Source organism: Cetorhinus maximus, unplaced genomic scaffold, assembly GCF_964194155.1.
Source record: "Cetorhinus maximus unplaced genomic scaffold, sCetMax3.hap1.1 HAP1_SCAFFOLD_140, whole genome shotgun sequence".
Lineage (NCBI taxonomy): Eukaryota > Metazoa > Chordata > Chondrichthyes > Lamniformes > Cetorhinidae > Cetorhinus > Cetorhinus maximus.
The window spans coordinates 4896-148666 of NW_027596136.1; the positions used below are offsets into that span (position 1 = coordinate 4896).

The window sequence follows — 143771 nt, forward strand, 5'->3', positions numbered from 1 at the left end:
CTCTCCTCTCCGGTCTCTGTTTCTCGCACCCTTTTATACCACTCTCACTGGCCTCCCCTCTCCGGTCTCCGTTTCTCGCACCCTTTTATACCACTCTCGCTGGCCTCTCCTCTCCGGTCTCTGTTACTCGCACCCTTTTATACCGCTCTCGCTGGCCCCTCCTCTCCGGTCTCAGCCTCTGTTTCTCGCACCCTTTTATACCGCTCTTGCTGGCCTCTCCTCTCCGGTCTCTGTTTCTCGCACCCTTTTATACCGCTCTCGCTGGCCTCCCCTCTCCGGTCTCTGTTTCTCGAGCCCTTTTATACCACTCTCGCTGGCCTCTCCTCTCCGGTCTCTGTTTCTCGCACCCTTTTATACCGCTCTCGCTGGCCTCTCCTCTCCGGTCTCTGTTTCTCGCACCCTTTTATACCGCTCTCGCTGGCCTCTCCTCTCCGGTCTCTGTTTCTCGCACCCTTTTATACTGCTCTCGTTGGCCACTCCTCTCCGGTCTCTGTTTCTCGCACCCTTTTATACTGCTCTCGTTGGCCTGTCCTCTCCGGTCTCTGTTTCTCGCACCCTTTTATACCGCTCTCGCTGGCCTCCCCTCTCCGGTCCCGGCCTCTGTTTTTCACACCCTTTTATACCGCTCTCGCTGGCCTCTCCTCTCCGGTCTCGGTCTCTGTTTCTCGCACCCTTTTATACCGCTCTCGCTGGCCTCTCCTCTCCGGCCTAAAACTCACCTCCTTCCAACCCTAACAGCAACTTTTAGTTAATTGCTAAATTGAAGAAAGACTAGACTTCAGATAGAATTTAACCCTTAAACTCCCTCAGTCACCAATCTCCAACTGAAGCTCTCTACAGCAGCCAAACACAGCACTCCAGTGCATTTAAGACACTTACTTAGTGAATAAAGCCACAAAAATTCTATGGGGTTTTGAAGAAAAAATGATAAACTTCACAATACAATGTCAGAAAAATAAAACAATTTACAATATCTTATCTTGTTCTGTAATATTCAGGGTAGGTATGAGGTACATTGACTTAACGGGTGAACTGTGGTGGAACACACCACACGACATAATAAATGTCAAATGCGACCAAACCCAATTCCATGGATTTCACAATTACCCACCCAGATGTCTGTTACATTGGTGAGCCAACTAATCTCACTGAAATTTTGTCTCTCTCACAAGGGTTTCCAATCCCCATGTTCAAAGATCCTGCCTTGGAATTCTTTCCAAAAACCGTTCCCACTTGGACGGTTTCCCACATCTCACCTTGCAGGGTTTCAATCTCACCTTCCAAGATTTTGTTCCCCTGGGTTCCCTAGTACACTCAAGCATCAGCTTACGAGCATAATTTCAGCTCTGGCCATGCCAAGCAGAACACCACGGCTCCAAAGGGGTACCTTAGCCTCAGTGGCCCGCAGCATAGAGTCAACAACCTTCAGCTGCCTTCTCAGATCTTCAGGGCTGCTCCTGAGCCATCTTCGACAATCAGGGCTTCTGCCAAACCCACTTCACTTAAAGTCTGCTCCCCGCAGCTCTTTCTTTAATTGGAGACCATTCCCCCTGTTCTTAACTCAATTGGGACCTCTTCCTGTCCAGTGCCTCTTGTCCTGCCTCTGGGACACTTCTTGGGACCTGTCCCTGTCCCCCTCCCCGGTCTCTCTCTCTCTCTCTCTCTGGGACACTTACTTGACTATGGTGCTCCATGCCCGGTCACCTGGTTTTCATGCTTTTCTTCTTTTCCCTAATGTGCAGGGAGCACACGGCCTGTCCTAGCCCTGAAGAATGTGATGGTGCTGATCTGAGCATGTGCAGCCTGTTCCCGGCCTGCACATATGCCGGAGTTCCGAGGATCATTGGGAACTGGGGTTCCCGACCTCGCAGGTAAGTTTGAGTTTCCAAACACACTGTAACTACAAACCCTCTCACACACAGCCCAGTGCAGCTCAGTACAAGTTCACTCACTGCCAGTTCTCCATATCCACCTTCCATTTATTGTTGGGGGAGTTCACTCTGAACGCTGTCCCCACTCATCTTTTCTTCTATTCATTCATGGGATGTGGGTGCCACTGGCTAGGCCAGCATTTATTGCCCATCCCTAATTACCCTTGTTCAGAGGGCATTTAAGAGTCAACCACATTGCTGTGGGTCTGGAATCACATGTAGGCCAGACCGGGTAAGGACGGCAGATTCCCTTCCCTAAAGGACCTGACTGAACCAGATGGGTTTTTACAACAATTGGCAATGGTTTCATGATCATCATTAGAATTTTAATTCCATATTTTTATTGAATTAAAATTTCACCATCTGCTGTGGTGGGATTTGAACCCTGCTCCCTAGAGCATTTCCCTGGATCTCTGGAATACTAGCTCAACAACAATACCACTACACCACTGGAGTGAGGAGAAGGCACAGTGAGAAACTGGGGCTGCTGGTGCTACTGACCATGCTCCACTCACTGAACATGGGCACCTCCCTCCCTCTTTCTATCTTTCTTCTTCCTTCTCTCTCTCTCTCTCTCATTCTTCCCCTATCGCCCCCTTTCCCCTCTCTCCCCTCACTCTCAGATTTCTCCCTCTCTCTATCTCTTTCCCTCTCTGTCCCTCTCTCTCTCCTCTTTCCCTCTCTCTCTCCTCTTTCCCCCTACTTGGTCTCTCTCACCCTCTCTCTCTGCTCCCTCCCTATCTCTGTCTCTCTCTCTCTCTCTCCCCCTCTGTCTCTTTTTGTCACTCTCTCTCACTCTCTGTCTCTTGTCTCTGTCTCTCTCAATTCCTTTCTCCCCATCACACTCTGCCCTTCTCTCTCTCCCCCACCCCCACCCCACCCTGTCCAATCCTCCTCTCCCTTCTCCCACTCTGGAACGTTCAGGCTCCAGATCCCGAAGAACCTTAAAAGAGTTGAAGAGCCAGAGCTCGGGTCCCACTCACGTTTACAGAGGCTCCGCCGCCTATAAATATATAATGAAGCTATTTTGGAGAAACCAGGTTAGTGGTGAGAAGTTGTGCCGTGCCCAGCATGAACTGTATCACCAGGCCTCCACCTACTTGTGCCTGCTGCAGAGTGTCCGGCAGCACCCAGCACTGCACCTGGAGTACCACACCAAGGGAGAGCGGTCACCCCATGAAGTGGCACAGCTTGTCGGACTCAAAGTGCCACAGCGACCCTGGTGGCAAAGGGTGGGAAAAGTGAGGAGGATTGAGGACTTCCAGCAACCTTGCTGTAATCCATTGTCACATTGTTCCATGTAGTCCCAGGTTCTGGAGTGTCCCCTATTCATGAGCAAGTTATTTGGTGTTATTCACTGACAAAGTAAATGTGACCCTGTGGGAAATCATTGTTTCTTGTGCACAATGGAGCTCTCTGTTTCTCAAAAGTTCATGATGTTATTAAAAACAGACTCCAATTAAACCTCCCAAAAAATCAAATTCTCTGATCCTGAGACTGTGAACCAGACCCGGTGTATCCCCAGGTTACAGTGGCAGAGAGGCCAGGGGGCATCTCTATTGCCTTGTTCTTCATCAGCTGTTAGTGATTGGATTATCCTGGGAATTTGCTTCAGGAATGTAAAGTTGTTTGGATAAATGATTCTCCCGAGGTTACTGGACTGGTGGAAGTGGAAACTCTCAGAATCAAACTGCTGTACCGTCACTGGCCACCCAGGGGCGGCTGTGAGCCTGGACCAGAGCAACAGCTGGTAACGATGTCCAGGTGAGTTCAACAACAGCACCTTACATTTATATAGCACCTTTAACAGCGTAAACTGTCCCAAGGCTCTTCACAGGACCATTGTGTGGTGGTGATCTGCCTACAACCACCTCCTCTGCTCATTTCTCCACACCTCACGGTCTAGGCCTTTCTTCAGTTCCTCACAGGAATCTGTCATTTCCAATTTCAGGTTGTTTAACATCACCATTTTCTTTCTCCCTCTTGGTCAACATCCCTCGAATCTTCCTTCAGTGACCTCCTTCCGCATGTTCTCATGTCTTAGAATATGGCCCAGGCTCCCTTGTTTCCTTTTCTGGATGATATTTACGAACAACCTCTCCTCCTCCACCAACCTGAGAATGTCTTCATTGTTTTTGTGTCCTGTCTAACTGACCTGCTCCATCCTTCTCCAGAACCGTATTTCACAATTCTTGAATCTTGGGATTACTGCACCAATATTTCTAAAATCATGTCAGGACCCATAAACCATTTCAGCATGTGGAAACTGTGTCTGTAAACTGGATCAGGACCTGGAACAGGGTCTGTAAACTGGATCAGGACCTGGAACAGGGTCTGTAAACTGGAACAGGGTCTGTAAACTGGAACAGGGTCTGTAAACTGGATCAGGACCTGGAACAGGGTCTGTAAACTGGAACAGGGTCTGTAAACTGGATCAGGGTCTGGAACAGGGTCTGTAAACTGGAACAGGGTCTGTAAACTGGAACAGGGTCTGTAAACTGGATCAGGACCTGGAACAGGGTCTGTAAACTGGAACAGGGTCTGTAAACTGGTACAGGGTCTGTAAACTGGATCAGGGTCTGGAACAGGGTCTGTAAACTGGAACAGGGTCTGTAAACTGGAACAGGGTCTGTAAACTGGATCAGGACCTGGAACAGGGTCTGTAAACTGGAACAGGGTCTGTAAACTGGATCAGGACCTGGAACAGGGTCTGTAAACTGGAACAGGGTCTGTAAACTGGATCAGGACCTGGAACAGGGTCTGTAAACTGGAACAGGGTCTGTAAACTGGATCAGGACCTGGAACAGGGTCTGTAAACTGGAACAGGGTCTGTAAACTGGAACAGGGTCTGTAAACTGGATCAGGGTCTGGAACAGGGTCTGTAAACTGGAACAGGGTCTGTAAACTGGAACAGGGTCTGTAAACTGGAACAGGGTCTGTAAACTGGATCAGGGTCTGGAACAGGGTCTGTAAACTGGATCAGGACCTGGAACAGGGTCTGTAAACTGGATCAGGGTCTGGAACAGGGTCTGTAAACTGGATCAGGACCTGGAACAGGGTCTGTAAACTGGATCAGGACCTGGAACAGGGTCTGTAAACTGGATCAGGACCTGGAACAGGGTCTGTAAACTGGATCAAGACCTGGAACAGGGTCTGTAAACTGGATCAGGATCTGGGACAGGGTCTGTAAACTGGAACAGTGTCTGTAAACTGGATCAGGATCTGGAACAGGGTCTGGAACCTGGAACAGGGTCTGTAAACTGGATCAGGACCTGGAACAGGGTCTGTAAACTGGAACAGGGTCTGTAAACTGGATCAGGATCTGGAACAGGGTCTGTAAACTGGATCAGGTCCTGGAACAGGGTCTGTAAACTGGATCAGGATGTGTATCAGAATTTATAATGGATCAGAATCTGTAACAGGATCTGTAAACTGGATCAGGATCTGTAAACTTGATCAGGATCTGTAATGGATCAGAATTTGGATCAGGATCTGTAAACTGGATTAGGATCTGTAATGGATTAAGATCTGTAACGGGGCCTGTAAACTGGATCAGGATCTGTATAGGGATCTGTAAACTGGATCAGGATCTGTAAACTGGATCAGGATCTGTAAACTGGATCAGGATCTGGAATCTGGATCTGGAATCGATCAGACTCTGCAATGGATCAGAATCTGTAACAGGGTCTGTAAACTGGATCACGATCAACACCAGGACCTGTAAACTGGACTAGGATCTGGATCAGGATCTGGAAAGTGTATCAGGGTCTGGAAAGTGTGTATCCTCTGCTTTTTGTAGAGTGTGAATGTGTTTTATTGATATCTTATAGGGGCAGTTTGGGCCCAGGCTGTGTGGTGAGTTGCGGGTTGCTGTGAGGCAGCTCATCCTCCCAGCTCTGAGGGAAAATTGCACACGATCTGGGGCCTTGAAGCAAAGTGTCACATTTCACACATTACAACAATTACCACGTCTCAATTAACTTAATTCTTTCAATGAAGAAACGATTCCAGAGAATGTACTGTTGAACAGATACAATAAGAAAATGCTGGAAATATGATTAAGAAGCAAAACAACTGGCAATGCTCAGCATCGGGAAGGAGAGAGAAACAGAGTTAATGGTTCAGCTTGATGATGTTTTATCAGTTAAGAGATACATCACGGTATAGAATTTTAGCATCAAGCTGATTGATGCACACTGGTATCTATCAACCAGTGGTTTCATAATTTACCTCCCTACTTCAAGAAGAATAACATCAAAGCACCAAGAATAATAATGGAAGAAACAATAGCAACATCAGTTGGATTATTCACAGAACTACGGCCACCAGCACCACGATAATCTGAGAATTCCTCCTCCTGTGGAAAGAGATTGTATCCGTTAGAATCAGAAACAGCTACTACACTGAAGATGTCTTAAGTGACTGGGATCCCAGCTTATATACGCTTTGGAATCACTGAGAGCATGACCACTACTGATCTTCCCAATCAAGCTCTCTCAGTTAACATTCAGTCTCCATTGCCATTCCATGGAATAGGCAGTTTAATCACAGACTAACACCCTCACCACCCCCCACCTCCAGCCACGATAGTGTTCCCCAACTCTCACTGCCAAACAGATAGAACGTTGCTGTTTACCTCCCCTTGTATCGACGTGTCTCAGACACTTGGAGGGATACCTGCTGACTGGAACACCAATCAGATTCCCACTGTACAAACATACGGACAAGGAGCAAGAGTCGGCCATTTGGCCCCTCGAGCCTGCTCTGCCAATCAATATGATCATGGCTGATCTGATAGTAACCACAAATCTGCATCCCACCTACCCCGGATAACCTATCACCCCCTTGCTTTCCAAGAATCTATCCACCTCTGCCTTAAAAATATTCAAAGACCCTACTTCCACTGCCTTTTGAGGAAGAGAGTTCCAAAGACTCACGACCCTCTGAGAGAAAAAATTTCACCTCATCCCTTATTTTTAAACAGTGACCCCTAGTGCTAGATTCTCCCACAAGAGGAAACATCCTCTCCACATCCACCCTGTCAAGACCCCTCAGGATCTTATATGTTTTGATCAAGTTGCCTCTTACTCTTCTAAACTCCAGCAGATACAAACCTAGTCTGTCCAACCTTTCCTCATAAGACAACCCACCCATTCCAGGTATTCTCTAAACTGCTTCCAATGCTTTTACATCCGCCAGTCTATAATCACCTGTGGGTTATGGGATCTACTCACCTGTGACATCTGAACTCTGCCGTATCGAAGCTCCTTGAGAAAGCCTTCACAGTTTTCTGTTGTTAGCTCACACTGTACTATGTTTCCAACCTTTTCTTCTGGTGAATCTAGACTTCAAAACCACGACCTCCTTCCCGCACACCCCCCCCCACTGCACACGACCCACCCCCCGCACACACCCCCCCTCCCGCACACGCCCCGCCCCCCCTCCCGCACATGCACCGCCCCCTCCCCCCCATTTGAACAACTCAGCCTTTAACCATTGGCTGTGTCATAACATTAAATAAGGGCAATTATGAGAACATGAAAGCTGAGCTGGCGAAAGTGAATTGGCAAATTAGGTTAAGGGATAGGTCAATAGTGATGCAGTGGCTAATATTTAAGGAGATATTTCAGAATACACATTCCCACGAGTAAGAAAAAGTCCAAGGGACGGACAGATCATCCTTGGTTAACTAGAAAGGTTAAAGATAGTATCAAACTTAAAGAAAAAGCATATAATTGTGCAAAGACAGGTGGAAGGCCAGAAGATTGGACAGAATGTAAGGATCAGCAAAGAATGACTAAAAGACTAGTAAAGAGGGAAATATTAGAGTATGAGAGCAAGCTAGCCAGAAATATAAAAACAGATAGTAAGAGTTTTATAAATATTTAAAAAGAAATGAGTTAACAAGGTGAATATTAGTCCTATAGAAAGTGAGTCTGGAGAATTGATAATGGAAAACAAGGAGATGACAGATGAATTTTCCAGGTATTTTGCATCAGTTTTCACCATAGAGGATACAGGTAACATCCCAGAAGCAGCTATAAACCAGGAAATGGAAGTGGGGAAGGAAGCCAGGAAAATTATAGTCACCAGTGAAGTGGTACTGAGTAAATTGTTGGAGTTGTGGACTGACAAGAGCCCTGGTCAAAGAACAAAGAAAAGTACAGCACAGGAACAGGCCCTTCGGCGCTCCAAGCCTCCGCCGATCATATTGCCCGTCAACTAAAACATTTTGCACTTCTGCGGTCCGTATCCCTCTATTCCCATCCTATTCATGTATTTGTCAAGCTGCCTCTTAAACACCACTATCGTACCTGCTTCCACCACCTCCTCTGGCAGCGAATTCCAGACACTCTCTACCCTCTGCGTAAAAAACTTGCCCCGCACATCTCCTCTATAGTTTTCTCCTCTCACCTTAAATCTATGTCCCCTAGTAATTGACTCTTCCACCCTGGGAAAAAGCTTCTATCTACTCTGTCCATGCCACTCATAATTTTGTAAACTTCTATCAAGTCGCCCCTCAATCTCCATCGCTCTAGTGAGAACAATCCCAGTTTCTCCAACCTCTCCTCATAGCTAATAACCTCCAGACCAGGCAGCATCCTGGTAAACCTCCTCTGCACCCTCTCCAACGCCTCCATATCCTTCTGGTAATGTGGCGACCAGAATTGCACGCAATATTCCAAGTGTAGCCTAACTAAGGTTCTATACAGCTGCAGCATGACTTCCCAGCTTTTATACTCAATACCCCTGCCAATGAAGGCAAGCATGCCATATGCCTTCCTGACTACCTTATCCACCTGCGTTGCCACTTTCAGTGACCTGTGGACCTGTACACCCAGATCCCTCTGCCCGTCAATGCACTTAAGGGTTCTGCCATTTACTGTATAATTCCTGCCTGTATTAGACCTTCCAAAATGCATCACCTCGCATTTGTCCGGATTAAACTCCATCTGCCATTTCTCTGCCCAAGTCTCTAACCGATCTATATCTCATTGTATCCTTTGACAATCCTCTTCACTATCTGCAACTTCTCCAACCTTGGTGTCGTCTGCAAACTTACTAATTAGCCCAGTTACATTTTCCTCCAAATCATTTATGTATACTACAAACAGCAAAGGTCCCAGCACTGATCCCTGCGGAACTCCACTAGTCACAGCTCTCCATTCAGAAAAGTACCCTTCCACTGCTACCCTCTGTCTTCTATGACCAAGCCAATTCTGTATCCATCTTGCCAGCTCACCTCTGATCCCGTGCGACTTTACCTTCTGTACCAGTCTGCCATGAGGGACCTTGTCAAAGGCCTTACTGAAATCCATGTATATAACATCCACTGCCCTTCCATCGTCGATCATCTTTGTCACTTCCTCGAAAAACTCAATCAAGTTAGTGAGACACGACCTCCCCTTCACAAAACCATGCTGCCTCTCACTAATACACCCATTTGCTTCCAAATGTTGTAAATCCTGTCACGAAGAATCTTCTCCAATAATTTCCCTACCACTGACGTAAGGCTCACCGGCCTGTAATTTCCTGGATTATCCCTGCTACCCTTCTTAAACAATGGAACAACGTTGGCCATTCTCCAGTCCTCTGGGACCTCACCCGTAGCCAGTGAGGTACAAAGATTTCTGTCAAGGCCCCAGCAATCTCCTCCCTTGCCTCCCACAGTACTCTGGGGTAGATCCCATCTGGCCCTGGGGACTTATCCACCTGAAGTCCTGATAGACTTCACCCTAGGGTCTTAAAAGAAGCTTCTAGTGAGATAGTTGATGCGTTGGTTTTAATTTTCCAAAACTCCCTCAATTCAGGGAAGGTCCCATTAGATTGGAAGATAGCAAATGTAACTCCATTATTCAAAAAGGGAGGGAGACAGAAAGTGGGAAACGACAGGCCAGTTACCTTAACATCTATCGTAGGGAAAATGTTAGAAGCTATTATTAAAGAAGCTATAGCACTTGGTCACTAAGCTCAAGGTCATCAGGCAGAATCAACATGGTTTTGTGAAAGGGAAATCGTGTTTAACCAACTTATTGGGGTTCATTGAGGAAGTAACGTGTGCTGTGGATAAAGGGGAACCGGTGGATGTACTGTACTTAGATTTCCAGAAGGCATTTGATAAAGTACCACATCAAAGATTATTGTGGAAAATAAAAGCTAATGGTATAGGGGTAACATATTGACATGGATAGAAGATTGGCTAGCTAACAGGAAGCAGAGAGTTGGCATAAATGGGTCTTTTTCAGGATGGCTAGATGTAGCAAATGGTGTGCCACAGGGATCAGTGCTGGGGCCTCAACTGTTTACAATTTACATAAATGACTTGGATGACGGAATTGAAGGGATGGTTGCCAAATTTGCTGATGACACAAAGATAGGTAGGAAAGTAAGTTGTGAAGAGGACATAAGGAGATACAAACAGATATAGATAGGTTAAGTGAGTGGGCAAAGATCTGGTAGATGGAGTTTAATGTGGACAAATGTGAAATTGTCCACTTTGGCAGGAAGAGTAAAAGAGAAGCATATTATCTAAATGATGAAAGATTGCAGAGCTCTGAGGTGCAGAGGGATCTGGGTGTCCTAGTGCATGAATCACAAAAGGCTAGTAATGCAGACACAGCAGGTAATTTGGAAAACTAATAGAATGTCATTTATTGCGAGGGAAATTGATTACAAAAGTAGAGAGGCTATGCTTCAGTTGTACAGGGCACTGGTGAGACCTGGAGTACTGCGAAAAGTATTGGTCATCTTATTTAAGGAAAGATGTAAATGCATTGGCAGGAGTTCAGAGAATGTTTACCAGACTAACACCTGGAATGGGTGGGTTGAGTTATGAGGAAAGGTTGGACGGGTTAGGCTTGCATCCACTGGAGTTTAGAAGAGTAAGAGGTGACTTGATTTAAACATATAAGATCCTGAGGGGTCTTGACAGCGTGGATGCAGAGAGGGTGTTTCTTCTGTGGAAGAATCTAGAACTAGGGTCATGGTTTAAAAATAAGTGGTTGCCCATTAAAAACGGAGATGAGGCAAAATTTTTTCTCTCAGAGGGTCGTGAGTCTTTGGAACTCTCTTCCTGAAAAAGCGGTGGAAGCAGAGTGTTTGAATATTTTTAAGGCAGAGGTGGATAGATTCTTGGTAAGCAAGGGGGTGATAGGATATCAGGTGGGTAGGTGGGATGCAGATTTCAGGCGACTATCAGATCAGCCATGATCTTATTAAATGGCAGAGCAGGTTCAAGGGGCTGAATGGCCTACTCCTGCTTCTTGTTCGTATGTTCATCCTCCAGCTGAGGCTGAACTAGTGAATTACACAAGTTCAACATAACCTCTTTGCTCTTCTACTCTATGCCCCTATTAATAAAGGTCCCTCATCATCCCTACTCGTTTTACTAACTTTTTACTATTCATATGCCTATAGAAGACTTTGAGATTCCCTTGTATGTTGGCTGCCAGTCTTTTTTCATACTCCTGCTTTGATTCTCTTATTTGATAAAAGAGCGCGAGGAGACCGGAGACACAGGATAAAAGAGCATGAGGAGAGCGAAGACACAGGATAAAAGAGCACGAGGAGAGCGGAGACACAGGATAAAAGAGCACGAGGAGAGCAGAGACACAGGATAAAAGAGCACGAGGAGAGCAGAGACACAGGATAAAAGAGCACGAGGAGAGTGGAGACACAGGATAAAAGAGCACGAGGAGAGCCGGAGACACAGGATAAAAGAGCACGAGGAGAGCCGGAGACACAGGATAAAAGAGCACGAAGAGAGCGGAGACACAGGATAAAAGAGCGCGAGGAGAGCAGAGACACAGGATAAAAGAGCACGAGGGGAGCAGAGACACAGGATAAAAGAGCGCGAGGAGAGCGAAGACACAGGATAAAAGAGCACGAGGAGAGCGGAGACACAGGATAAAAGAGCAAGAGGAGAGCAGAGACACAGGATAAAAGAGCACGAGGAGAGCAGAGACACAGGATAAAAGAGCGCGAGGAGAGCGAAGACACAGGATAAAAGAGCACGAGGAGAGCGGAGACACAGGATAAAAGAGCACGAGGAGAGCGGAGACACAGGATAAAAGAGCACCAAGAGAGAGGAGACACAGGATAAAAGAGCGCGAGGAGAGCAGAGACACAGGATAAAAGAGCACGAGGAGAGCGGAGACAGGATAAAAGAGCACGAGGAGAGCGGACCTGCGTAAGAAGGGCAACGGTGGTGGGAGATAAAACCTGGCGGCAGAGAACCCCTTCAACCTGTTTCTACCTGTCAGAGCCAAAGTGTGACGTCACAGGAAAACAGGTAGGTGATTGGTGGGTATCTGTTCTCTTTTGATTGGGCAAGTGGCCTAAATCCAGAGCCATTATTACAGCTGAAGAGTACGGTTAAGAAATTCATGTTTAAAATAATTAACTATAAAGAGCAGGAGCGGAGTTTACCTTTGAGGGAGCCGGTTCTCACCCAGACATTTGGCGCTGCTGGAATTCGATGTCAGGACAAGGGAGAGAGCTGATTGGTGGGCATTTAATAGGTTGTTTTTTACCACTTTAAAGCGACATTACAGAAGGTAAGAGTCTCAGCTTTTGTTTTTAAGAAAAACTAAATAGTTTTCTGCTTGCTGAAATTTAAGGAAATAGTCTTTTAATTAAAAACAAGCAAAAAAGCATGGCAAGGGAGCTCAGTCCGGTGTGTTGTATGGCCTGCAGCATGTGGGAATTCTTAGACACTCCTTGCAGTCTGGATGACTACATGTGCAGGAAGTGCCAACAGCTTGACCAGTTTAAGCAACGGGTTTCGGAGCTTGAGCGGCAGCTGGAGACACAGCGGAGCATCCGCGAGGCTGAGGGTTACTTGGACAGCTCGGTTTCAGATGTGGTCACCCCGCAGCTTATGGCAGTGCAGTCAGAGAGATAATGGGTGACCACCAGTCAGACGAGGGGAGGCAGGCAGGTAGTCAGGCAAGACCCAGAGCTCATCTCACTCAAGAACCGTTTTTCCGCGTTGGAAATCGGTGAGGGTGAAGGTTCCTCTGGAGAGTGCAGCCAGAGCCAAGCTCACGGCACTGTGGGTGGCTCATCTGCAAGAGGTGGGAGGAGTAAGAGTGCAAGAGCTATAGTGGTAGGAGACTCAATACTGAGGGGTGCTGACAGGCACTTCTGTGGCCGTAGACATGACTCCAGGATGGTGTGTTGCCTCCCTGGTGCCAAGGTTAAGGATGTCACAGAATGGCTGCAGGGCATTCTGAAGGGGGAGAGCAAACAGTCAGCGGCTGTGGTTCACATTGGTACCAACGACATAGATAGAAAGAAGGGTGAGGTCCTGCAATAAGAATTTAGGGAGCTAGGTAGCAGATTAAAAAGCAGGACCTCAAAAGTTGTAATCTCTGGATTACTCCCTGTTCCAGGGGCTAGTGAGTATAGGAATATGAGGATAGAGAGGATGAATGTGTGGCTGAAGAGATGGCGCAGGAGGGAGGGCTTTAGTTTCCTGGATCACTGGGTCGGTTTCTGGTGACGGTGAGGCCTGTACAAGGCGGACGGGTTGCACCTGAACCGGAATGGGACCAACATCCTTGCGGAGAGATTTGCTAGTGCTGTTGGGGGACATTTAAACGAATTTGGCAGGAGGATGGATACAGAGTGGAGGTATAGTAGTGGGTGATGCACTGCCAAATATAGAAGAGAAACTAAGTCAGTCTGGAAGGCAGGGCAAATATAGACCGGTTAAGGCAGAAGGGAATAATGCAAGGCCGAATTGCATCTATTTTAACACAAGGAGTCTTACAAGTGAGGCAGATGAATTGTGGGCATTGATTAACACATGGGAATATGATATTGTTGCTGTCACAGAGACATGGTTGAGGGAAGGGCAGGACTGGCAGCTCAATATTCCAGGGTAGAGACTCTTCAGGTGTGATGGGGGCAGGGTGTAAAAGAGGAGATGGCATTGCACTGTTGATCAAGAAGTCAATTGCTGCAGTAAGGTGGGATGGTATCTTAGGAGGTTCCTCAAATGAGGCCATTTGGGTAGAATTTAAAAACCAAAAAGGGGCAATCACTTTGCTGGGGGTGCACTATAGGCCTCCAAACAGTCAGGGGGAGATAGAGGGGCAGATATGTAGGCAAATCTCAGAGAAGTGTAAAAATAATAAGGGCAGAATTTTACAACAGCGGGATTTTACGTTCCCGCTATCGTCAATGGGATTTATAATGGCTCGCTGCATTTTACAGCCCCGTTCCCCACTGAAACAGGGCCGTAAAATTCTGCCCTAAGGGCAATAATAGTAGGGGATTTCAACTTCCCCAATAGTAACTGGGACAATTTTAGTGTGAAAGGCTTAGAGGGGGCGTAATTCTTAAAGTGCATCCAGGAGAGCTTTTTGAGCCAGCACGTAGAAAGTCCTTCAAGAGAATGGGTGGTACGGGACCTAATCTGAGGGAATGAAGCCTGGCAATTGGCAGAAGTGTCAGTGAGGGAGCATTTTGGGGATAGTGACCATAACTCTGTAAGATTTAAGGCAGTTATGGAAAAGGACAAACATGGACTGGAAATAAAGGTCCTGAACTGGGGGAAGACCGATTTCAATATGATAAGACAAGATCTGGCCAAAGTGGACTGGGAGTAGCTGCTTGTAGGAAAGCCTACATCAGATCAGTGGGAGTCATCCATAAAGGAAATAGAGTTCAGGGCCAACATGTTCCCGTACAGGTGAAGAGTAGGACCAACAAGTCCAGGGAACCCTGGATGTCAAGGGATATAGAGGATTGGATAAGGGGAAAAAAGGAGGCTGATGACAGATACAGAAGGCTGAAAACAGCGGAAGCCCTAGAGGGGTATAGAAAATGTAGGGGAGGTACTTAAAAAAAAGTACTTAGGAGAGCAAAGAGAGGGCATGGAAAAACACTGGCAGGCAAGATAAAGAAAAATCCCAAGGCAATTTATAAATATATTAAGGGCAAGAGGACAACCAGGGAAAGAGTAGGGCCCATTAGGGACCAAAGTGGCAATCTGTGCGTGGAGCTGGAAGACGTAGGTGAGGTTTTAAATGATTACTTTTGATCTGTGTTCACTATGGAGAAGGCTAATGTAGGTGTAGAAATCAGGGAGGGGCCTGAACAAATTAACATTGAAAAGGAGGAGGTGTTAGCGATTTTAAAAGTGCATAAATTCCCTGGCCCAGATGAGATGTATCCCAGACTGCTATGTGAGGCAAGAGAGGAGATTGCAGGGGCTCTGATACTAATTTTCAAATCCTCTCTGTCCAAAGGAGAGGTGCCAGAGGACTGGAGAACAGTGTATATGGTACCATTACTCAAGAAGGGTAGTAAGGATAAACCAGGTAATTACAGGTCAGTGAGTCTAACATCAGTGGTAGGGAAACTATTGGAAAAAATTTGGAGGGACAAGATTAATCTCCACTTGGAGATGCAGGGATTAATCAGGGATAGTCAGCATGGCTTTGTCAGGAGTGATCATGTCTAACAGGTTTGGTTGAATTTTTGGAGGAGGTGACTAGTTGTGTAGATGAGGGTAATGTAGTTGATGTAGTCTACGTGGACGTCAGTAAGGCTTTTGACAAGGTCGGGCATGGGAGATTGGCCAAGGATTGGCAAATTGGATCCAAAAGTGGCCTAGTGGCAGGAGGCAGAGGGTGATGATTGAAGGTTGTTTTCGTGACTGGAAACCTGTGTCCACTGGCGTATCGCAGGGTTCAGTGCTGGGGCCCTTCCTGTTTGTCGTGTACACTAACAATTTAGACGTGAATATAGGAGGTATGGTGAGTAAGTTCGCAGATGACACGTAAATAGTGAGGAGGAAAGCCTTAGACTAAAGGACGATATTGATGGGATGGGAAGATGGGTAGATCAGTGGCAAATAGAATTTAATCCTGAGAAATGTGAGGTGATGCATTTTGGGAGGACTAACAAAGAAGTACACGATGAATGATAGGACCCTAGAAAATACAGAGGATCAGATGGACCTTGGTGTGCATGTCCATAGATCCCTGAAGGGAGCAGCACAGGTAGACAAGGCGGTTAAGAAGGCGTATGGGATACTTGCCTTTATTAGCTGAGGCACAGAATATAAGAGCAGGGAGGTTATGTTGGAGCTGTATAAACAGCTAGTTAGGCCACAGCTGGAGTACTGTGCGCAGTTCCGGCTGCCACACTATCGGAAGGATGCGATTGCACTGGAGAGGGTGCAGAGGAGATTCACCAGGATGTTACATGGGCTGGAGCGTTTCAGCTATGAAGAGAGACTGGATAGACTAAGGTTGTTCTCCTTAGAGCAGAGAAGGCTGAGGGGGGGCCTGATAGAGGGATACAAAATTATGAGGGCCATAGATAGGGTAGATAGGAAGAACCTTTCTCCCTTAGCGGAGGTATCAGTAATCAGGGTGTGCATGTCCATAGATCCCTGAAGGGAGCAGCACAGGTAGACAAGGCGGTTAAGAAGGCATATGGGATACTTGCCTTTATTAGCTGAGGCACAGAATATAAGAGCAGGGAGGTTATGTTGGAGCTGTATAAACAGCTAGTTAGGGCACAGCTAGAGTACTGTGCGCAGTTCCGGCTGCCACAATATCGGAAGGATGCAATTGCACTGGAGAGGGTGCAGAGGAGATTCACCAGGATGTTACATGGGCTGGAGCGTTTCAGCTATGAAGAGAGACTGGATAGACGAAGGTTGTTCTCCTTAGAGCAGAGAAGGCTGAGGGGGGACCTGATAGAGGGATACAAAATTATGAGGGCCATAGGTAGGGTAGATAGGAAGAACCTTTCTCCCTTAGTGGAGGTATCAATAATCAGGGGGCATAGATTTAAGGTAAGGGACAGGAGGTTTAGAGGGGATTTGAGGAGGGATTTTTTCCCAGAGGGTGGTTGGAATCTGGAACACACTGCCTGAGGGGGTGGTGGAGGCAGAACCCTTCACAGAGTTTAAGAAGTAAGTTACAGAGACATGGAGGGTTGTAAGGACTGGAGGTGGTTACAGAGATAGGGTTGTAGATGCTGGAGGTGGTTATGGAAATAGGTAGGGTTGTTTGGGATAGAGGAGGTTACAGAGATAGGGAGGGTTGTATAGGCTGGAGGAGGTTACAGAGGTAGGGAGGGTCGTAGGATCTGGAGGAGGTTACAGAGATAGGGAGGGTTGGAGGGGCTCGAGGAGTTTGGAGAGATAGAGATAGGCGGGGTTGAGGCTATGAAGGGGTTTGAAAATAACGTTGAGAATTTTAAAATGGAGGCATTGGTGGACCCGGAGCCGATGTTGGTCAACGAGCGCCGGGCGTGGTGGTTGAACGGGATTGGGCACAAGTGCCTGATACCGAGCTGAGGTTAATTATCCTTTTTTAAGACAAATTATGCTTGAATGGGAAACTTATTTGCATCAGAATTAGACTTTTTTTTATTCTGCTGCTATTGTCCTTCTAGATGGTGGCGGTCGTGGGTTTGGAAGGTGCTATCTAAGGAGCCTTGGTGAATTCCTGCAGTGCATCTTGTAGATGGTACACACTGCCGCCAATGTGCGTCGGTGGTGGAGGGAGTGAATGTTTGTGGATGGGGTGCCAATCAAGCGGGGCTGCTTTGTCCTGGATGGTGTCCAGTGGACAGGCTTTGGGGTGTCAGGAGGTGAGTTACTCATCACAGGATTCCTAGCCACTGACCTGCTCTTGTAGCCACAGTATTTATGTGGCTAATCCAGTTCAGTTTCTGGTCAATGGTAACCCCCAGGATGTTGATAGTGGGGGATTCAGTGATGGTAATGCTATTGAACATCAAGGGGCGATGGTTGGATTCTCTCTTATTGAAGATGGCCGTAGGCTGACACTTGTGTGGCGCGCATGTTACATGCCACTTGTTAGCCCAAGTCTGGATATTGTCCAGGTCTTGCTGCATTTGAACATGGACTGCTTCAGTATCTGAGGAGTCGCAAATGGTGCTGAACATTGTGCAATCATCAGCAAACAACCCACTTCTGACCTTATGATGGAAGGAAGGTCATTGATGAAGCAGCTGAAGATGGTTGGGCCGAGGACACTACCCTGAGGAACTCCTGCAGTGATGTCCTGGAGCTGAGATGACTGACCTCCAACAACCACAACCATCTTCCCTTGTGCTGGGTATGATTCCAACCAGCTGCAGGGCACACCAACTGAGGGCAGAGGAGATTTACTGGAATGTTCCCAGGGATGAGGGACCTCAGTTCATGTGGAGAGACTGGGAGAAGCTGGGATTGTTCTCCTTAGAGCAGAGAAGGTTAAGGAGGAGATTGAATCGAGGCGTTCAAAATCAGGAAGGGTTTGGATAGAGTAAATGAGGAGAAACTGTTTCCAGTGGCAGGAGGTTCAGTAACCAGAGGGACACAGATTGAAGAGAATCGGGAAAAGAGCCAGAGGGGGAGATGAGGAGAATGTTTTTTCTACACAGCGAGTTGTTGTGATCTGGAAGGCGCTGCCTGAAAGGGCGGTGGAAGCAGATTCAATAGGAACTTTCAAAAGGGGGAATTGGATATATACTTGAAAAGTATTTGCAGGACTTTGGGGGAAAGAGCCATGGGTAGTGGGACTAATTGGATAGATCTTTCAAAGAAGAAGCACAGGCTCGATGGGCAGAATGACCTCCTCCTGTGCTGAAGCATTCTGAGAAGCGATTACTTTGACACATCTTGCTCATCCATCGGTCGAAATGTATACAAACCCCACCTACAGGTACAAAAGCTGGAAATCTGCACTACAATCAGAATTCTGCACAGATCCTGCTAGACTTGCTGAGCATTTTCCATCATTTACTGTTTATATGTCACCCGATCGATTCCTGTTTGTAGTTTTCCTGCAGTAATCCAGGAGTCCAGCCCAGGGAGTCAGCGTTCCTTCCTGTGGACTGTTTCCTGATCTCTCTTCTAAACTCTGGGTTAGTTTCTGCCTCCTTTTATTTCCTGGTTTCTCCCAGTGTCCTGTAGTTACATTGTGAGTTAATATTGTTCAGGATTCACCTTTCCTATTCCCTGCCATATCCTCCTACCCGTCCTTCTGCTGCGCTGATGATACATGGATAGACTCCAAGTGAAATGGTTCAACTTTGACAACTCTCCAACGAGATCAGACCAGCATTACAATCTTTAGTTCAACGTCAATTTTAATGAGTGTAACACAACAGAGTTACTGAACCAGCTCAATTCACACAATTACATATCAGTCAGTGACTTTATAAATCATTTATTCTAAAGATTTTTAAGAAGTGCACCAACAGCAACACCTGCAGCCACACCAGCAGCAAGAAGAACAGCGATAGGAGCAGACGGAACTAGAGCAGCACTTAGAAAAGTGGTACCAACACCTGCAGCCACACCACGAGCAGCAACAGCCTGTGGGAAGAGATTGAATCAGTTAGAGGTAGAAACAGGACAGTGAAGATGTTTTCAATAACGCTGGGGATCCCAGCTATATATATAAACTGCTCAGTCATTGAGGGTATGACCTCTGGTGACTTTCGCACTCTGCCCTTCCCAGCTAACATATGTCTCGTTCTCCATTCCCGTTCTTTGGAATAACCAGGGATTTCTTGCCCCACCCACCATGGTCCACCATTCCCCAAATCACATTCCAAATGTGATGTCCCTTCACAGTTCCTCTTGACCAAGATCCTGTAATAATAACACCAACAATAACCTTTCCAAAAACCTTCTCCAAAAGCACATTCAATCATTCATAAACAAACTACTCAGCTTTCGCTTACATTCCCTTAGTGCCTGTCATGTGGGTGCCTTTACCTGTCCTAATGCTCCTACACAGTGTTACCCTAGTGACTGCAGCATAGCTGGTGGAAGGCTGCTGGCTTTCACTGAGAGAGACTGAAGATGCTCTCGCAGGATACCCTCAATCAGCTCTGGGGCTTGAGGGCCCGGTTTCAGACTGGAATAGGTGGCAGCAGCCTGAGCCTCCACTTCAGCACTGAGCCGTTGGCTGTTTGTGTCTGAGCTGTGTGAAAGCTGAGATATCTGGGTCTGCAAGTGCAGTCATGGTGACAGCCAACACCTCTCTGGTCAAAGGGCTGGGCTCTTGGCTCTGTCAGATGTCTTGTACCATGTTGGAACCAGACTCCTTCATGCTCCTTGACAGTGCCAGGAGACTGTCAGGGCTGTCAGTGCACCAAACATCTCGGTCTGCATGTTCATCAGCATTCTCCTGTCAGCCGCTCCATGCATTCATCCTCTGAATCCCCTGTAGCAGAACCTGTCTGTGACCTCACCCTCCAGTGAGCTGGCACCTTCCCGATCTTTCCCCCTGTCCTGGCTGCAAGCCACTCGTGCCCAGTGACTCGCCACATACAGATCCTGACTCCACACTACCTGCTAAAGTTCACGCAGTGCCACTATCTGAGCTGGTGGCTGAGGGTGTCAGATTAAATGACAGGGTCTCTACATCAGCTCGGTGGTGTTATTCTCACCCTCCCTCCTGGGGCTGCTGCAGCTGACCGGATGGCTGTTCTGGTGTGTTTGAAAGAAGAATATGTCTGTCCATGACAGTATCGGTAGGAGTGACCACTACACAGACCTTGTGGCGACAAATTCCTGTCCTCACATTGAGGATACCCTCCATCGTGTTGTGTGCCACTACCACTGTGCTAAATGGGATAGATTTCAAACAGATCTAGCAACTTAAAACTGGGCATCCATGAAGCATTGTATATAACCACAACCTGTAACCTCATGGCCCAGCATATCCCCCACTCTACCATAACCACCAAGCCAGGGGATCAACCCTGGTTCAATGAAGAGTGCAGAAGGGCATGCCAGGAGCAGCACCAGGCATACCTAAAAATGAGGTGTCAACCTGGTGAAGATACAACACAGGACTACTTGAGTGCCAAACAGTATAAGCAGCAAGTGATAGATAGAGCTAAGCAATCCCACAACCAGAGGATCAGATCTAAGCTCTGCAGTCCTGCCACATCCAGTCGTGAATGGTGGTGGACAATTAAACAACTCACTGGAGGAGGAGGTTCCACAAATATCCCCATCCTCAATGATGGGTGAGCCCTGCACATCAGTGTGAAAGATAGGGCATTTGCAGCCATCTTCAGACAGAGGTGCTGAGTGGATGATCTATCTCGGCCTCCTCTGGAGGACCCCAGCATCACAGATGCCAGTCTTCAGCCAATTCAATTCACTCCGTGTGATATCAAGAAATGGTTGAAGGCACTGGATGTTGCAAAGGCTATGGGCCCTGACAATAGTAGGGAAGACCTGTGCTCTAGGGCTAGCTGCATGCCTTAACCAAGCAGTTCTAGTACAGCTAGAACACTGGCATCTACCCAGCTATGTGGAAAATTGCTCAGGTGTGTCCTGCACACACAAAGCAGGACAAATCCAACCCGGCCAATTACCGCCCCTTCTCGCTCATCAGTAAAGTGATGGAAGGGGTCATTAACAGTGCTATCAGTCAGCACATACTCAGCAATAACTTGCTCACTGACACTCAGTTTGGGTTCTGCCAGGGCCACTCAGCTCTTGACTGCTTTACAGCCTTGGTTCAAACATGTAGAAAAGAGCTGAACTCCCGAGGTGAGGTGAGAGTGACTGCCCTTGACACCAAGCCAGCATTTGACCGAATGTGACATCAAGGAGCCCTAGCAAAACCGGAGTCCTCAGATACTGAAGCAGCCCATGTCCATATGCAGCAAGGACTGGACAATATTCAGGCTTGGGCTGTTAAGTGGCAAGTAAAATATTCATACCACACAAGTGCCAGGCAATGACCATCTCCGACAAATGCAAATCCAATGACCTCCCCTTGACATTCAATGGCATTACCATCGCTAAGTCCCTCACTATCAACATCCTGGGGGTTACCATTGGCCAGAAATGGAACTGGACTAGCCATATAATTACTGTGGCTACAAGAGCAGGTCAGATGCTGGGAATCTTGTGATGTGTAACTCAGCCCCTGGCTCCCCAAAGCCTGTCACCCATCTACAAGGCACAAGTCAGGAGTGTGATGGAATACTCCCCACTTGCCTGGACGAGTGCAGCTCCCACAACACTCAAGAAGCTTGACACCGTACAAGACAAAGCAGCCCGCTTGATTGGCACCCCATCCACAAACATTCACTCCCTCCACCACTGACGCACAGTGGCAGCAGTGTGTACCATCTACAAGATGCACTGCAGCAACTTCCAAATCCATGACCACTACCACCTAGAAGGACAAGGGCAGCAGATAGATGGGAACACCACCACCTGGAAGTTCCCCTCCAAATCTCTCACCATCCTGACTTGGAAATATATCGGCCGTTCCTTCACTGTCGCTGGGTCAAAATCCTTGAACTCCCTCCCTAACAGCACTGTGGGTGTACCTACACCACATGGACTGCAGCGGCTCAAGAAGGCAGCTCACCACCACCTTTTCAAGGGGCAACTCGGGATGGGCAAAGAAAATGCTGGCCCAGCCAGCGACACCCACACCCCATGAAGGAATAAAGAGTCTGACAAATGAGGCTGTATGGAGTTTGCAAGCTGCCTGGTTTAACAGGACCAGACACAGGAAGACCACAAATTATAATGCCCAGGGCCAAACTTGGGGGAAGATGCAATTTTATTTATTCATTCATGGGATATGGGCTTCGTTGGCTTGGCCAGCATTTATTGCCGATCCCTAGTTACCCTTGAGAAGGTGATAATGAGCTGCCTTCTTGAACCGCTGCAGTCCATGGTGTGTAGGTACACCTACAGTGCTGTTAGGGAGGGAGTTCTAGGATTTTGACCTAGTGACAGTGAAGGAACGGCCGATATATTTCCAAGTCAGGATGGTGAGTGACTTGGAGGAGAACTTCCAGGTGGTGGTGTTCCCATCTATTTGCTGCCCTAGTCCTTCTAGATGATAGTGGTCGTGGGTTTGGAAGGTGCTGTCAAAGGAGCCTTGGTGAATTCCTGCAGTGCATCTTGTAGATGGTACACACTGCCGCCAATGTGCGTCGGTGGTGGAGGGAGTGAATGTTTGTGGATGCGGTGCCAATCAAACTGCTTTGTCTTGGATGGTGTCAAGCTTCTTGAGTGTTGTTGGAGCTCCGCTCATCCAGGCAAGTGGAGAGTATTCCATCACACTCCTGACTTGTGTCTTGTAGATGGTGGACAGGTTTTGGGGTGTCAGGAGGTGAGTTACTCATCACAGGATTCCCAGCCTCTGACCTGCTCTTGTAGCCATAGTATTTATATGGCTAGTCCAGTTCAGTTTCTGGTCAATGGTAACCCAAAGGTTGATAGTGGGGGATTCAGTGATGGTAATGCCATTGAACATCAAGGGGTTGGATTCTCTCTTGTTGGAGATGTTCATTACCTGACACTTGTGTGGCACGAATGTTACTTGCCACTTGTCAGCCCAAGCCTGGATATTGTCCAGGTCTTGCTGTATTTGGACATGGACTGCTTCAGTATCTGAGGAGTCATGAATGGTGCTGAACATAGTGCAGTCATCAGCGAACATCCCCACTTCTGACCTTATGATGGAAGGAAGGTCATTGATGAAGCAGCTGAAGGTGGTTGAGCCAAGGACACTACCCTGCATCAGCCCCTTGTATCAATGTGTCTCAGACATTTGCAGAGATACCTGCTGGCTGAGAGACCAAAGACATATCAGATTCCCCTCCTTCTCAGTCTATAATTACTTGTGGGCTATGGGATTTACAGACCTGATATGATATTTTTATACCGTATCGAAGCTCATTGACAAAGTGTTCACAGTTTGCTGTTGTTACTTTGTATTTCATTCTCTTTCCAACCTTTGCTTCAGCGTTTTTTATTATCTGGTCAACAGGTAATGGGACCCATTTCTTGTCAGAACTATTGTTGACACGGTACTTGTAATTTCCAGCAACCTCAGAGAGAAGCTGTTTTTTAACCACAGCACATTCAGTAGAACTGGACAATCCAATTGTCATTGAACTTGATCCTCCATCTGGAAAATATATTAAAGGAAAGGTTTGTTGAGGCTGTTAGATTACCCAGCGTGGATACAGTTAAAAGGGTATGACCTGGGTTAGGTACAGTTAAAGGGAATTTGTTACTCAGGCTGATTAAAAAGTTATAAGTTACAATTCTCTGATACCTTTAAGAGTAAAATTCCCAAGGTGTATCAGAGAAGAGTGAAATGAAGAGCAGGGTTATTGAGTCCAGGGAGCTGAGCTGAGCTTTGCTCACAGAGGGTTTGAGGGAGCTGTTGTAAGGTTGCTTGGTGTCTCACTAAGAGAACTGGAGGCTTGTGTGTTTGAGGATAAACCATTCACTTTAACACACAACTATATACATCTCTCCAAGAAATAGCCGTTACTGGGTGCTACCTTCATGCCGACTTCTCTCAAACACTCTCTACACCATTCTGTCTACCGTCATGTGTCTCTCTACATCATACTTGAGGCGGTACTATTCTCCAGTCCCACATTAACCCTTGCTATGCTGAAAACCCTTATACTACACCACCCCCTAAAACATTTACAGGACAATCTTTTTTTATGTGCTACTCCTCCCACACAAGTCTCTGACCTTACAAATCCAGACAGTCTTGAGGCTTTGCAATTCTTCCAGATTTTGTTCTCTTCCCATTCAGAAGAGTGGTAGTCTCAGTTGCTTCAGGCTGACTTTGTTGGCTCGGAGTTGAAATTGTAGTATTCTGCACCCCTTCATGTTGAATTTCTCTTTCTCAACCATCCGTCTTGTGCGGTTGGAGACCATTTGCTTATCCTGTTCCTTCCAGAGGGCATGTTCACTCCATTCATTCATAGAGTGGACTTGGGTTTTCTTTTTCCATGGGGTTCGCCATGAACTTACATTTCAGAAATAGAACCTTCATTTCCACTTCTTTCACAGTTTCACCCAAATATTTGTTCACTCGCTTATTTTCCAGATTTTTTTCAAACTTATTAATCTTTTCGTTCACCTCAGCCACTGTGTAAGAAATTGGGGTCTTAATAAACTGGTATTTTCTACATAGTATAGAATTTTGATGAGATTAGCTGAACAGCATTGATTTTCTCTCTGGAAAGGCAATTTCTAAACACTCCAACGTCTAAACAATCCCTGGAAATATCAGGGTCACTTGGTTCAAGCTGCATGTTGTCCTTCCTTAGTTGGTAGGATGGTGTCTTGTGTATCGCCCTTATCTATGCAAGTGTTTGGAAAGGGGGAGGAAACAACCCTCAGCATGCTGTAAACTAAAAGGCTGACCTGAAGCAGGGGGACGAACAGGGGAGGTGGAAACCACTCTGACAGTTTGGGTATCTGCCATGTGTCCACTGGCCAGAAGGGTTTGAATTGATAATTGACACTGGGTACGCTATCAGCCCCCAGAAAAAAGGTATATTAACAAGTGCTCAGGGACAGGGGGGTGGGGCTGGTGAGGTGGCAGGGCTCATCAGGCAGCCGCTTTCTTCAGATGGAAGAGGAAGAAGAAGAGGAGGAGGAAGACTGAAGGAAGAGTTCCCTGACACTTCAACTAGAGAGCAGAATGCTGTTATCACAAGCTACTGAGAATAACACACACTCTGTGCCAGCCATCTGTTCGTCCTCTGGGATCTGTAAACCACTCTCAACTATCATGGGTCGTACACTTTTTCTGTCTAATTAGTTAATGCATCATATCTAAACTGTTGCTTCTTAATAAACTATCTTAAAATCACTTGGGAATAGTCAACTGTCTATCTTAAGCATTTGTGGCCTCAGATCCAAAAACCTTACAACTACTCCGGTGAGTGCAGTTGGCTTTGTTTCAGAGTTATTTGCCAAACTTTTATACAAGATTCACAACTTTATCTGGCATTCAGTTTCTTTCGGAGACTTTCTTCCATGGGCACTGAATGTTCCTTAGACTCATTCAATTCACTGTTAGATCTTCAATCTGTTTCTTAGAATTTTCCTTATCTACTTTTAGAGTCTGGACTGCTGTTCCATACTGCTCATCTCATCATTCCAAAGTTCAAGAATTTCATTGCTCTTTTCACGATGAAGTTCCAACATCTCATCAGTTTGGGTTGTTAATTCTGCATTCCACCAACTGTTCTGATTCATCAGGAATTCCTTTTCCTGTTCCAGGCATTTTTCACGATACTTAATAGAGACTTCTGATATTTCAAGTTCTAGTTTTTCATTACGTTATGATATGGCAGGTGGTATTTGCCAGGCTAACCAAATCCCAAAGGGAAACTTGGTCGGGCTATCACAACATTTTTGCAATTTGTATTTTTATCATGAGAAGGTGTCTGTACTGAAGTCAGAAGTAAAGATTCCATTACCACTCTAGAGATGGTAAATGTTAAATTAAAACATTTCTTAACAAAAGAAAAGAAAGCTTAAACACACAAGATTACAGCTACACAGTTATATTTAGTCTTTTAACATTTCACAGAAGATTTCTACTTTGCTACACTCACAAATAAATACCCTTTTCCAGGCAACAGTTCCTATAGATTCTTAATACATAAAGATCCAGTAATATTACCACAAGGCACCCACTGTTGCTATAAATTAGGCTGTCTATATCCCTCTGTAGACTCTTTGTGTCATCCTCACCACTTGCCTTCCCACTTATTTTTGTGTCATCCACAAACTTGGCATTTGTACATTCATTCCCTCATCCAATTCGTTACTATATATTGTAAATAATTGAGGCCCCAGCACTGATCCCTGTGGCACCCACTAGTTACAGGTTGCCACCCTGAAAATGCCACCTTAACCCAGCTCTATATCTTCTATTCATTAGCCAATCCTCTATCCATGCTAATAAACTTTTCCCAACACCATGGGCTCTTATCAAACGTCTTTTGGAAATCCAAATATATTACATCTACTGGTTGCCCTTTATCTATCCTGCTTGTTACCTCCTGAAAAAATTATAATAAATTTGTCAGGCATGATTTCCCCTTCATGGAGCCATGCTGACTCTGCTTGATTAGATTATGGAAATCTAAATGCTCTGCTATTACATCCTTTATAATAGATTCTGGCATTTTCCCAATGACAGATGTTAAGCTAATTGGCCTATAGTTACTTGTTTTTTGTCTCCCTCCCTTTTTGAATAAGTGTGTTACATTGGCAGTTTTCCATTCCTCTGGGACTTTTCCAGAATTTAAGGATTCTTGGAAGATTACTACCAGTGCATCCACTATCTCTGTAGTTACTTCCTTTAATATCCTAGGATGCAACCCATCTGGTCCAGGGGACTTATCGGCCTTTAGCCACATTAGTTTCCCTAGTACTTTTTCTCTAATGATAGTTATTGTACATATTTCCTCACCCCTTTTGATCCTTTGATTATTTAGTATTTTTGGAATGCTATTAGTGTCTTCTACTGTGAAGACTGAAGCAATGTATTTATTCAACTCCTCTGTCTGGTTTCCCCATTACTATTTCCCCAGCCTCATTTTCTAAGGGGCCTATGTTTACTTTGGTCTCTCTCTTCCTTTCAATATATTTAAAGAAGCTCTGACTGTCTGTTTTTATATTATTTGCTAGATTACCCTCAAAGTTTATTTTCTCCCTCTTTGTTAATCTTTTGGTCATCTTTTGTTGGTTTTTAAAACTTTCCCAATCCTCAGGCTCACTACTAATCTTTGCCACATTGTGTGTTTTTTCTTTCAATTTGAAACTATCCTTACCTTCCTTGATTAATTAACTATTAATTAATTAATTAATAAACCATGGTTGGTTTATCCCCTTCCTAGAATCCTTCTTCCTCACTGGGATATATCTTTGTTGTGAATCATGAACTATTTTCTTAAACGTCTGCCATTGTTCATCAGCCGTGTTTTCTGCTAAACTCCTTTCCCAGTCCACTCCAGCCAACCCTGTCCTCATTCCTTTGTAATTACCCTTATTTAAGTTTAGCACAGTTGTTTTTGACCCAAGTTTCTCACTCTCAAAATGAATGCTAAATTCCACCATGTTATGGTCACTGTTTCCGAGGGGATCTTTTACTCTGAGATCATTCATTAAACCTGCCTTATTACACATTACCAGATCCAAAATAGCCTGAACCCTGGTTTGATCCACAACATATTGTTCTTGGAAACTGTCCCAAATGCACTCTATGAATTCTTGCTTGTAGTTACCAATTGATTTTCCCAATCTACATGAAGATTAAAGTTATTCATGATTAATGCGCTCTCTTTTTTATATGTCCTCATTATCTCCTGATTTATTTTCTGCCCTACAGTGTAGCTACTGTTCAGGGGCCTAGAGACTACTCCCACCAGTGTCTTCATCCTCTTGCTATTTCTTACCTCCACCCATATGGATTCTACATCTTCTGATCCAAGATCCTTTCTTGCTACCCTACTTATTCCATCTCATACTAACAAAGGTACCCCACTACCCTATCCATCCTGCCTGTCCTTTCGAAAAGTCACATACCCCTGAATATTTGGTTCCCAGCTTTGATCTCCTTGTAACCAGGTCTCTGTAATGGCTATAAGATCGTACCAATTAACCTCTATTTGTGCTGTTAATTCATTTATTTTGTTCCAAATACTAAGTGCATTTAAGTAAAGAGCCATTAATTTAGCCTTTTTATCATTTTTTCCCCCTTTGACCCTATTTGCTGTTTTTTTTATGTTTGTACACTTTGTCCCTTCCTGTCACACTCTGTGTAAATAGCTATCCTGCAATGCTAAAATATTCTTTGATTGTAAGCCTAGTGAGCCTTAAATACATTTTCCCCTTTGCTTCTGTAAACCCATTGTTCTTAACTATCTTTAGAATGTTACCTTTCCCAGAATCTAAAATCTTTCATGTTGTCTTTATGGCCATCACTTTCTGGAAAAATAAACTTAATAACTTTGCTTTATTTATTTATGATCTTTGGCAGTTGTAAAACTTCCTTTTTCCTCTTTGAAACTCAATAGCCAAAAATTCACTCCTTATCTATCTCCTAATGCAAATTCCTATTCATGTTGTATGTACTTGTATCCCATCTTAGCTCACTCATTTCCACTTCAAAATGCCTGCTTTGACACCTAACCCCTTTGATGACTTAAACCTTGCAGTCTGACTGTCTTCAGTCTAATTAAATTAGACACACAACATATGCACAGTCCCCACAACTCTGCTTCACAGTATTCTGCAGTAATATTGGAAAAAATAATATTTTCTTTACAATTAGCAAACTCATCTTCCGTACATGTACCCCTTCTGCACTTAATCATGAAGGATGATTAGTTGTTGTTTCAACTGATTATTTACTGATTGACCTCTTGCCAACTCACGCTGTGCTTCAGTGCATTGCTTTGTTGCTACTGATAGTTCCAACACAGCTTTTTCCGAAGCAGCATTAAACATCTTTTTTAACTTGTCAAGATTTTCCAGGGGCACTTATTGATTCTTCAAGGAATTTTTCAGGGCAGTGACTTTGAGTACCTTTTCTACCTGCTGTTGTGCAGATTGCACTTCTGGTTGAGCCCTTCCAATGCAGCTTTGATACAAATATTTTCCCGTGGGATAGCTTCATTTTATTTTTGCAGGTTTTGTTGCTTTTGGGTTACATCAGATAACTTTTGTTCATTCACAGCCACCTGCTGTTGCAATTTGGGTAATGTGTCATCGTTTTCAAAAAGGTTTAATGTTTAAGCCTTACAGCTGGTTCTCGGCCTCTTCTTTCCTCGGCGCTAAATTTTTCAGCTCATGCACTTCATTGTGTTGACAGGGTCAGCGACCATCTTGTATTTTCCTTGAGTATTGCCTCCCTCGCCTGGGAATGCTCCCTGGCCTTTTGCTGCTTAACTGGGGGAGTTCTATGCCTTTTTCTTTTATATCTGTGCTCTCCACAACTTGGTGTTTAAAATACTTGTCGAAGGCTTTTACTATCTCACCAAATGTGGTTGAGGATTCATTTATACCTTGCCTTATTATTACATTGTTGGAGGATCAATTCTAGTTCAATGAAGAGTGCAGGAGGGCATGCAAGGAGCAGTAGCACCAGGCATACCTCAAAATGAGGTGTCAACCTGGTGAAGCTACAAAATAGGGTCACTTGCATGACAAACAGCAAAAGCAGCAATCGATAGACAGAGCTAAACTAACAACCAACAGATCAGACCTAAGCTCTACAGTCCTGCCACATCCAGTCGTGAATGGTGGTGGACAATTAAACAACTCATTGGAGGAGGAGGCTCCACAAATATTTGCATCTTCGGTGATGGGGGAAGCCCAACACATCAGTGCCAAAGACAAGGGTGAAGCATTTGCAACAATCTTCAGCCAGAAGTGGCGACTGGATGATCCATCTCGCCTCCTTTTGAGGACCCCAGCATGAGAAATGCCAGTCTTCAGCCAATTCGATTCATTCCACATGATATCAAGAGAAGGCTGAAGGCACTGGTTGCTGCAAAGGCTCTGGGCCCTGACAATAATTCTGGTAATAGTACTGAAGGCTTGTGCTGCAGAACTTGCCGCGCCCCTAGCCAAGCTGTTCCAGTACAGCTACAACACTGGCATCTACCCAGCTATGTGGAAAATTTCCAGCTGTGTCTTTTCCACAAAAAGCAGAACAAATCCAACCTGGCCGCCCTATCAGTCTACTCTCGGTCATCAGTAAAGTGGTGGAAGGGGTCATCAACAGTGTTTTCAGTGGCACTTACTCAGAAATAACCTGCTCTTTGGCACTGAGTTTAGGTTCCACCAGGGCCACTCAGCTCCTGACCTCATTTCAACCTTGGTTCAAACATGGACAAAAGAGCTGACCTCCTGAGGTGAAGTGAGAGTGACTGCCCTTGACATCAAGGCCGTATTTGACCAAGTGTGACATCAAGGAGCCCTAGCAAAACTGGAGTCAATGGGAATCAGGGAGAAAACTCTCCGCTGGTTGGAGTCATACCCAGCACAAAGGAAGATGGTTGTGGTTGCTGGAGGTCAGTCATCTCAGTTCCAGGACATCATTGCAGGAGTTCCTCAGGGTAGTGTCCTCGGCCCAACCATCTTCCAAACCCAGAACCTCTACCACCTAGAAGAACAAGGGCAGCAGATAGATGGGGACACCACCACCTGCAAGTGCCCCTCCAAGCCACTCACCACCCTGACTTGGAAATAAATCACTGTTCCTTCACTGTCGTTGGGTCAAAATCCTGGAACTCCCTCCCTAACAGCACAGTGGGTGTACCTACACCATGTGGACAGCAGCAGTTCAAGAATGCAGCTCACCACCACCTTCTCAAGAGCAATTAGGGATGGGCAATAAATCCTGGCCCAGCCAGTGATGCCCACATCCCGTGAATGAATAAAAAATTTCACCAGATAATTACCATAACATAGTAACTTGCACTTTCTCTCATTTCCTGCTTAACCCTGATGTACTGCTGTAATGTAAAAACCTTCTTCTCCATGACTGTAGTATGGCATTGATTCTGGAGACAGCTCCAGAGTCCTTCTGGCTGTGCTGGTAAAAGAATCAGTGTGCTCTTCCTGATTATTTTTAAAAGGTTTGTTCAGCATTTTACTTATGTTCACCTTTTTAATTTTGCTCACCTGTCATGAATCTATTAACTTATATAATATTATTGGAAATTATTTTTTTTAAAATAGAGGTTTAGCCTGGGTTAAAGCCAGCTAGTCTGGGTGCTTTGATGTGTACTAGTTTTGAGATGTAACCAGAGAAGTAGAGGTACATTTGCATTTTGTTGAATAGAGCGTTGAAGAATAGGAGTGAAATCTGACACCTAGCTAGCAGAGACCAAGCAATGTTTATATTACTAATAAAATTGGTACTATGAAAGGGGTTTTATTGTTAGAAGAGGTGGAGTTCAAAGGGGCTGGTGATACAATGAGAATTTATATTCAATGGGATGTGCTGGGTATAACAGATAGCAGTTTTGTGTGTGCAGGGCAGAGGCGATGTAAGATCAAACCCTGTAAGCCTACCCCTGTGTCTGCAAAGGAACCAAAGTGAAAGGAACCTCATTTGAATTTGTAAGGTGTAAATGTTTTGCCTGGTGTCTGTTTAAAGTCTATGGGTTGTTGTTGCCTTAGTGGAGATTAGTTTGGGAATTAGTTAAAAGTTATGAACGCAGTAATTTGTAGCCATGTGTATATATTTAACTTGTGTAAATTAATAAATGTCACATGTAGTTTGATGTAAAAACCTCTCGAGAACCAATTGTCTGATTCGTGAATTTTGAAGTGCATCTCAAACATACCACTTAAGAACATAGGTTATGACAGTTCTTTAAAGTTTCCCTCTGGGATTTTTAAATAACTCAGCTTTACCAACTGCTGGGTCATAACACACCCTTTTGAGATCTGGCTAGGCCCTTTAACTGTGTTGGATCAGATTTTGCAAGGGACTGCCATGGACTCTGCTGGAGTCCTTTTCAGCTGTACAGTGGATCTTTCTTTTGTCCTTCAGCTTCCACACCTGCAATGGAGTTTTCTTAGGTGATCTCTAGCTGCGTCTTCAAATTCAATGCACTTCGCTTAGGTCAGGCTGCAGTTTCCTTACTGTCTGATGTCTTGGAATTTCCAGCTCCTTCATTTGCTGCCTTGCGAATTCAGAATCCTCCACTAGCTTGGGGATTTCGGAGTCATTCACTTGCTGCCGCCATGTTGTAAGGTTGTTTGGTGTCTCACTAAAAGGTCTGGAGGCTTGTGTGGTTAAGCTGTCTACATCTCTCCAAGATATAGCCCTAACTAGGTGCTATCTTCATGTCGACTTCTCTCAGACTCTCTCTACACATTCTGTCTCCTGTCTACTGTCATGTTTCTCTCTACATCATACTGTGGGTGGTACTGTTCTCTAGTCCCACATTAACCCTTGCTATACTGAACACCGTTATGCTACAGCAGCTTTTAAAGTTGGGGACAACAGAGTCAGACAGCGGTAGAGGCAGGGGAGAGGAAGGGGGTGCATGGTGAAAGCTCGTACTTCACATTTGACTGAATAATCCTCCATTTTTGGCCAGTTTACCTTATATGACGTCCAAATTTGGCTGACCTCAAAATAATTTGTGTGGGGTCACGGTCTCCCACTGGCTCCCCCGCTGGTGGCAGGTGGAGGGTTTAGAGAGAGAATTGCAGAGCTTGATGCCAAAATGTTTTTCACCATCAGTGAAGGAAGGCAGATTCCCCAGGAATCTGGGCTCAGAACAGTGTCACACTGTAATTACACCCTCTTTCCAATGGTGACACTGCAGCACCTCCACTGGTGAAAGGCTGTAATTACAGTGTGACGTTTACATAGATAGTCTCCATTGTAAATAATGGATTGTGGGCAGATTTCAGATGCATACCTTTATTCTGTTAATAGAAAAGGACTTTGAATCTAAGGAGAATAGCCTAGTAACCCTTACCTCCAGTTAAGTGAATGACATATCCACCTCCAACATAGATAGCCCAGTGTTGATACCCAACTCGGAATATTTCGATCAAATCTCCACGTTTGGGTTGGCACGATGACTGGAAACAAGACGGGGTTTACAATCAAAGTCAGTGCGACAGTTTGAAAGTGAAGTTCCTGGAGTTCCAACAATTATGATACAGGATAACAGGGCTGGGATGGAAAATCTGGTGAACCAACAGAAGTCAATTGACCTGCGGGGTGGGAAGGACTGGAAAATTCCAGCCGAAGACCTGAGACCAAAAACCTGGTCAAAGCGATAGGAGGAGAGAGAGAGAGAGAGAGGTGGAGAGGGTTAGACAGGAGATTCCAAACCCAGACTCAATAGCTTTTTGGGGGGAGAGAGTTCCAGATTTCCACTCCCCTTTGTGTGAAGAAGTGCTTCCTGACATCACCCCTAAATGGCCTGGCCCCCACCAGAGGAAATAGTTTCTCTCTATTGACCCTATCAAACCCTTTAATCATCTTAAACCCCTCAATTTGATCTTATGAGGAAAGGTTGAACAGGCTGGGCCTATACTCATTGGAGTTTAGAAGAATGAGTGGAGATCTGATTGAAACATATAAGATCTTGAGGGGGTTTGACAGGGTCGATCATAAGAAATAGGACCCATCAAGCCTGCTCCATCCTCCACCATTCAATAAAATCATGGCTGATCTGATTGTGGCTTTTTCTCCAATTTCCTGCCTGGCCCCCATAACCCTTGACTACCTTGTCGATCACAAATCTGTCTAACTCAGCCTTGAATATATTCAATGACTCAGCCTCTGCTTCTCTCTGTGAAAGATAATTCCAGACACTATGACCACCCTCTGAGAGAAGACATTCCTCCTCATCTCTGTCTTAAATGGGAGATCCCTTATTTTTAATCTATGCCCCCTGGTTCTAGATTCCCCCACAAGGGGAAAATCTTCTCAGCATCTGCCCAGTCAAGCCCCCTCAGGATCAATAAGATCACCTCTCATTCTTATAAACTCCATTGAGTATAGGCCCAACCTGCTGAACCTTTCCTTATAAGACAAACCCTTCATCCCAGGAATCAGCCGAGTGAATCTTCTCTGAACTGCTTCCAATGCAAGTGTATCGTTCCTTAAGTAAGGAGACCAGAACTGTACACAGTACTCCAGGTGAAGTCTCACCAATGTCCTTTACAGTTGTAGCAAGACTTCTCGACTTTTATACTCCATCCCCCTTGCAATAAAGGCCAATATTCGATTTGTCTTCCTAATCATTTGCTGTATCCACATGCAGCTTTTTGTGACTCATGTACAAGGACATCCAGGTCCCTCTGTAGCTCAGCATTTTGCATTCTCTCTGCATTTAAATAATATGCTGTCTTTCTATTCTTTAAAAGCATCAATTATTTCTTGATTTATACTCTGCTTTACAGTTTAGTACTGTTAGGGGGACTTATAAACTCCTTTCCTTTGCTATTTCTTATCTCCACCCAAATTGATTCTATATTCTGATCCTCTGAACCAAGATCATTTCTCATTATTACACTGATCTCATCAACAGAGCTGCCCCACCTCCGCTTCCTTTCCTCTTGTCTTTCTGAAATGTCAACTACCCTTGAATATTCAGGTCCTCATCTTGGTAATTTTGCAATCACATCTCCGAATAACTATCATATCATAATTTATTTCTATTTGTGCTATCAATTCACCCTCCTTATTACCAATGCTGTGTGCATTCAGATAAAGAGCCATTAATTTTGTATCTTTACCACTTTTCACTGCTCTGACCTTATTTGCTGTTGCACTGTTATGTTTGTATGCTCTGCCCCTTCCTGTCACACTCTGGTTATCATTATCCATATCGCTACACTGCAGTATAGCCTTGTCCTTTCCCTTAAACTTTCCCAAGCCTCCCTCACATGAACCCTTCCCCAATCCCCCAACCCACTATTTAGTTGAAAGCCCTCTCTACAGCCTAGTTGTACGACTCGCCAGGACCCTGGTCCCAACGCGGCTCAGATGGAGGCTGTCCCAATGGTACAGCTCCCTCAGATGCTGAGACCATGTTTCCCCTCTTGGGGAGTTTAGAACTAGCAGGCACAGTTTCAGATTAAGGGATCTCCCATTTTAGACGAAGATGAGGAGGAATTTCTTCTCTCAGAGGGTCATTAGTGTTTGGAATTCTCTTGCCCAGTGAGTAGTGGAGGTTGGTTCATTAAATATATTCAAGGCTGAGTTAGACAGATTTTTGAATGACAATGGAGTCAAGGGTTATAGGGAACAGGCAGGAAAGTGAAGTTTTGCACAATCAGATGATCCGTGATCTTCTTGAATTGTAGAGCAGACTCTGTCTGCTTTTTTCTTCTTTCATCTTTCATCTCAGTCTTAAATGGCTTGTTTCTCATTCTGAGACTAGGAACAAACTGGTCATTCTCAGGATAGCAGGCTGTTACTAGTGGGGTACCGCAAGGATCGGTGCTGGCCTACAGTTGTTCACCATCGATGTCAACCTGTATTTGGATGTGGAGACCAAATGTAATATTCCCAAATTTGCTGATGACACAAAACTAGGTGGGAATGTAACTTGTGAGGAGGATGCAAGGAGGCTCCAAGTGGACTTGGACAGGCTAAGTGAATGAGCAAAAACACAGCAGATGGAATATAATGTGAATAAGTGTGAAGTTATCCCCATTGATAGGAAAAACAGAAAGGCAGAGTATTTCTTAAAGAAAAGGAATTTGTGGAATGTCTACGAGATGGCTTTTTGGAGCAGCTTGTGGTGGAGCCCACTAGGGAACAGGCAATTCTAGATTTAGTGATGTGTAATGAGGCAGATTTGATATGGGAGCTTAAGGTGAAGGAACCCTTAGGAGGAAGTGACCATAACATGATAGAATTTACCCTGCAATTTGAGAGGAAAAAGCTGGAATCAGATGTAACGGTATTACAGTTGAATAAAGGCAACTACAGAGGCATGATGGAGGAGCTGGCCAGAATTGACTGGGAGATGAGCCTAGCAGGAAAGACAGTGGAACAGCAATGGCAGGAGTTTCTGGGAGTAATTTGGGAGACACAGCAAAAATTCATCCCTAGGAAGAAGAAGCATACTAAAGGGAGGACGAGGCAACCATGGCTGACAAGGGAAATCATGGACTGCATAAAAGCTAAAGAGAAAGCATACAATGCGGCGAAGAGCAGTGGGAAACCAGGGGATTGGGAAGCCTACAAAGACCAACAGAGGACAACTAAAAAAGAAATAAGGAGGGAGAAGATTAAATATGAGGGTAAACTAACCAGTAATATAAAAGAAGATTGCAAGAGTTTTTTTAGATATATAAAGGGTAAGAGAGAGGCAAAAGTGGACATTGGACCGCTGGAGAAGTAGTAGTGGGGAACAAAGAAATGGCGGAGGAACTGAATGGGTACTTTGCGTCACTCTTCACAGTGGAAGACACGAGTGACATCCCCAAAGTTCAAGAGAGTCGGGGGGGCAGAGGTGAGTACGGTGGCCATTACCAAGGAGAAGGTGCTAGGAAAACTGAAAGGCCTGAAGGTGGATAAATCACCTGGACCAGATGGATTACACCCCAGAGTTCTGAAGGAGATAGCTGAAGAGATACTAGAGGCGTTAGTGGTGATCTTTCAGGAATCACTCAAGTCAGGGAGGGTCCCAGAGGACTGGAAAATCGCTAATGTAACCCCCTGTTTAAGAAGGGAGTGAGGCAAAAGACGGGAAATTACAGGCCGATTAGCCTGACCTCGGTCGTTGGTAAGATTTTAGAGTCCACTATTAAGGATGAGATTTCAGAATACTTGGAAGTGCATGGTAAAATCAGGCAATGTCAGCATGGTTTCATCAAGGGGAGGTCATGCCTGACAAATCTGTTCGAATTCGTTGAGGAGGTAACGAGTAGGTTAGATTGGTAAGGGGATCAAAGGTTACGGGGAGAAGGCAGGAGAATGGGGTTGAGAAACTTATCAGCATTGATTGAATGGCGGAGCAGACTCGATGGGCCGAATAGCCTCATTTCTGCTCCTATGTCTTATGGTCTAAATGGTGAGATATTGGGAAGTGTTCATGTCCAAAGGGAGCTGGGTGTCCTTGTTCATGAGTCACTAAAAATTAGCACCAGGTGCAATTAGGAAGGCAAATGATATGTTGGCCATCGTTGCAAGGGGATTTGAGTACAGGAATAAAGATGTCTTGCTGCAATTATATAGAGCCTTGGTGAGAGCACACCTGGAGTATTGTGTACAGTTTTGGTCTCCTTATCTAAGGAAGGATACACTTGCCATAGAGGGAGTGCAACGGAGGTTCCCCAGGTTGATTCCTGGGATGGCAGGATTGTCTTATTAGGAGAGATTGAGGAGACTGGGCCCTTATTCTCTGGAGTTTAGAAGAATGAGAGGTGAACTCATTGAAACGTACCAAATTGTCACAGGGTTCGACAGGGTGGATGTATGATGGATGTTTCCCCTGGCTGGTGGGTCTAGAACCAGGGGACAAAGTCTCAGAATAAGGGGCAGGTCATTTAGCACTGAGATGAGGAGGAATTTCTTCACTCAGAGAGTGGTGAATCTTTGGAATTCTCTACCCCAAAGGGCTGTGGAGGCTCAGTCATTGAGACTGAGATCGATAGATTTTTGGAGACTAATGACATTAAGGGATATGGGGATGGCGGGGAAAGGTCGGGTAGAGGTAGATGGTCAGCCATGATCTGATTGAATTGTGGAGCAAGCTTGATGGGCTGAATGGCCTACTGCTGCTCCTATGTTCCACTCCCTCCAAGACCAGTGTATCCTTGCTGAGGTGCAGTGATCTAAACTGAGCACAGTTAGTCCAAATGGGGTCTGCCCAGAGCTTCATATAAACTAATAAAATGCCACCCCTTTGTATTCCGGCCTCTGAGATAAAATACAACATCCCATTAGTCTTTATAATGATTTCTTGTAGCTGTCCACCAGCTTTGAGTGATTTCTGTACTTGGAACTCGAAATCTCTCTGCTGCTCCACAGTTCCCAACTTCTCCCCATTGGGAACAATGACATCTTGTATTAATGTCGAACACTGAGAGGAAGTGACTGGGAGGGAGAGTGGAATCAGAAGAGAGAGCCCAAGAACTACAGAACGCGTTAGACAAGGTGTGTGAGTGAACAGAACGATGGTGGATGGAGTTGAAGGAGGAGAAGTGGAAAATGCTCCCACAGGAAGGGAAGATCAATAACCAGCAGAGCCCAGGCTTAAACTGAAATAGATCCAGGATCCTGGGAAAACCCAAAGCTAAAACAAGACAGGGAGTCAAATTGAAATGTGAGTTCCAATTTACTTCATCTATTTCTGTAATAGTAAGTGAATGGGTTCTGGATATTGGATTAACAATACCGTTTATATTGTAAAACACCCGGGTCCAGTTATCATCAACAGGAAGCCTGTTAGACACAAACCAGAGCTGAGATTAAAAGTGTTAGAACTGGTCAAGATCAAAAATACTAAAGACAAACTTAAACAAAAACTTACTTTGTGCATTTTCAAATCGTGAATGCAAACTGAAACCAATAATTAGGCAACTGTGAACAGTCCCTCTGCCACATCAAATCACTTCTAGAATGGAATCGAGAAACAATGTGACTTTCTTTATAAAGTCGTTGGTCCTGTACTGAGTTCTCCACACTGATGTCTGTTAGGCTTTATATATGTAGTATAAATGGACCAATCAGTTGTTAACACACACACATTATTTCAGTCTTGATACTTCTCATGCACAAAAGTTGTTGTGCCAGATTCCTTATCAAAACAACCTGTCAGATCCAGGTACCCACCCATGAACATTCCTGACATGCTGCTCAATCCTACTGTCCGGCAACAACAACGCCATCTTACAGGTGTGATGAGAAAGAAAGAACTTACATTTATATAGCGCCTTTCTCAATCTTGGGAATCTCAGAGCGCTTTGTAGCCTATGATGTACTTTTTCTGAAGCGTAGTCATTGTTGTAATAACCCAGCAGCCAGTTTGCGCAGAGCAAGATCCCATTCACAGTGACATGCTAATGCGCTGTTCAGGTTTTATTCTGTGGCTTTGGTAGATAAATAAATATGGTTTAACATTTCACACAAAAGCTGACCCTCTGACAGTGCGGTGCTCCCTCAATACTGGCCCTCCGACAGTGCGGCGCTCCCTCAGTACTGACCCTCCGACAGTGCGGCGCTCCCTCAGTACTGATCCTCCAACAGTGCGGCGCTCCCTCAGTACTGACCCTCCGACTGTGCGGCGCTCCCTCAGTACTGATCCTCCAACAGTGCGGCGCTCCCTCAGCACTGACCCTCCGACAGTGCGGCGCTCCCTCAGCACTGACCCTCCGACAGTGCGACACTCCTTCAGTACTGACCCTCTGACTGTGCGGCGCTCCCTCAGCACTGACCCTCCGACAGTGCAGCGCTCCCTCAGCACTGACCCTCCGACAGTGCGACACTCCTTCAGTACTGACCCTCTGACAGTGCAGCGCTCCCTCAGCACTGACCCTCTGACAGTGTGGCGCTCCCTCAGTACTGACCCTCCGACAGTGCGGCACTTCCTCAGTACTGACCCTCCGACAGTGCGGCGCTCCCTCAGTACTGACCCCCCGACTGTGGTGCGCTCCCTCAGTAATGACCCTCCGACAGTGCTGCGCTCCCTCAGTACTGACCCTCATGCAATGCGCTGTTCAGGTTTTATTCTGTGGCTTTGGTAGATAAATAAATATGGTTTAACATTTCACACAAAAGCTGACCCTCTGACAGTGCAGCGCTCCCTCAGTACTGACCCTCCGACAGTGCGGCGCTCCCTCAGCACTGGCCCTTGGACAGTGTGGCACTCCCTCAGCACTATCACTGAAAGCATCCGTTAAGATTTTTTACTCATGTCACTACAGTCAGACAGAACACCTGATATTCTGACTCTGATGGTAGACAGGTACTTACTGAGCTATACTGATAACCCTGCAAACATCATTGTGGTTATTGCTGAAGCAGAGAGCATCAAAGACCCCAGGTGTAGCACCAAATGGTGATGGTGTAGTGGTATTGGTACCTGGACTAGTATTCCAGAGACCCTGGGTGATGCTCCTGGGGTCTGGGTTCAAACCCCACCACAACAGATAATGAAATCTGAGTTCAATAAAAATCTGGAATTACAAGCCTGATGATGACCACAGCTGATGATGTTGTAAAGCAGCCTATTTGGTTCATTAATGACATTTAGGGAAGGAAATCTGCTAGCCTACATGTGACTTCAGACCCACAGCAATGTGGTTGACTTTTAACTGCCCTCACCTTCCTGATTTGGAACTTTATCACTGTCGCTGGATCGAAATCCTGGAACTCCCTCCCAAACAGCACTGTGGGTGTACCTACACCACATGGACTGCAGTGGTTCAAGACGGCAGCTCACCACCACCTTCTGAAGGGGCAACCAGGGATGGTCAACAAAGCTGGCCCAGCCAGCGAAGCCGTCAGCCCATAAATGACTAAATGTTTTAAAAAGCCTGTCTGCACAGGCCCAAAACCCACACTAAAGATAACAGATACAAAACTCATTGCAGCTTTTATTTTGATGGATGATTTTGATGGTTTTGAATTCACAGTTTAAGTTTTTGTTTTTATTTTCTGGTGTCTGAGAGAGAATTGATGTGGATTCTTTGTTTTCCTTCTCAGTGATGAGACCATTTAAAGGAATGACAGGAAAAGTTAGTTCAGTCCAAGGTGAGATTGTAAACTCAATAACAAAGATCTGGATCAGAGAAGGGCAGGAATAGGAATGTAATATTCCTTGTTATGTTCTTGGCCCAGATGGATTGTGATCTGACATTGACAGGTCAAACAGTATATCAGCAATGGGAGGCCTCTAAACAGGAGATTGTTCAGCTACAGAGCAGACACATTCCCATGAGAGGGAAAGGAAGGGCATCTAAAACTAGAGTTCCCAGGATGACTACAGATATAGAAATTCAAATGAGACAGTCTAGTTTTTGGCCCTCCTTTGACTGTGATATTTCTGTACCTAATGATCTGCTAATCATGTTCTCACCTCCACCTTCGATACTCCCTTGTCCCCATTAAAAACCATTACTCCCTCTCATCCCGGTCACTCCTCCCTGGAGTTACCCTGATCTCTACTCACTTAAGATCAAAGGATGCAGACCTGAACCAATATGGTGGACAACTGGTTGAGCTGTTCATCACCAGGTCTGTCTGGACCACATTGAGCATCACCGGGTCCTGCTCTCGCCTGTTAAAACTGCTCCCTATTCCATGATCACCCTGAATTGTGCTGATAACTCCCCCAGCTTCACTTGCTGTCCTCTTGTCCCCTCTCTGCTGCTTCCAGTGCACATTTGAGGAGCTCATGGATTCTCAGTGCTACTGACTAACACATAAACAAGGAGATTTCAGTCACAAATTTTTAATTCATACCAGGAATGTGAAGACTTTAAAAGCAAATGTTGCTGCCATTGGCCAGTTCAGTATTTCTGTATGTTAAACTGTGAATGACGTCTCATCTTGCATCTGTCTAACTGGTTCCATTATTGAGTGAAATGATATCTACATGGTGTCACATGTGTGTTTACTGAATCCTCACAGAACTATATATGTTTATGTGTGTACACGTGATTCAGTTCATGTGTGCGTATGTATATATACACATGTCTACATGTATGTGTGTATGTACATACATCTACATATATGTATGAGTCTGATCACGGTGTGTGTAGTCTGTGTTTTTCCAACTCCCTCCCAGTGTCTGTGCTCCTCAGACAGGAGGCCACAAGTAGAAGGAAACAGGGGAGGTTGGAAAAGAAGATGTGGACACTGAAACCATTGAGTTATCAGAAGTTTCAAAACGTTCCCAGATTAATGTGTCTGTGATTCACTTCACACTGAGATTTTACAGAGTAACGTGAGCTGGGTGACTCAGTGTGTGAATGCACTGTCCGGTATGGTTCAGAATGTTGCAGATCCAGTGTGGCTCAGTTACAGCCGGACACTGGTGACTGAGACTGGGAGTAAACTGGGTGTAGGAACAGGGGGTGTCACTGTGAGGCCCTGGGGAGAACAATGAGCACTGGGGGGCATTGTGTGGGTGGTAGGGTAAGGCCCAGAGGAAAGGGTGAGCCCTTGCCGGGGTGGGGGGGATGGGGGGCTATGTGGGTGGTGGGGTGGGTAGGGTAAGCACCGGGAGTGGGGTAAACCCCAGGCGATAGAGTGAGCCCCAAGGGAAAACTGAACCTGGGGGGGTGGGAGAGAGATGGGGAGGGAGACAGAAAGGGCAAGGGGAGGAGATGGATGGGGGAGGGGAGACAAGGAATGGGGAGGAGAGGAGATGGACAAGGGAGGAGAGGAGACAAACAGGGGAGGGGAGATGGATAGGGGAGGGCAGGAGATGGATGGGGGAGGGGAGGAGACAGACAAATTTCTATCTGATGTTTTGCTTTGACCCCATGTTGACCCCACCCCCCACGACCCATCCCTGATGCTCAGTCCAGTCTCCCCTCAGCTGCAGATTCCAGCCAGGTGGAGCAGGGATCCAGCCACCTCTTTTAGCTCTTCATCAATGCCCGAGAATCCCAATCCCTCCCGGCTCCCGTGACACGGGCTGCCCTCTGACACCTCCACAGCCGGGACGTCCCGGAGGCTGAGGGGAACATAGCCGCTGTCCGCTAGCGAGTCCTTGACCTCCTCGTCCTCCGAACTGTTCTCCATCTCCCACTCATCACCACTCAGGAAGCCCTCACTGTCATCATCACCCTCCTCGCAGCCGAGTTTCCCTGAGACATTCCCATGTCCTTCCTGGTCACTGGCTACCGGAGGGCACAGCTCCCATTCCTCTGCCCTCACCAGGCTGTAGTTATGATCCCCACTGGGCATGGTGGAGGGAGCTGGTGTCAGGCTGTTGAAATAGGAGTCTTTCCGGAGGGGAAGGAACGGCAGCTCACAGCTGGAGAGGAGAAAGCAAAACATCAGATAGAAATTTGTCTGTCTCCTCCCCTCCCCCATCCATCTCCTCCCCTCCCCCATCCGTCTCCTGCCCTCCCCTATCCATCTCCCCTCCCCTGTTTGTCTCCTCTCCTCCCTTGTCCATCTCCTCTCCTCCCCATTCCTTGTCTCCCCTCCCCCATCCATCTCCTCCCCTTGCCCTGTCTGTCTCCCTCCCCATTTCTCTCCTCCCCTCGCCCTTTCTGTCTCCCTCCCCATCTCTCTCCTTCCCTCTGTCTGTATGAGTCCTCTCCTTCCCCCTATCTCTCTCATCCCGTCCCTCTGTCTGTCCCCTTCCTTCCTTTGTCCGTCTGTCTCCCCCCCCAGCCCCACCATCCCCGGTCTGTTTCCCCACCATCTGCCTCAGGTTCCCACTCCAGTCCCCTTCCCACTGCCTGTATTTTCCCAGCTATCAGACTGTTTGTTAAGGACAATACCTGTTTGTCATGGTGGGATCTTCATTAACAGTTACACTGGTCCCATCATGATTCACCACGGCAGTTACACCATGTTCCTGATTCATTTTGAAAAGCTGCTGCGGAATCTCTCCATCTGCAGAATGGAAACAGAGCTGGAGTTAGAGCCATGTCTGGTGTCTGGAAATTACAGTTCATGAAGGAACATGCACTTCAACAAGCATGTTGTAGTCTGGAGCTATGGATCATAAGACCATAAGACATAGGAGCAGAAATTAGGCCATTCGGCCCATCGAGTCTGCTCCGCCATTCAATCATGGCTGATAAGTTTCTCAACCCCATTCTCCCGCCTTCTCCCTGTAACCTTTGATCCCCTTACCAATCAAGAACCTATCTTCTCGGTCTTAAATACACTCAATGACCTGGCCTCCACAGCCTTCTGCGGCAATGAATTCCATAGATTCACCACTCTCTGGCTAGAGAAGTTTCACCTCATCTCTGTTCTAAAAGGTCTTCCCTTTACTCTGAGGCTGTGCCCTCGGGTCCTAGTCTCTCCTACTAATGGAAACTTCTTCCCCACGTCCACTCTATCCAAGCCTTTCAGTATTCTGTAAGTTTCAATCAGATCCCTCCTCATCCTTCTAAACTCCATCGAGTATAGACCCAGGGTCCTCAAACGTTCCTCATATGTTAAGCCTTTCATTCCTGAGATCATTCTCGTGAACCTCCTCTGGACCCTCTCCAGGGCCAGCACATCCTTTCTGAGATACGGGGCCCAAAATTGCTCACAATATTCTAAATGTGGTCTGACCAGAGCCTTATAAAGCCTCAGCAGCACATCCCTGCTTTTATATTCTAGTCCTCTCGAAATAAATGCCAAAAATGCATTTGCCTTCCTAACTACCGCGTCAACCTGCAAGTTAACCTTAAGAGAATCCAGGACTAGTACTCGCAAGTCCCTTTGCACTCCAGATTTCTGAATTCTCTCCCCATTTAGAAAATAGTCTATGCCTCTATTCTTCCTACCAAAGTGCATGACCGCACACTTCCCCACGTTGTATTCCATCTGCCACTTCTTTGCCCATTCTCCTAACCTGTTCAAATCCTTCTGCAGCCTCCCCGCCTCCTCAATACTACCTGTCCCTCCACCTATCTTTGTATCATCTGCAAACTAAGCCAGGATGCCCTCAGTTCCTTCATCTAGATCATTAATGTATAAAGTGAAAAGTTGTGGTCCCAACACTGACCCCTGCGGAACTCCACTAGTCACCGGCCGCCATCCTTATCCCCACTCTCTGCCTCCTGCCAGACAGCCAATCTTCTATCCATGCTAGTACCTTGCCTCTAACGCCATGGGCTCTTATCTTACTGAGCAGCGTCCTGTGCAGGACCTTGTCAAAGGCCTTCTGGAAGTCCAAGTAGATAACATCCATTGGCTCTCCTTTGTCTAACCTACTCGTTACCTCCTCAAAAAATTCTAACAGATTTGTCAGGCATGGCCTCCCCTTAATGAAATCATGCTGACTTTGCCCGATTTTACCATGCACTTCCAAGTATTCTGAAATCTCATCCTTAATAATGGACTCTAAAATCTTACCAACGACTGAGGTCAGGCTAATCGGTCTGTAATTTCCCGTCTTTTGCCTCACTCCCTTCTTAAACAAGGGGGTTACATTTGTAGCGATTTTCCAGTCCTCTGGGACCCTCCCTGACTCGAGTGATTCCTGAAAGATCACCACTAACGCCTCCGCTATCTCTTCAGCTATCTCCTTCTGAACTCTGGGGTGTAATCCATCTGGTCCAGGTGATTTATCCACCTTCAGACCTTTCAGTTTTCCTAGCACCGTCTCCTTGGTAATGGCCACCATACTCACCTCTGCCCCCGACTCTCTTGAACTTTGGGGATGTCACTCGTGTCTTCCACTGTGAAGAGTGACGCAAAGTACCTATTCAGTTCCTCCGCCATTTCTTTGTTCCCCACTACTACTTCTCCAGCGGCCCAATGTCCACTTTTGCCTCTCTCTTACCCTTTATATATCTAAAAAACTCTTGCAATCTTCTTTTATATTACTGGTTAGTTTACCCTCATATTTAATCTTCTCCCTCCTTATTTCTTTTTTATTTGTCCTCTGTTGGTCTTTGTAGGCTTCCCAATCCCCTGGTTTCCCACTGCTCTTCGCCGCATTGTATGCTTTCTCTTTAGCTTTTATACTGTCCCTGACTTCCCTTGTCAGCCATGGTTGCCTCGTCCTCCCTTTAGTATGCTTCTTCTTCCTAGGGATGAATTTTTGCTGTGTCTCCCAAATTACTCCCAGAAACTCCTGCCATTGCTGTTCCACTGTCTTTCCTGCTAGGCTCATCTCCCAGTCAATTCTGGCCAGCTCCTCCCTCATGCCTCTGTAGTTGCCTTTATTCAACTGTAATACCGTTACATCTGATTCCAGCTTTTTCCTCTCAAATTGCAGGGTAAATTCTATCATGTTATGGTCACTTCCTCCTAAGGGTTCCTTCACCTTAAGCTCCCTTATCAAATCTGCCTCATTACACATCACTAAATTTAGAATTGCCTGTTCCCTAGTGGGCTCCACCACAAGCTGCTCCAAAAAGCCATCTCGTAGACATTCCACAAATTCCTTTTCTTGGGATCCACTACCAACCTGCATATTGCCTGCATATTGAAATCCCCCATGATCACTGTAACTTTGCCTTTCTTACATGCCTTTTCTATCTTCTGATGTATCTTGTGCCTCACATCCTGACTACTGTTCGGAGCCCTGTACATAACTCCCATTATGGTTTTTTTACCTTTGCGGTTCCTCAACTCTACCCACACAGATTCTACATCATCTGACCCTAAATCATTTCTTGTTATCGATTTAATTTAATTCCTTACTAACAAAGCAACCCCACCCCCTCTGCCAACCTGCCAACTTTTCGATAGGATGTATATCCTTGGATATTTAGCTCCCAGTCCTCATCCCCTTGCAGCCATGTCTCTGTAATGCTCACCATATCATACCTGCCAATTTCAATCTGTGCCACAAGCTCATTTACCTTATTTCGTATACTGCGTGCATTCAGATACAACACCTTCAGTCCTGTATTTCCCGTCCCCTTTCTCATTGTCGTCCCTTTATCTGATGTGCTTGAAGTTAGATTCCTAGCCCTTTCCAAACACTTTGTCCTATTTTGTGTTCTGGGGACTTTAATAGCCTCTCCTGGGCTCTCCTTTCTTTTCAGTTTTTTCATAATTTTCCATGAAGTTGAATCCACCCCCCCACACACTAACCTGCTGCTTTGTTTCCAATTAGTCATACTTCTTGGAGTTTTACCCTTCCCTCGCCCCCCCCAATTTCTACTTTAAAGTCCTGTTGACCACCCTATTTACCCTTTTCGCTAGAACATTGGTACCAGATCGGTTCAGGTGGAGACAATCCCAATGGTACAGATCCTTCCTGTTCCAATACTGATGCTAGTGCCCCACGAAATGGAACCTCTCTTTCCCGCACCACTCCTTTAGCCACGTGTTTACTTCCCTTATTCTCGCGTCCCTATGCCAATTTGCACGTGGCTCGGGTAGTAATCAGGAGATTATAACCCTTGAAGACCTGTTCTTTAATTTAGTTCCTAGTTCCTGATAATCCCCAAACAGGTCCTCTTTCCTAGTCTTATCTATGTTATTTGTCCGGACGTGGACCACAACAACTGGATCCTCCCCCTCCCTCTCCAATATCCTTTCAAGCCGGTCAGAGATGTCCCTCCCCCTGGCACCGGGCAGGCAACATACCATGCGGGACTCTCGATCCTGCTTACAAAGGAAGCTATCAATTCCCCTAATTATAGAATCCCCTACAACTACCACTTATCTTTTTGCTGCCCCCTCTTGAATGGCCTCCTGTGCCACGGTGTCGTGGTCAGCTGGCTCATCCTCCCTACAGCCCTCTTCTTCATCCACACAGGGAGCAAGTACCTCGTACCTGTTGGACAAGGTCAAGAGCTGAGGCTCCTCTGTTCCTGAACATAGGATCCCTCTACCTGCCTCACTTGCAGTCACACCCTGCTGACCCTGACCACTGACCGGACTTGAGGTACTTAATCTACCGGGTGTGACCGCCTCCTGAAACAAAGCATCCAAGTAACTCTCCCCCTCCCGGGTGTGCCGCAGCGTCCGGAGCTCAGACTCCAGCTCATCAATTCTGAGCTGGAGTTCCTCCAGCAACCAACACTTGCTGCAGATGCGGTCACTGCGACTCACAATGGGATCTGCCAGCTCCCACATCATACACCTACAGCACATCACCTGCCCAGCCATCTCTACTTAGATAATTCATTTATTAGCTTTGCAGTGTCTTTTTTTTCAAATTTGCTGCAGATTTCCTGCCAACCAATCAGGTCACAGCTTTCCTGTGACATCACTTTTTCAGTTTTGGCTTCAGCAGCTGCTGGAGAGTGATTCCATCACATGGAATGATAATCAACCTGTTTGGCCACATTGGGAACGGACCATCCATGGTCATCAAGGCCTGGAGTGGGACTCGAACCCAGAGCTCCTGGCTCAGAAGCAGAGACGCTCCTCACAAGACCTCCCAGGGTGCGTGATAGGGAAGATAGTATCAGGTCTGTGGAGGAAGGACAGGTTTCACAGTCCCCATGTTACGGTTGCCTGTTTCCTTACTCATTCTTTTCTGGATTATCAGAAAGAGAGGTTGTAAGGCGATCAGGACTAACCCTAACACTGCTGGACAAAGCTCAGCACCTGTGAGATAGAGATAGACCCCCTAACCCTGCTGGACAAAGCTCAGCGCCTGTGGGACAAAGATAGACCCCCTAACCCTGCTGGACAAAGCTCAGCACCTGTGGGACAGAGATAGACCCCCTAACCCTGCTGGACAAAGCTCAGCACCTGTGGGACAGAGATAGACCCCCTAACCCTGCTGGACAATGCTCAGTGCCTGTGGGAGAAAGATAGATCCCCTAATACTGCTGGACAAAGCTCAGCACCTGTGGGACAGAGATAGACCCCCTAACCCTGCTGGACAAAGCTTAGCGCCTGTGGGACAAAGATAGACCCCCTAACCCTGCTGGACAAAGCTCAGCACCTGTGGGACAGAGATAGACCCCCCCTAACCCTGCTGGACAAAGCTCAGTGCCTGTGGGACAGAGATAGACCCCCTAACACTGCTGGACAAAGCTCAGCGCCTGTGGGACAGAGATAGACCCCCTAACCCTGCTGGACAAAGCTCAGCGCCTGTGGGACAGAGATAGACCCCCTAACCTTGATGGACAGGCTCAGTGGCTGTGGGACAAAGATAGACCCCCTAACCCTGCTGGACAAAGCTCAGTGCCTGTGGGACAAAGATAGATCCCCTAACACTGCTGGACAAAGCTCAGCACCTGTGGGACAGAGATAGATCCCCTAACCCTGCTGGACAGGCTCAGTGCCTGTGGGACAAAGATAGACCCCCTAACCCTGCTGGACAGGCTCAGTGCCTGTGGGACAGAGATAGACCCCCTAACCCTGCTGGACAGGCTCAGTGCCTGTGGGACAGAGATAGACCCCCTAACCCTGCTGGACAAAGCTCAGTGCCTGTGGGACAAAGATAGATCCCCTAACACTGCTGGACAAAGCTCAGCACCTGTGGGACAGAGATAGACCCCCTAACCCTGCTGGACAAAGCTCAGTGCCTGTGGGACAGAGATAGACCCCCTAACCCTGCAGGACAAAGCTCAATGCCTGTGGGATGGAGATAGACTCTTGTCCCTCAGGACTGGGACTCTGCCCTTTGCTGGATGTGAACAAGCAGTTTGGGAGGCGGGTGCTTGTTCTGACTGACTCACCTGGGTCCTGTGTGTAGGGTAGGTATGGCAGAACTGTGGCACTGGAGCTGGCAGAGAAACAGAGAGAGAGAGAGAGGGGGTTATTGTGAGCAGCTGTACAGATCTCACTCTCTCACTCCTTCTTCTATCACATTAATACAAACTATGTACAGCACTGAAGCAGGCCATTCAGCCCATCCACTCTGCACTGATATTTCTGCTCCACACAAGCCTCCTCCCACCCCCTCTTCATCTCACCCCATCGCCATATCCTTCTATTCCTTTCTCCCTCAAGTGTTTATCCAGCTTCCCCTTTAAATGTAGCTATACTATTCACCTCAACCAATCCCTGGGAGCGAGTTCCACATTCTCCCCACTCTCTGGGTGGAGAGGTTTCTCCTGAATTCCCGATTGGATTTATGAGTGACTGTCTTATATTGATGGCCCCAGTTCTGGCCTCCCTCCACAATTGGAAACATCTCAACATCGACACTATCAAAACCCCCTTCATCATTTTAAAGAGCTCGATCAGGTCACCCCTCAGCCTTCTCTTTTCTAGAGAAAAGAACCCCAGAGTGTCCTGCCTTTCCTGATAGTTCGAACCTTTCAGTTCTGGGATCACCTTTGTCAATCTTTACTGCACCTTCTCCAGTGCCTCTATATCCTTTTCATATATGGAGACCAGACAATGCACAGCAACTAAGTGTGGTCCAACCAAGGTTCCAGACAAGTTTAGAGGAGGTTCAGCAGGGGGAGATGCACAGCCAAAATTAGAAGAGAGAGCAAGTGAGCCTGGAAGGCATAGAAATTATAGGCCAGTTAAGGCACAAGGGAGTTTGGCAAGGTTAGATGGTTTTTATTTTAGTGCAAGGAGTCTGACGAATAAGGCAGATGAGTTGAGGGCACAAATTAACACGTGGAAGTATGATGTCATTGCTGTTACAGAGACATGGTTGAGAGAGGAGCAGGATTGGCGGCTCAATATTCCAGGATATAGGGTCTTCAGGCAAGACAGGGAAGGAGGGTAAAAGAAGAGGGGGTATCGCAATATTGATCAAGGAATCAATTACAGCAGTAAGGAAGGATGATATCTTAGAAGGCTCCTCAACTGAAGCTATATGGGTAGAACTTAAAAACAAAAAAGGAGCAATCACATTGCTGGGAGTGTACTATAGGCCCCCAAACTGTCAGAGAGAAATAGAAGAGCAGGTATGTAGGCAAATTTCAGAGAAGTTTAAAAACAATAGGGTAGTAATAGTGGGGGATTTCAACTGCCCCAACATTAACTGGGTTAGTCATAGTGTGATAGGTTTAGAGGGAACAGAATTCTTAAAATGCATCCAGGAGAGCTTCTTAAGCCAGTACGTAGAATATCCTACAAGAGAGGGGGTGGTCCTCGACAATTTTAGGGAATGAAGCCAGGCAAGTGGCAGAGGTATCAGTGAGGGAGCATATTTCAGATAATGATCATAACTCCGTTAGATTCAAGGTTGTTATGGAAAAGGACAAGGATGGGCCAGAAATCAGAGGTCTAAATTGGGGGAAGGCCAATTTTAATAAGATCAGATATGATTTGACCAGAGTGGACTGGGAGCAGCTACATTTAGGTAAATCTGCATCAGAGCAGTGGGACTCATTCAAGAAGGAAATAGGGAGAGTACAGGGCCAACATATCCCAGTAAAGATAAAGGGTGGGACCAACAAATCCAGGGAACCCTGGATGTCGAGGGATATACAGGATTGGATCAAGAGAAAAAGGGAGGCTTATGGCAGATACCGAAGGCTCAAAACAGTGGAAGTCCTAGAGGAGTATAGAATGTGTAGGGGGGAACTTAAAAAGGAAATTAGAGGAGCAAAAAGGGGGAATTAAAAAATATTGGCGGGTAAAAGAAAGGAAAATCCAAAGTTATTTTACAGGTACATTAAGAGTAAGAGAAAGAGTAGGGCCCATTAAGGACCATAGTGGCAATTTGTGTGTGGAGCCGGAAGACGTAGGTAGGGTTCCAAATGAATTGTTAGTGTTCACAAGTGGGAGGGACGACGTAGGTATGGAAATCAGGCAGAAGGACTGTGATATAATTAAAGAAATTAGCACAGAAAGAGAGGAGGTTCTAAGTGGTCTGGCAGGCTTAAAAGTAGATAAATCTCCAGGCCCAGATGAAATGTATCCCAGGCTGTTGAGTGAGGCAAAGGAGGAGATAGCAGGGGGCGCTGGCAATAATTTTCAATACCTCTCTGGCCACAGGAGAGGTGCCGGAGGACTGGAGGACAGCCAATGTGGTTACACTTGGAGAGGCAGGGATTAATCAAGGACAGTCAGCATGGTTTTGTTAAGGGGGGGTCATGTCTGACCGATTTGACTGAATTTTTCGAAGGGGTGACCAGGTGTATAGATGAGGGCAATGCATTTGACATAGTCTACTTGGACTTCAACAAGGCTTTTGATAAGGTCCGGCATAGGAAACTGATAACAAAGGTAAGAGCCCATGGGGTCCAAGGCAATTTGACAAATTGGATCCAGACTTGGCTGAGTGGCAGGAAGCAAAAGGTGATGATCGAGGGGTGTTTTTGTGACTGGATGCCTGTGTCCAGTGGGGTTCCACAGGGGTCAGTGTTGGGCCCCTTGTTGTTTGTGGTATATATAAACGATTTAGACTTGAATGTTGGAGGGTTGATCAGTGAGTTCGCGGATGACACGAAAATTGGTGGGGTGGTAAATAGTGAGGAGGATAGCCTTAGATTACAGGAGCATTTAGACGGGCTGATCAGATGGGATTTAATCTGGATAAGCGTGAGGTGATGCACTTGGGCAGGACAAACAAGGCAAGTGGAATACATGGTAGGACCCTGGGAAGTACCGAGGATCAGAGGGACCTTGGAGTGCATGTCCAACGGTCCCTTAAGGTAGCGGGACAGGTAGATAAGGTGCTTAAGAAGACCTTTGGGTTACTTGTATTTAGCAGTTGAGGCATAGAATATAAGGGCAGGGAGGTTATGCTGGAACGGTATAAAACGCTGGTTAGGCTACAGCTAGAGTATTACATGCAGTTCAGGAATCCGCATTGCAGTTCTGGAATCTGCATTATAGGAAGGATGTAACTGCACTCGAGAGAGTGCAGAAGAGATTTACCAGGATGTTGCCTGGGCTGGAGAGTTTTAGTTATGAGAAGGGATTGGATAGACTGGGGTTATTTTCCCTGGAGCAGAGGAGATTTACCAGGATGTTGCCTGAGTTGGAATGTTTTAGTTATGAGGAGAGATTGGATAGACTGGGGTTATTTTCCCTGGAGCGGAGGAGATTGAGGGGAGACATGATTGAGGTGTATAAAATTATGAGGGGCATAGATAGGGTAGCCAGGAAGGAACTTTTCCCCTTGGTGGAGGGGTCAATAACCAGGGGGCATGGATTTAAGGTAAGGGGCAGGAGGTTTAGAGGGGATGTGAGGAAGAATTTTTTCACCCAGAGGGTGGAGGGAATCTGGAACTCATTGCCTGAAAGGGTGGTAGAGACAGAAACCCTCATAACATTTAAGAGGTATTTGGATGTGCACTTGCAATGCCATGGCATACAAGGCTACGGGCCTAGTGCTGGAAAATGGGATTAGAATAATTAGGTACTTGTTTGACTGGCACAGACTCAGTGGGCCGAAGGGCCTTTTTCTGTGCTGTAGACCCCTTTGACTCAATGACTATGACTTTAACATCACTTCCCGGATTGTCAGTTCTATCCCTCTAGAAATGACCCCTATTGCTTGGCTTGCTTTTTTTTTAATGAGCAATTTTTAATTAGTTTGCAAGCTTATTAACGTGTGTTGATGATGGAGATCATTGATGTGTTAATGATGTGTTAAACATGGTGATCATGTTTAATGATCACCATTAGATTTAACAGGTCATTCATTGTTTTGTGGGCTCTTGCTGTCTTGCAAAAGTGTCTGCCATGTAAACAACTCCAAACAGATGTCCCTCGCTCTACTGCATGTGCTGTGTGCAAATGTTCCACACCAATAAAAAGTGGATTCTGCAAAGCACTTGGGACATCCTGAGAATGGGACAAGGCTCCAGATTCTGGAAATGTGTTACATGCCTGTGTCTGAGGATGCAGAGGTTCAGGAGGCCACATGGGAATGACATTTCCATTAACATCCCCACCCCAACCTAACCCTAACCCAAACCCCAACCCTAAGCCTAACTATAATCCCAACTCAAATCCCAACCTTAATGTTAACCTCAACCCCAACTCAAACCCTAACCATGAATCTGAGGATGTGGAGGTTCAGGAGGCCAAGTGGGAATGACGTTTCCCTTAACATCCCCAAACCAACCTAACCCTAACCGTAACTCAAGCCCTAACCCCGTTCCCAACCCTAACTCAGGCTCTAACCCTAATCACAATTCGAACCATATCCTTAACCCTAACCCTAACCCCAGCCCTAACTCAAGCCCTACCCCAACCCTAACTCAAACCCTAACCCTAAACTCAACACTAACTCAAGGCCTAACACTAATCCTAACCCCAACCCTTTCTCAAGCCCTAAGTAACCTCAACCCTAACCCTAACATCAACCCTAACTCAAACACTAACCCCAACCCTAACCCCATTCCCAACCTCAACCCTAACCTTAAAACCAACCCTAACATTAGTCCCAACCCTAACCCTAGCCCCAATCCTAACCCTAACCCCAACTGTAATTCAAACCCTAACCCTAAACCCAACCCTAACCCTAACTCTAATGCCAACCCTAACTCAAACCCTAACCCTATTCCCAACCCCAACTCTAACCCTATTCCCAACCTCAACACTAACCCTAAAATCAACCCTAACCCTAGCTTCAACCCTAACCCTAACCTCAACTCAAACCCTCACTGCCGCCCGCTGCCACCCATCTCACCCCAGTGCTGGAGTGACTTCTCATACTGATTGTCTCTCTGACACACTTACCTGGGAGGGGGACTTTGGATGTATAGAGCTCTTTTCCTGATGGCCTGAAGGAGGTTTGGTCTGGATTCCTCATCGATACACCAAAATGAACCTTTACCCAGAGCCTGGGGATAGAAACAGGCCTGAAGGAAGTGTTTGAGACCAGAATATCACCCTCAGGCCCTCCGAGCAGAAAACATTGCCCTGAACGCAAGCGCTGCATTCTTTTGGTGATCTTAACATTATTCCCTCTAGTTACTGACTTTGTTCAGTGGAGGTAGTGTACCTAATCTAAGCCTGCCAGAAATGTCAAACCCCACTATCTCCACCACACTATCAAATATCATCTTAATCTCTGCTGCTCTGATGGAAAGAGCTTCAGTTACTCCACTGTCTCCTCAAAACGAAAGCCTCCAACCGCTCTTTATAGCTCAGCAAAACACTTCACCCGCTCACTCCCCAAATCCCTATCCCTCATCTCACTCTACCATTCCTGCCCTCGCATCTCTGTTCCTCACTCCCCTCGTTCCCCTTCACTCCCCACATTTCACTCACTTTCATCATTTCCCCCAATTCCCTGTTCTCTTACCCTAACCCCTCATTCCCCTCCAAACCTCCCTCACTCCTTTGGTTTCCCCACCACCATGTTCCTCACCTCCCTCCCATCTTTCTCCACTCTCTTGAAGCACCTGTTGAGGGACAGGTTGTGCCTCACTGAGTTCTTCCAGCCCATGGGCGCCCTCTTGAAGTACGGGTAATGTTCCAAAATCCACTTGTAAATCTCCTTCACTGGCAGACACTGAGCAGGCGATCCTTCGATGGCCATGTAGATCAGGCAGTTGAAGGAGTAGGGGGGTTTGGAGATGTACTGATGCTCGTGGAGAGTGTGCGCGGGGGACAGTGGGATCTCTTTGACCTGAGTTTCCTGTGAACCCACCGAGGCCTCCTCTGCCAGGCTCATGGCCGTCAGTAGGTTCTTGCTCTCGTGAAGCCAGTTGAGATTGGTCAGCTCCTCATCCTCCCTCGCCACGTGTTTGCAGCAGCTGGTCTCTGAGCCGCTCCCTCGGCAGGGGGCTGCGTTGCCGCCCCTCTCTCCCTTGTTGAGCCACCTTGTCTCCATTTTGGTTAGTGGCCAGGCAGCCGAAGGTCATCAGTCACCCCTCCCTAAGGAAAAGAAAGAGATTCATATTCATACACCATCTTTCACCACCTCGGAACGTCCCAAAGCATTTCACAGACAATGAAGGACTTTTTTTTGAAGTATGGTCAATATTGTAATGTAGGAAACACAGCAGCCAATTTGCACACAGAAAATTTGGGGAAGCAGTGGCAGAGTGGTATTGTCCATTTGGGGTTCTGGACTTGAATCACACCACAGTAGGTGGTGAAATTTGAATTTAATAAAAATCTGGAATTAAAAGTCTAATGATCATTGTAAATGGGATGGAAATAAGCCAGCCTATATGTGACTCCAGGCCCACAGCAATGTGGTTGACTCTTAAATGCCCTCTGAACAAGGGCAATTAGGGATGGGCAATGAATGCTGGCCTAGCCAGCGATACCCACATCCCATAGAATGATTATTTAAAAATCCCACATACAGCAATGTGACAATGTCCCAGGTCATCTGTTTTTAGTGATGTTGGTTTAGGAAGGATGTCAAGGCCTTGAAGAGGGTGTGGAGGAGATTTACTAGAATGTTCCCAGCGATGAGGGACTTCAGAAGCTGGGATTGTTCTCCTTAGAGCAGAGAAGGTTAAGGGGGAGATTGAATCGAGGCGTTCAAAATCAGGAAGGGTTTGGATAGAGTAAGTAAAGAGAGACTGTTTCCAGTGGCAGGAGGGTCAGTAATCAGAGGGACACAGATTGAAGAGAATCAATAAAAGACCCAGTTTCTCCTCCACTGCTAGATTAATAAATGTAATGGAATGTCTCGATTAAATCTCCGCCTTAACCTTCTCTCTTCTTAAGGAGAACAATCCCAGTCTCTCCACGTTAAGTCATTTATTGCATTTTTACTCGAACAATTAAGAACGAATAAAAAATTCCTTTCCACTTGCTCCATCCCAGAATCTGAGTGTCCTGGCCTGGTTTGGGACTCTCCCACTCAGCCTGGGGCCCTCCACCCCAAATTGGGATCTGGCGCAGTTAGAATTTGAGCAGGTGGCTCTGTTTAATTGTCTGGTTTGAGTGGTGTATACAGTCAGTTTCACCCAGCCTCCAGCTCACCCCAGGAGCAGAACACCATCTCACTGCCAAAAGACAATAGCTGGTAACTCAACACCTCCCTAGACCCCAGGCCGTCTGTTCCTGAATCACAGCTCGCCAAGCAAACTACAGAGCTTGCTCACAGACACAACAATGACACCATCTGGTCCTGTGTGAGACCTGGAGTCACCAAGCCTCCGGGATTACCCCAGAATTATAGACTAATTATAGATTAATCTCCTGCACACACAGATAAAAAATCATACCACGTTTTTATCTATCAGACACGGGACTAGTCTGCAGGAAAGACAGTTTGACCGGGCGGGGTGGTTGGAGGACAAAGTCCAAAACCTCCAGGAATAGATCCAACTGGAGTTGGTAACTGGAGCAAGACCACAGGATCGGACTAAAGGGCAGTCAGCGAGGCTCCTCCCAGATTCACCTAAATCCGGAGCTTTCACCCCATTACATACAGCAGTCATATATCATTCCATTATATACAGTGCAGTCATATATCACTCCATTATATACAGTGCAGTCATATATCATTCCATTGTATACAGTGCAGTCATATATCACTCCATTATATACAGTGCAGTCATATATCACTCCATTATATACAGCGCAGTCATATATCATCCCATTACATACAGCGCAGTCATATATCACCTCATTATATACAGTGCAACCATATATCACGCCATTAAACACAATGCAGTCATATATCACTCCATTATATACAGTGCAGTCATACATTGCTCTATTATATACAGCAGTCATATATTACTCCATTATGTACAGCACAGTCATATATCACTCCATTAAACACAGTGCAGTCATATATCACTCCATTATATACAGTGCAGTCATGTATCATTACATTATATACAGCGCAGTCATATATCACCTCATTATATACAGTGCAACCATATATCACGCCATTAAACACAAAGCAGTCATATATCACTCCATTATATACAGTGCAGTCATACATTGCTCTATTATATACAGCAGTCATATATTACTCCATTGTGTACAGCACAGTCATATATCACTCCATTAAACACAGTGCAGTCATATATCACTCCATTATATACAGTGCAGTCATGTATCATTACATTACATACAGCGCAGTCATATATCACCTCATTATATACAGTGCAACCATATATCACGCCATTAAACACAAAGCAGTCATATATCACTCCATTATATACAGTGCAGTCATACATTGCTCTATTATATACAGCAGTCATATATTACTCCATTATGTACAGCACAGTCATATATCACACCATTAAACACAATGCAGTCATATCACCCCATTATATACAGTGCAACCATATATCACACCATTAAACACAATGCAGTCATATATCACTCCATTATATACAGTGCAACCATATATCACGCCATTATATACAGCACCGTCATATTTCACTCCATTATATAGAGTGCAGTCATATATCATGGGGAGGCGATTGCATAGTGGTATTATCGCTGGACTAGTAATCTAGTGACCCTAGATGCCCTGGAAACCTGGGTTCGAATCCCGCTACGGCAGATTTGAATCCAATTAAAAAAATCTGGAATTAGAAGCCTAACGATAACCATGAAACCGTTGCTGTAAAAACCCATCTGGTTCACTGATGCCCATTAGGGAAGGAAATCTGCTGTCCTTATCTGGTCTGGCCTACATGTGACTTCAGACCCACAGCAATGCGGTTGACTCTGAAATGGCCGAGCAAGTTACTCACTTGTGTCAAACCGCTACAAAGCCTCAAAAAAGGAATGAAACCGGACAGACCACCGGCATCAATCTAGGCATCGAAAATGGCAACGGCAATCTCAGCCCTGTCGAGCCTGTAAAGTCCTCCTTACTAACATCTGGGGGCTAGTGCCAAAATTGGGAGAGCTGCTTAATCAGGCAACAGCCTGACATAGTCATCCTCACAGAATCATATCTTACAAATGATGTCCCAGACACCATCATCACCATCCCTGGGTCTGCCCTGCCGGTGGGACAGGCCATATCCAGCAGAGGTGGTGGCACAGTGATATACAGTTGGGAGGGAGTTGCCCTGGTAGTCCTCAACATCAGCTCCGAATACCATGAAGTCTCAAGGCATCAGGTCAAACCTCCTGCTGATTATCACGTACCGCCCTCCCTAAGCTGATAAATCAGTGCTCCTCCATGTTGAGCACCACTTGGAGGAAACTGAGGGTGGCAAGGGTGCAAAATGTGGTTTGGTTGGGGGACTTCAATGTCCATCATCAAGAGAGGCTTGGGAGCACCACCACTGGTTGAATCCTAAAGGACATGGCCGCTAGACTGGCAGGTGGTGAGGGAACCAACAAGAGGGAAAAACATAATTGACAACAGATGCATTTCTCCATGACAGTATCAGTAGGTGTGACCACCAGTCGTTGTGGAGACTTCACATTGAGGATACCCTCCATCGTGTTGTGTGGCACTACTACTGTGCTAAATGAAATAGATTTCTAACAGATCTAGCAGCTCAAGTCTGGGCATCGATGAGTTGCTGAGGGGCAGCAGCAGCAGAATTGTACTCAAACATAACCTGTAACCTCATGGCCTGGCATATCCCCCTCTCTACCATTACCATCAAGCCAGGGGATCAACCCTGGTTCAACGAAGAGTGCAGCAGGGCATATCAGGAGCAGCACCAGGCGTACCTAAAAATGAGGTGTCAACCTGGTGAAGCTATAACACAGGACTAATTGTGCACCAAGCAGCAAGTTCTAAACTCTGCAGCCCTGCCACATCCAGTCGTGAATGGTGGTGGACAATTAAACCTCTCACTGGAGGAGGAGGCTCCACAAATATCCCCATCCTCAATGACGGAGGAGCCCTGCACATCAGTGCAAAAGATAAGGCTGAAGCATTTGCTACAATCTTCAGCCAGAAGTGCTGAGTGGATGAACCATCTCGGTCTCCTCCGGAGGTCCCCAGCTTCACAGATGCCAGTCTTCAGCCAATTCCATTCACTCCACATGATATCAAGAAACAGCTGAAGGCACTGGATAGTGATAAGGCTTTGGCCCCTGACAATAATTCTGGCATTAGCACTGAAGACTTGTGCTCCAGAACTTGCAGCGCCCCTAGCCAAGCTGTTCCAGTACAGTTACAACACTGGCATCTACCCAGCTATGTGGAAAATTGCCCAGGTATGTCCTGTACACAAAAAGCAGGACAAATCCAAAACAAAAACAGAATTACCTGGAAAAACTCAGCAGGTCTGGCAGCATCGGTGGAGAAGAAAAGAGTTGACGTTTCGAGTCCAACATGACCCTTCAACAGAACTGAAGTATAGTTAGGAGAGAGGTGAAATAAGAGGTCAAATCCAACCCGGCCAATTACCCAATCAGTCTACTCTCGATCATCAGTGAAGTAATGGATGGGGTCATCAGCAGTGCTATCAAGCAGCACTTGCTTAGCAATAACCTGCTCACTGATGCCCAGTTTGGGTTCCGCCAGGGCCACTCAGCTCCTGACCTCGTTACAGCCTTGGTTCAAACATGTACAAAAGAGCTGAACTCCCGAGGTGAGGTGAGAGTGACTGCCCTTGACATCAAGGGAACATTTGACCGAGTGTGGCATCAAGGAGCCCTAGCAAAACTGGAGTCAATGGGAATCAGGGAGAAAGCTCTCCGCTGGTTGGAGTCACATCTAGCACAAGTGTGGTTGTGGTTGTTGGAGGTCAGTCATCTCAGCTCCAGGACATCACTGCAGGAGTTCCTCAGGTTAGTGTCCTAGGCCCAACCATCCTCAGCTGCTTCATCAATGACCTTCCTTCCATCATAAGGTCAGAAGTGGGGATGTTCGCTGATGATTGCACAATATTCAGCACCATTCGCAACTCCTCAGATACTGAAGCAGTCCACGTCTAAATGCAGCAAGACCTGGACAATATCCAGGCTTGGGCTGACAAGTGGCAAGTAACATTTACGCTGCACAAGTGTCAGACAATGACCATCTCCAACAAGAGAGAATCTAACCATCGCCCCTTGATGTTCAATAGTATTACCATCACTGAATCCCCCACTATCAACATACTTCAGGTTACCATTAACCAGAAACTGAACTGGACTAGCCATATAAATACTATGGTTACAAGAGCAGGTCAGAGGCTAGGAATCGTGTGATGAATAACTCACCTCCTGACTCCCCAAAGCCTGTCCACCATCTACAATGCACAATGATGGAATACTCCCTACTTCCCTGGATGAATACAACACTGAAGAAGCTTGATACCATCCAGGACAAAGCAGCCCCGCTTGATTGGCACTACATCCACAAACATTCACTCCCTCCACCACCATCAGTAGCAGCAGTGTGTACCATCTTCAAGATGCACTGCAGGAATTCACCAAGGCTCCTTCGACAGCGCCTTCCAAACCCACAACCACTACCATCTAGAAGGACAAGAACAGCAGATAGATGGGAACACCACCACCTGGAAGTTCCCCTCCAAGTCAATCACCATCTTGACTTGGAAATATATCGCTGTTCCTTCATTGTCACTGGGTCAAAATCCTGGAACTCCCTCCCGAACAGCACTGTGAGTGTACCTACACCACATGGACCGCAGTGGTTCAAGAAGGCAGCTCACCACCACCTTCTCAAGGGCAACTAGAGATGGGCAATAAATGCTGGGCCAGCCAGCGAAGCCCATTTCCCGTGAATGAATAAAAAAAAGACAGTGCAGACATATATCACCCCATTATATACAGTGTAGTCTTACATCACCCCTTTATATACAGTGCAGTCATACATCACCCCTTTATATACAGTGCAGTCATACATCACCCCTTTATATACAGTGCAGTCATACATCACCCAATTATATACAGTGCAGTCATACATCACCCCTTTATATACAGTGCAGTCATACATAACCCCATTATATACAGTGCAGTCATACATCACCCCATTATATACAGTACAGTCATACATCACCCCATTATATACAGTGCAGTCATACATCACCCCTTTATATACAGTGCAGTCATACATCACCCCATTATATACAGTGCAGTCATACATCACCCCATTATATACAATGCAGTCAAAAATCACCCCATTATATACAGTGCAGACATACATCATCCCATTATATACAGTGCAGCCATACATCACCCCATTATATACAGTGCAGTCATGCATCACCCCATTATATACAGTGCAGTCATACATCACCCCATTACATACAGTGCAGTCATACATCACCCCATTATATACAATGCAGTCAAAAATCACCCCATTATATACAGTGCAGACATACATCATCCCATTATATACAGTGCAGCCATACATCACCCCATTATATACAGTGCAGTCATACATCACCCCATTATATACAGTGCAATCATACATCACCCCGTTATATACAGTGCAGTCATATATCACCCCATTATATACAGTGCAATTATACATCACCTCATTATATACAGTGCAGCCATATATCACTCCATTACATGTAGTGCAGTCATACATCACCTCATTATAAACAGTGATAATTTGGATACAGTCAGATCAGCCATGATCTTGTTGAATGGCGGAGCTGGGGCTGAGTGGCCCACTCCTGTTCCTAGTTTGTATGGGTGGTGCTAGTATTGTTGGACGCTCCCTAACTAAGATGAATGATTCTGAATGGTTCTGGTATTGTTAGACTCTCCTGGACTAATGTGAATGACTCTTGGTGATCAGTCTGCAGCTCCAGGTTGCCTGTGATGTTGATGGGGAGGGGATGATGTGCTGAACTCTATGTATGTATGTGGTAACCAGAATGGAAATGACTAGGTTGTTAATAACTGAGTTCCTTCTGTCCTTGACTTATTGTGGATCCCTGTCCCTTGGCGGAAGTTTGTTCCCAACATACTCACTGTGCTCCTGCTGCTTCAAGTCTCTCACATCGGTCCCTCTGCTATCGATATATCAGTTACCCTCAGTGGTGACCTCCTTACTTGAAAGAGAGAGAGAGAGAAGCAAAACGAGAAGGGAGACTAATGGGAAGATGGAAAGAGTGTAAAATAGAGAGAGGGTGAAGAGAGAAGGAAAGGGAAAGAGAGATAAGGAAAGAGATGTGGGGGGTGGGTGGAGAGAGAGATAATTTGATGTATACAAAAAGCAGAGATTACAGGACTTTGGGAGAAGAATTGGAGGTTTAATGGATTCATTTGGATAACTCTTCAAAGAGCTGGCAGAGGCACGATGGGCAGAATGACCTCCTGTGCTGTCAGACATAATATCTTTGGAAAATCTATGACTCTCATATTAAACATAATTGGGTAGAGTAGTGTGGTGGTGATATTACTGAACTAATCACCCAGGGAACATGAGTTCAGACCACATGGTGGGCAGTTTGAGAATTCGAATGCAGTATTAAAAATCTAGAATTAAAATGCTGGGATCAGTAACAGTGATCATGAAGCTGTCAGATTGGGATTAAAACCCAATTGATTCACTAATGTCCCTTAGGGAAGGAGACCTTCTGTGTCCAACCAGTTTAAATCTAAATGAAACCCCCGTACCCACTCACCTCACACCAACGTGGTGGCCTCTTAACTATGGAATGACCCAGTGAGTCACACAGGGAAACTAGGGATCCCAGCCACACCCCCTATCTCTGTAACCTCATTCAGCCCCTACAACCTTCCCTATCTCTGTATCACCCTCCCTGTCTCTGTATAACCCTCTCTATCTCTGTATAACCCTCTCTATCTCTGTATAACCCTCTCTATCTCTGTATAACCCTCTCTATCTCTGTATAACCCTCCCTGCCTCTGTATAACCCTCTCTATCTCTGTATAACCCTCCCTGCCTCTGTATAACCCTCGCTATCTCTGTATAACCCTCTCTATCTCTGGAGGTGTGGTGGAGGTAGGTCCAATTGAGGCATTCAAGAGGGCATTGGATGATTATCTAAATAGAAACAATGTCTGGGTTATGGGGAAAAGGCAGGAGATTGGTACTAAGTTAAAATGCTCAGAGCGCCTGTGCAGACACGATGGGCCAAATGGCCTCCTTTACACTGTAACAACTCTGTGATCTCTGTAACTTCTTCCAGTCCTACAACCCTCCCTATCTCTGTAACTTCTTCCAGTCCTACAACCCTCCCTATCTCTGAAGCTTCCTCCAGCCCCTGCAACCCTCCCTATCTCTGTAACCTCCTCCAGCCCCTACAACGCTCCCTATCTCTGTAACCTCCTCCAGCCCCTACAACCCTCCCTATCTCTGTAACCTCCTCCAGCCCCTACAACCCTCCCTATCTCTCTAACCTCCTCCAGCCCCTACAACCCTCCCTATCTCTGTAACCTCCTCCAACCCCTACAACCCTCCCTATCTCTGTAACCTCTTCCAGCCCCTACAACCCTCCGAGATCTCTGCACTCCTCCAATTCCGGCCTCTTGACCATCCCCCGATTCCCATCGCTCCACCATTGGCGGCCGTGCCTTCAGCTGCCTGGGGCCCTGAGCTCTGGAATTCCCTCACTAAACCTCCCCGCCTCTCTCTCCCCTCCTTTAAGACGCTCATTAAAACTGACCTCTTTGACTGAGATTTTGGTCACCTGTCCCTAATATCTTCGTATGTGGCTCGGGGTCAGAGTCTGACTGATTGATGCTCCTGTGAAAGAACCTGGGACGTTTTGTTATCTCAAAGATGAGAGATAAATGAAGTTCTTTTTAATTGAAGGTGCTTTCTGATGCGGAGGGCAGTCTATATAATAACTAGCAAGTGACAAATTCAATGATTATTTTTACTTGACTAGTTAGATATAAGATCCATTGGCCAGTTATCAGGTTACTCACTGCTCTCCCAGCCCATCACAAACACCCCAGGATATATGAAATGATAAGGAATGATCAGGTTGTAGAAAAATGTAGGGAGTTTTCACCTCCTTTCTGCTCTGTAAGCGGGTGAACTGTGAACCTGGAAGCTTAACAAATGCAGGCTTGAATGTAATGCATGAAGATCAGTTCTCCTCCCCCCCCCCGCCCCCCCACCATTCAGAGAGGGGGGATTTGTACAGAATGGGGATCTGGAATCGCATCGAAGGAAAGCTTTCAATTCCAGCACCTGTGTTTTTGAGGGCAGCCTTTGACACATGGCTTTGCAGAAGGGGAGGGGATAATCAGATTGCGATTGCTGGAGGGAGCAGTGCTTGCTTTCCTGAAATGGCTAATGTCCTTACCTGGAGACAGCCTGCTCGCCCTGTGAATTGGCCTGCACATGCAGACACACACACACACACACACTGGATGATTGAAGTTTCAGCTGATCCTGCAAACCCCTTCTCAGTAAAACCAAGACTGTTTCTCCTGCAGAGTTTCTGTTTTTTGTTCTCTCCCCCTCCCTTTTCCCCCTTCTTACCTGGAGCTGAATCTTCTCTCTCTCTCTGTCTCTCTCACATTGCTGTGAAGCTGAGAGAGAGAGTGAGCGAGAGAGAGGAAATCACCAGCATGACGCTGAAAATCCGCCTGGGGATCTCCATGGGAACACACATTCCAGGCTGTGGCTTCATCTCCATTTACAGTCTCTCTTCATTCACACACTGCCGCTTTCAGCTCCTGCCAGCTATCTCTCACAATACAGTCTCTTACTGCCCACTCCCCTCTCCCCCAGTATGTGGATCACCATCGCTGCAGGGCCCCATTTCATGACTGGACAAATGGCTGGGATCCAGCTTGGTTTAAAAACAGAAAACACTGGGAATTCTCAGCAGCTCTGGCAGCATCATTTGAGAGAGAGATACGGTTAAGGTATCAGATAGAACTGAGCTCTGAGGGATACGTTTTTGGAGAGGAGGGATCGGAGCATATGGTGAGAGCATGAGGACCTCATTATACACACTGCAACCTCCCAGTTCTCCAGATTGCCCAGAAGTCTCCCAGTTCCCGTGTCTCATCTCCTTGCGGACAATATTCTGTGTTTAGTTGCCATGATGTTTGGTGGTGTTGATGGGTACAACTGTTCCAAGCTTGGAGGCGCTGCTCTCAGTCTGACTCCCTTGGTGACAGATTTACCAGTCACATCCTAACTCATATCCCTGGGCTCCCGAATTCCCATCAGATGCCACAGACCCCAGTCTGTGTCTGCTAGGGTGAGCTCCTACTGTGGGTGAGCTCCTACTGTGGGTGACTGAGAACTCGGGAACTGCCATTTCTCCAGCACCTTTCACTACCTCAGGATGTCTCTTCACAGTCAATGGTGTACATTTTGAAGTGTAGTCACTGTGGGAAAGCGGCAGCCAATTTGTGCACAGCAGGATCCCAGGAACAGCAATGTGATAATCACCAGATATTCAGGTTTCCGGTGATGTTTCTCTGAGGGATAAACATAGGCCCCAGGACACAGGATTAGCAGTCATGGCAACTGTCACACCCACCTGAGAGGACAGTTTAACACCTGAAAGATGGCACAATGACAGTGGCATTTAAACCCATGACCGTCTGACTCGGTGAGAGTGTAAGTATTTGGACCATGGGGAGAGTTGGCAGCTGTGGAGTTGCACCCCAAACATGCGTGCAGAAGGATTCTGTCTGTAGTTTCAGGGTTAATATCAATAGGTTATAGTTATATGTTATGGAGTTAGGCTGCGGTACAAGGATGTCTGCAAGTGAGACCTTAAGTGGACTGGGTTCCGAGTCGATGCATGGGAAATCCTTGCTGCTGACCGGAATGCCTGGAGACAAGCAGTCAGGAAGGGCATGGAAAAAGCAAGGGACACAAGAAATGAGCAGATGGTGAAGAGAACCTGGTGGAGAAAAAAACATCAGGTGACCTCTGGTCAATACTATTCATCTATACTAGCTGTGAGAGAGAATGCGCTCACAGATCAGGCACAGCAGGCAATGTTCTAAATACAGAAGTGACATTTTTAAAATTCATTTATGGGATGAGGGTGTTGCTAGCTCAGCCAGCATTTATTGCCCTTGAGGTGGTGGTGAGCTGCCTTTTTGAACCGCTGCAGTCCATGTGGTGTAGGTACACCCACTGTGCTGTTAGGAAGAGGGTTCCAGGATTTTGAGCCAGCGACAGTGAAGGAACGGTGATATATTTCCAAGTCAGGATGGTGAGTGACTTGGAGGGGAACTTGCAGATAATGGTGTTCCCATATGCTTGCTGCCCTTGTCCTTCTAGACGGTAGAGGTCGTGGATTTGGAAGGTGCTGTCAAAGGAGCCTTGGTGAGTTTCTGCAGTGCATCTACCTTGAGTATAGACCATTATATCCTGAGACAGTCAAGATGCCATCAGTAAATTATATGATTACAACAATGACAGGGACAATATTGGGATGTCACAACTTACACCCAGTTTCACAAAGACTCTCAGTGAATTATTAGATATAGTAACAGGAATAGGCCATTCACCCCCTCAGACTTGTTCAATTACATCATTGCTGATCAGGTTATGAAGGGAATCTGAGTTACATCATTATTATTTATTGGTTCATTGTCAGTGAGTTACTATTGGAATAAAAACAGAAAATGTTGGAAAAACTCAGCAGGTCTTACAGCATCTGTGGAGAGAGAAACAGAGTGAACGTTTCGAGTCTGTAGGACCCTTCTTCTATTGGACACTAGTGGAATCAAAGTTCTCATCAATGTCCTGGAGCCTGCAATGAGTTCATTGAGAACAATTGATAATGTGAAGAGTCGCTGCTCCTCCCAGCCGCTAGGCGCGCTAAACTAGGGCTCCGGGACCAATCCCGATTGGCTGGAATACCGAGGACTGTGATGTATGTGATTGCCTAGAGGAACGAGGACGGCGAGGCGTGATTGGCTGGAGGGGTAGGAACACGCTGATTGCATAAAGTAAGCATGATGGGCGATGATTGGCTAAAGTACCAGGAGCGCAGTGGGCCCTGATTGGTTGGAGGACCAAGAGCGCGATGGACGCCGGACTATTGGAGGACTGGTGGATAGGAGGTTGTTCGCGCGGGAGAATCGGATCCTCTCTTGCCCCCCCCCGGATTTTAACCCAGCGGCAGATTTTAAAGATAAATCTGTTGAACGAGTTAATAAATTTTATCTCTGAAGTGAACCAGGGTCAGAAGATGCGGGTGAATGTGGAGAATATCGTTTCCGAAATGGAAACTTTCGACCTGGTTGCTGAGGATGACAGTGTCCTGGAGAAACGTGAGTCGGGGGAGGGATGTTAACCCATTGACTAAGCCATTAACTTATTAACTAGACTCACTAACTCGGCCATTGATCCCCGGTATAGGGAGTCTGTGTGTTTGGAGAGGGGGGATTTTCCATTGCTGCCCCCACCCCCCCCCCATCTGAATCATTAATTTCCTCGTAGACATCGATTAATGTTTAATAAACAGGAAGAGATTACATTTTATATGGCGCCTGCATCATCCACCAAACGCCTCAGTACGAGATAGTGAAGAGCAGCCACTACAGTGGGAGAAAGCAGTCAATTTGTGCACAGCAAGATCCCACAAACAGCAATGAGATACTGACCCAGATCATCTGTTTTTAGTGATGTTGGTTGAGGGATAAATATCGGCCCCAGGACACCGGGGAGAACTCCCCCCTGCTCTTCTTCCAATAGTGGCTGTGGGATCTTTTACCCCCACCCGAGAGGGCAGACGGGGCCTCGGTTTAATGTCTCATCCTGAAAGACAGCACCTCCGACAGTGCGGCGCTCCCTCAGCACTGACCCTCTGACAGTGCGGCGCTCCCTCAGCACTGACCCTCCGACAGTGCGCCGCTCCCTCGGCACTGACCCTCCGACAGTACAGCGCTCCCTCAGCACTGACCCTCCGACAGTGCGGCGCTCCCTCAGCACTGACCCTCCGACAGTGCGGCACTCCCTCAGTACTGACCCTCCGACAGTGCGGCGCTCCCTCAGCACTGACCCTCCGACAGTGCGGCGCTCCCTCAGCACTGACCCTCCGACGGCGCGCCGCTCCCTCAGCACTGACCCTCCGACGGCGCGCCGCTCCCTCGGCACTGACCCTCTGACGGCGCGCCGCTCCCTCGGCACTGACCCTCCGACGGCACGCCGCTCCCTCGGCACTGACCCTCCAACGGCGCGCCGCTCCCTCGGCACTGACCCTTCGACTGTGTATCTCTCCACAGCCTTAGCCTGGTTCCTGGTGTCCTTTTGAGTTGGGCAGTGAGGCCCGCCCTGGGCAGTGGTGCGGCCTGTATTGTCGAATACCTGTGCTCGTGGGATTGTGACTGTGGTCACAGCATGCTGGCAGTTGTATGGGAGATCGGATTAGAGGGACTTTGCAGAACGTATTCTGCTGTTTCTGTTTTTTAAAAACTATCTGTTTCTACTTTTTTATGTTAGTGTTGGAGCACTGTATCACATACCGCTTGAAGGAAGAAGGCATTGTGAACGAATGGTTTGCATTCAGCGCGACACGAGGTGGCATTGCTCTTAATGCAGACAATGTGGAGATTTTTGAACATGAGGTAACGAATTAAGAAAGTCTCACACTAGGAGTGCTATGAACAGTCCTGATCACCACCATATTTCAAAAAGGATATAGAAGCACTGGAGAAAGTGAAATAAATATGATACGGATGACACAAAAATTGGTGGGGTGGTTAATAGTGAGGAGGATAGCCTGGGCTGGAGGGTTTTAGTTACGAGGAGAGATTGGATAGACTGGGGTTATTTTCCCTGGAGCAGAGGAGATTGAAGGGGGACATGATTGAAGTGTAAAAAATTATGAGCGGCATAGTTATGGTAGACAGGAGGGAACTTTTCCCCTTGGTGGAGGGATCAATAACCAGGGGGCATAGATTTAAGGTAAGGGGCAGGACGTTTAGAGGGGATGTGAGGAAGAATTTTTTCACCAAGGGTGGTGGGAATCTGGAACTCACTGCCTGAAAGGGTGGTAGAGGCAGAAACCCTCATAACATTTAAGAAATATTTGGATGTGCACTTGCGATGCCATGGCATACAAGGCTACGGGCCTAGTGCTGGAAAATGGGATTAGAATAGTTAGGTACTTGTTTGACTGGCGCAGACTCGATGGGCCGAAGGGCCTTTTTCTGTGCTGTATACCTCTATGATGTAAGATTTACTGGAAACAATCCTGATCTCCACTTTTCGAAAAGGATATAGAAGCACTGGAGAAAGTGAAAAAAAGATTTACCGGAACTGAGAGGTTATAACTACCAGGAAATATTGAACAGGCTGGGGCTATCTTCTCTAGAAAAGAGAAGGATGATGGGTGACCTGATCGACGTGGTTTTGATCGGTTCAACGTAGAGAAGATGTTTCCGCTTGTGGGGAGACCAGAACTAGGGGCCATCAATATAAGATAGTCACTAACAAATCCGACCGGGAATTCAGGAGAAACTTCTTAACCCCTAGAGTGGGGAGAATGTACTGCCTGAAAGGGTCTTGGAAGCAGATCCAATAGTCATGCTGTAAAGGGAATTGGATAAATACTGAAAAAGGAGAAATTTGCAGGGCTATGGGGAGAGAGCTGGGGGGAATGGGACTAATTGGATAGACCTTTCAAACAGCCGCCCTGATGGTCTGTATGGCCTCTTCCTGTACTGCATGGCTCTACACAATTTGTGCCTCTTGTACCACTGGAGCACCGACTGTGAGTACTCCAGCTTCAGTGGGAATCGCTGTCATGTTGGGGCTGGAGGAGTGTAGAAAGGGCTGCAAAGTGATGCTAGATGTTAGTTGTGATTTTTTTTTTCTACTTTTAAGTGTGTGCCGGTCAAACGTTAACGCCTGCAGCCTGGTGGTGTGGATTTCAGACCACTGACTGCTCAGCAGCAAGAATGTGGGAAGTGGGTTGATGAGTAGAGATGAGGTTACTTTCCATGGCCTTTGAATCACCTGGCCTGTGTGAGCTTAAGTATTCACAGTTGCCTCCCTATCCAGGTATCTTCTATGTTATAAATGCTGTCAAACTGAAGTATTGAATCACTTCCCAAAGGCAGTAGCACACACGGGTCACAGATCATCTCCTCCAGAATGAACAGTAGTGAATTGAAGTAATTCTGCCTGGAATTTCATCCATTAAGACAGCCAACAGAACATTATTCTCATCCCCACTTCCACCTTAATCCAGAAATGTTTTCTCTTGGCAGATCCTTAGTAAAAAAGCCAATAAGTCTCGCCCGGCAACAGTCAGACAGAACAACCGGGCACCTATGCAGGACCTGAACACTCTTGAAGAGCTGTATCCTTTTAAACAAACACAAAGTATAAAATGTGTGTAATGTTCTCAGGTGATGATATTGGGAAAAGTCTGTTATTAATGTAATAACTTTACATAGCACTTTTCTTAACTTCCGAAACTATAATTTGGTACAAAATTAATTGTCACATGGGCAAATGCAGGTTAACTAAGGAAAGCCAGCATGGATTCCTTAGGGGAAATTCATCTTTAACTAACTTGCTGGAGTTTCTTGAAGCGGTAACAGAGGTTTGATGAGGGTAATGCTGTTGAAGTGGTGTACCTGAACTTCCAAAAGGCATTTGATACAGTGCCACACAATTGACTTGTGAGCAAAGTTATAGTTCGTGGAATAAAAGGCAAAGCAGCAACATGGAAACAGATTTGGCTGGGTGACAGGAAACAGAGTAGTGGTTAGTGGATGCTTTTTAGGCTGGAGGAAGGTTTGTAGTTGAGTTCCCCAGGGGCCAGTATCGGGACCCTTGCTTTTCCTGATATATATTAATGCCCTAGGCCTTGGTGTGCAGGGAACAGTTTCAAAGTTTGCGGACGACACAAAACTTGGAAGCATTGTAAACTGTGAGGAGGACGGCGTAGAACTTCAAAAGGGCAGACAAGCTGGTGGAGAGGCGGAAGATGAAGTTCAGTGTGGAGAAATGTGGAGTGATACATTTTGGTAGATAGAACGTGGAAAGACAGTACAAAATAGGGGCACAACTCAGGGTGCAGGAGCAGAGGGCCCTGGGTGTATTTGTGGATAAGCCAATAAAGATGGTCGGACAGGTTGAGAGCATGGTTAATAAAGTGTACGGTATCCTGTGCTTTTATATACAGGGGCATAGAGTATAAGAGCAAGGAGGTTATGTCAAACTTATATAAGTCACTGGTTCAGCCTCAGCTGGAGTATTGCGTCCAGTAATGGGCACCACACTTTAGGATGGATGTGAAGGCATTGGAGGGAGTGCAGAAAAGATTCACGAGAATGGTTCCAGGGATGAGAAACTTCAATACTGAAGGTAGATTGGAGAAATTGGGACTATTTTCCTTATAGAAAAGAAGGTTGAGTGATTTGATAGAAGCTTTCAAAATCATGAGGGTCTGGACAGAGTAGATGGGGAGAAACTGTCCCCATTGGCAGAAAGGTAGAGAACGACAGGGCACAGATTGAGTGTAATTGGTTTATAAAAAAAAGCAAAAGCGCTATGAGACAAAACTTCCATGCAGCGAGCAGTTAGGGTCTGGAATGTACTGCCTCAGAGTGCAGTCGAGGCAGGTTCAATTGAAGCATTCAGGAGGGAATTAGATGATTATTTGAAAAGAAACAACCTGCAGGGCGAAGGCAGGAGACTGGCACAAGGTGAGACATGCATTCGGAGAGCTGGTGCAGACACGGACCAGATGATGATCTGCACAGTAACAATTCTATGATTGTTTCACCACATCAGGGTGACCCAAAGCGTGCTGCAGCCATTTACGTTCAGAACTCACCCACTTCTGTTATCAAACGCTGACAGCCCATTTACACTCTGCAAGATCCCATAAACTGCAGTATGGTAAGGTGACTGGTCATTCTGTGTATGGTGCTGTGAGTTGAGGGATAAATGTTGATCCGGACAGCAGGAGAGCTCTCTGAATGCAGCCACAGGATCTTTTTATGTCCTGAAAATCTGAAAAATGGGCCCTTTGACTCTGCAGCACTCCCTCAGCCCTGAAGCGTCAGGCAGATTCTGAGCTCAAGCCCTGGAGCGGGCCTTGGACCTCTGAGGCGAGAGTGCCACCAGATAATCTGGCAGCGCAGCCATTGTGAGGAGGTTGAGTCGGGGACAGAGCAGTGAGTTTATTTGAACGTATTGAGGGTGTGGGCAGGTTAATCTCTTAAGTGTAACAAAATCTAAAGCAGAAGCCTTGGCTCTAGTGCAGGAAGAGAGGGAGGGTGTAATTGAGGGCTTACATGGAGCATTAACACTGGTATGTTACTGTGCTGTAAATTCAACGTAAAGAATCGCTGGGAAAGGGAGTGTAGCAGCGACAACTGAGTTACCGTGCGGCCAGTACGTTTCCTTTAACTCTAGGCAGTGTCCAAGCAGAGACGGAGGAAGAGAATCTGCTGGATTCCTATGCCACACTATCTAAGGTATTTTGTAGATGAGGATGTTATCCCTTTTGAGGGTCATGATTAAACTTGCTGCCTTTCTCCCTGAGCTTTGGATTTGAAAAGCCACAGTCCTCCCTTCCTAGTCCTTTGCAATTGGAACCGCGTAACTGAGTTCTTGGTGGAGTTTTTTTCCTGCTGTGTGTTCTTTTCCCCCTCTTCTGAGGGAATAGTCACCTCTTGTTCAATGCCCATCTGGGAAATGATGGGTTGTGAATTACTTTTTTCTGTAGTGTACTGACACTGCCCGAGTCGGGGTGGGTGGGGTGAAATGGCTCCCTCGTTTTGTACTGATTGTTTTTGGAGGGGTGGGGTGTGGGCTGCCTGTGTTTGATGGGGGGTGGGTGGTGGGGTTTACACTGATTGTTCTTGGAGAGAGGTTGGGGGTGTCTGTTTTCTTGGTGGGGTTAGGGGGGGAGGTTTGTACGGAGATTGTTTTTGGAGGGTGGGTGGGCTGCCTGTGTTTGGTGAGGTGCTTGTTCCCGTTTGTGCTTCGGATTGAATGATTTTTTTTTCCCTCCGTAGGCAGGTTCACAGAAGCGTGTGCTGACCACTCCAGAGCATCCGCAGTCGAAGAAGGTGTCGATTACCCGCAGCCCACGTCTGCTCTTCTCCCCGGCTTCTTTTTCTCCAAGGTAACAGTGCAGTTTGACAAACCAGTGACATAGACCTGGAAATACACAGCAGCATTTGGAGAGATATCGGTCAAACGGCCTGTGACAGGCTATTAAGCCCACTGCCTCTCTATGCTAACAGCCGCCCTCCCGGCCGGTGCCCGCGGCGAGAGCCGCCCTCCCGGCCGGTGCCCGCAGCGAGAGCCGCCCTCCCGGCCGGTGCCCGTGCATTTCTATCCCTTGTCACTTTGCCCTGCGGTTTATAGGGGCCACACACCTTCAAGCAATGATGTAAGCTCTGTTGCAAATGTTAACTTGTATATTTCCCATTCTCACATGCTGAGTGACCTGCTGTGTGTTTCCAGCTTCACATGTGCTGGGCTTTCCTAACTTGCCAAATTTAATATGATGGCTGTCATGTCTTGGGTGTAAAATAAAATCCAAACTTTCTTTTTTCACCGCCTTTTATTTCTATACACTAAACCGGTGAAAGTGATTAATCTCCCCCCTTTCTCCCTGCACTGTGGGTGTACCGACACTGCCTGAACTGCAGCGCTTCAAGAAGGCAACTCACCACCAGCTTCTCAAGGGCAATTAGGAATGGGCAATAAATGCTGATCTAGCCAGCAATACCCACATCCCATTGAAAGTGTAAAATAAGCAATTGCTCCCTCAGTATTGCCTATGGGGAATGTTGGTCTGGATTGTGGAGCTCAAGTCTCTGGAGTGGGGTTTAGCCTCACAACCATCTGGCTCTGCGGTGAGTGTGCTACCCACTGAGGGCTGATGCCCTAACCCAGTAAGCGTTTGTATGAACAGTTTGGATAAGTTGAAGTGTGTACAAAGCTACACTGCCCATATCCTAATGTTCACCAAATCCCGTTCACCCATTTACCCCGTGCTTGATGACCTATGTTGGCTCCTGGTTCACCGATAGCTTGATTTTAAAACTCTCATTCCTGTTTTCAAATCTTTCCATGGCCACCTCCACCGCCCCCACCCCACCTTCCAGCCACCTATCTTTGTAACTCCATTCCTACCACCCTCCAAGATCCCTGCGCTCCTCCAATTCCAGCCTCTTCAACATCCCCCGATTCCCATCGCTCCACCATTGGCGGCCGTGCCTTCAGCTACCTGGGGCCCTAAGCTCTGGAATTCCCTCCCTCAACCTCTCCCCCTCTCTTGCTCTCGCTCCTCCTTTAAGATGCTCCTTAAAACCCACCTCTTTGACCGAGACTTTCATCACCTGCCCATAATATCTCCTTGTGGCTTGGGGTCAAATTCTGTCTGATTTACGTTCCTGTGAAGCACCTTGGTGATGTTAAAGGTGCTTTATAAAACCTTGTTGTTGTAATTTCCAACCTTAATGAACCCCTTGTGGCTGCTTGGTGTTTGATGAGTTATTTTCCCTTTTGCCGTCCTCAGTGCTACCCCATCTCAGAAGTACAGTTCCAGAGCCAACCGCGGTGAAGTTGTCGCCTCCTTCGGCACGGCACAAGGAGCCACCTGGCATGGCATGGGCGGCAGGAGTGCCAGTGTTCAGCTGCTGGCCGCACCTGAGGACTCGATCACCAAAAGGTTTAAGTACATGTTCCAGAAGCTGCGTGACGTCCGAGATGGTAATTCCCGCTTGGTTGCTACTTTGTTTTTATTTCACTGGGTTTCTCCTGAAGCACCTCTCCAGCTCTGACATGGCTGAGGAAACGTGGGATAAGCTTCAGTTAGACAATACAACGCTCTTCTGTTCAGAAACCCCTTCTGCACTCTCCTGGTTAAAAACAAACATTGCAACCAGGACAGCAGGGGGTCACTGTTGGCATCAGTACCATAGGGAAATCAACAGGGTGGGGCATTGTCCTTGGACAACCCACACTGCTGAAATCAAAGCTCCCTCAGCCAGACGGAAGATCTGGACCCCCAACTCAGGAAGGATTGCCCTTGGAGGGGGTGTTGTGCAGATTCACCAGAATGATCCCGGAGCTAAAAAGGTTCAGTTCCGAGGACGGGTTGCACAGACAAGGCTGTATTCGCTCGAGTGCAGAAGATTAAGGGGTGATCTAATCAAGGGGTAAAAGATGATTAAAGGATTCAGTAGGATTGATAGAGAGAAACGGTTTCCTCTTGGGTGGGGTGGAGGACCCAGAACAAGGGGGCAGAACCTTAAAATTCGAGCCAGGCCATTCAGGGGTGATGTCAGAAAGCTCTTCTTCACACAAAGGGGAGTGGAAATCTGGAACTCTCTCCCCTAAAAAGCAGTTGAGGCTGGGGGAATCAATTGAAAATGGCAAAACTGAGACTGATAGATTTTTCTAAGGTAAGGGTATTAAGGCTCATGGGACTGAGCCAGTCAATGGAAGTAAGGTACAGATCCGTCATGATCTAGTTGATTGGAGGAACAGGTTGGAAGGACTGAATGGATTCCTCTTGTTGCTCTGTGGTACTGCTGCCCCTGGATCAGGTACTCACCTGATGGAAGGTACATTGAGGTGCGCCGCCTTATAGCTGCTCGCTTTCTGGGTGACTTAGCAGCGGTGCTGCCCGCACACTACAGATCCTTACCCCAGCATAAGCCCTCGGGAGGAGACAGCAGGGAGCTCCTTCAGCTCTTCCATAGCTCAGTGAGTAAAGGAAAGGCCAGGTGTGGTGCTGAGGCGTCCCGACAAGAGAAACATCACCTTAAAATCAGAGCCAGGTCATTCAGGAGAGAAATTAGGAAACACTTCTTCACTGGAACGCTGTTTGAAGTGTGAAACTCTCTCCCACAATAAACAGTAGGCACTCCTTCGATTAATATTAAACTTGTGGATTTTGCTAGATATAAAGGATAGAAATAGAGCAAAGGTAGGTAAATGGAGTTGGATACAGGGAAGCCATGGTGTCATTGATTAGCTCGAGGCATTGAATGGCTTCTTCCAGTTCCTGTGTCTCCAGGGACCAGACGACTTCGGTTCTGATTCCAGCTGTATTCAGTTAGTTCTCAGCTGGGAAACAAAAGTTGGCCTCAGTGCCTTTTCGGCTGAGCAAGGGGAGAAATCAGCCAGGTTTCCTGCCCCTGATGGCTTCGTGGTGCTTCAAATGTGGATCAGACTCAGCTGTGATGATCCCCTCGAATGTGGATTGTGGGAGACACCGTGCCTCAGCCAGGGGTTAATGCTTTTGGGGAATAAGGATGGGGTGAGAAAGTTGATAAGAAAATTAAGAGCTCTAAGCCGCTGCTCATTAATCCATTTCAGTTCTAAACGACAGGATTGAGGAGCTGAGTCAGGTTTTGACAGATCATTACAATATCGAGGACTTCAGATCAGTGGCTATGCCAGCTCAGGTGAGGAGCTATATTCTGCTTGTCCTATCCACCTGGACCTCACTGTAAACAGCCCATTTGGTTCAGTATTAGTAAACTCAAAACATATTGAGAAATAATTGTCACCCTTCATAAAATTCCAATAAACTGCTTAAGAAAATTCTAATGTTTAAACTGGAGAAGTCATTTGACATAATAGTGGGCCTTCTGTGTTTATTGCATGTTGATATCCTAATGTTCACCAAGTCCCATTCACCCATCAACAGTGCTTGCTGACCTACACTGGCTCTTGGTACAGCAACACCTTGGTTTTCAAATGCTTATCCTCATGTTCAAATCCTGCCATGGCCTCAGCCCTCCCTATCTCTGTAACCTCTCCCAGCACCTATCACCCTTCCTACTTCTGTAACCTCCTCCAGCCCCTACAACCCTCCCTATCTCTGTAACCTCCTACAGCTCTCCCTATCTCTAACTTCCTCCGGCCCCTACAACCCTCCCTATCTCTGTAACCTCCTCCAGCCCCTACAACCCTCCCTATCTCTGTAACCTCCTCCAGCCCCTACAATCCTCCCCAGCTCTGTAACCTCCTCCACCCCCTACAACGCCCTCTATCTCTGTAACCTCCTCCAGCCCCTACAACCTTCCCTACCTCTAACCTCCTCCAACACCAGCCTCTTGAGCATCCCCCAATTTCAATTGCTTCAGCTGCCTGGGTTAAGCTCTCGAATTCCCTCCCTAAATCTCTCCGCCTCTCCTCCTTCAAGGCGCTCATTAAAACCTAGGTATTTGGTCACCAGTCTTAATATCCCTTTGTGTTTCAGTGAGGATTTCTGCCTGATTAACACGCTGTTGCAATATCTTGAAGTACTACGTAAATACAAGTTGTTGAGGTTGGAATTTCAGCCTCCTGGACAAGTTCTGTGTGAAGGTTGTAAGTCAAAGGGTAACTATCACTTCTAGTTCCATGGTTAAAGCAAAAGCGCAGCAAAGGTGATTTGTTAAACTTGGTAAACTTAAAGATATGTGAAAGCTTCTGTCTATGCCCCACCTAGTGGTAGCACCTGATATTGTCTCTGTTAGGATCTAGGGTAAGGATTAAACAGCGAACCTGAACTGCACCCAAGTATATTGCTCAGGACAGTATGGCAGAATGTCTAAATACGCCACGAGATACAGCACCAGGGCTGAACATTTCAGTTTTAATGCCTCAATGTTACACGATCTCCTTTCATTCAGTGATGAGTGTAGTGAATGTTGTCATAAGATAAAAATAAAATAAAAACACTTGTCAGTGCTTTAGTGTGTATGGTGCTGAATCCTTTGACAAGTTACTAGAATATTGAGCAGTTTAGATCGGTGACTATGCCAACTCAGGTGAGGAGCAGTACTCTAGTTGTTCTAAGTCATATCATAATTGATATAAAGAATGGCGGAGCAGGCTCGAAGGGCCAAATGGCCTCCTCCTGCTCCTATTTTCTATGTATCCATCTGGACCTTGCACTAAGTTGTTCACTTGATTCAGTACTGACAAGTCTTTAGCTGAAGACCAGCCTTTTGATAACAACTGGTAGATAATAATTCAGTTAACATCTGACAGGTAGGATAGCACTTTTGTTGATGGTGTTTTTCTCAAATCATTAACGTTCAGAAGCTGGTCCTGCTGTGGGTTTTCCAGGATTTTCTATTCATTGTTTCCTGTCTTTATCTCCCTCCCAGCCAGTTCCTGCACGAATAGTTAATGACCAGTAACAAGCACTCAGACACAGGAGAGGTTTATACAGCAGCAAAAACTTGCATTTATTTAACACCATAAAGATAGCAGAATGTCCCAAGACGCTTGACAGGAACATTAGCAAATAAGATTTAACAATGAGACATGTAGGGCAATATTATGGACATGTGACCAAAAGCTCAATCAAAAAGGTATGTTTTAAGTAGCATCTTAAAGGAGAGGAGAGGGAGGCGGAGAGGTTTAGGGAGGGAATTCCAGAGCTTAGGGTCCAGGCAGCAGAAGGCACGGCCACCAATAGTGGAGCGATTAAAATTAGGAATGTACAAGTGGCCGGAATTAGAGGAGTGCAGAGATCTCTGTTGATTGTAGGGCTGGGAGTTTCCAGAGATAGGGAGAAGATGAGGCCATAGAGGGATTTAAAAGCAAGGATACCCAGAGAGCCAGTGTCAGTCAGTGAGCACTGGAGATCAAAAGGGAGATGAACTAGACCTATTGGAATCCTGCCCACCTACCAGAATTAACCAGAGGTCAGACTTTTGTCCGTTACCCTTATTAATCATTCTTTTCAATTCATTGCAGGAGCCGGTAACGTTTCTAGGGCAGATCGCATGTGACAGCAATGGAAAGCTCAACGCAAAGTCAGTGATATTGCAGGGAGACCTGAAACATTCTGCAGGAATGCAAGTGCCGGTGGACCTGTCAGATCTGAAGGATTACTCGCTGTTTCCCGGGCAGGTGAGTGAAGCTGAGTAACAGTGGGAGTTTGGCGAGATAAATTCAATACTTGCTGGTTTGTGGGCTCGCCTCCAACATGCAACGTGGGCTCATGGTTTCCTATCAAAGCCCATCATCCCTCACTGGATTCCAGAATGACTGTACTGGAGGGGGTGTAAATCCAGTGAAACCTGTAAAAACAGACACTTATTGGGAGACCCAGATAAATTCTGTAATAAAATATACAGAATGCACTCTGAAAGCATGGACTCTTGCAAATTGCAAACAGCCTTCGAGGCACTGTTTACACCTTAACACAGATAGTAGGCCAGCAGGCTTTATAAAAGAAGTGGTGAGAAGCCTCTGTATCTGTGGGATCGAATGTTCGCATGGCTCCACTCAAGGGTAGAGAGTTCTGTTTGCTACCATGGGCACTGCGTAAAGAACTCACCATTTTCAGGGAAGTTTCAGTACATTCAGCCAGTTACCATGTTGATAAATATATATATATATATATTTAAAAAAAGGACAACTGGTGGCAGTTCCGAAGGTGTGTGAAATATACAGGTATTCACTGCAGTGTACCAGCAGGAGTCACTGCATCATGATGAGGAGTGGCTGATTTATTTTCTACTCCCTCTACCCCACTAACCCCAAAGCTAAATTCTGCACCCTGGCTGAGATCAGGCTGACCCCTGAGGATCACCTATATACTACAAATTAATCAGAGCTTCACTGGCAGATGAACACTTAATGTACTTGTTTAGTATTCCTCTACCTCCTGTTTTTTTAAAATATTTTTATATTCGTGGGCATTGCTAGATAGGTCAGCACTTATTGCCCTTCCCTAATTACACCCACAGTGCCGTTAGGTAAGGAGTTCTGGGATTTGGCTCAGTGACAGTGAAGGAACAGTGATGTATTTCCAAGTCAGGAAGGTGAGTGGCTTGGAGCGGAATTAGCGGGTAGTGGTGTTCCCATCTATCTGCTGCCCTTGTCCTTCTAGATGGTAGAGGTCGTGGTTTTGGAAGGTGCTGTCGAAGGAGCCTTGGTGAATTCTGGCAGTGCATCTTGTAGATGGTACACACACTGCTGCCACTGTGCGTCAGTGGTGGAGGGAGTAGATGTTTATGGATGGGGTGCCAATCAAGCGGGCTGCTTTATCCGGGTGGTGTCAAGCTTCTTGAGTGTTTTTGGAGCTGAGCTGATCCAGGCAAGTGGAGCGTATTCCAAGAAATCAAGAGGTGAGTTACTTGCTGCAGGATTCCTAGCCTCTGACCTGCTCTTGTAGCCACAGTATTTATATGGCTAATCCAGTTCAGTTTCTGGTCAATGGTAACCCCCCAAGATGTTGTTAGTAGGGGAGTCAGCAATGGTAATGCCATTGAACGTCAAGAGGCAATGGTTAGATTCTCTCTTGTTGGAGATGGGCATTGCCTGGCACTTGTTTGGTGTGAATGTTACTTGCCACTTATCAGCCCAAACCCGGATATTGTCCAGGTCTTGCTGCATTTGGACATGGACTGCTTCAGTATCTGAGGAGTGGCGAATGGTGCTGAACATTGTGCAATAATCAGGGAACATCCCCACTTCTGACCTTATGATGGAAGGAAGGTCATTGATGAAGCAGCTGAAGATGGTTGGGCCGAGGACACTACCCTGAGGAACTCCTGCAGTGATGTCCTGGAGCTGAGATGATTGACCTCCAACAACCACAATCGTCTTCCTTTGTGTTGGGTATGACTCCAACCGGCAGAGAGTTTTCTCCCTGATTCCCATTGATTCCAGTTTTGCTGGGGCTGCTTGATGCCACACTCGGTCAAATGCTGCCTTGATGTCAAGGGCAGTCACTACTCACACCTCACCTCGGGAGTTCAGCTGTTTTGTCCATGTTTGAACCAAGGTTGTAATGAGGTTGTTGGGGAGGACAGAGTTGCCTCTAGATTAATACCCCTGTGGCTAATTCTGGTGTATGTACAACATATACTGGAGCATTGGATCTGATTGTGATGCTCTTTGCTTTCGTTAGGTAGTGGCTCTAGATGGAACAAACAGCACCGGCCGACGCGTGGTGGCTTCCCGGCTGTATGAGGTCAGTATTTGAGCGGTGGGCTGGGAAAGTTCCGTTAACTGATTCAGTCAGACTTGGCATTTAAAAATTAAGCTGGTAACACTGGTTCTCAATTATTCCACCAAAGTTGGTTTCCTATCTTGACTACTGTCACAAAAGATGGCAAACAAAGGCTGGGTGCTGCCCATAGTCTGAACCTGTTCATCTTCTGCTTTTCTTGCTTGTATGTCTGCTGTGCCACTCAAGTGCCCCCTGCGCCCCTCTTGTGTGCTCTGATCTCCTTGGGAGCATGTTCTCCACATTTCTCTTGCCTCTGCCCTATTGTGTGCTCTGTCACATGTCCCCTGCATGTCTCAACCACGTCCCCCACCAAGTGCTCTCATACCCCCTGTTTCTCTCATGCATGTCCTGCTGCTCTCTTTAACCTTCTTATACTCTTGTACTTGTTCCTAATGTCTGCAGCTCACACTGGGAGTGTAGAGTGATGAAGCTGGTTGGGTGTTTAATGGTAATGCAGTCACCACGATCTGCAGTTCACACTGGGAGTGTAGAGTGATGAAGCTGGCTGGGTGTTTGAGGGTAATGCAGTCAGCACGATCTGCAGCTCACAGTGGGAGTGTAGAGTGATGAAGCTGGTTGGGTGTTTAATGGTAATGCAGTCAGCACGATCTGCAGCTCACACTGGGAGTGTAGAGTGATGAAGCTGGCTGGGTGTTTAATGGTAATGCAGTCACCACGATCTGCAGCTCACACTGGGAGTGTAGAGTGATGAAGCTGGCTGGGTGTTTGAGGGTAATGCAGTCAGCACGATCTGCAGCTCACACTGGGAATGTAGAGTGATGAAGCTGGTTGGGTGTTTAATGGTAATGCAGTCACCACGATCTGCAGCTCACAGTGGGAGTGTAGAGTGATGAAGCTGGCTGGGTGTTTAATGGTAATGCAGTCACCACGATCTGCAGCTCACAGTGGGAGTGTAGAGTGATGAAGCTGGCTGGGTGTTTAATGGTAATGCAGTCAGCAGATCACCACGCGCTGTGTCCTTTGTCCAAGATTCCCCACTCGGTGAGTTCCCTGAGCTTTTGCTGTTTGGGTAACCTATTCTTTATGATGTGAGTTTCCCCCATGCCTGTGTTGCAGGGAGTGCCACTGCCTTTCTACCAACCTGAGAAACAATCTGAGCAGGAGGAGGCTTTTGAAGGTAAGTGAATAACGTGTAAAACTATTCCTACCATCTGTACACAAAATTGGCTGCGCTGTACAAGCTACAGTACAAGTGTGACCACACTTCAAACAAAAATACTTAATTTACTTAATTAACTGCAAAGCACTTCGGGATGTCCTGTGTGTGAAAGGTGCTATATAAATGCAAGTCTTTACCTGACCTTGTGTCTTTCGCTTACAGAAATTGGACTTGCGCAACATTTCCAGCACGCAGACAGGCCGTTTGGCCCAACACGTGTCGGCTGGTGTTTCTGCTCCACACGAGCCACCTCCTACCCCTCTACACCTCACCCAATAAATATGTCCTCTTTCCTTCTCCCTCATGTGTTTATCCAGCTTCCCCCTTAAATGTATTTATAATATTCACCTCGACCACTCCCTGTGGGAGCGAGTCCCACATTCTCCCCATTCTCTGGATGAAGAAGTTTCTCCTGAATTCCCCAATGGATTTATTCGTGATTATCTTATATCAATGAGCCCTAGTTCTGGTCTCCCCCACAAGTGGAAACACCTCTACGTCGACCCTATCGAAACCCCCTTCACCATTTTAAAGACCTATCAGGTAACCCTTCCAGAGAAAAGAACCCCAGCCTGCTCAGCCTCTCCTGATGGTTGTAACCTTGAAACAGCTCAGAGAATCCAATTGACTTTAAACCCAAGCAGTTGATTTGTGCTTACTCGATAACAGTAAGACATTGTACATTACATGGCATACGGTTCCTCTCAGTATGAAATCCTATACTCAGACTTTGAGATGTGACTTCTTCAGTGAATACGGACGTGGTGTGATGTGTTCCTTTTCTCATGTACTGCAGTGTTTGACTGCTTCATTGTAATTATTTAATGTGGATCAGATGGTCGTGGTCTGTGGGGAGGGGAGGGCCCTGTCAAATAGAGTTCACTGAGCTGTGAATGATGTACCTAGGTCTGGAGCAGCAGATGGTTCTTGTGGCCTGCGGACCCTACACCACCTCGGACAGCATCACCTATGATCCCATGATGGATCTGATAGATGTTATCAACAGGGATCAACCAGACATCTGCATACTGGTATGTACCTTCTTCAGCCCTGGCATAAACCTATCTATTCGTGTGATATTACTTCCTGAGGTGCACTTGATTCTGATCGCTCTTAATTCTGTTCACACTTACTCTCTGTCACACTTTGCTGATAGCCTGTGCCATATTATCCAGTAACTCATGGGGGATTATCGGTAGGTAATCTGTAATCTTTTGCTAATCCTTTCTGTCCCCTCACTCAGTAAGCGTAAGGTCCAGACTGGCAAACAGAGTTCATGGGCTGCAGCACCCAAGCCTACCAGCTGAAACATAACAGTGCTACCATCACTCAGCAATAAAACCCTGAAATATAGGCTCTGCACTACATCAACCTTTCAATTAGAACCCGACCTGGACCTGTCTCTCGCTCGCTCTCTCCTGGGTGATAGTTGTTTTGTACAGAAATGGCATTCATTTTCAATATTCCTTTCTTTCTCCCCTTCAGTTGGGACCATTTGTGGACAGCAAACATGAGCAGATTGAGGTAAGATCTTTTAGGTGTTGTTTAATCATAAACCTCATGTGATTTAAGGCAATTGGTAAAAGAACCGGGGGTGTGGGGAGGAGAATGTTTTTTTCACACGAGTTGTTGTGATCTGGAAGGCGGTGGAAGCAGATTCAAAAGGGGAATGGGATCAATATTGAAAAAGAGAAATTTTGCAGGACTGTGGGTGAAAGAGCAGGGGGAGTGGGACTGATTGGATGGATCTTTCAAAGAGCTGGCACAGGAATGATGGGTTGAAAGGTGTCATTCTATGATTGCATTTTAAAGTGAATTAACGCTGCAACCTAGAACAACAGGGACTGGTGGTTGAACCTGGTGTCTGTGCAAGGGGAACTGAGACACCTTCTGGGCCATTCTTGCTTAATTCTAGTGGCTGGTTAGGAACAGGAGCTGGACATTCAGACATTGAGCTTACCCTGCCAAACTGTTTGTGTCAGCAGCTCCTTAACCCCAACTTCTACCCCTCTCTATATATTTCTTACTTTCCAAATGAATATGGTTCTATGATAGTGCCTCTGGGTCAGTCTGTTCCCAATTCTTGCAACCCTTTGTGTGAAGAGGACTTTTCCCAGATTCGCTTTCAATTGGCTTTGCCCAAGTTCTCCAACTCTGCTCCCTTGCCACCAGAGTTCCAGCCCTGACTCATCCCTCCACTGTCGCTGGGTCAAATTCCTGTAACTCCCTCCCTAACAGCACTGTGGGTGTACCTACACCACATAGACTGCAGCGGCTCAAGAAAGCAGCTCACCACCACCTTCTCAAGGGGGCAACTAGGGATGGGTAATAAATGCTGGGCCCGGCCAGCGAAGCCCACATCCTGTAAATGAGAAGAAAGTAGGCAGGACTCACCTGTGAGCTAGAAGGTCATGGGTTCATGTTGCACTCCAGAGATATAAGCACGAAATGCAGGTCAGCACTTCCAGCGCATGATTGAAAGAGTGCTGCACTGTCTGAGGTGCCATTTTAGTGCCTTTCAAATGCCAGAATTCCGCCAACAAAGCCACAGCTGATCCCTGCAGTAACTGCACTTGGTATGAAGCAGCCAGGAACAGACTGTTGTGTTAAGCACAGGTGGCTATAATACAGATTTCCCTTCTTCCCCTTGGAGTAAACTGAGATGAGAGTCTAAGAACCCAGCTCGCCTGGGTGCTCAGTAAGCTACAGCAATTTTCACTGCTTTTAATCTTTTTCTTCCTAGAATTGCCAGCTGACAGTGACCTTCCAAGAGGTTTTTAAACAATGTATGAAGGGAATCATCGAAGGGACAAGGGGGTATGTTTCCATGCTGATCCGCTCTATATAATCATCATATTTCTGTTGGGCTCAAAGCAGGGACTGAGGTAGCTGGGGCAGCAGTGCACGTACTGAGATAGAAGATAGAGGGGTGGGTGGCGGCTATGTTATTGTCCCTGAGCTTTGCTTTTGGTGTCTTAACCTCCAGCAAAAGCCATCAGCAATCTTCAGATCATGTGAGAAATCCCTGCATGTAGATTTTCTGTTTTGCCTGATGAGGGAGGAATGCGCTTTCTTTCTGTGGAGACGCACCCAATTTCCCTTCAGCATCAAGCAAGCTGGCCGAGGTGTAGAGAGTCAATAAATATTGCTAATGTTATGCAGCTTCTGCAGGGCCACCCGTGCTGTTTAGGATCGCAGGGCTATCCAGAGCTGAGTAGAAAGAATTACAAGCCTCTTGTGACAACGCAACTTCCAACCAATCAATCAATCAATCAGGCTGGGTGATGGGTCACCGGGGAGCTGTGCAGCAGACTGCTTCCGGCTTTGACAAAAATCGGCTATGTTGCCAGGCTTAGCAAATCTACGCCAGAGGCGCCCCCCCAGCCCCGGTGGCACAAGCTGTTCACGTTCAGTAGGGGCAGGGTTGAATTTTGTCTGTGTATATATTCAACAGTAAAAAATCAGTGATATGATGACCATGGAGGGGTGCTGTGAGCTCTCTCTCTTTCTCCGTGTGTGTGTGTGTCTCTCAATCTCTCCCTCCCTCTCTCTCTCTCTCGCCCTCCCTCCCTCTCTCTCTCTCTCGCCCTCCCTCTCTCTCTCTCGCGCCCTCCCTCTCTCTCTCTCGCCCTCTCTCTCTCTCTCTCGCCCTCCCTCTCTCTCTCTCGCCCTCTCTCTCTCTCTCGCCCTCCCTCTCTCTCTCTCTCTCTCTCTCTCGCCCTCCTCTCTCTCTCGCCCTCCCTCTCTCTCTCGCCCTCCCCCTCTCCCTCTCTCTCGCCCTCACCCTCCCTCTCTCTCGCCCTCCCGCCATCCCTCTCTCTCGCCCTCCCTCTCCCCTCTCAGCTGTAACCACAAGATTCTGGATAATATGGACTCTGTCCTCCATTCTGCCCCTTTCTGTGACTCTGATTGTTAATTCCATGGCATGGTGGGGGGTCTTCACAAGCCCATGTCCAACCACTCTGTTTTGCTGTTACACCACAAAGCTTCATTTAACCATTCTCCTTTTTGTTCTTTGCAAGATTCTTACCCTGACCTTGACTTCCATTCTCTCTAAGTTTACCCCTTTTGACATTGTTTATTTACTCTGTCAAAGTTTGCATCAGGCAATCTGTATGATGACTTGGCAGGACTCTGCCTTCCGGTTGTTCTCTCCTGCTCCATCGCACGCACACAACCCTAGGCAGTTGTCCCTATACTGTCTTCCCACATCGCGCGCCCAGTACAGAACCAAACCGATACCACTTGGGCCAAGTGAGTGGGCAACAAGATGTCAGAGGGAGTATCATGTGGGAAAGTGAGAGATTGTTCATTTTGACCGTAAGAATAGGCAAGCAGAGTATTTTTTTAAAAGAGTGAAACTTGTAAATGTTGATATTCAAAGATATTTGGGTGTTCTCGTGCAAAGAGCACAAAAGTTAGCATGCAGGTACAGCAAGCAATTAGGAAGGCAAATGGCATGTCGGCCTTTATTGCAACGGATTTATGGCAGGAATAAAGAAGTCTTACTACAATTGTGCAGGCCTTTGGTGAGACCACACCCAGAATAAGTGTCGTTTTGGTCTCCATATTTAAGGATGCGTACACTTGCATTGGAAGTGGTAAAGCAGAGGTTCACTAGTTTGGTCCCTGGGGTGAAAGGGTTGCCCTCTGATGAGAGGTGAGTGACTTGGAGCTATGTTCTCTGGAGTTTGAAAGAATGAGTGATACACGATTCTGAAACGGCTTGGTAGGTTGGACAGTGAGAGATTGTTTCTGCTGTCCAGGGAATCTAAAACACCAGGGCACAGTCTCAGGATAAGGGGCCGACCATATAGGACTGAGATGAGAAATTTCTTCACTCAAAGAATATTGGCAATTCTCTACCCTAGAGGGAAGTTTGCTCGATTGTTGGATAAATTTCAGGCTGGGACAGACAGATTTTTGGTGCCTCAGGGAATTAATGGATCTGGGGGACGGGTGGGAAAGTGGAGTTAAAGCCCAAGGTCAGCCATGGTCGTATTGAAAGGCAGAGCAGACCATGCAAGGCATATGGTCTGTTCCTGCTCCTGTTTCTTGTGTTCTATGATCTGTGAGAAACCCATCTCCTGTACCAATCCAGGGTCACTTTAGACCCCCTCCTCCTTGGTAAATTTGTCTCTCTTAATCTCACCACCTTTACCTGGGCATCAATTTCTGACTAATTGCATTTTGTTGAGATGCCTTCGAGTGATTTGTTATGTGAAACATTATTGTATAAATACTAATAATTGTCTCTTCAGTGCTACTGTGGGAAGTCTGTTTTCTTTAAGCTTTGTATTCTTGCGACAAAATTCTTCAGACATTGACAGCAACTTACAATGCAACATAACTTGCAGCATGTGGGCCCGAAATTGGAAGAATGTACAACCTAAGCACAAACTCTATCACAGGTGGCTCTGCCTCTTTAATTGTAAGCTTTCCTGTGCAGTTCAGGGTCACACCTTGTGTTCGTGCCGTCGCTGAGGGATGTTCATCACGACTTTGTGTATCCTCAGGCACCGCTCCACTGCTTTGAGCCGCTCAAAGAAGACAAGGAGGTATTTTAACCTTTCATTCATCCTTCTCTGCATCTGTCTGACACACCGTTGCTTGCGTATCAGTTCTGAGCTTTATAATCTAAATCGTTCGTGGGTTGTGGGGTGTTACTGACAAGACCGGCATTTATTGACTGTTTCCTAGTTACTCTGAAAGCAGTTTGATATAAACTTGGCTGTTTCAGAGGGCAGTCGCCTTGGTGTGGGACTGGACTGTTGGTATAGGCCCAGACTGGGTAAGGACAACGGGTTTTCTTTAGTGAACTGGTTGAGTTTTTAACCACGATCTTGACAGCTTTCCCGTCGTTTTTACTGATCCCAGCTTTTTTTAAATTCCAGCTCACCTTTTAATTAAATTCGAATCATCTAAAACAAAGTTGAACTCTGGTTCTCTGGAATTAACTAGCCCAGTGACGACATTATGACACTAACTGGATTGGTCCAGTATGTTTCATTGATGTTAATTTGGACCAATGAGTTTGGGTGGGGGGGGGTAGTGGCTGGGTGGTGACAGAAACCCCCAAAAATGGTAATGCACAGGGCAATGACTTTGTGCCCCGTATGTTACTCCCAAAGTTATAATGGAGCAGCAGCAAACATTGAGCATGTTGAACATTGAACAGCCCCTAAAGACTTGGACTCTGTTGTTCAAAGAAGCAAGTTTCTGGAAGAATGTTTATTGACCACCCAGAGAACTGGGATCTGGGGCTGCATTTTCTCTGGCTCATTTTAGCTCCCCCCCTGTGTCTCAAGCCCACCCAAAGGCCCGGCATGGGTTTGCTCAGGAAAAGGCCTGGCTTGACATTCCGCTTTGTTTCCTCAGCGCTGTTTTATTTTTAAAAGTGCAGGCGCTCTCGGGTGATAGCTGGTTCCGATAGTGAGCGTCTGCACCCAGTTAAAGTGTCTGCTCCACACCCCAGTGTACCTGTGACGAGTACACTGACAATCCTCCCCTGCTCTCCGTGCATGCACGCACCATAAAGCCCGCCCTCCCACCCAATGCTCACAGTGAGATCATATGACAGAACCATTATTCCATGTATCTCTCAGGGCATTATTCTGTTCCTAAGGCTGTGTTTCACTACATTCATGTATTATATTGCCAATTGTCGTAAAAACCCATCTGATTCACTAATGTCCTTTAGGGAGGGAAATCTGCCGCCCTTACCTAGTCTGGCCTACATGTGACTCCAGACCCACAGCAATGTGGTTGACTCTTAAATGCCCTCTGGAAAGCACTTGGTTCTCAAGGGCAATTGGGGAGGAGCAGTAAATGATGGCCTAGCCAGCAACGCCCACACCCCCTGAGCGAATAAATAAACATTTAAATGCAAGTTGCTGTGTGTTTGTGTCTCTTTCTCTTTCAGGCGACAAAAACCTAATTACTATAAACAAACAAGATTTAACTCTTTTGAGCTCAACCAATTAAACTAAATTAACAAAGAAGATATAAGGCTCTGGCTTGAAAGTTGCACTTAATTTATTGATTTCCTCACCCCACAAGGGATTAACAACCCACTTAACTAGATTTCCTCAGGGAGTGCGTGAGCAGTAGCCTTAAAGAGGCAGACAAGACGACGGGCGTAATGGTATTGTCGCTGGACTAGTATTTCAGACACTCAGGGAATCCAGGTTCAAATCCCCAAGTCTAATGACGAAACTATTATCAATTGTCGTAAAGACCCATCCAGTTCACTAAAGTGCAGTCCTTACCTGGTCTGGGCTATATGTGACTCCAGACCCACAGCAATGTGGTTTACTCTTAAATGCCCTCTAAAATGGCTTAGCAAGAGCCACTCAGTGCAAAAGATAAGGCTGAAGCATTTGCTACAACCTTCAGCCAGAAGTGCCGAGTGGAAGATAAGTGCTGAGCAGATGATCCATCTCGATCTCCTCAGCAAGACCCCAGCACGTCACAGATGCCAGTCTTCAGCCAATTCGATTCACTCCACGTGATATCAAGAAATGGCTGAAGGCACTGGATGTTGCAACGGTTATGGGCCCTGACAATATTCTGGCAATAGTACTGAAGACTTGTGCTGCAGAACTTGCTGCACCCCTAGCCAAGCTGTTCCGCTACAGCTACAACACTGGCATCTACCACTGGGGGGGGGGGGGGCAGGGTTCACTGCTGCTTGGATTCATACCTAGCCCAAAGGAAGATGGTTGTGGTTGTTGGAGGTCAGTTATCTCAGCTCCAGAACATCGCTGCAGGAGTTTCTTGAAGGGGAACTTTCAGGTGGTGGTGTTCCCACCTCTCTACTGCTTTAGTCCTTCTAGGTGGTAGTGGTCGTGGGTTTGGAAGGTGCTTTCTGAGGAGCCTTGGTGAAATCCTGCAGTGCATCTTGTAGATGGTACACACACTGCTGCTACTGTGCGTCAGTGGTGGAGGGAGTGAATGTTTGTGGATGTGGTGCCAATCAAGCAGGGCTGCTTTGTCCTGGATGGTGTCAAGCTTCTTCAGTGTTGTGGGAGCTGCACTCATCCAGGCAAGTGGGGAGTATTCCATCACACTCCTGACTTGTGCCTTGTAGATGGCGGACAGGCTTTGGGGAGTCAGAAAGTGAGTTATTCACCACAGGATTCCCAGCCTCTGACCTGCTCTTGTAGCCACAGTATTTATATGGCTAGTCCAGTTCAGTTTCTGGTCAATGGTAACCTCCAGGATGTTGATAGTGGGGGATTCAGTGATGGTAATGCTATTGAATATCAAGGGGTGATGGTTGGATTCTCTCTTGTTGGAGATGGTCATTGCCTGACACTTGTGTGGCATGAATGTTACTTGCCACTTGTTAGCCCAAGCCTGGAGATTGTCCAGGTCTTGCTGCATTTGGACGTGGACTGCTTCAGTATCTGAGGAGTCGTGAATGGTGCTGAGCATTGTGCAATCATTAGCGAACATCCCCACTTCTTACCTTATGATGCAGCTGAAGCTTGAAGGGCCAAGGACACCACCCTGATTTGGAAATATTTCGGCCGTTCTTTCACTGTCGCTGGGTCAAAATCCTGGAACTCCCTACCTAACAGCACTGTGGGTGTACCTACACCACATGGCCTGCAGCGGTTCAAGAAGGCAGCTCATCCCCACCTTCTCAAGGGGCAACTAGGGATGGGCAATAAATGCTGGGCCCAGCCAGCGACGCTCATATCCCATGAATAAATTTTTTTAAATTTCCTGCAGTAGCTGCAGACATGTTTCCGTTTGCACAGCAAGGTCTCTCGAGCAGCAGTGAGATAATGACCAGTTCGTTTGTTTCAGTGATGTTGGTTGACTGATAACTATTGGCCCAAGGACATGGTGGACAATTGCCCCCAGGTTTTCTTCCAAGTAGAGGCAGTAAAATCTGTTACTTTCACCTGAGAGGGCAGATAGGGCCTTGGCCTAATGTCTCATACAAAAAATAAAACCTCCGAAGGTGTAGCCTCCCTCAGTACTGATCCTCCAGCGCCCCCGCCTCTCCGGCAGTTGGTCTGGGTTTTGTGCTCAATTCTCTGCAGTGGAGTTTGAACCCATGATTTATTCTGATTTATTATCCTTGTGGTTTGGGGATAGGGTGATAATTGTCACCTTTGAATTATTTCTCTTAGTGCATTTTCTCCCTTCTACATAGAGGAGGCTCCTGCTGCCATTTCAAGCATAAATTAATAATCCTGGAAATGAAAGGGGAAAATTTAATCACATGCAGCTTCCTTAAGGCTCGGTGATGCCAGGAACCTGTGTCTGTCTAGGAGGCTGGTCTGGGTTAAGCTGTCACTGGCTAATCCTAATGCCCAGGTCCATAACAGTGGAGCTTCAATCCACGTATCCAAATTAGATAGCAATTGAAATTTTTTCCAGCTGATTTTCATTCATTTTTATCTCCTTTCCCCGTTCTATCAGCAGAGTGAGAGGCCTCCGGCTCCTGTCATCCTGGACCCAGATTTGACCCCAGGTTCCAGAGGTAAAAGGCCAGAGTCTGATGTATTGCCCATCCTCCCCCCTCATCTGTGTTCATTTAACTCCCTGGTGGTTGGCTTACAATAACACTGGGAGGAGAATGGGAGCATTGACCTCCATAAAATGAAACAGCTTGACAGTGGAAAGCAGGCTTTCCGATCAAGCAGGGTCCCATTTTAAAGATTTATTAGCAGGCTGACCCCTAATGCTATTCAGCACGAGAACCATTTTGTTATTCCTGTGGCAGCTGTAATTCTTCACTGGCTGCTGGTCAGCAGGATGTGGCCAGTTCCTTTCTCCTGCCTCACAAGATTTTTACCATTCCCACTCTAATCTCACATTAGATATTGACCTGCTGCACTCTGTCCTGGTCACTCAATGGAAGCTGACCTGTGGTAATTTGCCGTGGCAGCCTGGCCAATTAAATTTAGGTTCCATTCATGATCTTCTAAGTTCTTGTACATCTGAGATGCAAACACGTAGCCCTCTCTTTCTCCCTCCCCACCCCACTTTTAGATTAGAAATGCAAAAGTTGCCATTCGGCCCTTTATGTCTGTGCTGGCTCTGTGAAAAGACCTATCCATTTAGTCACGCTCCCTCTGTTCTTTCCTCATGACTCTGAATATTTCTTCTGCGTATTTATCCAATTCCCCTTTTGCAAACACCTATTGAACCTTCTTCCACCGCCCTTCCAGGCAGCGCATTCCAGATTACAGCAACTCGCTGTGTCAAAACTTTCCTTGTGTTGCTTCCAATTCTTTTCCCTCCTTCACAACCTCTCCAAAGTCTTGACATCTTTCCTGAAGTGTGGGGCCCGGAACTGAACAAACACACACACACGGCATCCTCGCTCCATAAGTTAAATTGAGACTCGTTACATCGACTCCCAATCCTATTTTTGATGGGAGTAGATCAAATGCTAGTGTGGAGGATGCGCTCCAGTATGGACTGCATGGGCTGAATGGCCTATTTGATTGTTGTAATTTCAATGCAATACTGTTCTATGCCCATCAGTCTATAGGAGGACGTGCATTTATATAGCACCTTCTGTACCTCAGCACTTGACAGCCAATGAAGTACTTTTGAAGTGTGGTCACTGTTGTAGAAAATGCAGCAACCAATTTGCGCACAGCAAGCTCCCACAAACAGTAAGGGGGAAATGACCCAGATAATCTGCTTCTAGTGATGTTGATAACTATTGGCCAGTACACCAGTGAGAACTCCCCTATTTTTTTATTGGAATAGTGCTAAGAATCTCTTATTTCCACTTGAGAGAGTGCAGATAGGATTTAACATTCTCTTTGGAAAGTTGGCACGTTCAACAGTGCTCCCTTGGCGCTGACTTCCTGACAGTGTGGCATTCCCTCAGCGCCAACCCTCCAACAGTGCGATGCTCATCCAATGCTGCCCTCAACAGCACAGTGCTGGCCCGGAGTCCAAGCCTGAATATTTTGTGCTCAAGCCTCCGGTGTGGAACCTGAACCCACAACCTTTTTGACTCCAGCGAGAGTGAGCTACTCTCTGAGCCACAGCTGACACTTTGTGTTGTGCCGTGTGCTCAATTTCTGTACATACTATTCAAGATAAATAACTGTTCCAAACCTTTCACTGGTCTGAGGGCCTGTGCCATAGTTCCAGATCTAATGATGATTGCATGAGAGGATAACAGAATATTGATGTCAGCTGGGGAGGAGGATTAAAAGGAAATCTCCATTGAGAGATTGAATTACAAGGGTCCTTATTTGTCCCTCCCACCATCTGGACTTGAAGATAAATCATGACTAATAGATGAGATTCCAGAGGGGGCCTAGTGCCTGTGGAACTGTACCCCATATTGGGAGCTAGTACCTTGAAGACAGGAGGGGATAATAATGAGACAACGAGAGGAGCAGAAAAGATCTTGATCCATCCTGTGTGTTTGCCTCTTTTTGACAGCGTGTCCATTTTGTCTCTGATCCCTGCACACTGAATATCAATGGCGTGGTCTTTGGAGTAACATCGACCGATGTTCTCTTTCATATGGGCGCAGAGGAGATTAACAGGTATGTGGGCAGCGGGTTGCATTATTTAAATAGAAGCTGGAAATGTGACACCAAATCCCATGAAATTTCTCTAACTGCTTAGAAAACTCTCATGTCTTTGTTCCTCCGGACTTGACCCTTCCAACACTCTCTTGATCAGCTTCCCATCTTGCAAGCTAAATAAACTTGAGCTCATCCAAAACTCTGCTACCTGTTCCTAACTTGCACCAAGTCGCGTTCACCCATCACCCTCCTGTGCTTACTAACCTGCATTGACCCCCCGGTCCAGCAACACCTCAATTTTAAAATTCTCATCCTTGTTTCCATGGTCTCACCCTCTCCCCTTCTCTGTAACCTTGACCAGCCCCAGAACCCTCTGGGATCTCTGCACTCCTCTAATTCTCACCTCTTGCATATCCTAATTGTCATTATTCCATCACTGGTGGCTGTGCCTTCAGCCGTCTAGGTCCCATTACCTGGAATTCCATCCCTAGTCCTCTCTCCCCTCACTCTCTTTAAGATGTTCCTTAAAACTCCAGTCTCTAAGCAGAATTTTGGACACGTTCTTTAACTTAGTGTCAAACTTTGTCCAACGTTGCTCATTTGAACGGCTTCTGTTATAACCATCATTAAGGAGGTTATAGCTGGGCACTTAGGAGTGCTCAAGGCAATTGGGAAGAGTCAGCATGGTTTTGTGAAAGAAAAATCATGTTTAACCAATTTTATTGGAGTTTTTTGAAGGAGTAACATGCGCAGTGAATAAAGGGGAGCCTGTAGACACACTGCATTTGGACTTCCAGAAGGCCTTTGATAAGGTGCCACATCAAAGATTATTACGGAAAATAAAAGCGCGTGGTGTAGGGGGTAACATATTAGCATGGATAGAAAACTGGCTGGCAGAAAGCAGAGAGTATGAATAAATTGGTCTTTTTCTGATTGGCAGGATGTGACGAGTGAATTCCCAAAGGGGTCTGTACTGGGGCCTCAACTTTTTACGATTTACATCAATGACTTAGATCAGGGGAGTGAAGACATGGTAGATAAATTTGCAAATGACACGAAAATAGGTAGGAAAGTATGTTGTGAAGAGGACATGAGGAGAGTTCATATGGATATAAATAGGTTGAGTGAGTGGGCAAAGATCTGGCAAATGGAGTTTAATGTGGGAAAATGTGAAATTGTTCACTTTGACAGGAAGAACAAAAAAGCAGAGCATTATTTAAATGGAGAACGGCTGCACAATTCTGAGGTGCAGAGGGATCTGGGTGTTCTAGTATGAGTCACAAAAAGTTAGTATGCAGGTACAGCAAGTAATTAAGAAAGCTAATGGAATGATATCTTTTATTACGAGAGGGGTTGAAAGTAAGGATGTTATGCTTCAGTTATACAGGGTATTGGTGAGATCGCACCTCGAATACTGTGTGCAGTTTTGGTCTCCTTATTTAAGGGAGGATGTAAATGCATTGGAGGCAGCTCAAAGGAGGTTTACTAGATTGATACCTGGAATGAGTGGGTTGTCTTATGAGGAAAGGTTGGACAGACTGGGCTTGTTTCCTGGAGTTTAGAAGAGTGAGGGGTGATTTGATTGAAGTTTACAAGACCCTGAACAGTCTTGACAAGGTGGATGTGGAAAGGATGTTTCCTCTTGTGGGTGAGTCTAGAACTAAGGGCCGCTGTTTTAAAATTAGGGGTCGCCCTATTAGGACAGAGATGGGGAGAAATTTTCTCTGAGGGTTGTGCGACTTTGGAACTCTCTGCCTCAGAAGGTGATGGAGGTGGTGTCACTGAATATTTTTAAGGCAGAGGTAGATAGATTCTTGTTAGACAAGGGAATCAAAGGTTGTCGGGGTTAGATGGGAATGTGGAAATCGAAACACAAGAAGATCAGCCATGCTCTTATTGAATGGTAGAGCAGGCTTGAGGGGCCAAATGGTCTACTCCTGTTCCTATTTCTTACGTTATGTTGAAAATGCTGTATAAATGCAAATTGTTGATTAGTGGCAGAACAGCATGATTGCCTTGGAGGTGGAGAGAGAGAGTTCAGTGGTAAATACATACCGCTCTTGGCGTGCAGTAAGTGGAGCATTTGGTCAAAGAGCAGGTTAACGTTAGAAATTCTATTTCCTCTGGTCAGGAGTCATTGACGAGGGCTTTATCAATTCGATAGGAGAGAAATTTCTTTGCACAAAGGGCTTTTGGAACATGTAAATTTTTGCCACAGGAGGGCATGTTTGAGGCAGGGATTGTAGCATCTTTTCAAGGTAATTTAGATGAATATTTGAAGCAGATAAAGAAAGATCTATGGAGTGAGAGCAGGATGATGGGAGTGGTTTTGGATTGCTCCAGCTAAGTGCTGGCATCGATACGATGGGCTGAGTGGCTTTCCCCTTTACTGTAAATTTCTTTATATTTCTCAATATAAGCAATCTAGTAAACTGTTACCCATGGTCAGTTGGTGAATACAAAGCTTTTTGCATACAGGGGTGACGATAGTGTTGAGGGAACCCTTCAGAAACCCACTCCACACTGCCACCTCGTGGTGAGAATCTGTAGCTGCTTTGTGACACTTCACATAAGAAAATGGAATGGGCATTGTTGACATAGCAAGTTAATATGGTATAGTTTGGTTCAGCATTGTGATTAAAAATCGTGAAGAAGTAAATAAAGCTTGATGCCCTTACGTGCAAGTGTGTGTGTATATCAGAATAAAGGAAGAAATGTACAATTTAATCAGACCCCAGATCTATTACAGTATCTTATTCAGAGTAATCAAGAAGTCTGGTCAGGCAGGATATTTTCCTTCTGAGTCCATGTTGGCTGCAGTTTACTATTCAGAGTCCCTCTCCCTCTCTATTTAACATCTGGGTAAGTTATGACAGTCATTAAACCAAAATTGGCTAAAGTATTTTTTGGGGAAGTTGCCATTTTGGCAGCTGTGTTTTCCAATGCCTATGATGCTGCTGTAGGGCACTCTGGCTGTGCAGCCCTCTCCTGTTTACCACATTCCTGTGCCCTGTCTTCATCTGTTTATAGAGATGAAACGTGGATACTGCAGCTGTTTAATATCTGGTTTATCGGTGCTGGTAGGGAATACCATTAAAAGGTTAACCTTGTAGCGTGTGTAACCAGGGCTGGATTTGTTTTAAAATGAAGAAATTAGTATTCTTAACGCAGGTTTCTTGTGGGAGAGCAACGAGTCAGACGGAGTAATTCTTTTAAAATCTGAAGCATGTGAGGAATGTCTCAGAACAGTGAGGTTTAATTTGTTGGGGTGAGTTGAAGTTAGCAGCATTTTGTTCACATTTCTAGCCTTGTGCCCTCCCGAAGGTGCTCACTGTCAGTGGATTAAAGCTGGATGGATATTGGCTGTCCGCTGTGACTGAGTGACCAGACTCGATGCATGAGGCTGGGTGTTGAGTGTCAGCAGCAGGCTCTTGCTTTTTTGAGGAGGTGGAAAGCAATCCTTCCCTCTCCTCGTGTGCACAGTTCATCCTGCTCACATACCTTTCCAGCAGGGGCATCTAGGAAGGCAAGTTGAGTGTGGGATCCCCTGGCTGATTTCCCTCCCTACCCCGCCTCAAGTTTTCAATGGGTCTCTGATTCTGCTGTCAGGATCAGAGAGCTGGGTTTAGTCGTCTAATCTCAGGGCACAAACTCTCACTCCTGAAAACCTCTGGTATAAATGTAGCTTCAGGACCCCATGAATAAAAGGTGTTTGGACACCCTGTGATGTGAGCGACCTAGTCATTGGACCCACTGTTATCGGATTTAATCTTCAGAAGCTCAGTAAAGGGAAGGTAAACAAGCCACCATTAATAAATGACAAGACAATGATGCCATCTGAATTCTGAGATTAGACTGGAACAATCACTTCCCTGTCCTAATGTTTAATAGACAGGGGAGGTCTTTTACCCTCTGCACCCTTCAGTCACTGGCCGTCACTGTCAGTGGCGGGATTTACCGTTTGTCAGCTGCCTCCACTGCTCCCAAGCTGCTGTTAATGTGAGGGCCCATACTGTGAGCCAGAGATGTGATGTTCCAGCTCCATTCAGCCAGTGTGCAGTCTCCACTCAGACATATTTTGCAGCCAGGGTTGCTTGGTGGTGAGAGCAACTCCTGTCTGATTGTCCCTTTCCTAGTTCAGGGTGCAGAGATCAACTGCCACCCTGGCTGACATGAGTTAACCAGAGACTGAACCTGGGACCTTACTGTAGTAAAGTTTAGTAACAAAAAACACATTACAATTTAGTAACAATTTTTTTAGTAACCTTACAGTCCAACTGCATCACTCAATCTGTAAATAACCCAACCTAGAGTTTCATGGAGGGTGGCTGGAGAATTCTTAACGGTTTTGGTTCAGAAATAATCGAGTTTGTAAACCCTCCTACTTGTTGACTTTCTACCTTGTTTGCCCCTCTCCAGTGTTTGTGTAAAATAGCTTTTGCTGTAATGTCAAACTGTCCCAAATTATCAAGAAAAGAATCAGGAAAGTAACAAGAATATGATCGGAACCAGATGCAGAAAGAGCTGAGCTGCCACCACAACATGACTAATGTTGAGAGCCTGCCAATTCCAGCCTGTCCTTTCCAATCTGCAGTAAGCTTATAATTGATGGTGTTGTGAGTGTGGTAAATACATCGCATTAACAAAACCCTTGGGCTCTTCAGTGGGCTTGTTTGTTTCCAGCCTCCTATTGACAGTTTAATGTTGCTGAAAGAAAGCAGAGATGAGCAGTGGGATGATCCTCTTGTGATTAAAAGTTACAGTGGAGCCTGCGACTGGCATTCTAGACAAGCCGATGCTGTTGTGGTGAGGAGGGTGTGGGGGTTGGGTGGGGGTCGTCGGTATCTGCTAGCTGACTTCCCAGATACTCTAGGATCTGCAGATCAGTGATTGAGTTCAGCTGCTTTTAAGGGTGGGGAAGTGGCCTCGAACAGGTCCTGGGGTCAGGTTAATTGTTGGCGAGGTTATGCTGAGCGCGTGTAAACCTTCACCTTCCCACGACAGTAGAACTGAACCTCCAATTGACTGTAGAGAAAAGCTTGATTTCCTTTCGCTCACTTTTCTTAGTGTCAGAGTACTAAAAAAAGTGTGACACCTGGAAGCAGGAGATCACCAGATCTGAGCCTATCCTTGTCAGATGTCCCAGTTTCCAACACCAGTCACTGGAGTAGTCGTCAGTAGTAGGAGTCCAGACTGTTCTTCATAACGAGCACCCACCATCCCCAACTTGCAGTTTACCTCTGTCTCATACCTTGCCTGCAGCCAAGGGTCACCTGTGCTGTTCATAGTGCCTTTACTGCTGCAGTTCAGATCAGATAACCCACCACAAAACTGGCCCCTGTAGCTCAGGAGAGCCCTTTCCTTTAATTCATTATTCAAGTTGCCAGAGTTCAGGTTATATTTACCAAGGGAGGAGCAGGAAGGGGAAGGAATACTATTCCTGTACATCTCCCAAGTGAACTCGATGAATATAATCCCACTGAGAAACACCCTACAGTAAAGTAATGAAGCCTAATTAAGAGCTCTCGGCCCACCCGTGATGGGGTCTCCCTGCAGAGTGTCTTTTTCTCTTCAAGTGGGGGCAGTATTCTGTTCACCAGAATGTAAAATGGCTCTGACTCTGGATAGGAAAGTCTGAAAGGAGGACAAACACACTACGCTGAGCCCCTGTGTAATTATTCTAATCATCCTCCCATCTTGCGATCCCAGATTTCAAAAATTCTAAACCCCTCTTGTTGGGAGCAATCGAGCAACACGTAAGACCATAACCATAAGATATAGGAGCAGAAATTAGGCCATTCAGCCCATCGAGTCTGCTCCGCCATTCAATCATAGCTGATAAGTTTCTCAACCCCATTCTCCCGCCTTCTCCCCGTAACCTTTGATCCCCTTACCAATCAAGAACCTATCTATCTCTGTCTTAAATACACTCAATGACCTGGCCTCCACAGCCTTCTGTGGCAATGAATTCCATAGATTGACCACTCTCTGGCTAAAGAAGTTTCTCCTCATCTCTGTTCTAAAAGGTTTTCCCTTTACTCTGAGGCTGTGCCCTCGGGTCCAAGTCTCTCCTACTAATGGAAACATCTTCCGCACGTCCACTCTATCCAGGCCTTTCAGTATTCTGTAAGTTTCAATCAGATCCCCCCTCAACCTTCTAAACTCCCCCAGAGTCTTCAAACGTTCTTCATATGTTAAGCCTTTCATTCCTGAGATCATTCTTGTGAACCTCCTCTGGATCCTCTCCAGGGCCAGCACATCCTTCCTGAGATACGGGGCCCAAAATTGCTCACAATATTCTAAATGTGGTCTGACCAGAGCCTTATAAAGCCTCAGCAGCACATCCCTGCTTTTATATTCTAGTTCTCTCAAAATAAATGCCAACATTGCATTTGCCTTCCTAACTACCGCGTCAACCTGCAAGTTAACCTTAAGAGAATCCTGGACTAGGACTGGCAAGTCCCTTTGCACTCCAGATTTCTGAATTCTCTCCCCATTTAGAAAATAGTCTATGCCTCTATTCTTCCTATCAAAGTGCATGACCTCACACTTCCCCACGTTGTATTCCATCTGCCACTTCTTTGCCCATTCTCCTAACCTGTCCAAATCCTTCTGCAGCCTCCCTGCCTCCTCAATACTACCTGTCTCTCCACCTATCTTTGTACATGATTGGACGAAGAGCAGGGGGGAGTTCTCTCCGGTGCCTGGGGCCAATATTTATCCTTCAACCAACATCACTAAAAACACACTATCCGGCCATTATCAGTTGCTGTTTATGGGAGCTTGCTATTCATACATTTCCTACATTGCAACTGTGATTACACTCCAAAACAGTACTTCAGTGGCTGTAACGTACTTTTGGACAAGATTGTGGAAGATGCTACAGAAATCCAACTCTGTCTCTTTGTTGTTCAATTCTCTATTGTATCCATTTCCCTTCTCAGCAAATATCAGTCCAGGTTCCTTTTAAAGAAGTCTGTTTTGTGCTGTCTGTCTGGGCAGAGTGAGGGATCCTGCCTCAACCTCCCTGCTGGTAGCCTGTCTCTGTGGAGACAGGGTGAGGGACTCACCCATGACCTCTGTCTCGACCTCCCTGCTGGTAGCCTGTCTCTGGAGACAGGGTGAGGGACCCTCCCATGACCTCTGCCTCGACCTCCCTGCTGGTAGCCTGTCTCTGTGGAGACAGGGTGAGGGACCCACCCATGACCTCTGTCTCGACCTCCCTGCTGGTAGCCTGTCTCTGTGGAGACAGGGTGTGGGATCTGCCCATGATCTCTACTTTGACCTCCTGTTGGTAGCCTGTCTCTGTGGAGACAGGGTGAGGGATTGGCTGTGATAAAGAAAAAGACTTGGATTTATACCACACCTTTCAACACCTCAGGATGTCCCAATGCCATTGAAGTGCTTTTCAGGTGTAGTAACTGTTGTAATGTAGGAAATGTAGTAGCCAATTTGCGCACAGCAAGATCTCACAAACAGCAATGTGATAATAACCCAAATCGCCTGTTTTTAGTGGCGTTGATTGGGGGATAAAACTCCCCTGCTCTTCCAATAGTAGGATCTCTTCCCTGAAAGGACAGGCAGAGCCTCAGGTAAACATCTCAGCCAAAAGAAAGAGTGCATCTCCAGCAGCGCAGTACTCCCTCCGCACTGCACTGGGAGTGTCAATCTGGATTATGAAGTTCAAGTGGGGCATGAACCCATGCCTTTCTGACTCACTAGCACCCAGTGAGCTGTGATGGACTTGAAACTCTCACTCTCTTTTCTCTCTCTCTCTCTCTCTGTCCTCTTCCCCCTCTTCTCTCACTCTCCCCCTCTTCTCTCTTTTCCCCCAGCTGACAGGCAAGGCAGCTTCCATCAGTGCCCGAGATTGGCTTGTAGTGCCAGGAATAGCTCCTGGGATCCTGTGCTCGGTATGGATGAGGGTAACACCCTTTTACCCATGGCCATCTGTGCCGCTCCACTACAGTTGAAGCCAGGAAAATTAGATTTCTCATTTTCCGGTCTCCCTCACAGCTGGAAACCTTGGAACAGTACAACGTGTGCTGAAATAATCCAATTCTGAAAAATTCCAGGATCTTCGAATTGTGCTGATGACATTTCTGGCATGTGTTATCTCAAGTAACAAGCTTCCTGAGTAGCTATTCCTGGAGAGGTGGCCCCATCCATCCTCAAGCAGTTGCTTCCTGTATCTAGGCTGGGGATCGGCCGAATTATTCGGTCAGCTTCAAGTTGCAAAGCCTTGCCTTTGCGGAATCCATTAGGTGTAAAATGAACAAGCCTGCCTTTGCTGTTCCTCACGCCATGTGTCTCCGAAATGGAGATAGCCCAGCTGTCCAAAGCAGATGTGTCGTGTAGACTTGTCCTCCAACAATCTAGGTTTGTGCCAAATGGCAGTGAACCCTCTTGTTGAGCTGAAAGACATGGTATCTTATCGAGCCTCTCGAAGACCTCAGAACACTTCACAAACTAATTCATTCGCTTGGGGCGCAGTGACTGTTATATAGAAAGGCTGAACAGGCTGGGACTCTTTTTTTCCTAGAAAAGAAAATCTGTATAATGATGAAGGGTGTTTTGATTGGTCGACGTACAGATCCTTTTCGCTTGTGGGGGAGACTAGGACTAGGGACCATCGATATAAGACCATCACTAATAAATCCAATGAGGAATTCAGGAGAAACTTCTTTACCCAGAGAGTGGGGAGAATGTGGAACTCGCTCCCACAGGGAGTGGTTGAGGTGAATAGTATAGACACATTTTAAGGGAGAAACTAGATAAACACATGGGGGAGAAGGTTAGAACAGGTTATAGAGATTATAGATGTGATAAAAGGCTTGAGACTTTTAATGTAACCAAGGTCGTCAGTGAGGAATCCATTGTCTGCTTTCAAGAGGTTTGAGAGAGTCCGTTTGGAAGATTGGTACCAATGGGTATGGGACTTCACTAGCAGCGAAACTGGATGATAGAAGAATGTTTTTCACACTGAGGGCAAAAGCTTGGAATACTTTATAAATGCCTATAAACATTATTTAAAAGGAAACTGCATCTGTATTTCATTAGAATGTAAAAGGATACAGAAAATGTGATTGGAGTTGGCAGTTCCATTAAAGAGCCAGCCCTAGTGCTGGATGTTTCCTGGCCCTCACATTTGTTCTTTGAGGTTAAGTTGTGTTTCTGTGTTTATAAACGTGCGGAGCCATTGACTCATTCACCCAGTAACATTGTGCATCTTTCCATCTTCAGCCCCCCAGGTGGATCAGACCGATTTACAAGAATCCTCAAGCACATTCTGACCCAGCGAAGGTGAGGAAAAACATTTTCAGCCTCCCCCTCCCCCAACCTGGTGAAGATACTAACTGTTGTTGGAGCTCCGTAACCCCCTGCCCTCCATTACCCGACCCAAATACCCAGAAAGTATAGGCTCCTCCTGTTCCGACCCTCCCACATCTGTCACGGGTCACATGCTATTAGGAGAATGGGAATCATGTGGATCAGAACATTGTATCCCTTCCGCTGTCAGCCTGGCTAATAATACAGGACAAGGGCACTGTTAGCCTGAGTAAGGATATAACCTCAAGCACTAATGCGATAACCTTTGTCCTCTTTCACGCTACCCCCTCGTGAGTTTTTCTGAGATTTTGGAAGGGTTGATTGAACTTCCACTAGAATGGCACAGAAGCTAATGGTAGTGCTGCAAATTTTACCTTTCCAGAGAATTGCTAATTCCATGCAGGGATATGGGAATGCCATCAGCTCCGAGTTCCCCTCCGAGTCACCTATACAACTTCCCGACTTGGGCATGTTTCAGTCTTTCCTCCGTTGACACTGGATCAAAATCCTGCAGCTCCTGACCTAACAGCAAAGTGGGATAAGTTCACCACACATACTGCAGTGGTTCAAAAAGAAGGCGGCTCTCTGCCATCCTCACAAGGGGCAACTAGGGGGTGGGCAATAAATACCAACCACGCCCATATCTCGAGAATGAATTTTTAAAAAAAGGTAGTGTCCTCGGCCCAACTATCTTCAGCTGCTTCATCAATGACCTTCCTTCCATCGTAAGGTCCGAAGTGGGGATGTTTGCTGATGATTGCACAATGTTCAGCACTATTCGCGACTCCTCAGATACTGAAGAAGTCCATGTCCAAATGCAGCAACACCTGGACAATATTCAGATTTGGGCTGATAAGTAGAAAGTAACATTCACGCCATACAAGTGCCATTGACCATCTCCAACAAGAGAGAATCCTACCATCGCCCCCTGATGTTTAATGGCATTACCATCACTGAATCCCCCACTATCAACATCCTGGGGGTTACCATTGACCAAAAACTGAACTGAACTAGCTATATAAATATTGTGGCTACAAGAGTAGGTCAGAGGCTATGAATCCTGTGACAAGTAACTCACCTCCTGACTCCCCAAAGCCTGTCCGCCATCTACAAGGCACAAGTCTGGAGAGTGTTGGAATACTCCCCACTTGCCTGGATGAGTGCAGCTCCAACAACACTCAAGAAGCTGGACACCATCCAGGACAAAGCAGCCCCGCTTGATTGGCACCCCATCCACAAACATTCACTCCCTCCACCACCGACGCACAGTAGCAGCAGTGTGTGTACCATCTACAAGATGCACTGCAGGAATTCACCAAGGCTCCTTCGATAGCACCTTCCAAAACCACGACCACTATCATCTAGAAGGACAAGGGCAGCAGATAGATGGGAACACCACCATCTGGAGGTTCCCCCCCAAGTCACTCACCATCCTGATATCGCCGTTCCTTCACTGTCGCTTGGTCAAAATCCTGGAACTCCCTCCCTAACAGCACTATTGGTGTACCTACACAACATGGACTGCAGCGGCTCAAGAAGGCAGCTCACCACCACCTTCTCAAGGGGCAATTAGGGCTGGGTAATAAATGCTGGCCCAGCCAGCGACGCCCACCACCTGTGAATGAATTTTTAAGAAATGAAATAAAAAGAAAGACTGAGGATTTTACATATTATCTTCTAGCCTGAGCGCCTCACTGATGAACAAGGGATTGTATTTGCCTACTAGCCCAGGGGAAGGATGTGGTGGAGGCTTGAATTTATGTTTATTGAAGGATGCTGGATGTTTGGCTAATGACTTTTTCTTCTCTCCCACTCCCTGCCCCCCTTCCTCAGTTACTATCCTCTCTACCCACCTGCAGAGGAGATGAACATAGACTATGAGTGTTTCCAGCTGTATGCACAGATCCCTGTAACTCCTGATGTTTTAATTGTACCCTCTGAGCTGCGCTATTTCATTAAGGTGAGTAAAATCTGTCAGAGTAACCTGTAACTATTGGCATGTGACTGTTCTCAATCCGCTAATGACTGCGCGTGTCTTCGGTGCAGTTTGATCTTTATACTGCAGCAAAAATAAAAGCAGGAGGGAGATGCAATTAACTAGACACTGACCTTTTACCTCTGTTCAAAGCCACCCTGATATTCTGCTGACCGGCTTTGTGTGACATGGCTTTAGTTAGTTTTAGCAAGTTCCCAGCAGACAAGGATACACAGCATGTGAGCGCCTTTAATTAAGCAATCCCACACCGAGAGACAATTTACCGGTGGCTTGAAGGGTGTTGCACGTGTTCAATAGGAACCATTGAGGTTCCGATAAAAGAAAGGGAAGTTTTAATCGGTTTGGAAGCCCCTCAGTATATTTGATCTCATCGTGCCAGCTGAGTTTACAACCAATTAAAACAGCTATCTGCTTAACTTCGGTAGTTACAATTACCTGGCTGTGACTGTTCAGAGCAGAAGGGTTAAAGACACAGACCAGCTTGGCAATGCAGCATTGGACCTTAGTGCCATGGGCGACCTGCCCATATCTTAGAGTCTTATAAAACAAAGAAACATTTATATTTCTACAGTGCCTTTCACTGCCTCAGAGTATCCCAAAGGACTTTACAATAAATGAGGTACTTTCTGGCTGTGCAGTCACTATTGTAATGTTGAAGACTCAGTCGTCAATTTGTATGCAAAGGTCACAAGGGAGAAGCCCCTGCTCTTTTTCAAAAAGTGGCTGTAGGACCTATTTTGCCCATCTGAGAGGGCAGACAAGACCTCTGGGTTAACGTTTCATCTGATAGACAGTCCCTGCGGCAGCGCGGTGCTCCCTCGGCGCCGACCCTGCGGCGCTTCCTCGGCGTCAACCCTGCGGCAGCGCGGTGCTCCCTCGGTGCCGACCCTGCGGCGCTTCCTCGGTGCCAACCCTGTGGCAGCGCGGTGCTCCCTCGGCGCCGACCCTGTGGCGCTTCCTCGGTGCCAACCCTGCGGCAGCGTGGTGCTCCCTCGGTGCCGACCCTGCGGCAGTGCCGCGCTCCCTTGGTGCCGATCCTGCGGCAGTGCTACGCTCCCGCAGCACTGACCCTGCGGCAGAGCCGCGCTCCCTCGGCGCTGACCCTGCGGCAGCGCAGCACTCCCTCAGCACCAACCCTGCGACAGCACCGCGCTCCCTCAGCGCCAACCCTGCGACAGCACCGCGGTCCCTCAGCGCCAACCCTGCGGCAGCGCTGTGCTCCCTCAGTACTGCACTGGCCATGTCGGCCTAGATTATGTGGCATGAGTCTCTGGAGAGGGTCCTGAACCCATGATTTTCTGATTCAGGGACAAGAGTGCCACCCGCTACACTGAACCTTGGCTGTGGATGTTTACCACTGACTGTGCCAACCCTACCCCATGGTGAACTCATAACCACTCCCATGTCAGGCTTTACTCCCGATCCCTGTTTTTGTAAACTTGTACGTCAATTTGAGTACAGCCGTTGTTTTAGTTGACATGGAAACTGGTATCTTTTGCCTTGTTTCCATACATGTAAACGTGTTTGAATATTAACAGCTGTCAGTGTAGGGGACAGTCTCAAAGGTACAGTGGCGGTGTGGGTCAGATCATCCTTGGAAGAGGCTTCACCTCTGTTCCAACCATCATCGCCTTGTTTTGCAGGAGGGCTTGTTTTGTGTTTTACCCTAGCTTGGGCGTCAGGAAGAAATGAAGGGAATACTCTCCGTGGGAAACATTAATACGCTGGGCTGGAGGGAGATGCTAACTGAGAATGCAGTGTGTTAATCTCTGGTGGTCACCTTGTGCTTTATCCCAACATCAGGATGTCCTGGGTTGCATCTGCATCAACCCTGGGAGGTTAACCAAAGGTCAGGTTGGTGGGACCTACGGACGCCTGCTTATACAGAAATGGAATAGCGAGGAGGCACATCGACAGACTCCCTGCATGGCTGCACAAGTGGTGAAAATCTGATCCTCCCAAGGCACGTGGACTCTGGCATCCTATGGCCCTGAATGTGGGCGACCCAGGGTGCGTACGGACAGTCAGGCATGCCTTACTGAGAGGCAGCTTACTCGGCTGGGAATTGCTGTTGAGATTCCTCTCTGTGCCCTTCTGGCAACACACAGCAAATTCATTTGAGATCAAACAGGTACTTCAGTTGCCTGTTGCAAAGTACTTGTTCAAACAAGACGACATCAGCCCTACACAGTTTTTTTTTCTCTCTCTCTCACTTTTTGTTCCTCCTGTTCTTAATGTGGAGCACTAGGGTTTAATTATGTAAATAAAATGATTTGATTGTTCCCATTTCTCTACTTCTGGTTCCAGGAGAGCTTAAGTTTTAATTTAGTGAGTCAAGTGGTGAGCTCATGTCTCTTGCGAGGAACACCTTGCTGTCGGTTCGCAAGGAGTGTAAGAGAAAATAGCTGCTCTCAACAGGTACCTCCTGTCATCTGGAGTGGCATCCATGTTGAGGCGAGAGAAATCTAACCAACAGCTGCAACTTGCATTTACGCAGTACCTTTAACATTGTAATCAGACAAAATTTGACACCGAGACACAAGTTCTGGGATGTAATTTCTAATTACTGCTGTAGGAAGTCACCTGATAGCCCCTGTGAACAAATAAACATAAACAGAAGCACAGACTGATGGCTCATCGCCATGTCCCAGAATTATAAGACAGAATCATGCTGGTAATCCCCTCTGCTCCGCTAACCTCAGCTTCTGAGTAGGAGGGCCACCCTGACCAGGAGAGAGGGTGGGAGCAATGCCCTGAGTTGCTATTAGATCAAGCAATTGATGGCAAATTAACAAATAAACATTGGCAAATTAACCAGCTCTCTGGTCTGTAGAAGGTGTAAGGCACCAAGATGCTTTTGAATGCATCACTGGTGTGTAAGGATGCATCAATTAAATCCCATTAATGGTCCGGCACTAGATTCACAAAGCATTCCTATTAGAAGTTAGATTTATCTACAGTCTTATCCCATCTGCAGGACATCCCAAAGTACATGGATTACTTTGAAGTAAGTTACTATCATACAGGGAAATAGAGTAACAATCTGAACATGAGAAATAATTAGTCAGTGAATTTGTGGTGGTGTTGGTTAAGGGCATCAGGAGAATTCTGTACTCTTCCAATAGCGCTGTTGGATTTTTATCATCCACCTGAGTAAGTAGAAGGATCTTCTGTGTAGATTTATCTGTAAACTGGCATATTCGACTGTGCAACCCTCCCTGCTGCGCTGTTCCAACAGCAGCGTTCTCTGCCAAGCCAACATGCCCAGTGTCGAGTGCTAATCACTGAAAATCAGCTCCGCTATACAGAACATGTCATTCGTATGCCAGAGAGTGCTACCCATTGAGCCAAGCTGAGGTTTAATGAGATGCAGCATTTGTAAGTTTGTCACAATTCAGTTCGCCCACATTAAACTCCTGAGGATACTGATGTGCAGGAGCATAGTTCCACAGCTGATTGCTCCCTTCTGGTCCTTTTGTACTGCCCTCTTCTGATGACCTCAGACATGCTGTTTCTGGAGCAACAATCAAGCGGGGGCTCTGACCAGCTCCCCCATCCCTGGTCTGAGTCCATCTCACTTCACAGCTGGAGTTCAATCGAGGGTGAAGGTGGACTTTAAGGCTCGATTGTGCATTTCCTGTCAGCCCCGTGGGACAGTCTAGTGAAGACTCTGTATAGGCCATGACAAAGTGGAGCAGGCACAGTAGTCCTTATAACTGTTTCACAACAAAGAGGGAAAACAGACTGTAAGTATTATATAGGGCGACAAGGACTTGGAAATATTATGATCTATGAGGAGAACAGAAGCAGCCCATCAGAAGACTTAAGCTGATGGAATGGGTGGACACATGGCAGAGAAGTATGAAGTGGTACATTTTGGAAGGAAGAACAAGGAGAGGGTGTAGGAGCAGAGGAACCAGGGTTATATATGCACATATCTTTGAAGGTGGTTGGACTGGTTGAGAAAGTGATTCATAAGGCATATGAGGTCCTGGGATTTATAAATAGAGTACCAAAGCAAGGAAGTTATGATAAAAGTTTATAAAACACTGGTTCATCCTCAGCTAGAGTACTGTGTCCAGTTCTGGGCACCACACTTTAGAAAAGATGTGAAGGCATTAGAAAGGGTGCAGAAAAGGTTCACAAGAATGGTTCCAGGGATGAGGAACTTCAGTTACATGGATAGATTGGAGAAGCTGGGGCTGTTGTTCTTGGCTGAGGGGACGGTTAATAGAGGTGCTCAAAATCATGAGGGGTCTGGACAGAGTAGATAGGGAAAAACTGTTCCCATTGTGGAAGGGTTGAGAACCAGAAAGCACAGATGTAAGGTAATTGGCAAAAGAAGCAATGGCGACATGAGGAAAAACTTCTTCACACAGTGAGTGATTAGGGTCTGGAATGCATTGCTGGAGACTGTGGTGGAGGCAGATTCAAATCTTCACTTTCAAAAGAGAATTGGATAATTATCTGTTGTGGGGGTGGGGGTGGTGCTACTCGAAAAAAGAGACGAGTCAATTATAGAAATACAATAAATTAAAGAAATGAGGAATTCAACCACTAGGGAGTTAACTGAGAATCTGTGCTATGCCCTAAATTAATGTTTTATGGCCTTAGAAAGTTGCCATCTGGAATTTTTTAAATCTAACTCGTTGTTGCAGAATATTTCTAATTCCCTAAAGAGGCGATTTTAAGTATTTGGAAAATCTGACTTAATTTCCAAACTTTCTTTGTTTTAAATTTGTCAGCCTGCAAAAAAAAACACACCATCCCTTTACTTGCTCCTCTCCTAAAGCAATCTATGATTGAATGAGGTTAAAGGGAGTAATGAAACACAGCTTTTGCCTCAGGTTTTCAGTCTGTGAATCCTATATTTATTTTTCCCTCTCTCCCACCACTTTAACTTCATCTGCTCTCTCAGCTGGTTGTAAAAGAACCCAAGGCATTGTTGGGTGAAGAATTCTCCCCGGTGTCCTGGGACCAATATTTATCCCTCAACCAACATCACTAAAAAAAAAACACATGATCTGGGTCATTATCACATTGCTGTTTGTGGGATCTTGCTGTGCACAAATTGGCTGCTGCGTTTTCTACATTACAACAGCGACCACACTTCAAAAAACGTACTTCAATGCCTGTGAAGCCCTTTGGGACGTCCTGAGGCGATGAAAGATGCTGTATACATGGGAGTTTTCTTTTAGTGTAACAGTCAACGATGGTCATTACGCTGACTGACTCAATCAGCACCCTTTAAAGGTCGGGAGAAGCCCCACTGTAAGCACTGCAGTGCATCTCATACCAAGCATGCAGTACAAAGCATTATCAATTGAAGCTTCCAAAGCTGCAGCACAGGCAAGTGATTGAGATGAAACCTTAGACTGTGGGCACTGTAGCTCAAACACTTTATATAAAGCCATCCGAACCTTGAGGTTGTGTTACAGCCTTTAACACAGTGCAGCCACCTGTTAGCCTGCCAGAACAAATTGAATATGTAGTTTCCACAGGAGGTCAAGTCCATTAGTGTCTAAAGTAGTTCAGGAACCTGTGGTGATGGGAGGCTGCAGTGGTTTTTAATCTGTAACTGAGAAAACTTTATCAGAGTAGATTTAAGTAGTTCCATTTTTGTGTTGTATTAAATTATACAATAATTAAAGGATTGAATAGTGTGTGTGTGGTGGTGGGGGGAAGGATTGAATAGTGTGTGTGTGGTGGTGGCGGTGGGGGGGGGGGGGAGTCCAGAACATTGGGGAAGAACCTTAAAGTTAAATCCAGACTGTTCAGAGGTGATGTCAGAAGACACTTCACTCAAAGGGGAGTGGAAATCTGCAACTCCTTCCCACCACCCCACACAAAACCTGTTTGACCTTGAAGGTCAATTGAAAATGTCAAAACTGAGATTGATATATTTTTGTTAGGTGAGGCTGCTAAGGGTTACGGAACCAAGGTTGGGGTAGATGGAGTTAAGATACAGATCAGGCATGATCTCATTGAAAGGCGGAACAGGCTTGTGGGGCTGAATATCTAACTCCTGATCCAATATTCCTAAAAGCTTAGTTGGCTGATGCTGTGCGTAACTGGAAACAGAATAGATAGGTGCCAGTTTTGATTCCCAGTCTGCACTGAGTTAGTTACCTGATCTCAACTAGTCTTCTTAGAGAGGCACTATGATTAATATTCCTTGGTTCTCCTGGGTTGGGAGGGTGAAATTGGCCAATGTTTTTGGTCCTGACCGCTGTCTAGTAACCCGTGCACATTTGCATTTGTCTGGTGAGGCAGGACGAGGCCTGTGATGCCCCAGTGTTCAAATATCTGAGCATCAATCACTGGGGTCAGAGTTGATTGACAGCACTCTCCTGCTTTACAAAATGACATGGACAGCAGAGACCCCACACCAAACAATGCACAATGCTCTAATCCCCCAAACAGAACTCCTTCCACTTATCTTCCCCTTCTGACTGAGCTGGATTAATTGTAGATAAACAAACAATTGGAACAAAAAAGGTCTCTACAGGGTAAAGGGATGCCCTGTGGCCATGGGTGAGAAACAGAAAATAGGAACCGGAGTAGGTCGTTCGGCACATCAAGCCTGCTCCAGTATTTAATATGATCATGGCTGATCATCTATCTCAATGCCATACTCCCGTTCTCTCCCCATACCTCTTGACGCCTTTAGAGTCTAGAAACCTATTTCCTTCTTAAATATATTTAGTGGCTTGACCTCCACAGCCCTCTCTGGCAGAGAATGCCACAGGTTCACCACCCTCACCTCAAACATAAATGGTCTACCCCATATCCTGAGATTGTGACCCCTTGTTCTAGGTCCCCCCCCCAGCCAGAGGAAACATCATTCCTGTATACGGTCTGACCAACCCTGTCAGAATTTTATATGTTTCAATGGGATCCCCTCATCCTTCTAAACTCCAGTGAATACAGGCCTAGTTGACCGAATCACTCCTCATATGACAATCCTGCCCACCCAGGGATCAGCCTGGTGAACCTTCTCCGCACTCCTATGGCAAGTATATCCTTTCTTAGGTAAGGAGACCAAAAATGCACACAATACTCCAGGTGTGGTCTCACCAAGACTGTACAACTGCAGTAAGACATCCTTGCTACTCAAGTCCTAACTCAAGTGAAGGCCAACATAAAAGATGATGGGTTTGGGGTGTAACTACTGAGCAAACTGAAAGTATCCAGTTAATGTGTATTTTCAAGAAATTAACTTCAATGGCTTTGGGCTATTGAGTAGGAACAAGGTATTCGAACATCTGGTGTGTGCATTATGCAACTACCCTGCAGTTGAATTGTGCTTGATTACTGTTTTCTTGTCATTGGATAGCATGCTGAGCAAGTGGTAGTCATGCTGGGATCCGAGAAGCAGCAGAACGCTCTCTCCCTCTTTCCACTTGAGTGCCAGCCGTGATTCAGTGCAGAGTACTCTTAACCTCTGATTGTCAGAGGGTCAGTACTGAGAGAGTGCCACACTGTCGGAGGGTCAGTACTGAGGAGCACCGTACTATTGGAGCGTCAGTACCAACGGAGTGCTGTACTGTCGGAGGATCGGTACTGAGGGAACACTGTACTGTCAGAAAGTTATTACCGAGGGAGTACGGCACTGTTGGAGGGTCAGTACCAAGGGAGCGCAGTACTGTCGGAGGATCAGTACTGAGGGAGTGCCGCACTGTCGGAGTGTCAGTACTAAAGGAGCGCCACACTGTCGAAGGGTCAGTACTGAGGGAGCCCCGCACTGTCGGAGGGTCAGTTCTGAGGGAGCGCTGCACTGTCGGAGGGTCAGTTCTGAGGGAGCGCCGCACTGTCAGATGGTCAGTTCTGAGGGACCGCTGTACTGTCGGAGGGTCAATACCGAGGGAGTGCTGTACTGTCGGAGGGTCAGTACTGAGGGAGCGCCGCACTGTCGGAGGGTCATTATTGAGGGAGTCCTTCAATTTTGGACTAGACATTAAACCGAGGCTCCACCCTCGGGAGGATGTAAAAGATCCCACAGCCACTATTGGAAGAAGAGCTGGGCAGCAGGGGGAGTTCTCCCAAGTGCCCTGGGGCCTATGTTTATCCTGTGACCAACATCATTAAAAACAGATGATCTGGTTATTTTGTGGGATTTTGTGTGTGCATATTGGCTGCTGCATTCCTACAGTACAACAGAGGTTATGAGTTAATTAGCTTCCCACAACCAATGGATCAGATCTAAGCTCTGCAGTCTTGCCACATCCAGTCATGAATGGTGGTGGACAATTAAACCTCTCACTGGAGGAGGTGGCTCCACAAATATTCCCATCCTCAGTGATGGGGAAGCCCATCACATCAGTGCAAAAGATAAGGCTGAAGCATTTGCTACAATCTTCAGCCAGAAGTGCCGACTGGATGATCCATCTTGGCCTCCTCCAGAGGTCCCCAACATCACAGATGCCAGTCTTCAGCCAATTCAATTCACTCCACGTGATATCAAGATATAGCTGAAGGCACTGGATACTGCAAAGGCTATGGACTCTGACAATAGTCCGGCAATAGTTCTGAACATTTGTGCTCCAGAACTTGCCACGCCCCTAGCCAAGCTGTTCCTGTACAGCTACAACACTGGCATCTACCTGGCTATGTGGAAAATTGCCCAGGTATGTCCTATACACAAAAAGCAGGATAAATCCAACCCTGCCAATTACCGCCCCATCAGTCTACTCTCGATCATCAGTAAAGTGATGGAAGGGGTCATCAACAGTGCTATCAAGCGGCACTTGCTTAGCAATAACCTGCTCACTGATGCTCAGTTTGGGTTGCGCAAGGGCCACTCAGCTCCTGACCTCATTACAGCCTTAGTTCAAGTATGGACAAAAGAGCTGAGCTCCCGAGGTGAGGTGAGAGTGTCTGCCCTTGACATCAAGGCAGCATTTGAGAAAATGTGACATTAAGGAGCTCGAGCAAAACTGGAGTCATTGGGAATCAGGGGTCAACTCTTTGCTGGTTGGTGTCATACCTAGCACAAAGGAAGGTGGTTGTGATTATGGTTGTTTGGTAGTACAGAACTTGATTATTGTTGAAAAAAGACATTTTGTCAAAGCTCTTCATCTTGCACTCATCAGGACAATTGTAAGAATACCAATGTCAGGGGAAGCAACAACTTTATACTGTATGAGCAGGGTGCTGACTGGTAGGCAAGTAGACTCTGATTGGTAGAGGCATTGCCAGGGAGAATGCACCAGTTGACTGACAGTTAACTGCCAAGCATTGTTTGAAATTTAAACCAGCAAGCTTGACTCTGATTGGTCAAGACATTGCCCTGAGGAATGAACCAGCAAATGGCTGTCACTTATTTTGTTTAGCTGAAACAGGCGCTATGTGTGTACATGTTCTTTCTGTCTGCAAAGAACAGGGCCCTGTGTATTAATATCTGTAGCTTCCAGTACACGCAAATGTGCCACACAGCGAGCTCGACTGACGATCTATTGTCCTGATGAGTGCAAGATGAAAAGCTTTGACAAAAAAATGTCTCTTTCTTCAGCAATACTCAAGGTTGTGGTTGTTGGAGGTGAATCATCTCAGTCCCCGGACATCACTGCAGGAGTTCCTCAGGGTAGTGTCCTCGACCCAACCATCCTCAGCTGCTTCATCAATGACCTTCCTTCCATCATAAGGTCAGAAGTGGGGATGTTCGCTGATGATTCCACAATGTTCAGCACCATTCGCGACTCCTCAGATACTGAAGCAATCCATGTCCAAATGCAGAAAGACTTGGACAACATCCAGGCTTGAGCTGACAAGTGGCAAGTAACATTCACGCCACACAAATGTCAGGTAATGACCATCTCCAACAAGAGAGAATCTAACCATCACCCCATGACATTCAATGGCATTACCATCACTGAATCCCTGACTATTAACATCCTAGGGGTCACCATTGACCAGAAACTGAACTGGACTAGCCATATAAATACTGTGGCTACAAGAGCGGGTCAGAGGCTGGGAATCCTGCAGTGAGTAACTCACCTCCTGACACCCCAAAGCCTGCCCACCATCAACAAGGCACAAATCAGGAGTGTGATGGAATACTCCCCACTTGCCTGGATGAGTGCAGCTCCAACAACACTCAAGAAGCTGGACATCATCCAGGACAAAGCAGCCCCGCTTGATTGGTACCCAATCCACAAACATTCACTCCCTCCACAACCGACTCACAGTAGCAGCAGTGTGTGTACCATCTACAAGATGCACTGCATGGACTCGCCAAGGCTCCTTAGACAGCACCTTCCAAACCAACAGCCTCTACCATCTAGAAGAACAAGGGCAGCAGATAGATGGGAACATCACCACCTGGAAGTTCCCCTCCAAGCCACTCACCATCCTGACTTGGAAATATATCGGCCGTTCCTTCACTGTCGCTGGGTCCAAATCCTGGAACTCCCTCCCTAACAGCACTGTGGGTGTACCTACACCACATGGACTGCAGCGGCTCAAGAAGGCAGCTCGCCACCACCTTCTCAAGGGGCAATTAGGGATGGGCAATAAATGCTGGCCCAGCCAGCGTCGCCCATATCCTGTGAATGAATTTTTTTAAAAAGAGCTCTGGGGTGCTGCACAATGCTTTCTCTCTATGCTTTCTCTTGCAGCATCTTACAGTGTTCACAATGGGGCAGTCAGCTGTCTGAAGATTTTGGTGAGAGGTGGGAAAGGCAGCATTTGATGGGGTGTTGCTTTGGATTACCGGGTTTGTACCCTGTAGGGCGGAAGAAGGCTGGTGTGGAGCACCAGCACGGACCCACGGGGCCGAATGGCATGTTTCTGTGCTGTGGATTCCATGTGTACCTCGCTTTGACCATGAGATTCTGGCAATGAAAGAGTTCGCAATAAACTGACTGAGCTGGCTCAGAATTCTGAGCTCGAACTATACTGACGTGGGGTGCTCTGTTTTGTCCATTATGTGGCTGCCTGTGGGAGGCACAGAATGACTGTGTGCCTTTCTCACGTAACAACAGACACCGGCACAATAGAGTTAACTGTCTGGAACCCTTTGTGGTGTTCGGTGTCGGGTGGGGGCGGGGGGAGATAATGAGCTGAATGAGAGACTTGCATTTATATAGTGCCTTTCATGACTTGAGAACACCCAAAGATTTTATCCGGGATATTTTTCCCACTGGGTGGTTGCAGACAGAATCTGTTAAATAACAAACGAAGGGTGGAATGCATTCCTCTTAGCTGAAAAAAACCTCTCAGTCCCCTTTAACCTGGCTCACAGCTCCATTTATTTCTGTGGTATTGTGGAGGGTTGCTTGGGGTCTTTCTCATTGCTTTTGTGGGAACACACACAATTCCAATTTCATCCCTCCTCTGTGTGTTGATTCAGTGACTTAGAAATAACAGTTGTTGAATTCAAAACCTTCCTGAATGACACTTTAAAAAAATACTCTTTTATTCAAAATGTAGACTTACCCTTTCCCTATCTGAATCCTTCCCCACCCACGCCTGTCACTGTCCTGTAAAGTTGCTGACATTTCATGGGGTACAGAGAAACAAACTTGCATTTATATAGCACCTTTCACAACCTCAGGAACTCTCAGCCTATATACGCTCAGTACAGCTGCAGTGGAGGCAACACAGCAGTCATTCTTTGCACAGCAAGGTCCCACAAGAGGGAAATGCTAATGAGCCGATGATCTGTTTCCTGGTTGGCACCAGAAAAGTGCAAAACTCCATTGTACATCTTACAAGAGAGACTGTGGGACCTTTTACACCCATCTGCGATGACAGGTGGGACCTTGCTTTAATGCCCAGTTTGAAAGACAGCACCTCCAACAGTATAGCACTCAGTATTGCCTCTCCGACAATGCGGCGCTCATTCAGTATTGCCCCTCTGACAGTGCGGCGCTCCCTCAGTACTGACCCTCCAACAGTGCGGCGCTCCCTCAGCACTGACCCTCCAACAGTACGGCACTCCCTCAGTACTGACCCTCCGACAGTGCGGCGCTCCCTCAGTACTGACCCTCTGACAGTGCGGCGCTCCCTCAGTACTGACCCTCCGACAGTGCGGCTATCCCTCAGTACTGACCCTCCGACAGTGCGGCGCTCCCTCAGTACTGACCCTCCGACAGTGCGGCGCTCCCTCAGCACTGACCCTCTGACAGTGCGGCACTCCCTCAGCACTGACCCTCTGACAGTGCGGCGCTCCCTCAGTACTGACCCTCCGACAGTGCGGCGCTCCCTCAGCACTGACCCTCCAACAGTGCGGCGCTCCCTCAGTACTGACCCTCTGACAGTGCAGCGCTCCCTCAGCACTGACCCTCCGACAGTGCGGCGCTCCCTCAGCACTGACCCTCCGACAGTGCGGCGCTCCCTCAGCACTGACCCTCTGACAATGCGGCACTCCCTCAGTACCAGACTAAGTGTGTCGCAATATGAATTGTGGTGAAGGCCCTGGACCAGCAGTGGGTGTGTCCATGCTCAGCCAAGGAGTGATATGTGGTGGTGTGGGGACTATAGCAGTGAGGAGGTGATGAAGAGAACCCTTTATCTCTTGCTTCAGAGCGTGAAGCATATTTTTCAGATGTGAGTCAATTTGCACAGAGATGTTACAGAAGTTGGAGCTGACCCAGAGCCGAGGTTGAATTGCTATGACAGTCAGTGAGGTTCACCATTGTAGACATAAAGGTGCTTGGGAGAGCTGATGGTTTATGATGTCATCTCAGGTCAGATTTCTCAGCAGACATTAATATAAAATTTCTACGTGCCGATTATTGTTACTCAGACAATTGTATTCTTTACTCTTTCATGGGATGTGGGCATTGCTGGCAAAGCCAGCACTTTTTGCCTATCCCTAATTGCCCCTTGGACGGAGTGGCTTGCTAGACCATTTCAGAGGGTAATTAAGAGTCAACCACATTGCTGGAGTCACATGTAGGCCAGACCGGGTAAGGAAGGCAGATTTCCTTCCCTAAAGGACATTAGTGAACCAGATGGGTTTTTATGATGAGCGATGGTAGTTTCCTCAGCAGGTCTGACAGCGTCTGTCAAGACAAGAGCTCCTCTCCACAGATGCTATCAGACCTTTTTGTCCAAGCAATTTTTGTTTTGGATTTCCAGCATCCACAGTATTTTGCTTTTATCTTGATGATAGTTTCCTGGTCACCATTGCTGAGACTAGCTTTATATTCCAGATTTATTAATTGAATTTAAATTCCACCAGCTGTAGTGGTGGGATTTGAACCTGAATCCCCAGAGCATTAGGCTGGGCCTCTGGATTTCTAGCCCAGTGACATTACCACTATGCCGTCATCTCCCCCATTTTTTCACCTTGTCCTTTAACTCATACCAGGGCCAGGTTCCACTGGACACCGAGCTGTCTCCCCCTAAGTGACCTTTCCTGGTGCCCCATCTTAGTCCTTGAGGATCATCAGTATATTGAATGTTGCATAAATGAGTCGTGGCTCGCCTCCCCCAGACCCACCCTCCTGTCCTGCATTCAATATACCAGAGAGGAGCTCATTGCCACAGCAACCTGCACTGATGATGCAGTTAAACCTCACGAGGAAGTTCACCAACAGCAGCTTGGATCCAAGTCATTACCGCCTAATCACATGTTGAGAAGGTGACATAGAATATAGGAGCAGGGAGGTTATGCTGGAACTGTATAAAACGCTGATTAGGCCACAGCTAGAGTATTGCGTGTAGTTCTGGAATCCGCATTATAGGAAGGATGTGACTGCACTAGAGAGAGTGCAGAGGAGATTTACCAGGATGCTGCCTGGGCTGGAGAGTTTTAGTTATGAGGAGAGATTGGATAGACTGGGGTTATTTTCCTTGGAGCAGAGGAGATTGAGAGGGGACATGATTGAGGTGTATAAAATTATGAGGGGCATAGATAGGGTAGACAGGAAGGAACTTTTCCCCTTGGTGGAGGGATCAATAACCAGGGGGTATAGATTTAAAGTAAGGGGCAGGAGGTTTAGAGGGGATGTGAGGAAGAATTTTTTCACCCTGAGGGTGGTGGGAATCTGGAACTCACTGCCTGAAAGGGTGGTAGAGACAGAAACCCTCAACACTTGCGATGCCATGGCATACAAGGCTATGGGCCTAGTGCTGGAAAATGGGATTAGAATAGTTCGGTACTTGTTTGACTGGCGCAGATTCGATGGGCCGAAGGGCCTTTTTCTGTGCTGTAGACCTCGATGACTCTATGAGGAAGAAAAAGCCAATTGAAAAGAGATTAGATGTTTTTTTATGTTTTTGAATCTCTTTGGGAAACTCGCCGCCTCCTCTCTTATTTTATTTTGCTTTCACTTTTTGATGTAAAACGGGGACTTGATCGTGGACATGCCCGGTCACAGAACTCATATGGGTGGACCCTCAGCAGCAAGTATTGGAGGAGAGGGAGCGGCTGCAGGGCACCCTCAGCTCTTGGGCCATGTTCTGCATCACCCAATGAGGCTGCTTCACACGATTGAAAGGGAGTTGACGTGTGAAACGCCTGTGGTTTGTTTGAAATTGGACGTGCCTTTCTGTGCGTGTATTGACTCTCTGCCATGTCGCCCTCGAGCTGTCAGTGCTGGAGATGACTCCTGGCAGCTTCTGGGAAGGAGGGTGTCTGGTGGGGAATAGGTGGAGCAATGCATTGACTTAAGGTGGAAAGAAAGATGAAGTCAGGGGTTGAGCGCTGGTTTCTGTGCTGTCGTTGCTTTTTGAAAGGCAAAAGGAGTATCGTGGGGGCGGGAGGGAGGCCCTCACCAGCAGCTGAATGACAAGTGCGGCAATCCGAGGGTTCATTCAGAAGGTTGGGTGGGTAACCGTTAGACCATCTGCCACCTCCTCCCTTGAGGCAGCACAGCGAGACAAGACAAAAGGGCTGCTGTCACAAACTTATGCTGCTCCCCAGGTTGGGGCTGACATAATGGAGATTACATGCTGCCCTGCACTCCAGGAGGAGTGGGTGGGGGGGAGGGGTGGGTGAGCTGCTGTTTCTGTGTCAGGGTTGTGAATGAGTTAAGAACATTGACAACGTGCTGTGTTTGAAACAATACGGCTGAATGCATCAGCCCTCGAGTCCCATTCTCAAGGAGCTGATAGTGGATCTGTGCCAAGTCCCTTGTCAGAAGAGATTAGTGGAGAAGATCCTGCTCCTTAGCTCAGACAAACTGTTGGACAGAAGAAGAGAAAGAAACAATTCTTGCCTGGGACAGCAGAACAGTCAGCGGCTGTTGGTGTGTGTGTCTGTGTGTGTGTGGGTGTGTGTCTGAGGGAGAGGGAAGAGTTGCTTGACCTGCAATAGGAGTTTGAAACCTGCTGCCTTAATTGGGAACAGGGGGAGATTTAGCTTATCAGAGGCTCGCAGTTTGTGAGGAAGCCCAGGCTGTGCTGGGAACCTTCCCCAGTGAAGTGAGACCAGAGACACTGACCTGACGAGTGCTTTCGAACTTCAGATCACCCCGAATCTCAACGCGCCAAAAACCGCAGCCTGACCAGCCTGGAAAGGAAGAAGAAATATTCTGGAGCCACTGAGGAATCTTCTTAAAAAAAAAACCCGGGAGAGTGAGAGAATTGAGACCGTCAGCCAGTTCCCCTTAAAAGCTGTAGGAGTGGGGAAAGTTTCGGAATTGTAGAAATTCCCTAACTGATTGTCTTTATTATAAAGAAGCAAACATGTTCTCACTACACAGTAACCGTAAGTACAGAACTTTATTTTGTTCCAGTGGGTGACTTGCTGTGGCTCATGTAGTAACCCTCTCTCTCCTTCTGAACATAAATATAAATATAAGAAATAGGAGCAGGAGCAGGCCACATGAAACCCCCTCCCCCCGCCTCCAAGCCTGCTCCACCATTCAGAAGGTTGTGGTTTCAACTCCTGCTCCTGAGACTTGAGCACATAGTTCAAGCTGAGACTTCGGTGCAGCACTGAGGGAGTGCTGCACTGGCTATGGCGCTGTCTTTCAGTTAAGTCCCTCTCGTTGGGGACACAGCTCCACAGATGATGCCACACTCCATTCCCTGAGCTCCCATTCTTCACCTGACTGCCAGTAGCAGTCTGACCACGGAAGAATTCATAATCTGGTCCTGTCTGCCCCCAACACCCACACCATAAGAGGTCACCAGATAGCGACTGATGTTTTTGCACCTTCGCCCCCAACTGCTTCTAACCCAGAGGGACTGAAAAAATCGTAGTCCCCCTCCCCCCCTCCCATTGAGTAAAGACTGGGAGAATTACAGAGATGCTCGAGGAATTATCAACACCAGTGAACCAAACAACATTGGTCCCATCCCCTGTCCAGTAACTTGGTGGCATTCACATTGCCATGGTTAGGATACTGGGATCAGTGCACCATAAGGTTGCAAATCTCTGGAGTAAACAGAGCTGAGATTTTCCTCAGAGAGTGATCTGCAAACCCTTCACTGAACATGGTCAGAAACAGCGAGTGAGATTTTACAACTCCACCAAAACTGGTAATTCAGTTCTTTGAATCCTATGGGATCTTGCTGTGTTCAGACAAGCTGAGGAATTTACCTACAAAGCAAAAGTGACGGCTCCTCAAACAGTATCATTCATTGCTCAGGATGTACTTTCTTGGAATCGTGCAGTGCAGGAGGGAAATTGAAGTTAAGACAGAACAACACATAATGAAACTGAATTGTGACACCCTTCATTAGGGCAGCAATACTTTCTACCAAAATCATGTAGATAAAAGCAGATCTAATACTGTTCAGTCCGCAGAGTTCCTTATCTCAGCCACGTGGCTTTGAGGAGTGAAGACTGTGCACATGAGAACTAATTGGAGTACAGTCTTCAGTGATGTCCCTCGAGGGCTCAATCATGGAGGGGGGCACGAAGTTTAACTTTATATAGTGCTGCACAGTGCTCGCAGTATCCTGTCACTGCCAAGAGGGAAACTCTCAACTTGTCCAGCAACTCCCCATCCTACTTGCACTTGCCCCTCAGTCTCAGGCTGAGCACAGCTCAGGAGGACAGTGGATATAAACAGGAGGATGGACAGAAAAGTGAGGAGGTGCTATATAGTGTGGGAGCAGGAAGCTGTAACTGCAATAGTGAAACACACAGAGATGTTTCACTTAAGAAAATACTACTTACCTTGGCTGGGCTCCAGAAGATAAAAGGCACACTATCTACAGGGCTGACTGGGGGAGGAATGATTGGGAAGAGGACAGAAGTTTGTTTGAAGAGTCACATCAAAACCTCCAATCAGGCAACCTTCATATTAACCACTTAGTTGCAGATATATTCTTGGGAGTGAACTGGAGGCTTTAACATAGCAGTTGTTAGTGATGGGATGGAAGGTGAGCTAGACACAGTTTTACAGATTGTAGTAGTGTGGAACTGTTTGGTCTGTATTACTGGAACAGGAGTTCTTCTGGCGCAGTGAGGAGTGACCCTGCCCCTGAGCCACAAACTCCGGCTTTGAGTCCCACCCCACAACTTGATGATCATGAAAGGTGCATTCGTAACGTGGCCAAATGGGTTGATTATCAATTTGTAAATATGCCTATGACAGGCGGTAAGAGCGGGAGAGTCTCCTGGTCAGCCAGAATTGTGTGGTAGCTGCAGTGTAACAGCCATGTTAAAAGACTCCACACACAAACTCTTACCACCGGCTGTACTGCACAGTAGTAGTGTTCTCCTCACTTCGAGGGCCTGCCGGTGATGCTGATTACCTTAACAGTATACAGGAGGTTGTAGGAGTATTGGGGCTCTGAAAGTCATTAAAAGCTGCATAATAGGAGCAGAAGTGTAAACCCATGTAAAATACAGCTTCTGACCTTATAATGGAAGCAAGTTCATTGATGAAGTGGCTGACAGTGACTGGGCCTCGGACAGAACCCTGAGGAACTCCTGCAGCAATGTACCAGTGATCTCTAACAACCAAACCATCTTCCTCTGGGCCAGGTATGACTCCAGTCAGGGGTGAGTTTTCCCCCTGATTCACATTGGCTTGAGTGGGATTTGATGGGAGAGTTAAAATTCTCATCCTTGTTTTCAGATTCCTCCATGACCTCTTCTCCATCTCTGTAATCGCCTCTAGCCCCTAAAAGCCTCCAAAATCTCTATACTCCTTCAATTCTAGCTTCTTGCACATCCCTGATTTAAATTGTTCCACCATTGGTGGACATGCCCTCAAGTGTCACGGCCATAATCTCTGCAATTCCTTCAGACCTCTGCTCTTTTAAGACCCTCCTTAAAGCCACCTCTTTGACAAGCTCCTTATGTAGCTCGGTGCCTGATTTATGCTCCTGTGAAACTCCCTGGGGACATTTTACTATGTTAAAGGTGCTATATAAATGCAGCTGTTCTTAGAGTATTAGCAGGGTGTTATTTGTTAGTATAGTTAGTATACTGGAGGAACCTTTCTCGAGTTCTCAACAGTGTCTTGGGATATCACTGGACTGCTGACAGCCTTGCTTTGATCGAAAGACAGAATTAGTCCAGTGTTTTCTTGGGGATTCACTGGTGCTGATAGTACCAGCTTTTCACTCCCCTAAACCCATGCCTGATGAGTTCTCCAGGTAGACCACAGCTCTTAGTGCAGACTGCTAGTGATAGACCTCCTCGACTGTTTGAATGCAGAGGGTTACACGTATATGCCCTCATATCCTGTTGCACTGTTCAGTCCACTTGAGAAACATCTCGTTGTTTGGCTTTTCCCAGAAGAAAGTTCTGGCAGCTGTGTCCATTCTCCCTTTCCCTCCCCTCCCTCTCTCCCACATGCAGTCAGCACACATGGAAATAAGTCTGTTCTTGGGCTGTCTAAAAAGACAGGGTTCATTTCCACATTGATTGTCCAGATAGTGCCATTACTACTTCCACTACCCCTTTGGGTCTTATCCCTCAACTGATAGCTGCCACAGCACAGTGTGACTTTCTCAGCTCATTGCTGATGATAATAACCCACTATTCTCAATGTCAGGTGCCTGTCTGAAATATTTTTCATTTTGAACCTGGGACATTGCCAGTGAGGTGACTTGGCAACACTCTGTGTCACACTGCCTGCCAAACTACATTTTATTGAGCTGCCTAAACTCCAAAAGCCCCACCCTACACCCTACTTTTATTGGGCAGGGGTATTAAGGCTTACAGAACCTAAGTGGGTGGGTAGATGGGGGGTTTAAGATACAGATCAGCCATGATATTAAATGGAGGGATAGACACAAAGGGGCTGAGTGGCCTCCTCCTATGTATACACTGTTCCTCCTCCTTTGTCCGTGTTGAAATCAGACTTATGGTTGCTGTCTGCCCTATCTCACCCTTTCCCAGTATCTCAGTGCTCCTCACTTCCCCTTCAATCCTCCTTGCTTCCTAAGAGAAATGGACTATTTTCTAAAGCATCACTTAAACATCACCTAAAAGTTTAGTAGTTCTAGTTTCCCTGCTCTCTAACTCATTACCCAATGCTGTGTGCCTTTTGTTACTCAATGACAACCAAAGGATGGGTGTCTGTAATGATGCTGTGGTTAACAATGTTCTCATTGTCTCCCACTGACTTGCCCCAACACATCAGATAAGCCTTAATCTAGACAACAGCAAACATAAGGCACAACTAAAAAGCAAAGCCGCTGTGACAAAGAGTCAGGATAACGTGGAGAATTTCAGATGTCAGATAGCTAGGAGCAATATGTCTCTAAATTCTGCCATACCTGTCCCATTTCCCCCTCCTCACCAGCCCCAAATCCTTAACTTAATGGGCTTGGGTTTGACAGACACACGTCTAACAGACCATCCGTTATCCATGTGTGGGCCTGGCTTGAGTGAGCTTCTGAAAGCTATTCGGTTGTGGGGGCAATCATAACTGATACTGATTCCGCCCCCTTGCCTTTATCTATCCATGCTGGCACTCTCGGGGTTAACCCTGGAGCAGTTAGACCCATGCCATATGGAGAGAAAGGATTTAATTTCTCCAACATCTTTGAGGACCTTGGGATTTGCCAAAGCACTTCACAGCTAATAAATTACTTCTCGAAATGCAGTCCCTGTTGTAAAGTGGGGAATGCCACAGCGAATTTGCTCATGGAAAGTTCCTGGACACAGCGGCAGGATCAATATCCAGATGGTCTGTGTTAGGTGGGGACTGCAGTGGGTGGGAGGGGAAGCCTGTGCCTGTGGGGTTTACCCCCCCAGCAAGCACCAGCTCCTTCAGGACAGGAGGGGAGAGAAATCTTGGGAGGGTTGTGGGATCTTGTGGGATGGGATCTGTCATGAAAAGATGAGGGGAGATTCTGTGTGAGTTTATTGGGAGCAGTAGCAGTTTGGGCTCTCAGTTTAACCTGTCCACCCTTCGCTGCTTCAGGTGAACGCAGGGTTGAAGTGCTTGCGTTGAGCCCTTTTCTCCAGAACTTGTTGCCTCTGTTCAAAGCAGGAGCTCACTGCAACACTGTTTTCTTTCCCCACTCTTCCACATTCTCAGTGATGTATACTGTTCACAGTCACAGCCCAGTTGTCTCCACTTTGCCTGTTCCAAAGAATGCCCTTTATCATGATGAGAATTACAGGAATGAGATTTTTTAAAAACCTGGCCTGGAGTATTCAAGACCAGTTAACATTAGGATTTATTTTTCTGTCCGACAATGTTTTTTAAAAATTTTTTTTATTAAATCAGCCCTGTCTCAGTGCGTGATGCCCGTCACACCTCTGAGTCAGAAGATCGTAGCTTCAAGACCCCCTCCAGAGACTTGAGCACACGTAATCCAGGCTGACGCACCCCCGATGCTAGTGCTGAGGGAGCGCCGCACTGTCGGAGGGTCAGTGCTGAGGGAGCGCCGCACTGTCGGAGGGTCAGTGCTGAGGGAGCGCCGCACTGTCGGAGGGTCAGTGCTGAGGGAGCGCCGCACTGTCGGAGGGTCAGTGCTGAGGGAGCGCCGCACTGTCGGAGGGTCAGTGCTGAGGGAGCGCTGCACTGTCGGAGGGTCAGTACTGAGGGAGCGCCGCACTGTCGGAGGGTCAGTGCTGAGGGAGCGCCGCACTGTCGGAGGGTCAGTGCTGAGGGAGCGCCGCACTGTCGGAGGGTCAGTGCTGAGGGAGCGCCGCACTGTCGGAGGGTCAGTGCTGAGGGAGCGCCGCACTGTCGGAGGGTCAGTACTGTGGGAGCGCCGCACTGTCAGAAGTGCTGTCTTTCAGGATGAGACATTAAACCCGGGCCCCATCTGCTCTTTCGGGTAGGTGTATAAGGGGAGGTGATGGTGTAGTGGTATTGTCGCTGGACTAGTATTCCAGAGATCCAGGGTAATGCTCTGGGGTTTGAATCCCACCACAGCAGATGGTGGAATTTGTATTCAATAAAAATCTGGAATTAAAAGTCTGATGATGACCATGAAACTATCATCGATTGTTGTAAAACCCATCTGGTTCACTAATGTCCTTCAGGGAAGGAAATCTGTTGTCCTTACCTGACTCTTAACTGTCCACTGAAATGAACTCAGAAGCTATTGCGTTGTATTCAGGCTGTCTCACCACCATCTTCTCAAGGGCTGGTTGGGGATGGGCAGGTACAGCATGGCCCTGCCAGTGACACACTTATCCCAAGATGAAACCTTTTTGAAACGTTTATAGTCAGTTGCAACATTCGTTTCTACAGCTACAGTTACCTGACTGATGAAGTGGCCATAAAGAAACATGAAAGTTAGGAGCTGAATGGCACAACCGTTCCCTGGAGCCAGATTACAGGAGATGTGCGGTCATTATTCGTCATGGAGCTCTGTTACATAAAGGTGTAAGAAGCAGAGGGGGAGATGAGGAGAATGTTTTTTTGACACAGCGAGTTGTTGTGATCTGGAAGGCGCTGCCTGAAAGGACGGTGGAAGCAGATTCAATAGGAACTTTCAAAAGGGGGAATTGGATAAATACTCGAAAAGGAGAAATTTGCAGGACTGTGGGGGAGAGAGAGCGGGGAGTGAGGACTAAATGGATAGATCTTTCACAAAGAGCTGGCACTGGCTCGATGGGCTGAATGGCCTCCTGGGCTAAGTTTTTGTTGAGTATGAGTATCAAGGACTACAGGAGGTGAGTTGGGTTGAGAGAAAATATAAACCATGGTTTAATTGAATGGTGGAGCCAGGGGCTGAATGGCCTCGTCTGGTTCCTGTGTAACAGGTTTGAGGGGCTGAATGGCCTCCTTCAGTTCCTGTGTAACAGGTTTGAGCGGCTGAATGGCCTCCTCCTGTTCCTGTGTAACAGGTTTGAGCGGCTGAATGGCCTCCTTCAGTTCCTGTGTAACAGGTTTGAGGGGCTGAATGGCCTTCTGCTGCTTCCTAAAGCTGTATGAAAGAGATTTGAAATTGCAGTTCCTTCTTGAAAATTTTCAAGCGGAGGATTTTTACCCCACCATTAATTTAGAAATAAATATATTTTATAATTGGGATAGTTGCAGAAGCACCGCCCAGAATTGGAGTGGAATTGCCAGCATGTACTGTACAGGATGTGAGTCCTGAGTATCTGGATATCCTGTACATGGGATGAGTGTTATCACTTTATGACGTTATGTTTTGTTCCTGAGAATGTTGGCTTATCAGAAATCACCGGGCAAACCTTTGGACTTTCCTTTCATTAGAGGCTGAGTGAAGGAGACTTGCTGATCAGGGCAGTGCTGGCATTAATCTCAGCTCCATGCTGCAACAACTGAGGCAGCAGTCAGGGCTTCGCAACTGCTAGAACATGCCATGGGCAAGGAACAGGGTCAGCTGTGATTCAGTGGGTCCCACTCTCATCTCGGAGTCAAAAGGGCCTGATCTTCAAGTTCCACTCCAGAGATTAGAACCTCAAAAATCGAGGTGTATACTCCCAGTGCAATATTGAGGGAGCACCGCACTGTTGGAGGGTCAGTGCTGAGGGAGATCCGCTCTGCCGGAGGGTCAGTACTGAGGGAGCGCCACACTGTCAGAGGGTCAGTGCTGAGGGAGCTCCGCTCTGCTGGAGGGTCAGTACTGAGGGAGTGCAACACTGTCGGAGGGTCAGTGCTGAGGGAGCGCCGCACTGTCGGAGGGTCAGTACTGAGGGAGTGCCGCACTGCCGGAGGGTCAGTACTGAGGGAGCATCGCACTGCCAGAGGGTCAGTACTGAGGGAGCGCCGCACTGTCGGAGGGTCAGTGCTGAGGGAGCGCCGCATTGTCAGAGGGTCAGTACTGAGGGAGCGCTGCACTGCTGGAGGGTCAGTACTGAGGGAGCGCCGCACTGTCGGAGGGTCAGTACTGAGGGAGCGCCGCACTGTCGGAGGGTCAGTACTGAGGAGCGCCGCACTGTCGGAGGGTCAGTACTGAGGGAGCGCCGCACTGTCGGAGGGTCAGTGCAGAGGGAGCGCCGCATTGTCAGAGGGTCAGTACTGAGGGAGCGCCGCACTGTCGGAGGGTCAGTACTGAGGGAGCGCCGCACTGTCGGAGGGTCAGTACTGAGGGAGCTCACAGGATTAGATACAGAGTAAAGCTCCCTCTACACTGTCCCCATCAAACACTCCCAGGACAGTACAGCACGGGTTAAATGTCTCCACCGGCATTGATTTTAAATTGATTTTAACTTGTTTCATCAAGGATATTACAAGCAACAGAGATTGGGTTTGATCCCATCAGTCTGCTCCGGATTCAGCCCTGTTCCCAGAGATGAGGAGCCAGTGTTGTGAGTGACTGCACCACCCAGGCTGCAGGTACAGGAAACTGATCTCATCGCCATTGGCCTCTCTCAGCTTTACGTCTCAGAGAATCATGCACCACTCCCACAATCACTCGTTAACTGCAGTTGGAGCTAATCAGTGTTGTTTGCAGAATTTAGGGAGTTTATTCTTTGGAATGCTGCCTAGTTGAGTCATGTGTTTGCCTGGTTTGGCTTATCAATAGCAGGCGACTGCATATTCATCTCTAAGCACTCTAAGTATACTGATCAGTCCCTGGAGCCTAGTCTACAATCCAACTGTGTACCCGTGGAGTTCAATTTTATTACTGCAGGACAGATGAGAAGCTCAAGTTTTAATATTCCATTGTAAACAGGGATATTGTTTGGTATGTACAAGATGTTACTAACGAAAGGCAAAGGATTTAATAGTTGCTGGTTCCATTTGATGTGAATTGTAAATTAATAAGTGTTTGTTATTCCTGTCTATCACCGGGTTAATTTGTGTCTGTCACAAGGTTAATGTATAACCGTGACTGTCACAATGGTAATGTGTAACTGTGTGTGTCACTAACAGTTACTGTCACTGGACTAACGTATCACTGATAATGTGTAACTGTGACTGTCACTGGGTTAATCAGTAACTCTTATCTGTCACTGGGTTCATGTATAACTGTGTCTGTAACTGGGTTAACACGTATCTGTGTCTGTCACTGGGCTCATGTGTAACTGTGACTGCCACAAGGGTAATGTGTAACTGTGTGTGTCACAGTGACTGTCACTGGACTAACAAATAACTAATAACGTATAATTGTGACAGTCACTGGGTCAATAAGTAACTGTGTCTGTCATGGGTTAATGTGTAACTGTGACTGCCACAAGGGCAATGTCAAACTGTCTGTGTCACTAATAGTGAGTGTCACTGGGCTAATGTATAACTAATAATGTGTAACTGTGACTATCATTGTGTTAACCTAGAACTGTGACTGTCAGTGTGTTAATGTGTAACTATCTGACACTGGGCTAATGTGTAACTGTGACTGTCACTTAACGTGTATCTGTATCTGTCACTGGGTTAATCTGTAACTGTGACTGTCACTGGGTTAATCTGTAACTGTGACTGTCACTGGGTTAATCTGTAACTGTGACTGTCACTGGGTTAAGGTTTAACTGTGACTGTCACTGTTTTAATGTGTATCTGTGTCTGTCACTGGGTTAATGTGGAACTGTGACTCTTACTGGTTAATGTTTCTTCCACATTACAACAGCAGTGACTGCTCTTTTGGAGTAATTCAGGGAATGTGAAGTTGATGTGTGAAGTCAGTGTGGAAATCGGAATCTTTTTAAAGTACCGATGTTCTTAAACCCAGGGAGCTGGTACTTGAGCTGTGAGAGGGGTGTGGTTCACATCTGTTGTTAATTGTGTGGGATTGGACAGCACTGGTTGGTAGATCCTATCTTACCCAGTGACAAGGTAATTTCTTTAATAAATTCTCTCTGTGACACAGGGGAATTTTTCAGGCCTGTAATGTGAATGGACTAGCGACACATCCCATCAGTTCCCCAGCTGTGCTTCACCAAGTAACAGCTCACTCCCTCGTGGGGTTCCTGCTAGGCCAGGAACATAGGAACACGAGCAGGCCATTCAGCCCCTCCAGCCTATTGCGCCCGCTCACGGCTGCTCTGTTCACCAGCCAGAGTTCTCTCCTTTCACTGTGCTCCTGAGGGACGAGGCAAGAGGAATGCCAGTAACAGGTTCCCTGTCACATGCAGCAACGGCAAGTGACTGAGCAAGGATTCCATCAGCCAGATTCATCCCCCTGTGGTCTTTGTGTGAGACACCTTTTGGATGCCTCTATAGTGAAACTTTGCCCACAGTCTGTGTGTCTTTACTCACAGAGAGCCATGACTCATAGTGAATGCATGCCATTGCATAACTTGGCTATAAACTTTATTGAGTCAAATAAACATCAGTGTTCTGTGCACTGCGCAGTGTTCTACCTGCTGGATTGGATTCAACATGACACTGTTGCCTTGTATGTCTTCATTTTAAACAAATGTTTTATATACAGAGATGTATGTATATGTCTATATATACACATATACACACGTGTGACAGCCTAAAGCTGAGTAAGTATCTGGGAGCTTAAACCAAACTGCAGTTGATTCAATGGGGTAGTTCTGCTTCAATCCTATCCCCTGTCTCCAAACTAAACCCTGGAGAGACTTTAAAACTCACTGACTCCGTCCCTGACCCTTTCCACTCAGTTGACAGGACTGTGATTAAATAAGAGGAAGAACTTCCATTTCACCAGCGCTTTTCACAACCTCAGGATGTGCCAAACAGCTTCACAGCTAATGAAGTACTTTCGAAGTGCAGTCAGTCGTAATGTAGGAAACGTGGCAACAGGTTTGTACACAGCAAGATCCCACAAACAGCAATTTTTAAAAATTCTTTCATGGGATGTGGGCGTTGCTGACAAGTCCAGCATTTTGTTGCCCACCCCTAATTGCCCTTGAGCTGAGTGGTTTGCTCGGCCATTTCAGAGGGGCAGTTAAGAGTCAGACACATTGCGGTGGGTCTGGAGTCACGTGTAGGCCAGACCGGGTAAGGACGGCAGATTTCCTTCCCCAAAGGGAATTAGTGAACCAGATGGGTTTTTACGACAATCGATGATAGTTTCGTGGTCACCGTTACTGAGACTAGTTTTCAATTCCAGATTTATTAATTGAATTTAAATTCCACCGGCTGCCCTAGTGGGATTGGAACCCATGTCCCCCAGAGCATTAGCCTGGGCCTCTGGGTCACTAGTCCAGTGACATTACCACTATGCCACCATCTCCCCAAATCTGGTTGCAACCAGATAATCTTTTTTTTTAGTGATGTTGGTTTTGGGATAAATATTGGCCCCAGGACACCGGGAAGAACTCCCCCCTGCTCTACTTTCAACAGTGGCTGTGGGATCTTTTATACCAACCCAAGAGGGCAGACGGAGGCTCGGTTTAATGTCTCATTCTGAAAGACGGCACCTCCGACAGTGCGGCACTCCCTCAGTACTGACCCTCCGACAGTGTGACGCTCCCTCAGTACTGACCCTCCAACAGTGTGACGCTCCCTCAGTACTGACCCTCCGACAGTGCAGCACTCCCTCAGTACTGACCCTCCGACAGTGTGACGCTCCCTCAGTACTGACCCTCCGACAGTGTGAGGCTCCCTCAGTACTGACCCTTTGACAGTGCGGCGCTCCCTCAGTACTGACCCTCTGACAGTGCGGCACTCCCTCAGCACTGACCCTCTGACTGTGCGGCGCTCCCTCAGTACTGACCCTCCGACAGTGCGGCGCTCCCTCAGCACTGAGCCTCTGACTGTGCAGCACTCCCTCAGTACTGACCCTCCGACAGTGCGGCGCTCCCTCAGCATTGACCCTCCGACAGTGCGGCGCTCCCTCAGTACTGACCCTCCGACAGTGTGACGCTCCCTCAGTACTGACCCTCCGACAGTGCGGCGCTCCCTCAGTACTGACCCTCCGACAGTGCAGCACTCCCTCAGCACTGACCCTCTGACAGTGCGGCGCTCCCTCAGTACTGACCCTCCGACAGTGCGGCGCTCCCTCAGCACTGACCCTCTGACTGTGCAGCACTCCCTCAGTACTGACCCTCCGACAGTGCGGCGCTCCCTCAGCACTGATCCTCTGACTGTGCAGCACTCCCTCAGTACTGACCCTCTGACTATGTGGCCCTCCCCCAGTGCTGGCATGGAGTGTATCAGCCTGCATTCTAGAGCTCAGGTCTGTGGAGTGTGGCTCAGACCCAGAACCTCCTGACTCTGTCAGAGACAGACAGAGAGCCCCACCCACTGAGATCACAGCCAAGACCTACATTTCCCTTTCAAATGTGTAGCTTCAAGCCTTGTCTCCCAGACACCTGGTTTTTATTATAATGTCAAAGGCAGTTAGCTCTTGACTCCACTCTTTCCCACCATGCTTCCTGTAAGGAACCTATTCCAATCTCCATCTTTCTCTGTATCCCTTTGCAAGGGAGTGGGGTGGGACAGATAGCAAGGTGGAGTTGAGATACAGCCAGATCAGCCATGACGGAGCAGACTCAAAGAGCTGATGGCCTACTCCTGCTCCTGAGTCCTAGATCCTTATGTCTTCCTTTTACCTAAACCGGGAATTCCTTCCCCCATGGCTGCCAGGCCCTCGATCATGTCCGATCTATTTCCCACCAATTTTGCTCTCAACCACATTCCCTCGCTCCTGAACTACGATAGGGTGTCCCCTCTCATTCCCTTTTACCCCCTCCCAGCCTCCTCAGTTATCAGATCACCCTCTCTCATTTCTTATATTCTCGCAGGTCTAACGAAAGGTCATTGACCTGAAACGTTAACACTGTTTCTCCCTCCACAGATACTGCCCGAGCTGAGGAATATTTCCAGCATGTTGTGTGTTTGTTTATCATTTATTCTCTTGCCTGTTTTGACTGCAGATCTTGCGTGAGGATATAGACCAGGTGGACATCGAGGGGGATTCCTCTCTGTTGCTGTAGTGAAGGATTGAAACTGCAACTCTCCAGCATGAATCTATGAACGGGTGGAAACAGCAGTTCTTTGTAAGATTTGATCTGTTCCTGGGGAAGTTCACCCCCCACCTGTTGCCCTCCCTCTGACGTATTACCTCTGACATATCACAAGAGTATTGTTCAGGTTCTTCAGAGCTGTGAGCGTGGCTGCAGTGACATCTTTGACTGAATCAGGGGAAGACAAGTAACCTTCACTGAAGGTAGCACCAGATCGCTACAGGGAGAGAGAGAGAGAGGGAAAGACAACAACAAAGATGTCAGCTAAGGCCCCCATCTACCTGAAGCGGACCAACCGGAAAGGAAAGAAGGAAAAGTTGCGCGACATCTTGTCTTCCGACATGATCAGCTCACCGCTCGGAGATTTCCGCCACACCATTCACATCGGGAGCGGAGGAGAGGACGACATCTTTGGCGACATTTCCTTCCTGAAGGGCAAGTTCCACCTCCTCCCGGGCAAGCAGGGAGGCACGTTGTCGGGGAAGGCCAGTCGGTATATGTCCTATGAGTTCACCAGGACTGCCAGCCTGTACGGTGAGCAGCAGCAGCAGCAATCTTCACCCCTCTTGAAGAACGCCATTTCTCTGCCGGTGATAGCGGGCCCTCAAGTTGCGACCCAGCCTGTGGCCGAGGCACCCCCCAAACCGCCCAGGCTGCACTTGGACGATAAGGACGGAGAGCCCCCAGCCAAGGAGACAGCCTCGAAGGGAAGCCAAGAGCCAGGGCAAATGGGCAAGGTACAGGCCCCTCCAGACTCTGGCCTCAGCAGCGGACAGTCAGAGGCTAACGAACTTTCTCAAGATGATCAGAGAACCACCAACCACGTCCACTCAAAGCTAGACTTTGTCATGAAGGAACATCCCGAGAGGAGCCTGCTTTCCAACGCCGTCTCCCTCCTGTCCCTTCACCTGGACCTGGGTCCATCTATCTTAGACGATGTGCTTCAGATCATGGACAAAGAGCAGGACATCCGGCCCAACATGACTTCCCTGGAGTCCAGCCCTAGGTGTGAAATCCTTTCCTTTCAGTAGGAGCCCCTACTTGTTTGTGGGGGTGGGGGGGGTTCTCTCAGCGAGACCAGCACTGACCTGGCCGAGCAGTGTGAGACAGACAGGGAGGGGAAGAGACATGTGGTCCTAATCTAAAGCCATTACAGTATTATAACAACAAACACGAACTGTCTGCATTTCTGGAGATGTTTGCATTCTAGCTGGGCTGAAGAAGCTGCCTGTCTGCAGAGTGCGAAGACCCTACTCTCTGAGGGAGGGGAACCAAATACCAGCCTCAACGCCGGAGCTTGTGACTAATCACCCAGGAGAGCTTCACCCCCTCATCCCGTCCCCCTGCCCCCCGATCCCGTGTCATAAACTACTGACTCCAATCGTCCATCCACTTTCTCCCCTTGTATGAGGCTCTGTATCTGGAGTTCCGACCTGTGGAACATTTACGAGATCCTTTGGATGGTTCATCCTGGAGATAGTTTGCTCGGGGGGTGGTGGGAGGGCTTTATTTTTTGGTGAGGGGGTGCAGGGGGATTGGGGTGGAGTGAGAGATCAAAACGCAGTGATTGGAACACTTCCTGTGCCTGACTGTTTGAGGACATTCACGACTTATCGAACATTTGTAACGAACAGGGGCTGTCAATATGTTCAGCCCCGATAGCAGCAGTGTGACACTTTGGTTTTTCCATCTCTGTAGCCCAATCAATGTCCATCTACAAGGGCACTTCAGTGCTCTGGTCCCGTTCACTTCCCACCCTCCACCACCAGAGACAAGGCTGAGACCTTCAAACTCATTTCACACAGGCCTCCTCCAGCTAGGGAGCACTCTGACCCTGCCACTCTCGGCTGCCTTGGAGCCTAGATCTGAAAAAGGGCCAGTCTGTAAGCCAATCCCCCACAATCTAGCTGCTATATGGAGCTAAAAGACCATTGGAAGAAGAGCAAGGGGGAGTACTCCCCAGTGTCCTGGGTCAATATTTATCCCTCAACCAACATCACTCAAATGGACCACCTGGCCATTCATGGGAGCTTGCTGTGTGAAAATTGGCTGCGGCATTTCTTGCATCACACTTCAAGAGGCTGTGACACACTTTGGGATGTCCTGAGATTCTGAAAGGTGCTGGGGAAATTCAGATTCAGTCCAGCTTCCTTAGGGTCAGTTTTGCATTGAAATGAGAATACTTCTCAAAGATGGATTTGCGTGGATGAAGTAGTACTGCTATTCTCGAGCCCCGCCAGGGGCCTGATTTCGACTAAACAGAAACATTTTTACAAAATGCAATCATTTGTTTCTCACCCCAGTTAGTATCGGAGATGTTTTATGCCAGTGACCATTTAATCTTGCACCTGAAATGCTGCTGTGTTATCTCTGCAACTCTTCATCTACCAGTTTCATCTCACAAACAAATTGATTTGGTTGTGGAGAACTGTTGCTTTGTCCACGCTGTGTTGTGCTTTTAACTTCGAATAGTGAAAGGTATCTTCTCTTTCCCATGATATTACCTCTTAAGTGTCAACTTGGCTCAACTCAGTATCACCCTGACCTTGGCTTGAACTCTGCCCTGGTATTTGAGCTCATAATCCAGGCCGACACTCCTAGGGCAATGCCAAGGGAGTGCTGTGCTGTCAGAGGTACCAACTTTCAGCGGAGATGTTAAACAGGACCTTGCCTGCTTGAAATAAGATCCCGTAGCACTGTACAAAGAGGAGCAGGAGACGTGTCCTCCCTCAACTGAAAACAGATTTATCCTTTCCTTCAGCTTGTTGCTGGGATCTTACTGTGCACAAACTGCCTTCCATGATTGCCTACATAACAATGATTGTAGCTCAAAAGTAACCGACTATCTCATTCACACTTTGGGATACTCTGAGGATGTGACAGGTTATAATTAAATGCCACTTTGGGAAACAGGGAAAGATGGTTGGATCCAGGACTACTGATTTATCAGGCTTTTATCTACTAATTGATAGTCCAATTACTAATTTGTTTGTACTTTAACATCTATATTCGGCCTGTGCTCCGCTGAAATATCTTCTCTTCTTCCCCTCCATGTATTTCCATTGGGACCTATCTCACTGCCTTCTACTTACCCTAACTCCCCATCAAGTCCCATCCCTCCAATCCCCTAACTTTCCATTGAATCCCATTCCTCTAACCCCCTAACTCTCCCATCGAATCCCATCCCTCCAATTCCCTAACTCTCCATTGAATCCCATTCCTCTAACCCCCTAACTCTCCCATCGAATCCCATCCCTCCAATTCCCTAACTCTCCATTGAATCCCATTCCTCCGATTCCAAACTCTCCCATCGAATCCCATCCCTCCAATTCCCTAACTCTCCATTGAATCCCATTCCTCTAACCCCCTAACTCTCCCATCGAATCCCATCCCTCCAATTCCCTAACTCTCCATTGAATCCCATTCCTCCAATCCCCTAACTCTCCCATCGAATCCCATCCCTCCAATTCCCTAACTCTCCCATCGAATCCCATCCCTCCAATTCCCTAACTCTCCATCGAATCCCATCCCTCCAATTCCCTCTCCATTGAATCCCATTCCTCCAATTCCCTAACTCTCTATCGAATCCCATTCCTCTAACCCCCTAACTCTCTATCGAATCCCATTCCTCCAATTCCCTAACTCTCCATTGAATCCCATTCCTCCAATCCCCTAACTCTCCCATCGAATCCCATCCCTCCAATTCCCTAACTCCCCCATCGAATCCCATCCCTCCAATTCCCTAACTCTCCATCGAATCCCATCCCTCCAATTCCCTCTCCATTGAATCCCATTCCTCCAATTCCCTAACTCTCTATCGAATCCCATTCCTCTAACCCCCTAACTCTCTATCGAATCCCATTCCTCTAACCCCCTAACTCTCCATCGAATCCCATCCCTCCAATTCCCTCTCCATTGAATCCCATTCCTCCAATTCCCTAACTCTCTATCGAATCCCATTCCTCTAACCCCCTAACTCTCTATCGAATCCCATCCCTCCAATTCCCTAACTCTCCATCGAATCCCATCCCTCCAATTCCAAACTCTCCATCGAAGACTGTCCCTCCTGCACCCTGACTCTCCTGTCGGGCAGGGGCAGAATCTTGGCTGTGATGCCTCATGTGGCGAGATAGCAAGCCAGGACTCTGCATCCAAGGTCACACCAGAGACTTGATCGCACGCGAGGCACTGAAGGGTCCACCCCCATTCATAGTTACCCCAACAAAGGGGAGGAGCAGGGTGAAAGTTGGGATTGTGCGGCTCGTGGTCACATCTGTAATTCCGGCACTGGAATGGAAACTGTCTCGAAGATGGGCAGAGGTGGACGCACAAGGGGGGAAAGAAAGAACTTGCATTTTTATAGCGCCTGTCACAGCCTCAGGACATCCCAAAGTACTTTTGAAGCATAGTCACCCTTGTATTACCGGAGGGATTCTGGAACAATCTGGAATGGTCAGGGTCTGACCAGCTGTTTAATTTAATTTAAAGTGTGGAGACTTTGGGGTGCCTCGAGACCACTTGGCCTCATTACATCAGCGGCAACCCTCCGAAAATGTGTTTCGTTGGTTTCAGGGCACCCTGAGGGAGTGAAAGGTCTCGTATCAATGTGAGCCTTTCTTTTCTTTCAGAGAGACGAGAGATTGTGAGTGTGGGGCCCTGTATCCCATTAATATTCCATATAAAAGCTGGAGTAATGTGGACTCTCTGTGGGGGCCCTGAGTGTTCCCTTGAACAGAGCTCCAGGAGAGACTTGTGCGGCTCCATATGTACACCAGAGGAAACAGAGGTGAAAATAGCCTGGGAAAATCCAACAAGGGCATTATAAAGGTCAGGGGATGATCCAAACTCCCGGAACCGAATCCCCTCTGCTGTTTACTTCATTCAGCTTTTTTTGTATATATCATATTTTTAATCAGTTTTTTTTTTAAAAAGTTCAGATGGTTAAAGGTTATCCTGAGCCAAGCTGTTTGTAGCAGAGCTGCTGAGGCTTTGAGGACTTTGCTGTGTTTTCAGTACAGCTGCACAGCTCCCACACTTTCCTGCCTCTAAAAAAACACTACAATCCACCCTTTGTCCTCGGAATCCTTGTCTTAAGACAATAACATCCTGCATTTATGTAGCACCGTTGGCATAGGAAAACATTCCAAGGCATCCCGCAGGAGCATAAATCAGGTGAATGTTGGACAAAAGCCACATGGCGTATCAGGACAGGGGACTAAAAGCCCGGTCAAAGAGGCAGTTTTAAGGAGCGTCTTACCGGCTGTATCTATATCGGCTGCCAGTCCTCCAAAGGACCCAATTTAAAATTCTCATCCTCCTGTTCAAATCCCTCCATGGCCTTATTCCAGTCTATCTCTGTAACCCCCCCTCCAGCCCCACAGACTTCCCGGGACCTCTCAGCTCTTCCAACTCCGGCCTCTTGCAGGTCCTCCCTCCCTTCGCTCCACCTTCAGCCATTTCGCTCCTAGACTCTGGAATTCCTCTCCTAAACCCTCTCCTCTTTAAAACCCTTATTCAAAAAAAAAACACTGATTTGACCGAGATTTTAGCCACTGCTCCTATCATCTCCTTATGGGACAAATAATCCCGTGGGAGCTTCTTGGGATGTTAGCGGTGCTGTATAAATGTAAGTTATTGTATGGATCTGTTTCTCAATCATTATAAATCTACCTACCCATGTATCTCTGTCTTCCCACTTATTTATTGTGTGCGTGGAGTTATCTCCCCCATCCTGGAACCTCAGATCAACGGGGAATGCTTTATCTGAACATTTTGATCACTCCTGTCTTCCACCTCAGACCTTTGTCCCTTTCCTGTCCCCTTTCCTCTAGCTCTGTCCTTGCTTAAAATCTCTTCATCATGAACATCAGCCACTTCCAACAAGAGGTCATTGACCTGCCACATTAACTCTCTTTCTCTCTCTCTCTGCAGGTCCTACCTGACCCGCTGAGTGTTTGTAGCACTTTTACAGGTTTTGATTTAAGAATTGCACCATCTGCAGTATTTTGCTTTTTTAGCCCTGTCACAGTGGGTAGCTCTCTCTCTTTCTCTCTCTCCGCTCACTCACTCTCACCCCCGGACCAGAAGGTCGTGGGCTTGAGTTCCCGATCTTGGCCTCCCGGTCCCAGTACAGATGGAGTGCTGCACAGTCAGAGGTGTCATCTTTCAGACAGCCGACGTTAAGTGGAGGCGCTGTCTGAGCTCCGAGGTGGATGTGACTGAACCCCTTGCCCAATATTGAGAGAAGAGCAGGGAAATTCTGGCTGGAGTTGCTGGACCAATTGACTGCCCCTGTTTCCCCCACACAGCAACACTGACCAACACTTCAAAACCACGTTGACTGTAAAGGTCTTTGGGATGTCCTGAGGTTGTGAAAAGCTCAAATAAAAGCCTGTTTTTTTTCTTTTGATCTAACACCTCTGCAATCGGTCTGTATTGTGTGGGGGTTCGGGGGAGGGTTGGCTTTGCTGTTGCCACACAGTGAATGGCCTGACCCCAGCAGCACTTACTGTACATGTAGAATCCAGTTCCCCCAGCATGTGAAAGGACAGAGTTAGCAGCGAATCTTGGAGGACGCTGTGTTTACCCAATGTTCCAGACTGTGCTGACCCGTGTGACCCCTGCAGCTTATTCAATGAGTCATTTGTATACAAAACCCCCTAAAATTCACCACACACAAAAACAGCGCTGGCTCTTTTCCCAACCCTAGAAAAAGCTGGCCAGGATCTCCATGGAGACAGCTGCTCGTGTAAGGGTCTTGTGACTAAAAGCCAAAGTGTTCCCATCAATGAAATTACATCAACAGAACCATCCAGAGAGAATGCACTTTTCACTCCCATCAGAGTGCTGATTCACAGGGGCAGTAAATCTCTTTTCACAGACACCCTGCCCCATCCCCCACAAGGGTCCCGGGTTCAGGCCAATTATTCTTCTTTGCCAGAGGAGAAACTGTCAACCTTAAAGGTGCTTGCTTCATCATGTACTCGAGTCAGGCAAGGGAGCTGGAGAGCAACATCCTGTTGTCCTGCTCAGACATCTCAGGGCCACAGGGGGTGTCCGGACTGAATCCCCTCACTCAGTGGGTTTTCAGTGTGCAGTGTTGGAATGGGGAAGTACAGTCAACTAAGCAATGGCGACAGAATTCCGTGCCAACCCCCCACCCCCTATGATGAGTGGGTCAATGTTATTTTCAGCTAATAACTTTCAAAAGGAAATGGGTTAAATGCTGGCGAAACATTTGCAAAGACAAAAGCGAGAGATCAGGAGGGGAGGGGACTGAATGGATCACCCTTTCCAAAGAGCCAGCACAGAGATGATGGGCAGAGTTCTGGAAACACGCTGAAGTTTATAGAAGCAGAATGTTTGCTTCAATGCTCATTCGTACTGAAACAGATCAGTTTGCAATTTACACAAACGCTGTGTTAAATCTATTTTTAGAAAAAGTATAACTTCTGGAGGATCAATACAAATAGCCCTTTCTTTTTTTCCCATCGACCTATTCATTTTTCACTCGGATGGGTTGAGGAAACTGCAGCCAATTGTTTTCTAATGGAGACATGAAACTGTTTGCCCTCTCAGGTGGACACGAGGGATCCTGTGGTGTGTCCGGGAAAGGGAGGGTGGTGGGGGGTGGGGGGGTGGTTTATCCCCTGTGTCCTGGCCAATTTTTATCTCTCAATCAATAAAACCACACCAGATTACCTGGTCATTATCACATTGCTGTAAGATTGCGCTGACAGATTCTCTGTTAAGTGGTATTGTGACTACATCATTGGGTTTGATAATACTTCTGTGGAACTCCTTGGGACGTTCAAAGGTGCTATTTAAATGCAGGTTGTTGTGCTGCCATAATCGGGCTCCATTGAGCGGTGTCGTTGAGTGAGGATTATTGGATGGGGGTGGTGATGTCATCAGATGGTGTGTGATGATGTCACCATTTAATGAGTATGCTGTCATCACTTATCCATTCTTTAAGTGACACAATATTGTATGGTGACTGGGCTAACCTCACAATGGGAGAACATCACTGTGATTTCAACATCAGGCCAAGAATCATGTGACAATTCTCCAATCACTGGCTCCCCTCAGCTACTGTTTGGGTGCATTTGTCTCATCTCCTGCCCCTCCCATCCTCTCGTGACTCCCCACCTAGGTTTACAGGTCAACAGGCAGCCTCCACCTCCATTACCTTGTCTAAGTGATCAAGCTTCATACGTAAGCCTGGCCAGTGAGTTCCCCGTGGGGGAAAAGGGGATAGCTCTGTTGGGAACACTTTCCAAAGGAGTGACTGGACCGCAATCGGGAGAGGACCCTGATTCTACTCTCCCTAATCCATGGGCACCACATCTAATGATAGCAGCTTAACCACTCTTTCCTGAGTGCAACAACATCCAATTAAATGCACCAGTTAATGTAGTAAATTATCCCAAGGCAGGAGCAATTATAAAACAGAATAAAGAGATGCTAAGGGCAGGTGACCAAAAACTCAGTCAAAGAAATGGGTTTTAAGGAGCGTCTTAAAGCAGGTGAGAGAGGACGGCAGAGAGGTTTAGAGAGGGAATTCCAGAGCTTAGGGCCTCCCAGGCAGCTGAAGGCACGGCCGCCAATGGTGGAGCGATGGGAATCGGGGGATGGTCAAGAGGCCGGAATTGGAGGAGTGCAGAGATCTCGGAGGGTTGTAGGGGCTGGAGGAGGTTACAGAGATAGGGAGGGGTGTAGGGACTGAAGGAAGTTACAGAGATAGGGAGGGTTGTAGGGGCTGGAGGAGGTTACAGAGATAGGGAGGGTTGTAGGGACTGAAGGAGGTTACAGAGATAGGGAGGGTTGTAGGGACTGGAGGAGGTTACAGAGATAGGGAGGGGTGTAGGGGCTGTAGGAAGCTACAGAGATAGGGAGGGTTGTAGGGGCTGGAGGAGGTTACAGAGATAGGGAGGGTTGTAGGGGCTGGAGGAGGTTACAGAGATAGGGAGGGTTGTAGGGGCTGGAGGAGGTTACTGAGATGGGGCGGGGGTGTTAGGGAGGGGGTATAGGGTGGGAGGGGGTTACAGGGAGGAGGAGGCCATGGAATCAAATGGGAAAATTTAAACTTTCAGCTCAAGGGCTTGAAACTGACTGGAAATTCCCTCCCAGAAGATGAGATGGAGATCACTTCGACACACCTGCCTTTCTCTCAAAATATGGGAACTTTTCAGTTTTTGAAATGATCAGAAGTGAAAACGTGACTAATTCATTTGTCAGAAACAATAAAACGTTTGCGAAACCCTCCTCTGCCTCCCTTTTTCGCATGATTTGCACATCACTCATTGCTTGTTCAGGAAACAGCTTCAGGCTGATTTATGTCCAACCTTTCACATGGTGAAACAAATCCAAGCTGAGTCACAGGGACGTAAACCAGATAAAGAGTTTAAATAGTTTCTCCCCATCTACCTGATCAACTCTTTTTAATCATCTTAAAATGTCTCAACTAGGTCAGCCCTTAGTTTCCCATACTGGGTAGTGGAAGGGGGGAATGGATGGAACACAAGGCTAGACTGTGCAACCTCTTCTTATATTTTAACCCCTTCAGTTCCGATATAATTCTGAGGACTCTCTGCTAAAGCCCCTCCGAGACCAATATATCCAACCAATCAGGGTTGGTGATGCCCAATGAATAACATGTCAACACTTGTACTTTTGAGATTGAGATGGATTTCAGTTGCTCAAGAGTTCTGGAGCCAAGATAGGTCAATAGAGTTAATGTACTGACTAGCCATGAGCTAACTGGATGGCAGGATGGGCTTCTTCCGCTCCTATCTCCTGGGAATTTGCACTGGATATGCCATTGTCAAGGCCGTGAGAGACGGGGAAGAAACCCCCAGGATAGGAAGGAAAGCAGGAGTCTACACCAGACACTGTAGAATGAATCCAAGTCAAACTGAGACTTGCACACAGACACACTCCTCACCAGACAGCACAGGGAAGGAAGCCAGAAGGATGGAAGTTGAAAACAGATGACTTGTCCTGTCACTGGAACATGTCCATGAATGGATGAAAGCCTCAAAGCCTTCCACCCTCTCTGCTGATGTTTCCAGATGTTGTGTGGGGGTGGAGAGCTTGTCAGGAGGAGTGCCTTTTTGTTCAGTCACA

The 143771-nt window shown here is 46.9% G+C and overlaps 4 protein-coding genes across 9 annotated transcripts; 2 read left to right on the plus strand and 2 right to left on the minus strand.

The window, feature by feature from the left end:
• Window positions 1-19053: 19053 nt before the first annotated feature.
• Window positions 19054-38923, minus strand: LOC144672921 (phospholipase A and acyltransferase 3-like). Its single transcript, XM_078534934.1, has 4 exons — window positions 38763-38923; window positions 33240-33345; window positions 23607-23872; window positions 19054-19284 (listed from the first exon to the last, which is right to left on the minus strand). The coding sequence occupies exons 1-4, from the start codon at window positions 38769-38771 to the stop codon at window positions 19141-19143; spliced, it is 525 nt and encodes a 174-aa protein (XP_078391060.1). The 5' UTR covers window positions 38772-38923; the 3' UTR covers window positions 19054-19140.
• Window positions 38924-42744: 3821 nt separating this feature from the next.
• Window positions 42745-55559, minus strand: LOC144672902 (forkhead box protein N3-like). The gene is made up of 5 exons (XM_078534903.1): window positions 55065-55559; window positions 54431-54534; window positions 49510-49556; window positions 43693-43807; window positions 42745-43217 (listed from the first exon to the last, which is right to left on the minus strand). Exons 1-5 carry the CDS (start codon window positions 55527-55529, stop codon window positions 42773-42775), a joined length of 1176 nt encoding a protein of 391 aa, XP_078391029.1. The 5' UTR covers window positions 55530-55559; the 3' UTR covers window positions 42745-42772.
• An 11979-nt stretch (window positions 55560-67538) lies between these two features.
• On the plus strand, window positions 67539-107760 carry pola2 (polymerase (DNA directed), alpha 2). 2 transcript variants are annotated; one of them, XM_078534935.1, is made up of 18 exons: window positions 67539-67780; window positions 68952-69076; window positions 70724-70815; window positions 72889-72946; window positions 73490-73599; window positions 75004-75197; window positions 76812-76900; window positions 79191-79346; window positions 81355-81417; window positions 82534-82594; window positions 83543-83667; window positions 84122-84160; window positions 85380-85453; window positions 88086-88194; window positions 94064-94170; window positions 103396-103455; window positions 105316-105442; window positions 107282-107760. In XM_078534935.1, exons 1-18 carry the CDS (start codon window positions 67699-67701, stop codon window positions 107429-107431), a joined length of 1821 nt encoding a protein of 606 aa, XP_078391061.1. In that variant the 5' UTR covers window positions 67539-67698; the 3' UTR covers window positions 107432-107760. The 2 variants fall into 2 exon arrangements, with proteins under 2 accessions (XP_078391061.1, XP_078391062.1); XM_078534936.1 differs by lacking the exon at window positions 103396-103455 and having other exon boundaries at window positions 67556-67780.
• Window positions 107761-120653: 12893 nt separating this feature from the next.
• Window positions 120654-140091, plus strand: LOC144672912 (cdc42 effector protein 2-like). 5 transcript variants are annotated; one of them, XM_078534919.1, is made up of 2 exons: window positions 120654-120675; window positions 133557-140091. In XM_078534919.1, exon 2 carries the CDS (start codon window positions 133904-133906, stop codon window positions 134675-134677), a length of 774 nt encoding a protein of 257 aa, XP_078391045.1. In that variant the 5' UTR covers window positions 120654-120675; window positions 133557-133903; the 3' UTR covers window positions 134678-140091. The 5 variants fall into 5 exon arrangements, with proteins under 5 accessions (XP_078391045.1, XP_078391042.1, XP_078391043.1 ...); XM_078534916.1 differs by lacking the exon at window positions 120654-120675 and adding an exon at window positions 120701-121136; XM_078534917.1 differs by lacking the exon at window positions 120654-120675 and adding an exon at window positions 128034-129105.
• The last annotated feature ends 3680 nt before the right edge of the window (window positions 140092-143771 follow it).

Excerpts from the sequence above, each read along its gene's own strand:
- LOC144672921 (XM_078534934.1), bottom strand. Across the intron at positions 23,873-33,239 it reads TGTCATTCACTTAACTGGAG|ATGGAGGATCAAGTTCAATG; the intron begins GTAAGGGTTACT and ends TATATTTTCCAG. Across the intron at positions 19,285-23,606 it reads GTATAAAAATATCATATCAG|GCTGTTGCTGCTCGTGGTGT; the intron begins GTCTGTAAATCC and ends CTCTTCCCACAG.
- LOC144672902 (XM_078534903.1), bottom strand. The coding sequence starts at position 55,529 with ATGGAGACAAGGTGGCTCAACAAGGGAGAGAGGGGCGGCAACGCAGCC. Across the intron at positions 49,557-54,430 it reads ATCCAAAGTCCCCCTCCCAG|CTCCAGTGCCACAGTTCTGC; the intron begins GTAAGTGTGTCA and ends TTTCTCTGCCAG. Across the intron at positions 43,808-49,509 it reads ACCCTACACACAGGACCCAG|ATGGAGAGATTCCGCAGCAG; the intron begins GTGAGTCAGTCA and ends TCCATTCTGCAG.
- pola2 (XM_078534935.1), top strand. The coding sequence starts at position 67,699 with ATGCGGGTGAATGTGGAGAATATCGTTTCCGAAATGGAAACTTTCGAC. Across the intron at positions 72,947-73,489 it reads CCTATGCCACACTATCTAAG|GCAGGTTCACAGAAGCGTGT; the intron begins GTATTTTGTAGA and ends TTCCCTCCGTAG. Across the intron at positions 73,600-75,003 it reads CCGGCTTCTTTTTCTCCAAG|TGCTACCCCATCTCAGAAGT; the intron begins GTAACAGTGCAG and ends TGCCGTCCTCAG.
- LOC144672912 (XM_078534919.1), top strand. The coding sequence starts at position 133,904 with ATGTCAGCTAAGGCCCCCATCTACCTGAAGCGGACCAACCGGAAAGGA.